A 137,097-nucleotide genomic window follows, 5' to 3' on the forward strand; every position below is an offset into this window, starting at 1 on the left:
ATTCATTGGAAGGACTGATGCTGAAGCTGAAGCTCCAATACTTTGGCCGCCTGATGTGAAGAGCCAACTCAGTGGAAAAGAACCTGATGCTGGGAAAGATTGAAGGCAGGAGCAGAAGGCGACAACAGAGGCTGAGATGGTTGGATGGCATCATCGGCTCAATGGACATGGGTTTGAGCAAACTCTGGGAGATAGTGAAGGATGGGGAAGCCTGGCGTGCTGCAGTCTGTGGGGTCGCAAAGAGTTGGGACACCACTTAGGGGCCGAACAACAACTGAGTGCTAGGTGTTGTTCTAGTCAATGGGGATTCATCGGGGCATAAAACAATGCTGTGGGGGAGATGATAAACAATGTTTGGTTGTGAAAAATAGGATGAAGAAAACCAGAGCAGGGTAAGAAGATAGAAAGGGACAATGTGTTGCAGGAGGTGCAAGGTCAGGGTGGCCTTGCTTTGGAGGTAACATTTGAGATCTGAGACTTGGGAGAGCAGAGAGGCCACATGGATATCTGTGGGAGAGGGGAAACCACTCCAGGTGAAGAAGAGAAAGTGCAAAGGCCCTGGGGCAGGTCAAGCTCAGAACAAAAACTACTTTCAGTCAAAGTGTTAGTCCCTCAGTCGTGCCCGACTCAGCTCCTCTGTCTGTGGGATTTCCCAGCAAGGACACTGGAGTGCATTTCTATTCTCTTCTCCAGGGGATCTTCCCAACCCAGGGATCAAACCGACGTCTCCCGCATTGCAGGCAGATTCTTTACCACCTGAGCCACCAGGGAAACCCATTCAGAGACACCATCAAGCCCTTAACAGTTATGCCCCAGCATTTCAGAGTGGAGTTTCCTCTTCCAGGTGGCCCCTCAGGATCCTCAGTGTTTCCAGATGACGGAGGCACCCATGGGAGTTCCTGGGCAGTCCAGTGGTTAGAACTTCATGTTCCCAATGCTCCCAGTGCAGGAGGCACTGGTTCAATCCCTGGTTGGGGAACTAAGATCCCACATGCTGCATGGTGCAACAAAGTCAGGCTCAGCAGTGCGCAGGCAGAGGGTGAGGAGGAAGTCATCAAGACCCTCTTTGGGATCACCTCAAATGAGGGACCCTAAGTCACTTGCCTTAAGAAACTTCCAAGCTAGGAGGTCCCTGAGTCCTTGTAAATGATTAAAAGCATGAGGTTCAGGACCTTCCTGGTGGCCCAGTGGTTAAGAATCCGCCTGCCAATGCAGGGGACACGGGTTCGATCCCTGATCCAGAACAAAGATTCCACATGCCACAGGGCAGCTAAGCCTGTGAGCCATAACTACTGAAGCCCACGTGCCCTAGAGCCTGTGCTCCACAAGAGAAGCCAAGGCAATGGGAAGCATGAGCACCTCAATGAGAGAGTAGCCCCCACTGGCGGCAACTAGAGAAAAGCTCCTGTGCTCTAAGAAAAACCCAGCATGGCCATAAAGAAAGAAATTAATTTAATTAAAAAAATTTTTAAAGCTTGGGGTTCAAATTCCAGCTTTATTTCCCGGCTATGTGAGTGGCCAAGTCGTTTCTCTCTGGGTCTCAGTTTCCACACCTGAAAATGGGATAAAAAAACGTAGTCAGGCTCTAGAATCAGGGGGCTACTTATAGTAAGTGCTCAGTAAGCACTTAACTCTTCATTATAATAATTACTATATGCATCATATGGGTCATTTTCAGGCAGCAGGCCTAGGGGTGGCTATGTCATTTCGGGAAAGAGCCACACTCTGGGCACCAGGTGCCCCAGGGCCCCAGGAGTGCTTTTGAATCTGAGGACAGGAGTCCCCCAAAATGCCTGCAGCGGGCAGGGGTCAAAGGGCAAGGGGCAGGGATAGGTCAAGGCCATGCCACACACACACACACACACACGCACACGCACACGCACACGCACACCCCTACCCCCTCACGGGCTCTAGGTTGGTTAGGTCTGCGGAAGGACCAGCTGGGCGGATTTAGCCAGCGCATCTGCCGCCGGAACAGCTGCCGTTCTGGGGGGGGCTGGAGGGGGATTTGGGACGAGTGAAAAATCTGTCCGAGGAGAATCGCGTCTGCGCTGCCCAGCTGCCGGCTCAGACTAGGGGGACACCCCGAATCCGCCCGGACCCCGAGCCCCTCCCCTGCGGCGGCCACCCCCACGTGCCTTGAGGGGAGGGGGCGTCGAGGAGGCCCTGACGTCACAGGCAGCCTCAGCCAATCGGAGCTGCCCTTTCCGAGCCCCCGGGGGATTCCCAGGCCCTAGCCGGGGCTGGGGCCGCGACCCAGCACCTACGACCCCCAACCTGGGCTTAAAAGAGGGTCCAGACCTGAGTAGGGGAAACCAAGGCTGGGACGCTCCAGGAAGGGGGCTGGACCCAGTTGACCCCCCTGAGAGCCTCAGTCCAGCCGCTAGGCTCCAGCGAGGCCCAGAGAGGGGCAGGGACAGCCGGAGTCACACAGCTGGGCGGCTAGATGGGGAGCGCTGATTGGGGGTGCGCACGCAGCAGGGCGGGGTTTCCCAGCACCCCCAGGCGCTAGGCACTAAGGCCGGGATAAGCCTCAGCCCATCCCGGGGAACCCAAAGGCCGCTTGACCCACTACAGGTCTCCCCGGGACCCCTCGGACCCGGGGCCGCGGCCGGGACGCCCAGGGAGGAAGGTGTTGGTGGCCGCCGGGCACCCGCAAAACCCGCGCTGGATTTCTCCTGGGTCGGAGCTGGACTGGAGCGCCGCGCTGACCCACCTGGCCTGAGAAACTGAGGCCCGGAGGGGCGGGGCTTTGCTCAGTGTCACACAATTGTGAGGACGCTGCTGGTTCTGCCCCCTCCCTGGGCCTCCTTGGCTCACCCGGAGGGCAAGCTGTGAACTTCCTGCCACCCTCTTCCAGGTCAAGGCTCAGACAGTCAGGAGCCCAGGGCGGGGGAGGGAGCAGCCAAGTCTGACCTTGCCCCCGTCCAGGGCATGAAAGACTCATTCATGAGTGCTGAAGCCTGGGTGGCAGCTGAGCCGGGCCGCGGGGGTGGGGCCTCCCTCAGGGCCTTTTGTCCTGGCTGGTCCCTCTGCGTAGTACGCGCTGACTTCCCACCACCCCCTGCACCTCGTGTGCTCTGTCAAATCTGTCCAGGGTCCTTCTATGGCCCCTAGGTCACCTCCTAGTCCTCCTGGGCCGCTCAACGCCCTCATCTATCTATACCTTGAACTCTCCAGCAGATTCTTTTGTCTCCCCTCCTAGACAGTAGGCATGAGCCAGTTTGCCTTGCTGACTGCTCAGCTCAGTACTTGGCACAAAATTGTTGTTCAGTCACTCAGTTGTACTTGACTGTTTGCGGCTCCATGGAATGCAGCACACCAGGCTTCCCTGTCCTTCACCAACTCCCAGAGCTTGCTCAAACTCATGTCCATCGAGTGGGTGATGCCATACAGCCATCTCATCCTCTGTATCCCCTTTTCCTCTTGGCACACAGTAGATAATAAATGTTCGTTGAAGGAACGGTTTTGTAGAGGATCCCAGTTGGGCCAAGAATGGTTCAGAGGTGGGAGGAAAATGCAGAGCCTGGAAGCCAAGCTGGGGTGCCTGTCCCCCATCCCCTTTGCAAGGCAGGCCTCAGTATCCCCAGCATGCAAGGGGATCAAGTCTGAATGGCTGCAGGTGCAGGCTGATTTGCCTGGGACTCTGGCTCAGCCGGAAAGCTGGTCAGAGTAAAACCACTGGCAGGAAGGCCTGGCTGCTGGCGGAGGTTTGTGGTCGCCAGGACGGCCCCTGGGCAGATGCCTGGGGCCTGGAAGGATGGGGTTGTCTCCATGGATGTCAGGGAGGCTGCAGATGGCCCAGGATCTAGTGTCCCAGTGTGTGCACCACTTGGAAGCCACACAGCTTGCCTGAGCCCCCGGACTTCTGGATGCCCTGGGTAAGACACACATACCGAAGGTGTCTGAACCAGAGGCAAGCAGACCTGTGCCAGCTGGTGGATCTCTCTGTGCCCAGTCTATGGGAGCCTCGTGTGATTGCCTTGAAGACTGAACAATGCCATTTATGCATCTACCATAAGCACTCAGCAGGTGTGCAAGAGATGTCACTAGATAAATACACAACAGACTGTGTAGCCCGCCAAGCTCCTCTGTCCATGGGATTCTCCAGGCAAGAATACTGGAGTGGGTAGCGATTCCTTTCTCCAGGGGATCTTCCCATCCCAAGGATTGAACCCTGGTCTCCTTCATTGCAAGTGAATTCTTTACCATCTGAACCACGCAGAGTGGTCAAACTTTCATTGAGCACCTCTTGGACAGAGAGGGACACTGAGGTGCTCAAAGGCTCCTGCTGTTCTGAGGTCACAGGGAGGCACAGAGGTCCCCGGGCAGTCTCTGAAACAGAAAGACCAGTTTGTCTTGGAGTCCCAAAGGCAGGGAACAGGAGTGCTCTCCACCCGCTATGGGGACGCTGCAGCCCCCCCCCACCCCCAATCTCTTTCTTGGTCAGGTTTCTTTGGGCGCTGGGATGGAAGACAGCCTCCAGGGCTGTGTACCATGGTCTCTGCAGCCAGCTTGCTCTGTTCAACCCCAGTTCAGCCACTTTCTAACTGGATGACCTTGGACAAGACGCCTCCCATGCCTCAGTTTCCTTACGTGCCTATTGAGGGTTGTTAAATATAATTTGTGGACTGAATAAATGACCTCATAAATGAAGAGGGCCACGTAGCCCCTCTGGGTTCCCGACACCGCAGTCTCCCGGTCATCTCCGGCATCTCACAGAGGGTGGATCCTGAGGATGCAGGTCGGCCAGAGTGGACCCGGGCAGTAAATTGGGGAGGGGACCGGCAATTAGACCTTCCACCGGGACCAAAGCAGAGTGATTTCTGTTGGGTCGCTCCTCCACCCGCACCCCCGGCCCTGCCCCCAGCGCCTTCGGCCGCCCACCCGGCTCCGCCCTCCGTTCCGCGCCGCGCAAGCTCCTGGCCAGGTTTTGCGCGGCTCCGGCCCGGCTCGGTAAGGGGGGGTTGCCGAGGGGGGGGCGGAGGTGGCCGAGTCGCGAGTCGCAGCGGCGGCCGCGGCGGGCAGAGGAGATGCGGCCGCGGCGCGCCCCCGGTCCGGCCGCCGCGCAGCGCCCCCCCCGGAGCCGACGCCAGCGCGCCGGGGGCCGGGGCTGAGCCCCCTCCCCCAGCGCAGCGCAGCGGGCCCGGGGGCGGGGAGAGCGCGCGCCCCCAGCCCCCCTCCCCACCCCGGGATGCCTGGCTGAGCCGGCCGGGCCGGGACAGGTGCGCGCACCGACCCCCCCACCACCCGCGCCCTCCCGCCCTCGCGCTCCCTCCCGCGCACTCGCGGCGGCCGCGGCTCCGAGGTAAGCGCCCCGGGGCGTCTGCAAGAAGGGGGGCTGGGGAGGCGCTATCCTGGGGGTGTCTGTCGGCACGCAGCTGGGGGCCTTAATTGTTGGCTGAGGTGGCCGGGTCAGGCGTTATGATGGGGGGGCCTGAGGACCCGGCCACTGGGAGGGGGATGGATTGGGCCGGGGAGGGGGGGTCTGTGGAGCGCTATAACGGGAGGTTCTGTCGGCAACGCAACTGGGGAGGGGGCTGGATTTTCGGGGGGTCGCAGTATGGAGCAATAGAATGGGGGACCAGTCTGAACGCTTTGAAGGGTCTGGATTTGGGCCTGGGTCTCTGAATGAGACTCCGTAATGGGGGTGTCTAATTGCACCGCAGCTGGGGGGGGGCTGGATTGTTGACGGGGGGCCTGTATGTGGAGCTATAATGGGGGTTCTGTCGGTACCACAGAGGGTGGAGGTTTTGTCCATGGGGGGCGCCGTAGAAAGCACAATAACGGGGGCTCGCGGCTGCGCCGCTGGAGAGCTGGATTGGGGCCCAGGTGGGGGTGTTCAGGGCAGGCAGGGGGCCTGCTGGCCGGGGATGGGGGATGCGTTGGGGGGCGGAGCCCTGAGCGTTAAGTCGAGGGGCCGGTGCGGTGGTCCTGGCGAAGCGAGGCCCCTCCGCCCCACTCCACGGTCCATCCGTGGCACCTTGGGCGCCCCTGAGCCCTCTCCAGCCTCACGCCCGGCCCAGAAGCAGCCCAGGGCTGGGGCCGCGGGGGAGGGGCCGTGGTGAGGGGGGGAGAGAGTAAACGGGTCCGATCATCCCCACCCCGCCGCTGCAGTGGGGGCCCATGTTTCGGGGCCCCCCCAAGAGCTGACAAAGGGACAAAGAAAGCGTCTTTCTCTCGCAGTGCGCTGGGAGGGGTGGGGGCGCCGAATGTGGCCCCCTCCTGTGGGCGCTGATTGGGCTCCAGGGAGGTCTCGCAACCCCTGTCCCGCCTCAGGTTGCCCTCTGGGTTTGGGGCACCTCCTAGGTGGGGCGCTGCCATAGGCACCCCCGGTGCTCTGCCCCTGCCCTGTCGTGTAGACGCTGAAGCTAGGAGTATTTGCAAGAGTCCTGGGGTTGGGGGTGACTCCCAGACCCTCAGCCCCTGGCTGAGGTCTTTGACATCCTCCCCCTGAGGCTGTTATCTTTGACTCTGGGACTGGAGGGGAACTGGGGCTGGAGGTTAGGGGATTGGGCCCTCAAGTTTTGGGGGTCTCTTTTGGGATTTAAGGAGGAAGAGGGGACTAATGGCTGGGGTTTCAGAAGGGCCCCCAGTTTGCAAAATTGCAATGCTTTATATGTTTCTGGGCTCATTCAGTTTCTCAAGGGGTACAGTGTTCTCTTCAAAGTCAAAGTTCAGTACCCCTGCAGCGTCCCCTTCCCTACAGACGCTGGCTAGCCCCTTTTCCACATCCCTGTAGATATGGTGTCTTTCAGGATGAAATTTTGGGATGTAATTGAGGGGTGGCTGAAACTCTGTATAGACAGAGTATGGGGTATGGGAAAGCAGCTGGGGGCCTTGGGTGGGGTCAGGATTCTCCTGGGAGGAGGTCCTGAGCTCTTTGGGAAGGTAACTGTGGATTCCTGTGGCTCAGAGGAGACCCCCTTGGATATCCCACAGGTGGCAGCCTGGCAGGAGGCTCATTAATCTGTAGCACGTACTTGCTGAGCTGACCTGTTTCCCCGAACAGACAGGGAAACTGAGGCCCAGGGAGGTGGCAGGATGGGTGAAGACGGAAGCCAGTCCCCTCCGCTGCTGGGGCTGCTAGGTGGGGTCAAGGGGGAGAGGAACCCCCATATCAGCTGAAGCCCAAAATACCAGCCCAAAGGTTTCCTTGGAAACCCCTCCCCCACCCCCACCCCACTGACCTGTGCAGGGCAGACGTTAGACCTGGAGGATCCAACGCCCCACCCCTCTCAAAAAAAAAAAAAAAAGGCATCATAGAGAAGACCAGGGCGTGAGAAGAGGGGTACTGCTGTGTGGCCTCAGACAGGTCACTAGCCCTCTCTGGGCTGCAGTCGCCCCAGAAAGTCCTCTTGGTTCTAGGACCTGAGTGGAAGGAGATGAGGCAGAGAGATGTACCACGGAATACCCTGGGTATGTAACCTCTCCCTCTGGTCCCCACCTGCCTTCTGCGAGGGCTAAGTACCCACGGGCCTCATGTTCCTATCACCTTCTCTACTTGGAGGTGAGAAGGTGTTTCCCAGCGGAGGTATTGAGTCACCAGGGAGGGACTATTCACCTCTGTCCATTGGGGAAAGAAGGTGCTGGATACTTGGGCTGTAGGAGGCTTTGGCATCTGCACTGGCTGCCCAGGGCTTGAGCGGGGAGTTGCTGGGGTGAGCTGGGGCTGGACCAAGAAGATAGAAATCAAACTGTCCTTGCAAAGGTGACCCTGACGTCAGCTGGCAGGACAGGTAAGCTGGGTCCCCGGGGGCTGAAGGACGTGCCGGTCGCTGCCCATCTCCTGGGAAGGAGAGTGTCCCTAGCTGACCCCGGGGTGTGGCTGGCCCTGTCCTGTGTGCCTGGCCCTTTGCCAGGTGATGATGGGGACCCAGAGAGGACTCAGCCAGGATCAGGACAGGTGGAAGCAGGGGAGGCTGCCTGGAGGAGGGGATACTGGCACTGGGCTTGAATGATGTTGCCAGAAGGAGAGGGGGACACTGATTCCAGGTGGAGAGAGCGGCAGGGAAAGTCACAGAGGGATGTGTTGGGGGACCCTTGAATGGCTGCACTATTTAAAGGGTGGGCTACAATGAGCAATGAGTCCTGAGAGGTGGCAGGGCCGTGGATGCCAAGTCGAGGAGCAGGCTTTATCCTAAGGGCAGTAGGGAGCCATGGAAGGTTGTAGAGCAGAGGGAGGAATGGGCAGAGTTTCAGACCCTGAGCAGATATGAGGAAGGGTAGCTACCAGGAGACAGTTTCCTGCAAACCCAGTGGGCTTCTCAGAGGGGTGCAGAGTCACCCGTCCAGGGAGGCAAGCAAGTAGGGTTAGGCAGCCATTTTTCCAGAATGCTGGGGAAATGTTTAGGATATAGTGATTCCAAAATTCTAAGCCATTTCAGGGACTGCAGATTCTCAGACTGATTCATCCAAGACCCAGTGGTGATTGGGATTGACTGTGGGTGGGACCTCATTTAGCAGAAGCAGGGACATTGAGGCTCAAGACAGCCTTGCCACCTGCCCCACATCCTGTGGTCAAATTATTAATATCTAGGTGTCAGCTTCAGATCCCCGCGCTAGACACCCCCGCCATTGTGATCGGTGTAGGTTTGGCTTCCACAGCCAGGGTTTGACGTGTGGCCTGAGAGGTCTGGGCCTGAGCCACATAATTCTCTCTTATTATCACAGTCATTCATCACCTGCCCTTGAGGGATGTCCAAACGAAGTGGCAGTCATTAGAATGTGCTGAGGAGGTGACTTGGGAGGCTGAAGACGCCTCTTCCATCTCTTTAGGCAGTGATACAGGGCACCCGCCCCCACTCAGCCACCCTTGAAGCTCCTTCACTGGCCCCAGGGTCCAAAGGTGGTAGCCCCAGGGCCTGCTGGGAGGGAAGCCCAGTCTAGTGAGGACTACATTTCCCAGGATGCATCCTGTCCCAGGCTGAGCCTGCCTTCCAAGGGCAGACCTAGGAGAGAACTTCCCAACTGCAGGATCCCAGGGGGGATTGTGGGTTCGTGGGTTCTCAGGAGGGCCCTGGGAGAGACCTGGTCTAAAGCAGTTGGGGAGACAAGTGACTAAACAGATGCTCCCAGAGGCTCCTTGTGCCATGCCCTGGGCAGGTGATGCTGAGATCTCAGAGGAAAAAGTTTAACTCTAGTGTCTGATTGGCCCTCAAGGGTCGTCCAGGCTCAAGGAGGGGAAATAGGCAGACACTGGCCCTCTTTGCTACGTGGGATCAGAGTTGGGGCAAAATGGGGCTAGGGAAAATTGTCTCTGCCTAGTGGGGGTCAGAGAAGATGTACTGAGGAGGGACATTGCAGCTAGGACTATGATGGATATGTAGGAGTTCACCAGGCCACATGTCTTCTGATAGTTTCAGAACCTTCTCCCTTTCCTGAAGGCCGAGTCAGTGTCCCCTGGGGCAGCTGAGATAGCCTGTCTGAGTTTTTGCCCTTGAAGATTGCCACAATATCCATCTCTTCACTCACTCACTCATGCCCCTTCTCAGAGCCTCGGTTTCCCCATCTGTGAGACACAGATGCTATTCTCTCTCCCTGAAGGTTGAGCATTTAAACAAGAGGATGCAGACAATGCCAGGCCTGGTCCTGTTCTTTTCTTACTCTAGAAAAAGAAATTACTTTGAAAAGCAGGAACTTGTGGCCTCTGGTCCTGATCTCATTGGAGGTGTGGGGTCTTGGCTTTCATTCCACGAGCTGACAGATGAGCTCCTACTATGTGTGCCTACTATGTGCCAGGTGCTGGGTACCCAGCAATGAGCAAGGCCAAGCAGGCCCTGCCCTGCTGAGCTCATACCCAGTGGGAACATGGCTACTACCTTGGGAAAGAAAGTAAATCAAATATAACAAGTGCCCTGGGGACAGTGACACTGGATGGTGTCGCTGAGAGGGGAGGGGCTGTTTCAGCTGATGGTGTCAGGGAGAGTGTCTCTGAGGAGGTGACGTTTGAGCTGAGACCTGGAAAATGAAAAGGAGCCAGTCTGCAGAGAACTGGAGGAAGAGTATTCCAGGAAGAGGGCACACCCCGTGCAAAGGCCCTGGGGCAGGACTGTGCCTGGTCTTGTTGGAGGAACAGCAAGAAGGCCTGTGCGGCTGGAGCAGAGTGAGCAAGGGGGAGAGAGGGAGGAGGGAAGGGCAGGGAGGGGACAAGATCCCCCTGCACATTGTGCAGGGCCTCGTGGGCTGTAGGGAGTACTTCAACTTTTGGAGGTGTGCGCCCCAAGGGCTGTGGGCAGAGGAGGGGGCAGGACCTGCCTCGGTGCTCACGGATGCTGTTTGGTCACTGCAGAGAGTGCAGACTGTGGGCAGCCAAAGCTGGGGGACCAGGTGAAAGGGACTCCGCTGGTCCAGGGGAGCAAGGATGGGGAACAGCCAGGGTGAGGCAGTAGAGAGGAAAAGTAGGTGGGTCAGAGTAGATGGTGGACTTTCTAGATGTGCAGAGGGGCTGAGAGCCTCTTTCTCTAGGGGCATGTAGCACTGTGGGCTTCCCTGGTAGCTCCTGTGGTAAAGAATCTGCCTGCAATACGGGAGACCTGAGTTCGATCCCTGGATTGGGAAGATCCCTTGGAGGAGGGCATGGCAACCCACTCCAGTATTTTTGCCTGGAGAATCCCCATGGACAAAGGATCCTGGAGGACTGCAGTCCATGGGGTCGCAACAAGTTGGACACGACTGAGCTTAAATTCAGCACAGCACGTAGTGCTGTGGTTAAGAGTGTGATATTGGGACCATATGGGCTAGGTTCAAAACCCACTCTGGCCATTTCGTAGCTGTGCAACCTTGGGCATATTACCTGCCTGCTCTGGGCCACCTAAATGTCCTCACCTATAAAATGGTGAGGAAACCCCTCCTACCTACCCCATCAGTACTTTCTGCAAAGCCCGTTGCACAGAGCTTGGGACACAATAGGTGCTCCAAAAATGTTTGCTATTGCTCCCCTTCGAATGTCTAAGCCCCAGGGTGTGGAAGAAATGAGGCTCAGATTAGGCTGGCAAATTCCCTGAGGCCACCTAGCAAAACGGGGGCCCCTGCCCCTTGCTGTCTTGCTCTATTGATGCACAGTTCTCAAACCCCACCTCCCCAGAACCCACGTCACTCTGCCAGCATCTCCACCATTCCTGAGCCCTGACTCACCAGGACTTGTGGTCCACTGTGACCCCCAGGTCTTCCCCCCAGGACCTGTTTCCCGCCTTTGTCTTCTTCAGGTTCATTCGCCAGGTCTTCCATTCCCAGCAGCACTTGGCACGGTCCCACCTGTCTCTTGCCCACCATCACTCAGCAGTGTCCCCACTCCAGACCTGCCCTTCCTGTCCCATCTCAATAGGGGATCCCTAGGGCCTCCCAGACAGGGCCTCTAGGGAAGGGCAGTGACTGGAGGACTTCGGGGTAGGGAGGATCAGCCTGGGGGAGAAGAGGGCTCCCAGAACCCCAAGTGAGGGGGGCCAGGCTCACTATCTTCTCTTCCAGATTGAGGGCCTCAAGGGCAGTGACCAGATCTGTTCTCCCTACAGTGGAGCCCCTTAGAGCGACTCTTACTCCCCTCTCTCCCCTAAAATTGGACCCCAAGAGCAGGACCTGACTTTTCTGTTTCATCCGAACTGGGATTGACACCAGGGTCTGTTTGCCCCCAGGCTGGCTCTGAGCCTGCATCTGTGGGTTCCTGATCCCAAATCCACAGCCCATCTTGAATTCCCTAGGAACTCCCGCCTCCTCGAGTGGCCCCCTCCCAGGCCCCCTAATTACCCGCTGGGTATAAATGACATTTTAATCTCCTCAGAATGGTCGCCACCTCCCCGAGAAAGCAGCCCTCCCCTTCCCCATTCCTAATTACAAGTTGCTGCTTCCGATTTGCCTCCTGGCGGCCCAATTTCCAAACAGTGATTAAAATTAATTACCCAGGAGTCCCCCCTTCTCTGTCTGGGCCTGGAGCCCTGAGGACCTATCTGTGTCCCCCTCGTGAGGTCCTGCCTCTGCCACCCGGTCTCCCCTGCCCCCGGCTCCCTGAGTGGCCTGGGACAAGGGCAGCCTCTCTCTGGGTCTCTGCTCACTTATCTGCAAAATGTGCAGTTAGACTGTGCAGCCTTGTTGACAGATGGTACATTGTGGGCGCTCAGGAAATGTCAGTAAGAGGCGGTAGAGCCGCGTGGCCTGGGTTCAAATCCCAACTCTATCCTTCTGTGCTGTGTGACCTTGGCCAAGTGTCTTAACCTCTCTGAGCTTTGTTTTTTTCCCCTGTAAAATGGTATAATGATGCTGCTTCATAGAGTTGGCTTGGGTAGGAATTGTGTTCAGACCTTCAAAGAGCCTGGCCCAGCAGCTGGCACACAGTAGGGGCTTCATCAAATCTTACTTTAAGAGACTTCCCTGGCAGCCCATTGGTGAAGGCTCAGAACTGCCAATGCAGGGACCTCGGGTTCGACCCCTGGTCAGGAAACTAAGATGCTCCCTGCCACAAGGCATGGCCAAAAGATATAATAATAATTTTTTAATTAAAAAAAATTTTAACTTAAAATCTTAGCTTAAATCCCTGCTCTGCTGGGCTGCTGAATTGTGCAGCAGGGAGATAGCTCAGGTACTCTAAACACATCTTCTTTAAGGAGATGCTCAGCATTAATTGGGCACCCACTGCATGCCTGATTCTGTGCATGGTCCTGGTCAGGGTTGAATCCCCGGCTATGCTGGCACACAGTAAGTGCTCAGGAAGTCTGGAATCAACAGATCTGTGTAGCTCTTTCATAAATAGGGCCTGTCTGTGGGACATTCATTCAGCCAGTGTTTGCTGAGCACCTACTGTGCGCTAGACCCCCCTGTCCTCGGGGAGTCTTATGTTCTCATCCCTGATTTACAGAGGCAGAAGCAAAGCCAGAGAGGGGAAGATGTAACCCTCAGCTGCACAGCAGTCCAGAGCACCTATTACATGTGGCTTATTCACCCATCACGATAACCTGTTGGGGCTGGTTATCACGCTCTGTTCTCTGATGGAGAAACTGAGACTCCGGGAACCCAGAACACAGGGAGGAGGGCTGAGGACGAAGGGGCTGCACTGCCACCTTCTGGGCTGGGGAGAGGTGAGTTAACGGGTGTGGAGTGAGCACTGGGGGTGGGGGGTCCTCTCTCCTCAACGCCCCCGTGGCCCAGGCCCCAGGGGACTCCCTCTGGCCGCTTTGCCAAGTTCCTAGACAGCCCCAGAGCCCGGCTGGACTGCGCTGGGGGGGCGACAGAGGCAGCTGGAGGAGGCAGCTGTAAGTGGAGCCGGTAACTAGACCTGGATGGCGCAGGGGCCCGGCTGCCTGGCCGGGTTACTCGATCCCCCCGGGGACGCTGGGCCCCGGAGCTGGAATCCTGGGGCTGCCGGGCTGACAGGAGCTCCTTCTATGGAACTGGAGACGACCATCCTGCCCCCATCCTTGCCGCAGCAGATGGAGAAACAGGGGCTCTGAGCCTGGCCCGGGGGTCACTGAGTTACCTGCTGTGGTATAGAGAGGCCCAGAGAGGGTGAGTTGCTGGCTCAAGGTCACCCAGCAAGGTCATTTCACAGAGAGCAAACATGAGTGCCAAGTGCCCTATTTTACAGACGGGAAAATTCAGGCTCCAGGTCTCGTCCAGGGGTCCTCTCTTAAGATATGGTCGCCTCTCCACCTGCCAGCATCTTCTTGCCGTGCCTTTAAGGGTTCCAGCCTCCAGGTTTTTGTCTTTTTGGTTTCCCCTGACCACAGGCTAAGCAGCCCCTTTGCCAAGACTCTCCTATCATTCTCTGCGTCTGGCACACAAGTGGCACTCAATAATTGCTCATCCAATGAGTGAATGAATACCTTGCAGTTTGGGTGCAGAAAGCCAGAGCTGGCCACAGACGCTCCCAAGTTGGTGGGGTTGGGTGAAGACAAGGGTAAGGTTGAAAGTAGAACTTCCTTGCTCAGGCAGAGAGAGCTTAGGGTGCTCCTCCCTATGCGCTGGCTTATTCCAGTGGACCTTGTGGCTAGATGCTCCAGCATGGAATTGGAACACAGAATGTAATTGGATATTTTTAAAAAATTTTCTTAGAAGCTTTATTTTATTTTTGGCCATGCTACGTGGCTTGCAAGATCTTATTTTCCGACCAGGGATCGAACCTATGCCCCCTGCCGTGGTATCTCTGAGTCTTAACCACTGGTCCGCCGGGGAATTCCCTGGATATTTTTGCATAATAGCTATAACACGATGATAATAATAACTGATGCCCACTCTGAGCTTACTAAGTGCCAGTCCCTAGCTCAGCCCTTTATCTCCAGCTGGGCTGTCAAAACGGCTACTGGCCACATATGACTCGGAGCCACGTGTGGCCAGTCCCAGCCCAGGTGTGCCATAAATATACAACACACCCTGGGTTCCAAAGATTAAGTACCAGAAGCAGAATTTAGAATGTCTCATTCATCATCCGCATGTCGATTACAGGTGGAAATAACAAGACTTGGGATCTATTGGGTTAAATGAAACATATTATTAAAATGAATTGCACCCTCTGAATGTGGCCACCAGGAGATTCAAAGCCGCATGTACGTGCACGTGGTTTTCTGTAGGACAGTCTGTTCTAGAATTCTCTGCATCCTTGTAGCAGTGTTTTAGGGTCAGATTTATAGCCCCTGGTGGTTTATAGATGGGGACACCAAGGCTGAGACAGGGGGAGTGACCCCTGGAGGTCTGGAGGCTGGTAAGAGGCAGAGAGCAAATTTGAGTCTGGGCCACAAGATTCTAGAGACTAAGCGGCCACCCCGGGGCTCTTTGTCTGGCAGCGTTGTCTGTCCATCCTTTCTCATCCCCAGCCTCAGTTTCCCCAACCCTCCAGCAGGATTGGACAGAGCAGGTGGGGAGGGTGGGTAGACACAGGCTTGGCCAGCCTGCTATCCACAGTTAATTGGGGTCCTTGGAAACATTTCATAGCCAGAAAGCCAGCAATAGCAGGGTGCAGGCAGCAGGTTCATGAAGGGGTGCCCAGTTTACAGACTCTGACACGCTTATAGACATGTGTACATGTGGGCAGACAGTCCGCCCCCGCTGGGGCACACACATGTGCGGTGGTTGCATCTGTGGATATGTGTGAACACGCAGACATTGGGACCTGTGGATATTCGTAGGGGGGATCCACTCACCTGTGGACACATGTGTGGTGTGGGGGTGATGGGCAAAGGGGAGCCAGGGAGGGGTTCAGATCTGGGTTCAACTTTGAATGCTGACACTTAGTTCATTCCTTATAGCAAGCCATTATTGAGCACCAGCTGTGTACCAGACACTGTGGGTACTTGTCATTGGCCAAGATGCATCCGGGCCTGCCCTCATGGGGCTCCTAGTCCAGGAAAACAGTTGGGCTCTAAACAGGCTGTTCCGTAGGTGATTATTTCAGTTGGTGTGATCCATGCATAAGCTCAGATGCTCAGGATTCTTCTGCCCAAACGTGCACCCTCTGGGACTTCCCTGGTGGTCCAGTGGCTAATACTCTGCACTCCCAATGCAGGAGGCCTGGGTTCTATCCCTGGTCAGGGAACTACATCCCACATGTTACAACTAAGAGTCCTCATGCCGTAACTAAAGATCCCACATGCTGCAACTAATTAATAATATAGAAAAAGGATCTAAAATGCAGGCTCTCCTTGGGCGGGTCTAGGACAGGCACAAAACTCAGCATTTCTAACCACCCCAAGTGAGGCTGCTGCCTCTGCTGGTGCAAGGACCATATCTGGAGTAACGGAGTGTCTAAAGGAGCCTTTGAGAGTCTGATACCGTGAGGGCAGGTGCGGGGGGAGGGGAGAGGCTGCTGGAGTCCAGCAGGTGAGGGTGGAGACATGAGATGAGGAGGGAGCCATTCCTAAAGGAGATCAATCCTGAATAGTCATTGGAAGGACTGATGCTGAAGCTGAAACTCCAATACTTTGGCCACTTGATATAAAGAACTGACTTATTCGAAAAGACCCTTATGCTGGGAAAGATTGAGGGTAGGAGGAGAAGGGGACAACAGAGAATGAGATGGTCGGATGGCGTCACTGACTCGATGGACATGCGTTTGAGCAAGCTCCGGGAGTTGGTGATGAACAGGGTAGCCTGGCATGCTGCAGTCCATGGGGTCGCAAAGAGTCGGACATGACTGAGTGACTGAACTAAACTGAACTGATGTGTGTATCTGAGAGAAGAGGCTTTCTCAAGTGAGGAACAGCCAGTACAAAGGCCCTGGGGCAGGGCCAGACCAGGTGTGTTGCAGGAATAGGGAGGAGGCCTATGTGGTCGTAGCACAGCGGGGAGGGTAGAAAAAAGGAAGAGGGAAGAACAGGGAGAAGATGAGGGAGGTCATGTGAAGTCTTATGGGCCACCAAGAAAAGCTTGGATTTTTACTGGGAGGGATGTGGGAGGCCCCGAGGGGTGTAGACAGAGGAGGGGCGGAGCCTGATTCAAGTGCTAATGGGTGCCCTTTAGGGGTTGCTTCGGTATCCTGAAAGATGATGCTGTGAAAGTGCTGCACTCAATATGCCGGCAAATTTGGAAAACTCAGCAGTGGCCACAGGACTGGAAGAGGTCAGTTTTCATTCCAATCCCAAAGAAAGGCAATGCCAAAGAATGCTCAAACTACCGCACAATTGCACTCATCTCACACGCTAGTAAAGTAATGCTCAAAATTCTCCAAGTCAGGCTTCAGCAATATGTGAACCGTGAACTTCCTGATGTTCAAGCTCCTTTTAGAAAAGGCAGAGGAACCAGAGATCAAATTGCCAACATCCTCTGGATCATGGAAAAAGCAAGAGCGTTCCAGAAAAACATCTATTTCTGCTTTATTGACTATGCCAAAGCCTTTGACTGTGTGGATCACAATCAACTGTGGAAAATTCTGAAAGAGATGGGAATACCAGACCACCTGATCTGCCTCTTGAGAAATCTGTATGCAGGTCAGGAAGCAACAGTTAGAACTGGACATGGAACAACAGACTGGTTCCAAATAGGAAAAGGAGTACATCAAGGCTGTATATTGTCACCCTGTTTATTAAACTTCTATGCAGAGTACCTCATGAGAAACGCTGGACTGGAAGAAACACAAGCTGGAATCAAGATTGCTGGGAGAAATATCAATAACCTCAGATATGCAGATGACACCACCCTTATGGCAGAAAGTGAAGAGGAACTAAAAAGCCTCTTGATGAAAGTGAAAGTGGAGAGTGAAAAAGTTGGCTTAAGGCTCAACATACAGAAAACGAAGATCATGGCATCCAGTCCCATCACTTCATGGCAAATAGATGGGGAAACAGTGGAAACAGTGTCAGACTTTCTTTTTCTGGGCTCCAAAATCACTGCAGATGGTGACTGCAGCCATGAAATTAAAAGACGCTTACTCCTTGGAAGGAAAGTTATGACCAACCTAGATAGCATATTCAAAAGCAGAGACATTACTTTGCCAACAAAGGTCCATCTAGTCAAGGCTATAGTTTTTCCAGTGGTCATGTATGGATGTCAGAGTTGGACTGTGAAGAAGGCTGAGCGCCGAAGAATTGATGCTTTTGAACTGTGGTGTTGAAGAAGACTCTTAAGAGTCCCTTGGACTGCAAGGAGATCCAACCAGTCCATTCTGAAGGAGATCAGCCCTGGGATTTCTTTGGAAGGAATGATGCTAAAGCTGAAACTCCAGTACTTTGGCCACCTCATGTGAAGAGTTGACTCATTGGAAAAGACTCTGATGCTGGGAGGGATTGGGGGCAGGAGGAGAAGGGGACGACAGAGGATGAGATGGCTGGATGGCATCACTGACTCGATGGACGTGAGTCTGAGTGAACTCCGGGAGTTGGTGATGGACAGGGAGGCCTGGCGTGCTGCGATTCATGGGGTCGCAAAGAGTTGGACATGACTGACTAACTGATCTGATCTGATCTGATCGGTGGAGGACAGACTGTAGGGATTAAGTGTGGGAGTTGGGGTCCAGCTGGAGGAAACTGGGGTCCAGGCAGGAGATGTTGGGAGCTGACCAGAGAACAGACTAGCGAGGGGTGAAAATTCAGGATGAATTTGGCAGACCCCACAGTACAGCTGGCATTGGATGTGAGCGTGAAAGAATGGGGTGGGGGGTGATGTTGGAGGGAGTTGGGAGTGACTCCCAGGTGTGACCTGAGCCATTAGTGAAGACAGGGAACTGTCAGTCAATAAATCAGTTAGTTCTATGTTCCAGTGAAAATCCTAACAGGTTTTATGTTGTTTGTTTTGGAACTTGCCAGCTGATCCTGAAATTTATGCTGAACTGCTGGGGGTGGGGCAGGGAGAGAGTAGCCCAGACACCCTGGCCAGGTGGGAAAAATGTTTCAGAAGGAAATTCAAATCTATGATGAAGGTATACAAGCTAAGGCCATATGGTACCTGAAAAGGTGGAGGGTGAAGCAGGTAGCCTGGAGGGGATTTCCATACCTGCCTCAGTTTCTTCATCTGTACAATGGGACTGTGTCAAGACTTGGAGTGATGGAGGTTGGGCAGAGAGGTGGTGTCATAGTACCCGCAAGCCCTCCTGGGGGGATCTCTGTCTCTTTAACCGTCCCTCCCATCCCCACAGGCATAAATGCACATTCTAAGGGCTGCAGGCAGGCAGACACGTAGGTGCATAGGTAGCCTGCACACCATGGGTTGCACATGCCAGCCATGTGACTCCTCCCGCCTGGTCCTGGGGGAGGTCCTGCTCCTGGTGGCCAGGTGCCGGGGCAGGTGGTGGGGCCGCTTCCGGGCAGACAGGCGCCGAGTGGCTGCTGGCAGAGATGCCTCAAGTTTCATGGAGAGAAGCAGATGGTCTTGGGGGTGGTGAGGGAGATGCTGAGGCCTCCGATAACCCCAGGTCAGGTGGGTAAACTGAGGCCAGGTGCAGTGGGTTGACCCTGAAGTGACCCCGACTCCTGCAAAACAGCATGTGGGGTTCAGTTCTGCACCATCATCAAACTAATGCGTCATTTAAGTGGGTTTCAGGGACTTCGCTGGTGGCCCCATGGTTAAGAATCCACTTTCCAATGCAGGAGACACTGGTTCAATCTCTAATCAGGGTGGTAAGATCCCACACACTGTGCAGCCAAAAAAAGAAAAAGAAAACTGAGTGGATTTGGATCTTGGCTCCACCACTTCCATTTGGTCGTGACTTCGCCTCTCTGTGCCTCAGTTTCCCCGTCTGTGTAAGGGGCATATTAACAGCACCCACCTATGGGATGTGTTGTGTGGATCAAATGAGTTCATTGAAGCCCTTAGAACAGTTCCTGGCCCATAGAAAGTGCTTGGTGTTTGCTATTTTTACTGTTTATTGAGCTTGTATTGCCAGGTCTTGTGCTGGGTGGTGGGGACACAGTGGTGGCCAAGACAGACTCAGCCCCACCATCCATGTGGGGCTCAGAGTCCAGTGGGAAAGGTGAACAGTTAGCCAGGCATTTAGAAGATGGGGTGAGCAGGGCACTCACAGGGGATGCACAGGCAGGCAGGAGGCTGGAGGAAGTCAATCGGGCTGATCTGGGAAGTCTTCCTGGAGGAGGTGTTAAGGTGATGAACCTGTTCATCAGGTTACTAGGAGCAGGAGGCAGGTGTTCCAGGCAGAGAGAACAGCACATGCAGATGCCCAGAGGTGGAGAGGGAAGGGAGGAGATGTCATTTCAAGGGCACTGGGGAGCCATAGAAAGCTTTAGAGCAGAAGTTCTCAGCTAGGGGTGGGTTTCCCCCCCAGGGGAGACTGGATGATGTCTGGGGATGTTTTTGGTTGTCACCATTGAGGGATGCTCCTGGCATTGAGTGAGTTAGGGCCAGGGATGCTTCTGGCACAGTGCCCAGGACAGCCCCCACCAGAGAATGATCTGGTCCCAAATGTCAGCGGTGCTGAAGGGGAGAGACCCTGGTTTAGAGCAGGAGAGAAACAAATGAGATTTGGGTTCTAGAAAGATTCCTTTGCTACCTTAAGGAAGATACTGAAGGGTTGGGACTGGAAGCCAGGTAGGGGGTGGGACCTGGGCCTTGGGGCGTTCAGGGTGGAGGAAGGGACTGGGAGGCCAACATCCTGGTCTTTGGCTCAAGGACAATGGAGCCATTCTTAAGTCAGGTATCTGGTAAGAGAAGCAGGTTTGAGGCAAGAAAAGCCTAGTTTGGGTTTCAGGGGTCCCAGGTTGGTTCTGAGTGGCTGGGGCAGCTGTGGACAGAGGGATGACAGGAACATCCTTCTAGCCCCAAGTGGCTGCATGACAAAAACCAGGAGAAAAAATGAGGCGTGAGGTCCCATCCTGACCTCAGCCTGCCTGTCTGTGAACTGGGTGTTAAATAACTGCTGGCCTCTGGGACTCCCCCAGATATCCAGCAGTTAAGACTCTGCACTTCCAATGCAGGGGACAAGGGTTTGATCCCTGGTCAGGGAACTAAGATCCCACATGCTAAGCAATGCAACCAAAAAAAATTAAAAAAAGAAAAAAAGTAACTGCCGGCTTTACCTGGTTGAAGGGTGAGGGAATGGGTGGTTATTAATCTTGTCATGACTGTTCAAACGCTCAACTCCTAGGAGCAAAATCCTGGAGCCAGAGAGAGCCCTGTGATCAGTCCTCACTGGTGGGTCATGGCCAGCAAATCAGCCCCTCAGTTCCACCATCTGCAAAAATGGGTTGAATGTTATACCAACCCTGCCAGAGCCCTTGGGGTTACCATGAAGCAATTCCTGGAAACCACTCAGCTTGGCCTCTGATGCTTTTAATATACCAATGGCAACAACAATCATAATAAGAATTAGCATTTTCTGAGCACCTGCAGCATTTCTCGGCTCTGTGCTGTCACCCACCACAGGCCTGTGAGGTCAGTGCTGTTACCATGCCCATTTCACAGATGAGGAAGCAGGCCGGGAGAGGTGGAGTGCTGTGTCCAAGTCACACAGCATGTACAGAGCAGAGCTGGGATTTGAACCCTTATGACCTTGGAGCTTCGCCACTCATCACAGTGCTGCATGGCCTGTGAGTGGAAGCTGTTGTCTTAAAGTTTCTGAAGTTAAATACAATTCCGATAAAACATGGATAAGAGGCCCAGAGCACTGCCTTACACCTCTTGCGATGGCTACTATCAAAAAGCAGAAAGTAGTGTTGGCAAGAGAAATTGGAACACATGGGTGATGCTGGTGGGAATATAATATGGTGCAGACACGGTGGAGAAGAGCTTGGCGATTCCTCCAGAAGTTAAACGTAGAGTCACCATTCGATCCAGCAATTCCACTCCTACATAGACACCCAAAAGAAATGAAAGCAGGGTTTCAAAGAAATGTTTGCACAGCCATGTTCATAGATGTTCACAACAGCCCAAAGGTGGAAGCAGCCCCATTGTCCATCGACAGGTAAATGCGTAAGTAAAATGTGGTCCATCCACACCATGGAATTTCACTCAGCCTTAAAAAGGAAGGACAGTCTGACGCTTGATACAACAAGGATGCCCCCTGAGGATGTGATGCTCAATGAGGGAAGCCAGACACAGAAGGACAAATACTGTCTGGTTCCACTCACAGGAGGTCCCTAGAGTCAGATCCACAGAGACAGGAAGTAGATGGTGGGGCCAGGGGGTAGGGGAGGGGGTGGTGAGCCTGTGTCATGGGGACAAAGTTTCAGTTTGGGAAGATGAGAAAATTCTGGAGGTGGGTCGTAGGATGGTTGCACGACAACGTGAATGTATTTAATGCCACTTATGGTTAAGATGGCAAATTTTATGTTATATATGTTTTGTTGGTATTTGACTCTTTGTGAACCCACGGACTATAGCCCGCCAGGCTCCTCTGTCCATGGACTTTCCTAGGCAAGAATACTGGAGTGGGTTGCCATCTCCTTCTCCAGGGGATCTTCCCGACCCTGGGATCGAACTGTTCCTCTCCTGCATTGGCAGGCAGGTTCTTTACCACTGAGCCACTAGGGAAGCCCCTCTGTACATTGGACCACACTATTAAAATGTTTAAAAAAAGAAGGCACAGCAGACAGAACACCGCAGAGGCTGAGGTGAGGTGTCCTCACAGGTGTGGGGAGGAGATTTTCGGGGTGGGGTGGAGGGTTGCGGTCTGGCTGTGGAGTTGGGGGCCTTGAACGGCAGTACTGGTGGCCTGACTCTGGGGTCACTGGGAGACTCGGGCAGTTGTGGAGCAGGGGAGGAGCCCGGGCAGGAAACTGAAGGAAGCAGAGCCAGGTCCACACGCACATGGGATCCTGGAGTCGGCTGAGTCACAAATCCTGGAAGCTCAGGGTCGGAGAGGAAACACTGCCGCCCCACGCAAGGCCTTCCTGTTTTTTGGCCCTGAATCCTCGGAGGCAGACGCTCCAGGGCCAAAGTTCCCGGCTCATGTCCACCTCCACGGATTCGGAATCCCCATGCCCCCAGGGCCTGGGCAGGGCTGGGAGATGTATCTGCTGCTCAGGCAGGGAAACTGAGGCTCAGAGCTAGCCCGGGACTTCACAGGAGGACGAGGCTTCGGATGTTTTCCTGGGGCCTCCGGACGGCGCCTCTTCTGAAAGGGGCCTGGAGGGCTGGGTTCCAGAGGGTGAGTTCTGTTTACACCATCAACCAGAGCATCACTCGGGTAGGGGAGGGGTCTCCACACACCTAGAGCAGGAAGCAGCCTCTCCCACAACCCCTCATAAAGGTGGTGAGGCTCCTGTCACAGAAGTATGTCAGCAGAGGACCGAAAGGCTGGACTCGGAAGGAAGTTGGGCTCACCACGGCCTCTGAGGTCCCCAGCCAGCTGGAATATTCTGCAATTCCAAAGTTCTGCAGTTCCCAGATTGTGGTTTATAAAATTCCTAGGGCCTTTGAATTTCTTTTTCTTTTTCTTTTTCTGAGCGTTTTAAGATTTTTGTGTTTTAAGAATACTTTAAACGTATGTTTTGAGATTGAATTTTTAAATACATATATGTTTTGAAATGTGTTATTATTCATTTTTAACTTAAAATCATTTAATTTTTAAATTAGTCTCATGATTAATTTTTTGTTAGGAACCGTTTCCTGAACTTTCGCTTTAAAATGTAGTCAGAAAGTTGTTCTGGTAATTAGTAAGTGCTGATATTATTATTGCTAATGCCATGATTGTTATTTTTAAATTATTACCCCAATGGGAAAGTTTTCCGGGACTTGAAGGTTCCGGACGCCGTGACACTCGCGCTCCCTCTGCTGGCAGCAATCGGGACTGCAGGCCACACGGCTCACCGCCCCGCCCCTCGCTCGCAGGTGTTACCTCCTGTCGCCCTGACCTCGCCATGCGGACCCCGCGAGGGCCCCCTTCCCGTCCGGCCCTACTGCTCCTGCTGCTGCTCCTGGGAGGCGCCCACGGCCTCTTCCCCGAGGAGCCGCCGCCGCTCAGCGTGGCCCCGAGGGACTGTGAGTGGGGAGTCTTGAGATGGGGGAGGGAGTCCCCCTCCCCCGGGGTCTCACCAGGCCAGACTCACCCTGGCCCTGGATCACACCCTTCCTCTGCCCTCCTCCAGACCTGAATCACTATCCCGTGTTCGTGGGCAGTGGGCCAGGACGCCTGACCCCCTCAGAAGACGCTGATGACCTCAACATCCAGCGAGTTCTACGGGTCAATAGAACGCTGTTCATCGGGGGCAGGTAGGAGAAACTGCCGGGCAGAGTATGCGGTGGGTGAGGTGTGGGGAGCAGGTGGTAGCATTTTAGGGAGGTTTGTGGTATAGGGCCTGTAGTTCGACTGGAATGTGAATATGTGCCCCTGGGGTGGGAATTTCAAGTGCTGAACTCTGGGTATGGTTGAAGCCCAGAGCCCGCTTATAGTGTGTTACCAAGTGGGCACAGCTGTCTGGTTAGAATTCACTGGGTGCTAGAGAGGGTGCTGAAGTGGCATCAAGGGCTTCTTTGAGAAGATGACATTTGAGTTGAGACCTGAAGGATGAGGAGCCAGCTGTGAGGAAATCTGAGGGAGAGAGACGTCAGAGCAGAGAATGTAGCCTATGCAAAGGTCCTGGGGCAGGACTGTGTCTCGTATGGTGAAGGGACAGTGAAGAGGCGCAAATGTCTGGAGCAGGGGGAGAGAGAGAGGAGGGGAGGGCAGGGAGAGGACAGGGCAGGTCGTTCAGGGCCTTGTGGGCTGCAGGGAGGACTCAGGCTTTTACCCCAAGGGAGATGGGACCCAAGAGGGCTGTGCAGAGGAGGGGCGGGGCCTGACCCAGGTGCTCACAGGTGCCCTCTAGTGGCTGCTGTGAGAAGAGCCGACTGTGGGGGAGAATGTGGACCCTCGGGTGCTCACACCCGCTCTCCGGTGGCTGCTGCGGGGAAGACAGGCTGTGTCGGTGAGGGCGGGAGCCCCTACACCTGGGCAGTCCAGTAACGGGGGCTGAACGAGAGTGGTGGCCGTAGAGGGTGTGAGAAGTGGATGAACGCTCCATACGTATTGAAGGCAGAGGTGAAGGTATGGGGAGGGAAGGCGAAGCGGGGATGAGTCCCTCCCACACTGTTGTCTCAGCCGAGACAACACCTGACCCGAGAGGGTGGTCGGGGTGGAGGGGGGGGGGGGGACAGGTTTGGGGGATGGTCGGGCTCAGCGAGGACGTGTCGAGTGTGAGAAACCTGTGAGCCCTCCCTTGTGGAGACCTTGAGGGTTAGCCGGGCCCTAAATCTGGAACTCAGGGGAGGCCCTGGCTGGAGACAGGACTGTGTGTGTCATCTGCACAGAGACACAGTTCCGCCCTGAGCGTGGACAAGGCTGCCCAGAGGAGTATGGCTAGGGGAAGGAAGAGGCCAGAGGACCCAGGCGTGGGCCCACCAGGGGAAGAGGAGGGCCCAGAGAGGTGGGAAGGCAGGTGGGTGCCAGGTCCAGGCACCCAATGAGGGTGGTGTTCTCAGAAGGAGAGTGGACTGGTGGGGAGAGACACTGTGGAAAGGGAGAAGAGAGCAGGGAAGTGACCGCTGGACTTAACAATGGCCAGTGACCTTGATCAGGGCAGTCCCTGCTGCATGTGGAGGAGAAGTGAGAGCCTGGGGAGACTGAGGGGTGATGGGTGGGGGGGACATCGGATGTAAAGTCATTGGACAGTGCATCGTGTTAACTGTAGGTCCCTAGGCTATGGGTTGTGTGAGGTGGCATAGTAAGGCATGTGGGCTGTGCTAGAACCCGTCGTTCATTTTAGGGCACAGCGAGGCGTGTAAGGGCATGCTCAGGCGCCTGAAGGCACGCTCAGTGTTGGAGCTGCGCGTGGCAGAGGTGTTGGCACGCCCCTGTGTGGTATGTGTTGGACACCACGTCTGCTGCCGGGAGGATAGAATGTGTAGGGGGAGGCCCCCGATCTCACTAACTACACCCCTTCTCTAGGGACAACCTGTACCGGGTGGAGCTGGAGCCCCCCACCTCAACGGAAATGCGGTACCAGCGGGTGAGGAAGGGGCGCAGGCGAGAGGGGAGGGGGCAGCTGTTGGCGCTACCACTAGGGAGCCCGGACACTGCGCTGGGGAGCACAGTGGATTCAGGTCTGCCTAGCAGGGTTCCTGGGTCCGTCAGGGACCCCGCTCCCCTCACCAGCCCCCTGTGTTCTCAGAAGCTGACCTGGCGCTCCAACCCCAGCGACATCAACGTGTGTCGGATGAAGGGCAAGCAGGAGGTAAGTGAGCCCTGGCCATGCCCGCATCAGCCCTGGTAACGCCCCAATCCGTCCTGGCCATCTCACAGGGCAAATCCTTCTCTGCTTTCATTCCAAGCCAGGCCCCTGTTGCCATGGGTACTCCCAGAGCCTAGCCATGCCCTCAAGGTGGTCCTCAGTAGTGGCCACTCCCCTAGTGGCCTTGCCATAGCTCACGCCTTCAAGTGCCCTATTTTCTTGTCTGTGCCCCTTAGCCATGGCCACGCCCCCAGTCTTCTCCTAGTTCAGCCCCCTGCTTTGGTCATGCCCACAACCTGACCCCTCCCTATCGGGCCCCGCCTCTACCCTGGCCCCGCCCTTCACCACGCCCCATCGCGTCCTACAGTCGTGATCACGCCCACCCCGGCTTTTCTCTTCCCACCCCATTCCAGGGCGAGTGTCGAAATTTTGTAAAGGTGCTTCTACTTCGGGACGAATCCACTCTCTTCGTGTGTGGTTCCAATGCCTTCAACCCCGTGTGTGCCAACTACAGCGTGAGTCACCGCCCTTCGAAGCCCTGCCCGCCCAGGTTTAACATCGGCGCCCCTTTGGTCATGGGCCCTCTGCTGGTCGTGCCGTTTCCCCAGGCCACATCACCTCCTACAGGAAGCCTTACTGGATGAACTGTCCTCCCCTCCATCACCCGGAATTCCATAAGAGGCTTCCAAAGGCGGCCTCTACAGGCTGAGGCTACTTAGGCTACAGGCCAGTTATCGGATTGACTAGGATCGACTCCTAGACCCAATTTCTGATCAGTAAATTGAGCCCTGGATTTCCCTGGTGGCTCAGCGGTTAAAAATCCACTTGCTAATGCAGGAGGCGCAGGTTCCATCCCTGGAAGATCCCCTGGAGAAGGAAATGGCAACCCACTCCAGTATTCTTGCCTGGGAAATCCCATGGACACAGGAGCTTGGTGAGGTCACAAAAGAGTCGGACACGACTAAGCCACTAAACAACAACAAAACTCAGCCCCAGAGAGGTTAAGTGACTGACAAAGTCACACAGCATCCAAGGTGGCATCAGGATTCCCCTCGGAGGGGGTTGCTGGGGGAGCCAGGGGCTGCTAGGTACAGCCAGGAGCTGTCACTCAGACCCTATTCCCCCCCACCCCCGCAGATGGACACACTGCAGCCCCTCCGGGACAACATCAGCGGCATGGCCCGCTGCCCATATGACCCCAAACACGCCAACGTTGCCCTCTTCTCTGGTGAGTGCCCCCAACCCTGACCATTTGAAGGGGCCTCAGCCCTGAGCAAGGCGTGGAATTTTCCATTCTTGGAGTTTGGTCATTTAGAAGGTGGCTGGGAAAATCCCATGGATGGAAGAGCCCAGTAGGCTGCAGTCCATGGGGTCGCTAAGAGTCAGACACGACTGAGTGACTTCACTTTCACTTTTCACTTTCATGCATTGGAGAAGGAAATGGCAACCCACTCCAGTGTTCTTGCCTAGAGAATCCCAGGGACGGGGGAGCCTGGTGGGCTGCCGCCTACGGGTCGCACAGAGTCGGACACGACTGAAGCGACTTAGCAGCAGCAACAGCAGGGAGACCATCTCTCCAGCTATGAAACAGACAGACTCTCAAGGCAGGAAGAACTCAGCTGAGGTTGGGGATCAGCTGGGGAGTTGAGGATCAGCTGAAGTCTGGGTCCCAGCACAGTTGGGGCTCAGCCTGGGACTTAGGCCTCACTTAAGCTCAGGGCTCAGTCTGTTTTTTTCTTAGATATTTTATTTATTTGGCTGCATTGGTCTTAGTTGTGGCCTGCGAACTCTTAGTTGTTGTGTGTGGGATCTAGTTCCCTGAACAAGGATTGAACCTGGGCCCCCTGCTTTGAGAGCATGGAGTCTTAGCCACTGGACCAGCAGGGAAGTCCCAGGGCTCAGTCTTGAAGATCAGGTTTTGACACCCCCCAACCTCTGAAGTCTACAATCTAATCTCTTACCTGTCCCCCCGATTCACACCCACCCAGAAGGGATGCTCTTCACAGCCACCGTTACCGACTTCCTCGCCATCGATGCCGTCATCTACCGCAGTCTCGGGGACCGGCCCACTCTGCGCACGGTGAAACACGACTCCAAGTGGTTCAAAGGTGGGGCGACAGGGACAGACCTGGCAGAGCTCACAAATTCCCCCACCAAAATAAAGTCCCAGAGGAGATAGGCAGGGAACTCCCATCTCCTCTTTGGAACCTACTGGCCTCTTTGACGATCTAGTTAGAGGAGAGGTTTAACTTTGGTATAAAGTAGAACTTGCTGGAAATGAGTGGCTTAGCAACCTGAAATGGAACAGTACGAGGGGTTCAGCAGGAGCTCAGCTCAACACAGGAGGATGACAAAATAGTAGACGTTGCTGTTTGTGGAAAGTAGACACAATGATTTTAGGATTTTGACACCCACTCTCCCCCACACACACAAAAAAAATCCCAAACTTTGAGTTTTCTTTTATTTTGCCTGGGTAATCAGCTGATGTTCTCCCCCCCACTTCACTGTAAAAGCAGCCACCCAGGCTACTGTGTTCCCAGCTCCAGAAACTCTCTTTCTCCCATCACGAACTGGGTTTTGACCTCTCTCTCCTACAGAGCCATACTTTGTCCACGCGGTGGAGTGGGGCAGCCACATCTATTTCTTCTTCCGGGAGATCGCAATGGAGTTTAACTACCTGGAGAAGGTAAGGTCCTATTTCCCCTCCTAGAGAGGCCCATGCAGTGGGGCATGTAGTCGAGAGGCTCCAGTCATCGGAAGTGGAGAGCAGAGGTGGGTCCATGGAACTCCACCCAGGGTGAGAGGGGCCCTCCGGCCCTCAGGGCCCTCCACACTAGCCAGGACCAGGCCCCTGAGACTTGAAGACATTTCTGGAGTAGCCCTGGTGAGGGTCCCAGGTCTGAAGTCTGATACACCCGTGGTTCCAGTCCCAGTCCTGTTATTGTTTGTCTGTCCATCCACCCATATACCAACCATTTATCCACTCTTCAACCACAGCCCATATATCTGGCCACTCAGCCACCCTCTCATTTACCCATCTTCAGCCCACCCACACGTCCATCAAACCATTTATCCATCTATCCATCCACCCACCCCTGCCTCAACCATTCTCCACCATCCATCCATCCACTCATCTACCTTCTGTGTACCTGTAAATCCATCCATCCACCTCCCATTCATTGGCTTCTTCATCCATCCATCCATCTACCTGTCCATTCATTCATATACCAACCATCCGTTGATCTGGCCTCCTACTGATCAACTCATCCATTACCATCCATCTCTCCATTTACCTGCCCACCCCTCTATATATCCAGTTATCTAGCCTCCAACTTCTCCTCATAACCTGCTCATCCATTCCATTCAACCTTCTATCCACCCATGGATATACCATGATAATGATCTATCATATCTCCTTCATCTGCCTATCCATCCATCCACATACTCATTCATCTGTCCACCCATCCATCCATCCATTTATCCATACATACATATCTACATACACCCATCCATCCATCCACACACCCCTTCATCCACCAATTATCTCCTTCTTCATTATCTTCATTGTCCATCACTGTCCCCTTCAAATTCACCCCTCTATCCATCCATTAACCCATCCATCCATTCACCTCCATTGCACCACCTATCCATCTATCCCATCTCTCAATCCATGCAGACAGTTAAGTGCACAGACTGCCACTTACTACTAGTGTGGCCTTGGGCTTCAGTCACTTCCCTTTCTCTGTGCCTCAGTTTCCCCTCTGTACCACGGGGATCATAGACCCTCCTCTATAGAGCTTTGGGATGAACGTGAGACACGATGAGGATAAGTGCCTGGCACCTAGTGGGGGATCCATCAGTGGAGGCACTGATGATTACAGTTGTCTTGGTGGCTGTGATCATCACCATCCCCACATTTCCGCCGGGGAATCTGGTGCCCAGGGGGCTAGGGTGACTGGCCAGGAACTCACAGACAGCCAGAACTAGCCTCCTCCATCCCATCCTGGGTGGTGGGCATTGCAACCTGCAGGTGGGCCTGGCAGAACATGGGGCTCAGGCCCCTGTCTTCCCACTGATGTGCCAGGTGGTGGTGTCGCGTGTGGCCCGAGTCTGCAAGAATGACATGGGCGGCTCTCCTCGCGTGCTGGAGAAGCAGTGGACATCATTCCTGAAGGCGAGGCTCAACTGCTCTGTGCCGGGGGACTCTCACTTCTACTTCAACGTGCTGCAGGCTGTCACAGGCGTGGTCAGCCTGGGGGGCCGGCCTGTGGTCCTTGCTGTTTTCTCCACGCCCAGCAACAGGTCAGTGGGTGCAGGTGGAGAGTTCTCACGATCACTCACCACATATTCCCAGGGGTCCTGTGCTGGGTAAAACAGGGCTCCCAGGAGGCCTCTGTCCCAGGCCAGGGGGGACCAAGCCAAACACTGACCCTCCAAGGCCCTCTGGCCAAAACTTGGCAGATGCAGGCATGTCTTTATTTTCTGCCTTTGGAGGAAGGGTCAGGGAGGGTGTCCTAGAAGAGGCATCAATGGGTATGAGATGGAGAGAAAGGGAAGAGCATTCCAAGTTAAAGGAACAGCACGTGCAAAGGCCCTGAGGCTCCAATGAGCTTGAAATGTTTAAACCATAGGGAGGCGGCCTGTATGGCTAGAGTGATCGAGCGAGATGGAAAGTGGGGGATATGAAGCAGGGAGGTGGCAGGCTGTGGGGAGGAGCCTGAATTTTATCCTGAGGGTACTAGGGGACTATGGGAGGGTAAGGAGCAGAAGAGGAACAAGTCAGACTTGCATTTCTGGAAAACTCTCTCGGGAATGGGTTAAAAGGGAGCAAGAGTGGCATCTGGGAAACTGGACATCCAGGCAAGTGAAAGGGGCACCTGGACATGGGTGGCCATGGAGAAACTGAGCTGTGATCCAGTCTGAGAATCTGCTGCTCAGATGGTGGAATGACTGGATTGGATGGGTGGGCAGCAACTCTGGCCCGGGAAAGTGAAGGTCTGACTGCTCCAGAGGACAAACACTCCTCCACACACTTGCCCAGGGCAGTTCCCCACCCCACCAGGCTCACCACTTCCTTTCATCTGCCTCCACCTACAGCATCCCCGGCTCAGCTGTCTGCGCCTTTGACATGACACAGGTGGCTGCCGTGTTTGAGGGCCGCTTCCGTGAGCAGAAGTCCCCTGAGTCCATCTGGACACCCGTGCCAGAGGATCAGGTGCCGCGGCCCCGGTGAGAGGCCCCTCCATCCTGCAGTGGGTACCCGGGTAGGATCCTGACCCTGAACTGAGGGCTGGGACTCCCAGGCACTTGTTTAGCTGTTGCCGAGGTCAGCTGTGGGCTTCCTTGGTAGCTCACCTGGTAAAGAATCTGCCTGCAATACAGGAGACCCTGGTTCAATTCGTGGGTCAAGGAGATCCCCTGGAGATAGGATAGGCTACCCACTCCAGTATTCTTGGGCTTCCCTGGTGGCTTAGACGGTAAAGAATCCACCTGCAATGCAGGAGACCTGGGTTTGATCCCTGGTTGGGAAGATCCCCTGGAGGAGGGCATGGCAACCCACTCCAGTATTCCTTCCTGGAGAATCCCCATGGACAGAGGAGCTTGGTGGGCTGAAGTCTGTGGGGTCACAAAGAGGTGGACAAGAGTGAGCAACTAAGCACAGCACAGCACAGAGGTCAGCTGTAGCCATTATGCAGGTGGAGAAAACTGAGGCCCTTGGAGCAGGGGCACCCTAGTGAATCAGAGCCCCTCACTGGGGGCCTCCAGGTCTGCCCTGACCAACCCCTCGCCCCCACCCAGGCCCGGGTGCTGCGCAGCTCCTGGCATGCAGTACAATGCCTCGAGCGCCTTCCCAGACGAGATCCTCAACTTTGTCAAGACACACCCCCTGATGGACGAGGCCGTGCCCTCCCTGGGCCACGCACCCTGGATCGTTCGGACTCTGATGCGGTCAGTTCCTACACTTGGCTGGGGTACTGGTGGCCAGGCCTGGGTGGGGACAAGAGCCCAGGCCAGGGTGGTGAGTGAGAAGGGAGCACAGGGGCAACTTCCGACATGACACGAGAGGAAGGCAGAGATGGAGGGAGACACAGAGATGGAGGCAGATGGGGAGATGAAGACAGGAGAGCCCAGGGAGGAGCTGGCTTTGGGGGTCTGTTTCTCTCTGTGATGTGCACCCTTGGAGCCACGCCCATGCCCACCTTGCCCAGCATGGGTGGTGTCTCTGAGTGCACACAGGGGACCACAGGGCTGGGCGGCAGCCTTACTTCTGCTCCACCCTGGCCCCAAGGCACCAGCTGACACGAGTGGCTGTGGACGTGGGCGCCGGCCCCTGGGGCAACCAGACTGTTATCTTCCTCGGGTCTGAGGCAGGCACGGTCCTCAAGTTCCTTGTCTGGCCCAACGCCAGTGCCTCGGGTACCACGGGACCCAGTGTCTTCCTGGAGGAATTTGAGACCTACCGGCCTGACAGGTGAGGCCTGGCAGAGGCCAAGAGGCAGGGCCAGCGGGCAGGGAGACAGGGCGTTCCCCTTGAGTCTAACCAGTCTGCTCATCCCCAGGTGTGGACGGTCTGGAGATGGCGAGACAGGGCAGCGGCTGCTGAGCCTGGAGCTGGATGCGGCCTCAGGCGGCCTGCTGGCAGCCTTCCCCCGCTGTGTGGTCCGAGTGCCCGTGGCGCGCTGCCAGCAATACTCAGGATGCATGAAGTGAGTGCCCCCTGCCCCCGGCCAGGTGTGGGCAAGGGAAGTGAAGGGAGGTGAGCGTGGAAAGAGGGGGAGAGTCAAGTTCAAGTGCAGGCTCCAACAGCATTCTGACTCTCTGAATGATGGACAGAGGGCATAGCATGTGCAAAGGTCCTGGGGCAGGAATGCTGGGTGTGTTGGTGGAACAGTGAGAAGCCCTCTATGGCTGGAGCAGAATGAGTGATGGGAAGGGAGAAGACAGGGAAGGTTGGGCAGGGTCTGTGAGCCTCAGGAGGACTTGGGTTCTTTCCCCCACCCCCAGAGTGAGGTGGGAGCCCCAGAGATCTGTGGGCAGAGTAGGATGGGATCTGACAGACATTTCTAAGAGAAGCAGAAGCTGGGGACCAGGGAACAGATGTTTGCAAAATACTGGCACACTCTTGGACTCAGAGTGAGCCCTCCGCATGCAGCACCCTGGCCCCGTGCCTGCCATCATGGTAGCAGTGATGCCATAGCACAGATCCAAAATCTGGGCTCCAAACCCGGCTCTGTCCCTTGGACAAAAGTAAACGTTCCTGAGCCTCAGTTCTCTCATCTGTAAAATGGGGAAGGAATAGCCCCCACTGTTAAGATGTGTCTTGGGAACTCCCAGAGCTGACGGTAAGAGGTGCCTCTGCAGAAACCCTGGTTGATCTGCCTGCCGGGTCCCTTGTCTGCCCTAGGAACTGCATTGGTAGTCAGGACCCCTACTGCGGGTGGGCCCCGGATGGCTCCTGTGTCTTCCTGAGCCCTGGCACCAGGTACTGGGGAAGTGGGAGGTGTGGGGAGGGTGACTGAGTCACCTGATGATCGGGAGTCCCCCACCCCCACCAACCACAGCTCTGTGCCAGGGGTTTCCGCTGACGGTGCCTCTCTGCTCCCTCCCCCCATCAGAGCCACCTTTGAGCAGGATGTGTCTGGGACCAGCACTTCAGGCTTAGGGGACTGCACAGGTAAGAGGGGAGAGGGGAGGAGGCCTGGGGACTCTAAGTCCTGGTCCTCCAGGGTTCTCACACCTGGATGGATGGGATACACTGACGTCCCTCAGGGCTTGGGAAGGACAGGGGGCCCCAGTTCCAGGTAGGGTAGTGGGAAAAGGACAGACAGACGGGGACGGGAGGGAGGGCAGAGAGAGGCCAAGAGAAAGGCAGGTGGACAGACAGATTTTAGGAAGACAGATGCCAGGGGACAGACGGATGGGCAAATGGGCTTTGAAAGGGTCAGAGAGACGCCCCTGAGCAGAGAGGTGGACAGACCGGCTGGAGGTCGCAGGTGGTGTGCAGGGGACGGTCCCCGGCCAGCCCTTCTCACGCCGCCCTCCCTGCCAGGACTCCTGCGCGCCAGCCTCTCGGAGGAGCGCGCTGGGCTGGTGTCGGTGAACCTGCTGGTGACGTCGTCGGTGGCGGCCTTCGTGGTGGGCGCCGTGGTGTCCGGCTTCAGCGTGGGCTGGTACGTGGGGCTCCGCGAGCGGCGCGAACTGGCCCGCCGCAAGGACAAGGAAGCCATCCTGGCACACGGGGGCGGCGAGGCCGTGCTGAGTGTCAGCCGCCTGGGCGAGCGCCGGGCGGGCGGCCCCGGAGGCCGGGCCGGGGGCGGCGGCGGCGGGCCCGGGGGTCCCCCGGAGGCTCTGCTGGCGCCCCTGATGCAGAACGGCTGGACCAAGGCTACGCTGCTGCAGGGCGGACCCCACGACCTGGACTCTGGGCTGCTGCCCACGCCCGAGCAGACGCCGCTGCCCCAGAAGCGCTTGCCCACCCCGCACCCGCACACCCTGGGCCCCCGCGCCTGGGAACACGGCCCGGCGCTGCTCACGGCCTCCGCCTCGTCCTCGCTCCTGCTGCTGGCCCCCGGCCGCGCCCCTGAGCCGCCCCCCGCGCCGGGCGAGCCGGCGGCCCCCGACGCCCGCCTCTTCACCGCGCGCCCGGGCCGCGCCTCCCACGGCGACTTCCCGCTTACCCCCCACGCCAGCCCGGACCGCCGGCGGGTGGTGTCGGCGCCCACGGGCCCCTCGGACCCCAGCTCGTCCACCGACGGCTTCCCGCGGCCCTGGAGCCCGCCGCCCACAGGCAGTCTCCGGAGACCAGGCGCGCACGCCCCACCGGCCGCCGCGCTGCGCCGCACGCACACGATCAACAGCGGCGAGGCCCGGCCCCGCGGCCGCCACGCCCGGCCGGTCACGGACTTGGCCCACCTGCTCTCCTACGGAGGCCCCGACAGGACTGCGCCCCCCGTGCCCTAGGCCGCGGCCCCGCGCCTCGGCGGTGCCAGCCACGGGAACCAGGAGCGAGAGCCCGGGGCCAGCTCCCAAGTGGGTGCTCAGACCCCCAGCCCGGCCGCGCGGGGGGGGGGCTCCCCTCCGCCGCAGGGAAGCACAAGGAGCTCGGCCTCCCCCCCACCCCGACGCGCCCCCAGAGCCGCAGGACACTGAGGCGGTCTGCGGCGGGCAGACGGGGCGGGCGGAATGTGCTATGGATTTGAGGTTGACCTTCTGCGAGTGGATTTTGGTTTGTTTTCCAATTTGCGTTTCTTTTGCAGTTTTCTAAACCAATTGCACAACTCCGTTCTCGGGGTGGCGGCCGAGGGGCGGGGGGTGGCGCTTGGAGGTGGTGGGAATGGGGCGAGGAGCGCACCTGCAGACCCAAGCTCCCCCCGCAACCCAACCACCCAAAGGCGCCCTCCTCCACCCGGCCCCTGGCGTGTGTGGGTGTGTGTGTGTGTGTGTGTGCATGCCGTGTCCGTGTGCAGGGGGCCAGGCAGGGGAGGGAGGCGTGCGTGTGTGCCTGCAGGCTGCTGCTGCGTGTGTGTGGCGACGGCCACGCGCAGTGTGCGTGTCTGTGTGTGAGCGCGGAGGTCCCAGCGGCCTGGGCGTTGGCTGAGCCGACGCCGGGGCTTCCAGAGGGCCGGGGGCCTCCGATGTGCCGGTTAGGAGTTCGAGGGGAGGTGCGGCAGGGGTTTTAGGCGGGGGCTCGGGAGGCCTGTCCAGATGTCACATTGGCAGCTGTCTAAGGGCTCGGGCGGTCTGGGGGACGGCTAAGGCGGGGGGGCCCCCCTGTAAATACAGCCCCAGGGTGGTCAGAGGGTCCCATGCCACCCGTCCTCTGTGACCTCCCCCTTGACCTCCAGCTGACCATGCATGCCAGCTGAGTGGCCAGCTGAGTCCTGGACCCTCTCTGGAGTTTGCCTCCCCCACCTGCCCCCCATCAATAAAACTGTTTACAACCACCGGCCCCAAGGCTCTGGGTCTGCTTTGTCTCCTGGGGGCGGGGCTTTGACAGGGGCGGGGCCTGGGACCAGATGGGAGCATCCTGAGACTCATGGCTGGGTCACAGCCACAGACAGAATTCTGAGGAGGTGGATATGGGAATCTAGAGAGTTTGCGGGGGTCCCCGTCTCCATCTGTACAGGCTACAGTTTCTGACTAGTCCTAAAGCAAATATTTACTATGCACCTACTGTGTGCTGGACACTGTGGAAACCAAGACCCCTGTCCTCGTGGAGTTCACAACCTAGTGGGGGAGATCGGCCACACACACACACACACACACACACACACACACACACGAATTAGGACTTGATTTAAATTAGTGATAGATGTAATGAAGGAAGGGGCTTCCCAAGTGGCTCAACGGGTAAAGAATCCACCTATAATGCAAGAGTCGTGGGTTCAGTCCCTGGGTGGGGAAGATCCCCTGGAGGAGGGCATGACAACCCACTCTAATATTCTTGCCTGGAGAATCCCATGGACAGAGGAGCCTGGCAGGTGACAGTCCATGGGGTCGCAAAGAGTCAGATATGACTGAGCCACTGACCACAGTTGCAGGTAATAAAGGAAAAATCAGATAATGTGTTGGGGGGGCGGGGCTTCTGGAGGATCTGAGATGCGATGGGCTAGAAGGAGCACCTATGAGAACATGTGCAGAGAGAGTGTTCCTTGCAGAGGGAACAGCCAGTGCAAAGGCCCTGTGGTAGGAACAAGCTTGGAAGAGGGTGGAGGCAATTCGTGTGGGTGCAGCAGCCTGGATAAAAGGGGAGCAGCTGGAGGTGAGAAGGGTGAGGCACAGGGCCTCAGGCAGGCAGGGCCTTGCTAGTGAAGAGTGCAATTAATTTTTAATGTTGCTGCTGCTGCTAAGTCACTTCAGTCGTATCCGACTCTGTGTGACCCCATAGACAGCAGCCCACCAGGCTTCCCTGTCCCTGGGAGTCTCCAGGCAAGAACACTGGAGTGGGTTGCCATTTCCTTCTCTAATGCATGAAAGTGAAAAGTGAAGTTGCTCAGTCGTGTCCGACTCCTCGAGACCCCATGGACTTTTAATGTTAGCTCCCTTTTAAAAAATGTATTATTATTATTTTTATTTTTTGGCTGCACAGGAAGCATGTGGGATCTTAGTTCCCTAACCAGGGATTGAATCCATGCACCTGCATTGGAAGAAGGGGTCTTAACCACCAAGGAAGTCCCTAAATTTTTTTAAACTGTGGTAAATAACATATACAATCAAATTTGCCACTTGAACCATTTTTAAGTGTTCTGTTCAGTGGCATTAAGCACATTCACATTGTTGTTCAGTCAACCATCCATCTCCAGGATTTATCCGTCTTCCCAAATTGAAACTCTGTCCCCATTAAACCCTCCCTCCCCACTCCCCCCTCCCTCCAGCCTTCTGAATTTTAAGTGGGACAGGGAGCCATCAGAGACTTTTAAACAGGGGACATGATCTGCTTTCATTTTAAGAAATTGCTTTAGCATTACATCGCTACAGTTCACAGCTCTTCCTTCCAGCCTGAGTCGATTAAGCACCTATTGTATGCTGGGCTCTGGGGACAGAGTCATAAACAGGACAGACATACCCCTGAACCCCACCATCCTCCCTTTTCATGGGAAGACTGATTTAAACAAAGACACACACAACAGCAAGACAGTATCTTAGCGGCTCCTTATGAACCTGTGTTTTCAGCTTGATTGAAATATATTTGACATATAATATTGTATAGGTTTCCAGTGAGTATCTTGATGATTTGATATATTTTATATGCATTGTTAAGATGATTATCACAATAAGGTTGACACATCCTTTACCTCACATAGTAACTTTGTGTGTGTGTGTGTAGTAAGAACATTTAAGATATATTCTTAGCATCTTTCAAGTATACAGTACAGGGACTTCCCTGGTGGTCCAGTGGTTAAGACTCTGCCTTCCAATGCAGTGGGAGCAAGTTCCATCCCTGGTGGGAAGCTAAGATCCCACATGCCTCTCAGCCAAAAAACCAAAATATAAATAATAAAAGCAATAGTGTAACAAATTCAATAAAGACTATAAAAAAGACTAAATGGGGGGGGGGAACTCAAGTGTAACAGTGCAGTCTTGTTAACTCACTACCATGCAGTACATTACATTCCTGGAACGTATGCATCTCATAGCTGGAATTCTCTACCCTTCGACTAACATCTCTCCCTTTCCTTCACCTCTCCACCAGCCCCTGACAACCACCATTCTACACTTGGGGTTCAATGAATGTGGTTATTTTACATAACTGAGATCATTCAGCATTTGTCTTTTTCTGCCTGAGATGGTAAAGAATCTGCCTGAAATGCGGGAGACCTGAGTTTGATCCCTGAATCAGGAAGATCCCCTGGAGAAGTGAATGGCTACTCACTCCAGCATTCTTGCCTGGAAAATCCCATGGACGAAGGAACTTGGTGGGCTACAGTCCATGGGGTCACAAAGAGTTGGACACAACTGAGCGACTAACACTTTTACTTTACTTGGCATAATGCCCTCAAGTTTCATCCATGTTGTCCCAGTTGGCAGGACTGGCCTGTTTATAGTGACTGAGTCATACTCCATCATATATATGCACCACGTCTTTATCCTCGCATCTGCGGATGGACACTAAGGTTGTCTCCCTGTCTTGGCTATTGTGATGAACTCTGTAATGAATATGGGAGGTCAGATATCTGTTCCAAGATACTGATTTCATTTCCTTTGGACACATACCCAGAAGTGAGATTGCCAGATCATATGGCAGCTCTATTTTTAATTCTTTGGAGGAACCACTATACTATTTTCCCTAGTGGCTACATCAATTTACATTCCCACCAGCGGCATACAAGGGTTCCCCTTTATCTGCATCCTCACCAACACTTGTTATCTCTAGTCTTTTTTATGAAGTCATTCTAACAGGCGTGGGTGACATCTTGTGGGTTTCTTTAAATTATTAGTATTTTATAATTTATATGTTTTGGACTGTGCTGGGCCTTCACTGCTGCACAGGCTTTTCTCTAGTTGTGCCAAGTGGGGGCTACTCTCTACTTGGAGTGCATCGTGGACTTCTCCTCACAGTAGCTTCTCTTTGTTGCAGAGCGCAGGCTCTAGGGCACACAGGCTTCAGTAGTTGAGATATGTGGGCTCAGTATTTTCAGCTTCTGGGCTTTAGAGCACAGGCTCAATAGTTGTGGCACACAGGCTTAGTTTCTCCATGGCATGTGGGATCTTCCTGGATCAGGGATTGAATCTGTGTTTCCTGTATGGGCAGGCAGATTCTTTACCACTGAGCCACCAGGGAAGCCCCTCATTTTAGTTTTGATTTGCATTCTCCTGATGATTAGTGGTGTTGAGTACCTTTTCGTGTGCCTGTTTGGCCATTTGTTTATCTTCTTTGGAAAGACATCTGTTCAGGTCCTTTGCCTGTTTTTGTGTGTCCATCTCTGCATATCTGTTGTTCTCTGCTCTGTGTCTTGTTCTGTCCATGTTTCTGGTTCTATGTATTTTCCCTGTCACTTTGTCACTGTCTGTCTCTGCGTATTTATGTAGGTGGTGATCTGTCCTTCTTTATCTGTGCCTGTCTATGCCACCCTGCCTGTTTCCCTCTCAGCCTCTATGTCCACTTCATCATCCTCACAACCAAACAGGAACTAAAGACTGGGCTGGAGAAGAGAAGCCATGGCCAGGCATACAGATAAAGATAATAGATCACCAGCTCTCCCTGGCATTCCAGTGGTTAAGACTTGACCTCCCAATGCAGAGAGTGTGGGTTCGATGCCTGGTTGGAGAGCTAGGATCCCATATGCCTCGGGGCCAAAAAAAACCCCATAAAACAGAAGCAGTGCTGTAACAAATTCAATAAAGTTCTTTTAAAAAATAGGTACTACATCACACCTGAGTGCTTAGAACCTAGTGGGAATTAAAACACTGAATAGCCAAACCTGTGAGATGCAGCCAAAACAGTTCTTAAAGGGAAATTCATAGCCTCCAGATGCATTTATTAGGAAAGGAGAAAGAGTCAAAGCAAATGTCACATCAGCATCAGCTGAAGAAATAAAGAAGAGAAGGGGCCCTCAGAGACTGAGTTCATCTTCACAGGTGGGGAAACTATGGCCAGAGAAATTTAAGCCACTTGCCCAAGTTCACAACACAAAGTGGTTACAGTGGGGCTGGAATTCAGAGCCAGGTTTAGTCCCTCCCAGACCATTGTGCTTCCCCAGTGGCTCAGTGGTAAAGAATTTGCCTGCTAATGCAGGAGATCTGGGTTCAATCCCTGGGTTGGGAAGATCCCCTGGAGGAGGACATGGCAACCCACTCTGTTATACCGAAACGCTCCGGGAAACAAACTCACTCAGAAGGACAGCGTGGATTGTGGAATGTAGGACACCGGTGGGTCCTAGACAGAGTTTCCTCTTTAGCTAGGGACCCTGACTGACTTTTGTGAAAACCGTATATACTTTAAGTGTACATGCTCAAGCCCACATCCACAGATTCCTTAAACTTAGCCTGGAAAATGTTAAAGGGAGATACAATCAGGTTATAGCCATGATTCATAATCAGAAGGGTCAGCTGGTTATTCATTGTAACCTACACCAATGGGTGCCATAAAGATTACAAAGTTGATTGACTACATACGGGATTATTACATTCTTTCTGGCGAAGGGAAATCTTGGTATGGAATCTGCTGTCTACCAGTCTGGGAGGGCCATAGGTATGTGATCTCCATGGCTACCAGGCACATAGTCCAAAATTCACTATGAATATAAGATGGATTTTACTTCTTTTTCAAGATGGAGTCAGCTCAGCCTATTCCTTTCCTCCTTCATTACCCCCTTTTGATGCTCTCAACTTCCAGTGTGAGTATCACTCATAAGAATGTACTGCATTTTAGATTTCCTGGTATGTATTTGGGTAAATGAAGTCAGCCTCTGTGATACAAAGTTAACAACACATTGGAGAATACACAGTCCACATAACAGAATCAACAGAACAACTATAACAATGGTTAAGAGAGTTTTCCACCAATCCCCTTTACCCATGATAGAACAGAAGTCCAAAAAGGAAGATTATCATCAGTCATAGCTTTTACCTGACCTTTCATGTCATCTAGGGTGGCTGATATATTGCCAGATAAATCAGGAATTTATACACCACATTCAACTTTAATTACAGCACAGGTCCCTCCTTGTGCTGAAACTATGGTTAGTCTCAAGATGGTACCGGCAAGTCCTTGTAGCAGCAGGTGATTGTAGAGCTTCACCTCTTCTTCTTTAAGATGATCTTGGGTTCACGGGGATCAGCGGGGTCCTTTTGCACAGTCCACTCGGCGTCCTCCAGGTCTGTGTGGTATGCTCTCTTCACCCTCGTATGGCGGATCCAGGGAGTGATACCTGTACCTTTAACTACCGTAGGTGTGGTTAGAACACCTACGTGTGGTTGGAAAGGTTAGACCTTTCCAATGTGGGGCCAAGGAGTCATGTTTCCAGTCCTTGACCCACACCTGATCACCAGGCACGAACTCGTGAATCTGTTCCCCAAGTGGGAACGGCACTCTTTCTTGCACAAACTTAGTTACCTGATTTATTACCTTAGCCAGTAGTTCCATCTGTGTGAAATCTCACCTCCCCTTATCTGTGCCAAATCTCACCTCCCCTTATCTGTGCCAAGTTTGTCGTCACCTGTCTCTCTATAGGGGGGGACCTCCCGTAGATAATTTCATAAGGAGAATAACCGTGGGAACGCAGGGTTACTCTTAATTTGAGTAAGGCTGCCAGAAGCAAATCCATCCGTGAACAGTCAGTCTTTGTGATCCTTTTGAAAGTGACTCTTTAAGAGTTCGGTTGGTTCTTTCCACCATTCTGGAACTCTGGGGCCTAGATGCTATATGTAATTTCCACTTGATATTTAGAGCTTTACATACCTGTTGAATTAAGTCGGCTACAAAGGCAGGGCCATTGTCTGATCCTATACTGGTTGGGAACCCAAATCTGGGGATTATTTCCCAAAGCAGATTTATTTCTCAAAGAGCCACTTCATTTACTTTTTCAGTTCGGGTGGTGAAGGCCTCCACCCATCCTGAGAAGGTACATACCATGACCAGTAAATAACAATAGTGTCAGCAGGGTTTCATCTCAGTAAAGTACACTTCTAAATGGTCAAAGGGTAGAGTGCCTTTTAACTGTATTCCTAGAGGTTTTTATGTCCAGGGGCAGCATTGACCTGTCAGCAAGCAGAACAGTTCCAGGATTCCATTCTACATAAGGAGGAAAGTCGTGGAATTAAGAAATATTTCGAATTAATTCTGGATTCGAGCATATAGTTCAGCCTGTTGAGCAGACCAGTGTGACGGCAGAGAGCTAGCCTCAGCGATGGTTTCTTCCGTGACTACTGCATATCCCGACAGTCGTTGCCCTTATTTCGCCAGGCTGGTGCCATTGGTGTACAGGACTCAATCTGGGTCTGGGATTGGCTGGTCTCTCAAGTCAGGTCTGCTGGCATAAACTTCTTCTAGGATTTCCTTGCAATCATGTGAGGGCCCACCTTCTCCCACAGGAAGGAGAGTGGCCGGATTTAGGACCTGACAAGGCTCAATAGTAACATGGGATTTCTCACATAACAGTCCCTGGCATTGAGTAATCCAGAATGTCGACAGCCATTTATGGGAGTCCCCTCGCAGGAGAGTGTTGACCTCATGGGGGGTTTTTACGATCAAATCTTGGCCCAAAGTCAACTTGGTTGCCTCCCGGACCAGTAAGGCAACCGCAGCAACTGCCTGTCAGCATCCCGGCTACCCGGTAGCATAAGAGATAAGCCATGAGTCTGTCCCATGTCCCCATGGTCTGGGTCAACATTCCCATAGCCACCTTGTCCTTTTCAGTCATGTAAACAGCTTAGCAAGGTCTGGCATGCCCAAGGCTGGTGCTGATGTAATTGTACCGGGTTTGAGTTATATTACCACTGGGGCTTGTTGTTTTGCAAGCCCGGGGCGGGGCGGGGTTAGGGTGGGGGGGTGGGGGAGGGGGTTGTCTTCTGCCTAGACCTCAGGGAATTGTGGAGTCAACTCTCTCTCTCTCTCTCTCTCTCTCTCTCTCTCTCTCTCTCTCGACTGTTTAGCCCATCTGGTTTCCCTTCTGGGAGATGGTGCAACCTCCATTCATCTTGAGGGGTTACCGAGAGGGAGAGTAAATAGGTGGTAGAGCCCACTCAAAGAGTGGGTCTTTCGTGGGGGGAAAAGGCCACTTGTGCCCCCAGTTTAGACAGTAAGTCTCTTCCCAACAAAGGTACTAAGCATTCAGGGATGTATAAAAATTCATAAGTCACTTGGTGTCCCCTCATCTGACATTTTCGGGATAGGCTTGAGACACAAAGCCTGCATTTATTACCATCTGAGACCCAGTGGCCTCTGGATCTATTGGTGTATAAAGTCTATAGGCCTCGCACGGTCTTTAGTAGAACTCAGAGGGTGATTTGGTTTCCCTTTGAATCACTTTGGAGGGTTTTGCCACGTTCATAGGTTTTCCGGCCCCCTTCTTGAGGCCTTGTAAAATAGCCGCCCCATATCTCTCCAGGTGGCCCCTCCCTTCCTCTGTGTTACAGTCCAAGTTGGGCCTCTCATCCGGGCGGCTTGTTCTGCCCACCGCTGTGGGTTTACAGTACCCTCAGGTGCCATTTCTCCTAGCCATTTTCTAGCCTCAGTTAGGATCCTGTGTCTTTCTTCAGTGCTGAAACGGGAGACTAGTAGCTGGACTATGTCATCCCATGTAGGGCGGTAGGTTTGAAAAAAATAGTCTCCATTAGTCTAATCATACCGTGTGGCTCCCCTGAGTACGGTGGAGTGTGTCTGTGCCAGGTTAATATATCCATAGAGCAAAATGGTTGGTAATAATAAGCTACAGGAAGCTGGTGGTGGTGTCTGTTTGCGTCCTGGACCGGGGGCTGTTGTACCTCTGTGAGGGGCAGCTGCAGGGGGTGGTTTTAACCCCGTGTTCCTGAGCAGAACGCAGCCTCTGTCTAATTTCTGTGTTTCCTTCCCTCTTCTCGTCTGTACTCACCGGGACGGGCGGGTACAGCCTGGGAGGTCCGGCCGAGGCGGAATCCTGGGGCCGTTGACCAGAGGCTCCTACCACCCGGACCGGAGCCTGCCAAATGGTGGCGCTGCGATCTCCGGGGAAGCTGGCGGAGGAGCAGGGGCTGCAGCAGGAACTTCACCTGGCCCTGGGTAGGGCATTAAGACGTGTCCGGTCCTGGTGGAGCACTCGGCGGCGGGCGGGGCAGGTCATCCCCATCCAAATCCTATAGAATTTCTTTTTTATCACCAGTTAATTTTTGTGTCATTAATATTTTTCCCTTTCCCTTCTGGATACAGACCCTCATCCAAGGAGGAGGGTCTTGAGCTAACCCTAGCCATGAGTTAATATATGGATATTGATTCGGGTGTCCCGACTCTCCTGTGACTATTGCATAGACTGCTTCCACTATTTTTAAGTTCATGGTGTCCTCTGGTGGCCATCCTACTCCCATAGGGGCCATTCAACCTCACAGAGTATGTGGAGGTGGTTAGGTGTCACCTTCACCCCATCAGTTCAGTTCGGTTGCTCAGTCGTGTCCGACTCTTTGCAACCCCATGAATCACAGCACACCAGGCCTCCCTGTCCATCACCAACTCCCGGAGTTCACTCAGACTCACGTCCATCGAGTCAGTGATGCCATCCAGCCATCTCATCCTCTGTCGTCCCCTTCTCCTCCTGCCCCCAATCCCTCCAAGCATCAGAATCTTTTCCAATGAGTCAACTCTTTGCATGAGGTGGCCAAAGTACTGGAGTTTCAGCTTTAGCATCATTCCTTCCAAAGAAATCCCAGGGCTGATCTCCTTCACCCCATAGTCTCCTCCAAATCCCTTCTTTAAATGTTTAATCATGCACTCCAATACAGTTGCCTTAGATTCACTTCCCCCCATCTTGCTTACCCTCTCGGACCTTCTACTTTTCCTGTTCGTTCCGTCTACAAAGTTCTCGGTACCCTAAGTACTTCTGTTATTTCCACTCAATGAAACAATTAAATTGCCATTCCGCCTCCTTCCTGATTGGTGTGAGAAGAGCCTTACCTGCCAAATCCCAGAGGGAGATCTTCACCTGCTGGTCTGTGTGGCCAAACCAGAACACCACGTGGTCCAGGATTGTTTCTCCATTAACTTTTAAAGTCTATTCTGCCTTGGTGGGCTTGATTAGGTGCAGATGAAAACACAGATGGGTTAAATATCCCACATCCCAGGCTGTCTCCTGAAAAGCCAATTAGTACTCACTTATGTATCCCCCTCCTTCTAGCCTGACAATTCTGAGGAAGTCAAGAATTTCACAGCAGATGGGACACCTCCTCAGGGAGGGCAGAATATGAGCACACAAAGACCAAGTTTCTTCCCCCCAAATCCCTCTCGCAATCGCCTATTAATAATTTACCTCAAGACGACGCAGACATCATCTCCTTTGTAACATTCATGGTCAGTGTGCTTCCCGTTCCCTCCCAGGGGGTTTGATCATGCCCCCTCTTCTACCCTGCTGAGTGGGAACCTCCTTACCTGAGTGCTCAACTTCCCTGTTGCCATCCACTACCCGCTAATGTGAAAGATCCAGGCTTCGAGGAACGGAATCTTTCCAGAAGGGCAAGGCACCTTCTCCCCTCTAGAAGATCCGAGCCGTGAGGCCTCGGAGTAGCCCCAAATGGGACTTGTCTCCTCAAAGTGAGGAGTTCCCCAGGTCAACTGCTTGGAGGGCAGCTATGCTTACCACTATACCACCAACACACTAAATGTTATAGCCAAACGCTCTGGGAAACAAACTCACTCAGGACACGTGGATTGTGGAATGCAGTTTACTACACTGGCGGGTCCTAGGCACGGTTTCCTCTTTAGCCAGGGACCCTGACTGACTTTGTGAAAACCTTATGTACCTTAAGTGCACGTGCTCAAGCCCACACCCCCAAATTCCTAAAAGAAGGGAAATCTTGGTATGGAATCTGGTGTCTACCAGTCTGGGAGGCCTATTGGCAATAGGTATGTGATCTCCATGGGTACCAGGCACATAGTCCAAAGTTCACTAGGAATGTAAGGTGGAGTTTCCTTCTTTTTCAAGATGGAGTCAGTTTGGCCTGTTCTTTTCCTCCTTCAACTCCAGTATTATTGCCCAAGAAATCCCATGGACAGAGGAGCCTGGTGGGCTACAGTCCATGGGGTCGCAAAGAGTCAGACACGACTGAAGCAACTTAGCACACAGCACAGGTTCAAAGACTGTGGGGACTTTTGTTTTGTTTTTGAGGGGACTTTTGGCATCACTTGCTTTTGAATTCTATTTTTAAAAATGATTTTATTTAAAATATGTCATGAATTTAAGACAAGTGTTTTGTTGTTGTTGTTATTCTCTCCACTGAGCTTCCAGGTTGCTCAAATTTATTGTAAATAGTACCTCTTGCTCAAAGAGATGTCCCCATCCCCCAGGACAGACTGGCACCTTGCAAACCTGACCCTTGATTCCTAGGTTAGGAGATGTGGGAACTCAGCCCCAGAGACCCTTCGGTACCCACTCTCCAAAAGCAGGACTCGGGGGAAAGAAAAACTAGGTAGAAACAGGATCAAGAAAGGGGTGGGCAGCCCCCTCCCTTCCTGTCCTTCCCTTGCCAGGAAGCAATTTTGCAATCCTGACCCCTCCCCTGCCACCGCCCCCCACCCCGCCCCCCACCTCTGCCTGGCTCAGGTCAGCCCCTATCAGGAATAGGATGTGGGTGGAGACTTCCCTACAGTTGCTGCTCCTGCCCTGAGCTTAGGCCGGTATAAGGCCACCTTGCCAGACCAAGGGAACCTGGATGAAAAAGAGAGAGGCCACCATGTCCTCTCAGAACCCAGAGCGAAAACAGAGGTAGGTCCCCACCCGACCCGTCCTGGGCAGAACGGACACCTATTCCAGGTCCAGACATTGGCCTGCAGGCTGGAGCAGACTGACACTCAGGCTGCTCCAAAGGACAGACTCACTCCCGTATGTCGACATAGAAAATGCATAATGTGAGAGTTGCAAGTTAGTTTTATTTAGGGCAAAATGAGGACGGCAACCTGGGACACAGCACCTCAGATAGCTCTGAGAGACTGCTCCAAAGAGGCAGGGGTGGGAGGTCAGTATAGAGGGAGTACATGCAGTCAAGCCTATATATATATATATTTTTTTTTTTTTAATTTTTTCTGGTAGAAGCTTTCTGCTAGTCACAGGGAGCACTCATCACTAGGAAGGATTTTAGTGCTTTTCTAGATATAAGGAGATACAAGGACTGGGCTCATAAAACTAGCTCTCAAAATAAGTACCTGAAGACCTGTCCTGCCAGTCGCCCCCGCCCACTGCCACCTCACCCTTCACCCCCGAGCACAGAGCGCCTCATTTCTGCTCTCCACCCTGAACTCCTTTCAGGGGGTGTTGAAAATCAGCAGCTGCAGCAGCACGAGATTTAATCCTTGTAGTGGTAGATGGTAGGTGTCAATTTGTAGTTGACACATACACACAGCACAGGAACCCCAAGTGGTCCATGGCTTGTAGCAACCAAGGGTGTTCAGGTGGTCTCTAGTGCTGCTGGGCTTGGGGCATCACTGTTGGAGGGCCCATGAGGAGCAGAAGCCCCAACTGTTTCCCAAGAGGAAACAGTTTTCTGCTTGGGAGAGTCAAGAAAGCTTTGTGGAAAGGAGGGGGCATTGGAGCTGACGGTTTGCAGGATGAATAAAAGTTTGTGGGCTCTGCCTTCAAAACACGGAACCAGGGAGATAAGAAATGACCCAGAAAACAAGTGAGAGCAGAAGAAATTAGCAAGTTAAACTGCAAATAATAGCGCATTGAGGTTGGACTGGCAATAGGAAAGGGTAGTATTTAAGGATCAGACTAAGAAACTCAGGCTTTTGTAGAATTATAATTCTTCCTGGAACAGGAGTTACTTCTGGCAGCTCTGGGGGGCGGGGGGAGCGAGGGTGGAACCTAATAGAGGAAGTGACTCCATTATTCCAGCCCAGCAAAGCAGTGGCAGGGTCCGGGTTGGTGCGAGTAGAGATGGTAAGAAGCAGGCAGATTCTGGGTGTATTTTTATCTTGCTGGGTATCTAATATCTTAGTTTTGACTTATTAAGCTCTTTTTTGTCATTGCCTGCAGCCTGGTGGGCTGGGACTCCCATCTTTCTAGAATCTTCCTATTGCTGCTATTTGTAGTCTCAGCCCAGGGGCTCACCCCAAATCCTGAAGCCTGTCTGGTGTTCTCCTCGGTCAATGGCAGCTCCATCTCCTGCCAGCCACCTGCCCAAATCCCCCACAGCCTCCCAGCTGACACCATCTTTCTGGCTGTGGAGTTCTTCAACCTGACTCAGCTGCCTGCCGACTTCCTCCAGGGCATCCCTAACCTCCAGGAACTCCACCTTTCCAGCAACCGACTGGAGGACTTCTCCCCCAAGTTCCTGCTGCCCGTGCCCCAGCTAAAGGTGCTCGACCTGACCCGCAATTCCCTGACCGGGCTGTTCCCTGGCTTCTTCCGGGTCTCGGCTGCCCTCTGCACCCTGGTGCTGAAGGGAAACCAGCTGAAGTTTCTGGAAGCCTCATGGCTGCACGGCCTGAAAGCCCTACGACATCTAGACCTGTCTGAGAACCAGCTCCACTCTCTGCCCCCTGGGCTCCTGGAGAATTTCACCGACCTGCTCACCCTTGACCTTAGCAATAACCAGCTGCAGACATTGCCCCCTGACCTTCTGAGGGGCCCCTTGAACTTGGAACGGCTACATCTGGAGGGCAATAGACTGCAGGTGCTCGGAGAGGGCCTTCTGGCACCCCAGCCAAAACTGCGCTACCTCTTCCTGAATGACAACAGGCTGGCCTCGGTGGCAGCCGGCGCCTTCCGAGGTCTGCAGAAACTGGACATGCTGGACCTCTCCAACAACTTGCTGACCACGGTGCCCACAGGCCTCTGGACCTCCCTGGGGAAGGCTGCCAGGAACCTCAAGGATGGCTTTGACATCTCTAATAACCCCTGGATCTGTGACCAGAACCTGGCCGACCTCTATCGTTGGCTGGTAGCCAATGAAAACAAGATGTTCTTCCGGAATCACACACGCTGTGCCGGCCCTGAGGCCTTGAAGGGCCAGACGCTCCTGGCTGCGGCTGAGTCCCATTGAAGCCTGGGGCGGGGTCTGGGGCTGGGGTGGGGAGACAAGTCTTCATAGGCCAGTGCACCCCACTTAGCAAATACTCCCCCCTTCTAAGGGTGAGACTGGGCTTCCCATAGTTTCTGGAATCTGTTTCGTCCAGGCTTCCAGAAACACGCCTTGAACCTTCCTTCTTTATTGCCTTTGCTCATGCTGTATCCTCTTCCAGAAATTTCTTTCCCCCTGTCTCTCAGACCTCTTGGTCTCTGGCTCCTCCAGCCTGCCCTGGCCCCACACTGAAGTTGTGTCAATCTGGCTCTGTCTCCCCTCTTTGTGTGTGGTTTTCTGAGTGCAGGACCTCGGACTGGATTTCCTTTTATCCAGCATCACTCAGCTTGGAGTCAGACTGTATTGTTGTTGTTAAGCCCTGTCTGACTCTTTGTGATCCATGGGCCAGGCTTCTCTGTCTTCCACAATCTCCTGGAGTTTGCTCAAATTCATGTCTATTGAGTCAGTGATGCTATCTAATAACCAGATCATCCTCTGCTTCCGCCTTCTTCTCTTGCCCTCAATCTTTCCTAGTATCAGGGTCTTTTCCAAAGAGTTGGCTCTTTGCATCAGGTGGAGCTTCACTAATAAATAATTGTTGAACAGAAGTGGATGGTTTCATTGTGCTCCTTGCATCTCTCAAGTAAAATTTCTAGGTCTCCAGGATACAGAAGGAGGAAAGGAGAGGTATGCCATGAAATCCCAAATGGATAGCCATTGGGATTTGTTCTCCTCCTCCCCTCCCCATCCCTGGATTTAACTGGAAATAAAACCTTGACCATTGCCCAGGGTGTCATTTTACCAGTGGATTCCTGCCAGAGCTTGTGTCCTGGGGAAGGTTTAAATTAAACCTGATTGCTTCAGGGCTCCAAACAATTTTTCACGCTGGCCTGTGATAACCAGGGAAGGGTAGCTGCCCAGGGCAAGCGTGGGAAGGCTGGATGGGGCTGAACAAATGGGCAGGGGCCCAGGAGACTGTGTTTTCACAGCTCTGGAACCTCAGGGCCACCTGTCAACACAATGTTGTGTTTGGTGGGGCTCAAGGTCAGACTGGGGGGGTCCTTGGGATGTTTGGGGCATGCTCTTCTTTTGCATTTCCTTGGAAGGAGGGTCATGCCCACGTGGGTGGTCCTTCCAGGTGTGGGTGGTCATTCCAACTCTGGCAATGAACCCAAGGGTTCTGGAGTCTGGCAGAGCTGGGTTTGAATCAGATCCCCCAATCGCTGGGTGAGCCAAGGCAAGTGGTTTAAACATTTTTATTTTTTATTTTTTTGGCAGCGCTGTGCGGCTTACCAGGGATTGAACTCAGGCACTCTGCAGTGAGAGTGTGGAGTCTTAACCCCCGGACTGCTAGGGAATTTCCTGATTTAAGCATTCTGATCCTCACTTTGCTCATCTGTAAAATGGGGATGGAAAGGAATGAGCCAATCTCTCTCCTGGCTTAGTTAAGTGGCAGATTTTTAAAAGCAAAAAGAAAGACCTTGAGGACTTGCCCAAGGTCACTGGGTGAAGAGTTTAGGGGACTGTGATGGCCCTCCACCGTCTCTGTAGCAACAGCAGTGAGGGCCAAGGAAAGTAGCTCAATTCTTGTGTAGCCAGCGTCCCCAAGTTGCTATGACAACTGCGGGGCGCTCTGGGAGCCCCTGGATAGAGCTGGGGGCCTGGAGGCCCGCCCAGGGCACGCCCCCTCATGGCCTCTCTCCATTGGTCAGTCCCCCGCGGCCCCGCCCCCAAGTCGCTATAAGGCGGGCGGGGCAGCCTGGGGGCGGAGACTGGAGTCCGAGTCTAGGGTCTGTGGCTGAACCTGGGGGCTGAAGCTGAACGCGCCCAGGTGAGTGCCGCGCGGGCGGCATCCAGGACGGCCCAGTAGATCCCCGGGGACCCCAGTGAGTGGGTGGACGGGCTAGCGTCCAGCGGCTTGGTAGGAGGTGGGGTGTGATAGGCCGCAGCAGGTGGCTGAGACCCTTGTCCCAGTTGGCAAAAGCTCAGGACCCTGTTGGGCGAGGACTAGGGCTCTGAGGATGCAGGGGTGGGGACAGGGGGAGAACTGCAGGCGGGGAGTCTTAGGTCGAACTCTCTCTCTGAGTCTACTTAGCTGAGTGACCTTGGGCCCAGCATGGATCTGTTGTGTGCCTCAGTTTCCCTATGTGTCAGACTGGACTGTGAGTTTACTGGTATTCTGTGGCTCCCACTCCACCTGCATCCCGGCGGGGGGCAGCTTGCACGATTCCATCCCTGGGCTGGGGGTAACAGAGATCTCCTTCACTTTGCAGAGGAGAAACCAGCCCACACAGGTGAAGGCATTTGCCCAAAGTCACACAACAGGTAATGGCAGGAAGGACTCGATCTTAGGTGTCTCTCCCCACAGAGTCCATGCTTTGAATCACTAACATGCCCCCATCCTGCCAGAGGTTTTCTGAAGTGAAAGTGTTAGTCGCTCAGTCGTGTCCGACTCTTTGCAACCCCATGGACTACAGCCCGCCAGGCTCCTCTGTCCATGGAATTCTCCAGGCAAGAATGCTGGAGTGGGTAGCCATTCCCTTCTCCAGGGGATCTTCCCAACCCAGCAGGTCTCCCGAATTGTGGGTAGATTCTCTACCATTTGAGTCACCTGGGAAGTACGCACCTACTGTGTGCAGTGCCCCGTGCATGCATTGTCCCTGCCCAGGATGCTCTGAGGTAGGTATCATCATTTTCGCATCTTGTAGATGAGGAAGCTGAGACCCCAAGAGGAGATGAGACTTGCCTGGGTCACCGAGCCCAGCCGGACAGAACCCAGGGCCTGGGCGGGAGCTGGGAGGGCTGGCATGCAAGGGCCTGTCACTCTGTCCTGCCCCCCAGGGTGAACCTGTTTGCAGTAGGCATGTCAGAAGACGAGGCGGCTCAGGCCCCCGGACCCAGCTTGTGGGAGCAGGATCAGCAGGTGAGGGGCTGTGTCTCCCACGGAGCTCAGCTCAGGAGAGGGTAGGGGGACAGCCCCTCAGGGGACAGTTTCAGACTGGGTCACCCTCCTCGCTTTGAGCACCTTGCTCTGAGGGCATTTTGGACCATAGCTGGGGGAGGGCCATTCTACCCATTTCCCAGAGGGGCAAAGTGAGGCCCAGGGAAGAGAGTCTCTCCAGACACTCCCAGCCAGCTTACCTGGCCTCTGCTCAACTCTCTCCCTCTCTCTGCCTGTACCTCTCTGTTTCTGTGTCCACCATCATGGCACTCTCAACAAAACAATAACAACAGTACTAGCATCAATCACAGCATACAGTCTGCATCATTCACTGCTCCAAGCGCTTCATGTACAATGAGTCCTTGAATCCCCTTCACAGCCCTAGAAGCCCCTTTCACAGATAAGGAGACTGAGGCACAGAGCAGTTCACATAGTTGCCCAAGTCCATACAGCTCGAAAGCGTTGGAACCAGAACTGAACTCAGATGGTCCAGTGGCTATGCCCTTTGTGTGTGTGTGTGTGTGTGTGTGTGTGTGTGCATGCGCGTGCGCGCACGCATGCACATATGTGTTCAGGTGTGTCCAACTTTTTGTGACACCATGGACTATAGCCTTCCAGGCTTCTGGAGCAGACCAGTTCCTTCAGAACTAGCCCTGCTGTGTGTCTGCTGTTGGGAACTAGAGCCCTAAACCCCTGCATGAGGGTCTCCATTGTCTGTAGGCAGCTGCACTCGATACACTTCCTCTCCCCCTCATCCTGGCCCAGAGAGGATGAGCGGGCTCTCCAGCTGGTGGCTGAGCCCCCCACCTCCACCTGGGACCCCTCTGATGCCACCCTTTCCTGCAGAGCGTGGTGCAGCGCGTGGCTGCCCTTCCCCTGATCAGGGCCACGTGCAGCGCAGTCTCTGAGGCTTACAGCGCCGCCAAGGACAGACACCCGCTGCTGGGCTCCGCCTGCCGCCTGGCTGAGCACTGCGTGTGTGACCTGACCACCCGAGCCCTGGACCATGCCCAGCCACTGCTCAGCCACCTGCAGCCCCAGCGTGAGTTCCCCCGGCTAGCGTCCTGAGTCCTCTGCTTTTCCCACTGCCCTGCCCTCTCAGGCTCCACTACAAGGAGCCCCCTGAGTTGAATGTGCCTCTGCAGTCCTTTTATCTTTTTGCCCATGCCCCTCATCATGTGAGGTCTTAGTTCCCTGACCAGGGATCAGACTTGCACCCCCTGCAATGGAGGGATAGAGTCTTAACCACTGGACTTGCCCAGGGAAGTCCTGCAGCACAGTATTGCCTAAACTGTGTGCCTTTCGTCTGCCTGCCTGTCTGTCCCCACCCACCTGCGTCACCCTCTCTGGGTCGTTCTGCCTGCGCCATCTTCCCCTGTTTGTTTCCCATCTTCCGCTCTGTTCCCCTCTTATTTGTCCCTCTGTGGTTTGATCACCTGCCCACCTGCCCTTAGCTGTTTCTGTGTCTGCCCCTTTGGTTCCCATGTGTCTGTCTCACTGTCCTCCTCCCTTTGACTAGCCTGATGTGCCTTGGGTCCCTCTGCCTGTCCTGTCTCCCTCCCCTGTCTGCCCCTCTGTCCCGGCCCCCACCCATCCTGAGCCTGTAACCAGCTCAGGGGTCCAACCCAGGGGTGTGGTGGCGGGCAGAGAGACCCCTGGTCTTACATCTGACTGAGGAAAGGGATCACCTGAGGGTCCCAGCCCGGGGCCTCCCTCTCCCTTCTTCTCAGCTGGTTTGTGTGATCTTGAACCTACTTGCTGAGGTGTCTGAGCTGGACATGGGTGAGGAGTCACTTTGGTGCTGGCAGCACTGATGGGAGAGCAGAAGCGGGAAGGGCAGAGAGGCAGGGTCCCGCCTGGTGGCCCACCCACAGCCTCAGGGCCCCCAGCCCCTTGCAGGGGACCAGCCAGGTGACCTCTCCCTATTTCTTTCCCCCTGTGTGTGTGTCTCTCTCTTTTTTCCTGTCTCTCCCTCCAGCATCCCCTCCCTCCATGACTCTCTGTGTGTCCCTAGTTCCCTTGACATCTTCCGGATTCTCACTCCCTGCCTCTCTGTCTCCAGTGGCCACAGTGAATGATCTTGCCTGCAGGGGCCTGGACAAGCTGGAAGAGAAACTGCCCTTTCTCCAGCAACCTTCGGAGACGGTAACCCCCCCCAGCACTGCCAGATCATGTGGGAACCTATGTGGGGGCGGTGGAGGTGGGAGTGAGAAATGCAGCCTCCTCCCAGACCCGACTTCGATACCTGGGCCAGGACCCAGTCAAGCTTCAGTCAATTTGAGACACCACCAGCCAGATGAAAATTAGATGTCAATTAGAGACCCATGTTTACTGAGCACTTAATATGTGCCAGCTGGTGCTAAGCCTCCCTTCAATAACCCCATGAGGGACAGACCTGATTTTCTCCCATTTTATAAAAGGGGTGGGACTTCCCTGGTGGCCCAGTGGTTAAGACTTCTCCTTCCAATGCAGGGGGTGTGGGTTCGATCCTGGATTGGGGACCTGAGATCCTACATGCCTCCTGACCAAAAAAGCAAACCATAAACAGAAGCAGTACTATATAACACATTCAATAAAGACTTTAAAAATGGTCCACATTAAAAAAAAAAGAAAAGAAAAATCTTAAAGGGGGGGGGAAATAGTGGCCCAGAGCCAGGCAAGGGCCAGGGGTCCTTGCCTCACAGCCCGCTGGAGCTGGGGGCAAGGGAAGGGAGACCAAGGCTGACAGCACTTGGAGCTCGGCCCCTCCTGCCAGGTGGTGACCTCGGCCAAGGGTGTGGTGGCCAGCGGCGTGACAGGCATGGTGGGCCTGGCCCGGCAGGGCCGCCGCTGGAGTGTGGAGCTGAAGCGATCTGTGAGCCATGCCATGGATGTCGTGCTGGAAAAGTCAGAGGAGCTGGTGGACCACTTCCTGCCCATGACTGAGGAGGAGCTCGGTAAGGCCAGCAGCCTCCCCATTCGCCCCTGAATCCTCCTGCCCAGGGCCCACCTCTAGAGGCTACAGATCAGAGAGGTCCCAGACTCACCCAAGGCCACACAGCACATCAGCAGGGAACACAGGGTTCCAGTCCACTTCCATGGCTCCTGGCCCACATCCTAGTAGAAATCTGACTGCCCAGACCCTCAAGAGTGTACTGGACTTGCAGACTGGAGGGCCACAGTCTCAAACTGGTGACCCTCCAGACCGTGGCGCTCCATATTGCAGTATTTGCCCTGTGCAGTGCCTTTAAAATGGTTTAATTCATCACATTCATTTAAAAATCAGGTTTCTAGGGACTTCCCCTGGTGGTCCAGTGGTTAAGAATCTGCCTTGCAATGCAGGGGACGCAGGTTTGATCCCTGGTCAGGGACTAAGATCCCACACGCCTCAGGGCAACTGAGCCCACATGATGCAACTAAGACCCAAGGCAGCCAAATAAATAAATGTACATAAAAATTAAAATCATATTTTGGGGATTTCCCCAGTGGTCCAGTGGTTAAGACTCTGCCTTCCAATGCAGGGGGCTCGGATTCGATCCCTGGTCAGGGAGATGAGATCCCACATGCTGTATGCTATGACAAAAAATAAAAATCAGATTTTTGCCCTACAAAACCTGATTTCTGGTATGCCTTGGTGGGGGGGGGGGGGGAAACTTGGGTTGAATAGCGTCCTCCCCTTTACATGGTTTCCTTAAACCCCACCATTCTTCAAGATTCTACATCTTGTCTTCTGGCCCTGGACACAATCTGACTTCTCAGGCCTGCTTCATAGCGCTAGAGGTACATGGAGCTGTACTCCCTCCTTGGCAGAAAGGCTGTGAAGCGTTATTTTTAAAGTTTACTTTATTTTTTGGCCATGGGGTGCAGCATACGGGATCCTAGTTCCCCAATAGGGATTGAACGTCCCTGCAATAGAAGCGCGGGATCTTAACCACTGAACCACCGAGGAAGTCCCTTTGAGGCATTTTTGAAGCACCTATTGTGTGCCACGCACTCGTAATCAATTCTTTAATGTTATTAGCTCCATTTACAGATGAGGAAAACCGAGGTAAAGAGACGTGGTATTCGAGTAGACTAGTTCTGGTTGCCTCTGTTCGAATCCCAGGTCAGCCTCTTATACTCTGTGGGACTTCACCTCTCTGTACCTTGGTTTTCCTCGTCTGTAAATACAACTACTAATCTTGTCTACATCGTAGGGTTTGGGGATGGTCAAATGAGTTGATATTGTAGAAGGGAACTATAAATTTGGGAGTACCCACCCCCACCCCCGTGTCCTGGCCTGCTAATCCACCCAGGAGCAGAGGGCGTGGCCACCGTGACTCCCTTCCCTCTTCTGTCCTCCAGCGGCGCTGGCGGCGGAGGCTGAGGGCCCGGAAGTGGGCTCGGTGGAAGAGCAGCGGAAACATCAGGGTTACTTCGTGCGCCTGGGTTCCCTGTCCACGCGGCTCCGCCACCTGGCCTATGAGCACTCTCTGGGGAAACTTAGGCAGAAGAAACACCATGCCCAGGACATGCTGGCCCAGCTGCAGGAGACCCTGGAGCTGGTGAGAGCTCTCTTCCCCACCCTGTGATGCAGGCCAGCACGCGTGGACTGAGTGCCAGCCGAGTCTTGTGCTAGTCTGAAGGTGGAGGTGGAAGTGTGTATGTACAGGGCTGGGGCAGAGGAGGGACCCGGGGCTGGAGGCAGTCGGTGGGGCTCAAGGCTCAGCCTGGAGAGGCTTGGAGGGGCTTTGTGGAGGAGGGGAAGTAGGACCTGGAATTTACAGGTGGTTAAGGTAGACCATTACTTTGCCAACAAAGGTCCGTCTAGTCAAGGCTATGGTTTTTCCAGTGGTCATGTATGGATCTGAGTTGGACTGTGAAGAAAGCTGAGCGCCGAAGAATTGATGCTTTTGAACTGTGGTGTTGGAGAAGACTCTTGAGAGTCCCTTGGACTGCAAGGAGATCCAACCAGTCCATTCTAAAGGAGATCAGCCCTGGGATTTCTTTGGAAGGAATGATGCTAAAGCTGAAACTCCAGTACTTTGGCCACCTCATATGAAGAGTTGACTCATTGGAAAAGACTCTGATGCTGCGAGGGATTGGGGGCAGGAGGAGAAGGGGACGACAGAGGATGAGATGGCTGGATGGCATCACCGACTTGATGGACGTGAGTCTGAGTGAATTCCGGGAGTTGGTGATGGACAGGGAGGCCTGGTGTGCTGTGATTCATGGGGTCGCAGAGTCGGACACGACTGAGCGACTGAACTGAACTGAACTGAAGGTAAGCGAAGGGCTTCCCAGCTGCTGCTGGTGATAAAGAACCCACCTGCCAATGCAGGATATGTAAGAGATTTTAGTTCGATCCCTGGGTTGGGAAGATTCCCCTAGTGAAGGGAATGGCTACCCACCCTAGTTTTCTTGCCTGGAGAATTCCACGGACAGAGTACAGAGGAGCCTGGCAGGCTACAGTCCTCGGCGATGCGAAGAGTCAGATACAACTTTCATTTTTACTTTTCAGGGTAGATGGGAAAAGTGATGAAGGTACCTCAGGTTCTCTCATCACCAACCCCAGTCTTCCCCAGAATTTAGGTTCAAGTTCATAACCCAGCTTCTCCCCTCATTGTGCATCCTTCCCTCTCCAGAGGAACATGTTCTCTGGGCTTGATAGGTTCAGATGCCCCCAACCTGCTCCTCCTGCATCCTTCTCCTCATCTCAATTGATGGCAACCCTGTCCTAACAAGGGCTCAAGCCAAAACCTGGGAATCACCCTCAACTCCCCTCTTCTCCACCTCCTCTCCCACATCCGACACATCAGCCAGTACTGTTAACTCTGCCTTCAAAGTCTACCCTAAACCCGCGCACATCCTCCCCTTCCTCCACCTGGGTGCAGCCCCGGTGATGACTCACCTGGTCTCGGTTTCCCATCCTGGATCCCACAGTCTGTCCTTCCTGAAGTAGCCACCAGAGGGCACCTGTGAGCACCAGAGTCGGCCAGTTTCGTTGCACATAATGTCCTCAACAATGGACTGGGAAAGACTAGAGATCTCTTCAAGAAAATTAGAGATACCAAGGGGGAATTTCATGCAAAGATGGGCACAATAAAGGAAAGAAATGGTATGGACCTAACAGAATTAGAAGGTATTAAGAAGAGGTGGCAAGAATACACAAAAGAACTATACAAAAAAGATCTTCATGATGCAGATAACCACCATGGTGTGATCACTCACCCAGAGCCAAACATCCTGGAATGTGAAGTCAAGTGGGTCTTAGGAAGCATCACTACAAACAAAGCTAGTGGAGGTGATGGAATTCCAGCTGAGCTATTTCACATCCTAAAAGATGATGCTATGAAAGTGTTGCACTCAATATGCCAGCAAATTTGGAAAACTCAGCAGTGGCCACAGGACTGGAAAAGGTCAGTTTTCATTCCAATCCCAAAGAAAGGCAATGCCAAAGAATGTTCAAACTACTGCACAATTGCACTCATCTCACATGCTAGCAAAGGAATGCTGAAAATTCTTCAAGCTAGGCTTCAACAGTACGTGAACGGAGAACTTCCAGATGGTCAAGCTGGATTTAGAAAAGGCAGAGGAACCAGAGATCAAATTGCCAACATCTGTTGGGTCATAGAAAAAGCAAGAGAATTCCAGAAAAACATCTGCTTTATTGACTACGCTAAAGCCTTTGACTGTGTGGATCACAACAAACTGGAAAATTCTTCAGGAGATGGGACTACCAGACCACCTTACCTGCCTCCCTGAGAAATCTATATGCAGGTCAAGAAACAACAGTTAGAACTGGACATGGAACAACGGACTCATTCAAAATTGGGAAAGGAGTACGTCAAGGCTGTATATTGTTACCCTGCTTACTTATATGCAGAGTGAAGTGAAAATGAAAGTCACTCAGTCGTGTCCAACTCTTTGTGACCCCATGGACTATACAGTCCATGGAATTCTCCAGGCCAGCATACTGGAGTAGGTGGCTGTTCCTTTCTCCAGGGGATCTTCCCAACCCAGGGATTGAACCCAGGTCTCCCATTTTGTAGGCAGATTCTTTACCAGATGAGCCATTGGGGAAGCCCCAGAATACTAGAGTGGGTAGCCTATCTCTTCTCCAGTGGATCTTCCCAACCCAGGAATCAAACTGGGGTCTCCTGCATTGCAGGTGGATTCTCTACCAACTGAGCTATTAGGGAAGCCCCTAGTAGCGAGTACATCATGCAAAATGTGGGCTGGATGAAGCACAAACTGGAATCAAGATTGCTGGGAGAAATATCAATAATCTCAGATATGCAGGTGACACCACCCTTATGGCAGAAAACGAAGAGGAACTACAGAGCCTCTTGATGAAAGTGAAAGAGAGGAGTGAAAAAGCTGGCTTAAAATTCAGCATTCAAAAAACCAAGATCATGGAAGCTCGTCCCATCACTTCATGGCAAATAGATGGGGGAAACAATGGAAATAGTGACAGACTTTATTTTCTTGGGTTCCAAAATCATGGCAGATGGTGACTGCAGCCATGAAATTAAAATATGCTTGCTCCATGGAAGAAAAGCTATGACCAACCTAGACAGCATATTAAAAAGCAAAGACATTACTTTGCCAACAAAGGTCCATATAGTTAAAGCTATGGTTTTTCCAATAGTTATGTATATATATGAGACCTGGGCCATAAAGAATGCTCAGTGACGAAGAATTGATGCTTTTGAACTGTGGTGTTGGAGAAAACTCTTGGAGAGTCCCTGGACAGCAAGGAGATCAAACCAGTTAATCCTAAAGGAAATCAGTCCTGAATATTCATTGGAAAGTCTGATGCTGAACCTGAAGCTCCAATACTTGGGCCACCTGATGTGAAGAACTGACTCATTGGAAAAAACCCTGATGTTGGGAGAGATTGAAGGCGGGAGGAGAAGGGAATGACAAAAGATGAGGTGGTTGGATGGCATCACTCACTTGATGGACTTAAGTTTGACCAAGCTCCAGGAGTTGGTGATGGATAGGGAAGCCTGGTATGGGGCAGTCCATGGGGTTGCAAAGAGTCAGACACGACTGAGTTATTGAACTGACTGAATGTCCTCAAGGTTCAGCCCTGTTTTAGCCTGTCAGCACTTCCTTCCTCTTTAAGGTGACATAATACATTCATCCCTTGGAATCTGTGAGAGATTTGTTCTGGGACCACCCCCCACGGATACCAAAATCCACAAAGGCTGAAATCACTTCTGTAAAATGGCCTAGTGTGGTTTGCCCTCTGTATCCCCTGGGTCTGCATCTGTGGGTTCAAGCAACCCCAAATCGTGGTTCCATCCACAGATGGAGGACCCACAAATATGGAGGTAGACTGTGTTCTGTTGTATGGATGGATCACAGTTTATTGCTATTAATCATCTCATACCTGCCCTGTCCTGTGAACTAAAGGCACAGTGCCCCCCCCCCCAACCAGGACATTCACAGGGGGACAAGGGTCATGACAGGAGAGCATGCTGGATGCTGTGAGACCCAGAGGAGGGGTCCAACAAGGCTTGGGGGGCGGCAGGGCTTCTTGGAGGAGGCAACATTTACAATGAACTGGAGTGAACCTGGCGGGGAGGTGGGTGGCGGGGAGCGTGTACATGAGACACCAGCCTGGGCAGAGGGCCGGCAGTGAGTCTGAGCTTCAAAACTTTCAGGTCACAGGTTTTGGCTAAGGTCAGGGAAGAGAATAGATGGATCAGCCAAGCTGGATCAGCAGGCCATGAAGATTTGCATCCAGTGCTTTTTGAGGCCAGATCCAGACTGGGGCCCTGGTTCCCCCAACTCTCCAGCCCCTCCAGCTCTGACTATCATGGTCCTGGTTCGCACAGATCCACCGCATGCAGTGCGGGGTGACCCCCATCACCCCCGCCCGCCCCGGGAAGGTGCACGAGCTGTGGGAGGACTGGAGCCAGCGCCCCCTAGAGAACGGCCGGAGGCGTCACAGCCAGGTAGGAGGTGTGGGGGATGGGTGGGGGATGGGAGGAGGAGGGGAGGGAAGAGTGGGCTCTGGGTAGGTCCAGGGCTGCCAGGCTCCAACCAAGTGCTGAGGTCAGCTGGCAGCTGGTTGGAGTGTCTGCGGGGAAACTGAGGCAGACGGGGGTCCCGGCAGGGGTCCATCCGGGACACTGAGGCCCCGCCCCTCCGCTCACCACCCATCCCCTCCCGCGCCCCCCGCAGGCGGAGCTGGAGACCCTGGTACTGTCCCGCGGTCTGATGGAGGAGCTGCAGAGTACCGTGGATGCGCTGGAGACCAGCGTGCGGGGCCTGCCCCCCAGTGCCCAGGAGAAGGTGGCCGAAGTGCGGCGCAGCGTGGACGCCCTGCAGGCCGCCTTTGCCGACGCTCGCCGCTTCGGAGACGTGCCAGCGGCCGTGTTGGCAGAGGGCCGGGGCAGCATGGCCCGGGCCCACGCGTGCGTGGACGAGCTGCTGGAGCTAGTGGTGCAGGCTGTGCCCCTGCCCTGGCTGGTGGGGCCCTTCGCACCCATCCTCGTGGAGCGGCCCGAACCCCCGCCTGACCTGGAGGCCCTGGTGGACGAGGTCGTCGGGGGGCCTGACCCCCGCTGGGCGCACCTGGACTGGCCGGCCCAGCAGAGAGCCTGGCAGGCCCAGCACGGGGAGGGAACAGTCCTCTCGGGGAACATTCCCGAGGAGGAACCTGAGCCCCCCAGCCGCCCCAAGCACACTCTGATGCCTGAGCTGGACTTTTGACCCGATGGGACCGCGTAGGCAGCTGGAGGCCCTCCTGCACCCCGAGATCCCTGCTGTCCCCTAGCGGCTATGCGTCAGCACTACTAGCCGAAGCCTTGGTCTTGGCTATTGCGTTGAGTTGGGGACCGAGCTCTGATGTCAGATCGCCCCCAGTCTTTCCCATATGAGGACTTGAATGTAACTAGCCCCAAGCTGGTTTCACTGGCTGTGGTTCCCATTGCTCCACTCTAAGAAGCTGATCAAAACTCCCCAGAGGATCACATGTTTTGCCCATGTGATAGAAGCATCTAGAGGCACATGCTTCTGTCTGGAGCTTTGAAAAGTGAGTGTCCTTTTCCTCCCCCAGCTTTTCTATCTCGGACTGAGGGGTCCTCAGCTGGACTTGCTGCCCCCACTTGCTTAGCCATTTGGCATTTACTCTCCAGAATAAAGACTATTGGTGTTGTCCAGAGGCCAGTGTTGCCTGCTTGCTGTTGTCCAGAGACCAGTGCCCTCTGTTCCAGCTGAGGTGGGTCTCAGTGGTGGGGTGCTGGGGGCTTCGGAGGTGTGCAACCATATGGCACGAGCCGGGGTTCGAGACTTGAATGATGCCACCCTGATGAGCTAGACCTCCTCCTGTCTGGAGTTCCACTGTGTGTGCCCCACCCACCTGGGTGAAGCATTCAGATGTCGTTTCCTGGAATGGAAGTCATTGACACTTTAGTATAAATGAATGTTTGGGAAACTGCAAGGAGCAGGATCAAGAGGAGGAGGGATCAGAGGAAGCAGCCGCTCCTATGCCCATCTCCCTGTGGCTTCTCTGGCTGCACCGGTCAGGATGGGGGAGACAGAGGCAGGGCAAGGGCCACAGGCTAGTCTCGTGGGGGCCCTCCTGTCCTCTGACCGCATTCTTGGCTGGCCCTGAGGTCCCCCCTGAGGCCACTCAGGGTGTTGGGAAACCGCAGTCTGATGTGGTAAGGTCAGGGTGGCCCCTGGCTTCCCTGGGATCTGGCCCAGGGGTGACTGTGGGAGTCCCAGCCGCTTTGCACCAGCTAGATTCACCTCCCTGCCACTCCTCAGGAACATCCCTGTTGCCCTCAGACCAACTATCCTCACTCCTCACCCTGGCATTTGAGGACTTCCAGTTTCATCCTTGGGATGACTCAGACACTGCTGTGGTCCCAAGGAGCTGTGCACATCTCCCCACCTCAGGGCCTTTGTTCAGGCTGTGCCTGGAACACCTTCCCACCCTCCCGTCTTTCTCTTGGCTACATCTCATCCATCCTCAAGCCCAGCCCCAGTGCCACCTCCTCCAGGAAGTCTTCCCTGACTCTACTCCTGTGGGATATCTCCAACCCTCTATAGCCTACCTTCTTGGAGCTCCAAGTCCTTTCTATCTGGATATAAACCACAGGCAGCCTTGGCTTCTCTTTCCCTGAGAGGCTGGGGGCTCCTGGAGGGCCAAGCTCGGTGAGAATGAGCAGAATGACACATGGAAAGGGCGTGTGGCAGAGGCTTGGCTGTGGGGCATCAGTTTGACTAGAACTGAGGGGAGAGAAAGAGCCTGAGGTAAGTCCTGGAATCTGGGGGAAGGGCACAGTAGTGAAGACCCTGGGGCTGAGTCCCTGCCTTGCCTACAAATGGATGGGTCAGCAAGTGAGCCTCTCTGAACCTCAGTTTTCTCCTCTGTGAAATGGGTATGAAAATAGGAGTAAGGCAGCAGTGCTTATGCCTGTGCAAAGGCCCTGGGGCAGGACAGTGCCTGGTGTCCCGAAGGAGCAGTGAGGAGGCCTGTGTGGAGCAGAGTGAGGAGGGGGAGAGAGAGGGAGGAGGGGAGGACAGGGAGGGGATGGGGCAGGAGTTGTGCAGTCTTGTGGGTGGTGGGTAGACTTGGGTTTTTACCCCCCAGGGAGGTGGGGAGGAGGGCTGTGGGCAGAGGAGGGACGGGACCTGACTCAGTGTTTATGATCATTTTTGTTATTTTTGCTGGGTTGCTCCCCGTTTGCTGCATTGCAGCAGTCCTGTGGGGAGGGGGAGGGGCTCACCCTGGTTTCCCACCCCCACTTCCCTGCCACCTTTGGGAAGCATTGGCTGGAGAGAGTTTGGGAGATGCCCTTGTTTTGCTCCCCAGCTGTTTGGCAAACACAGTGATGGCTCCAAGGAAACAACCCAGTGGTCATCAGGCCACCACTGGGTCTGTCTCCCCACCCCCACCAGCACACAGCTGGGATCCCTGTCCCAGGGGCAGACAGGGGCGTTCAAAGGGGGCTTGGCCATCATTTCTCTGCTTGCCTACCCACCCACCTGCTTCACAGACAACCAACCTGAAGGTCTAGGTTCAAATCTTGTCTTTGCCACTTTCCAGCTCTATAGCCTCAGGCACAGGATGCCTTTTCCAGAAGCCACCCTGGGTTGACCCAAGCCCACCAGGCCCAGATCTCACTCTTGGGGTACCCCTCAGTTCAGTTGGTGCCCTGTCTGGGTCTGTATTTAGGCCCTTTCTCAAGGGAAGTCCTTTCTGGAGAGTGACACATCCCCTCCCTGCCCCAGACAGACCCTGCTCCTCTCTTTCTCCCTGGACAATGCTAAGCTGATGTCTGTTGAACACCTGCTATGTACCAGACTCTGGGATCAACAGGTTACATGCATGACCTCATTTCATGCTCACAACCACCCTCTGAGTTGGCCCATTTAGCCAAACATTCCTTAAGTGCCACCTGTGTGCTGGGTGCCATCCTGTTGCAGGGAACAAAAGACACCCCTGATGGATGTGAGGGTGGAAGCCATGGGGGTGTCTGGGGAATATGCTCCAGGCAGAAGGAATAATAATAGCAGGTGCAAAGGTCCTGGAGCAGGACCAGGCCTAGCAATCTGGAGGAACAGAGAGGAGCCCTGGGTCGTTGAAGTGTGATGAGGGAGGGGGAAAGAGGGAGGAAGCAAGACCCTGTGGGCCATGGTGAGGTGTCTGGAGGGGCAGCTGAAGCACACAGACGGTAACTGGCCAAGGCAAGGTGGCCCCGCAAAGCAACTGGAACACACCCATCACCCAGGTGGACACCAGAGGCTCAGAGGGTAAGCAGGCTGTGCCTTGAGGGTATGGGACGACCCGTGAATCACTCAGCCTGGTGGGGGCAGGTGCTGTGGGCAGAGGCTGCCGGGCGCTGAGAGCAGGGGAAAGGTGCTGGGCACTGGGCCCACGCTGGGCCGGTCGGGCAGGCGGGCAGTCACGTGACCACCCAGAGCCCTCCCCCAACCCACTGGCTGCCTGCCTCAGCCAGCCTGGCCCGCACCACCCCAGACCCTATAAGGCCTGGGAGCTGAGAGCCCAGCTGCCGGCTGCACCGCCTGTCACTCCAAGGGACCCCCACACGGTCCAGGTGAGCAATGCCAGGGGTGAGGCCAGCCTCCGGACAGGAGCTGGGGGACTGCTTGGGGTTATGGGTGTTGGGCAGGAGGCCCAGGAGCCCCCATTCATGCCCCTCCCCCATCTCTACCTCCTTCCAGCTGCCTAGAGTGTTACCATGTCTGCTCGAGATGGAGGCCAGGATCCCCCCAAACCCAAGGGCAAGGTGAGGGCAGGCATGGGAGGAAACGACCCCAGCTGGGCCCTGAGAAGCCCCTGGAACCTTAGGGAGGTGACCTCCATAGTCCTGGGGTCTGAAGGGGCTTCCCAGGTTGGTTGGGAGGGCTCTGAGAGCCACCATGCCAGTCTTCCATCTGGTCCCCAGCTGGAGGGTGAGGGGTGGAAGGATGCACTCAAACCTCAGTTCTTCCCCTGCTATGTGACCTTGGGCCAGCCTCAGCCCCTCTCTGAGCCTCAGTTTCCCCATTTGTGAGATGTGGGCCCTGAAAGGAAAAGGTCTTTAGAGACCCAGAGGATTATTTCCTCTGTCCCCGGGAGGTAGACTGAACCTGCGCATTGCTCAGGTGAGGAAACTGAGGCTCAGAGAGGCTGGGACACTTTCCTGAGGTCACCTAGGAGGAAGGGTCTGGGGTGGTCTGGGAACCCAGGGCTGTCTGATGTGCCCCTTGCCCCACCCCACCACACCTGGCTCTACTCACACACCCCCTACCCCATGTAGACCCTGGGCAGCTTCTTTGGGTCCCTGCCTGGCTTCAGTGCTGCCCGGAACCTGGTGGCCAATGCCCACAGCTCAGCAAGAGAGGCCCAGCCAGCTGCCGAGCCTGCAGGCGCTCCAGCCGAGGAGGCCGCCCAGCCCCAGGCTCAGGGTGAGTGGACAGCTCCATGGACGAGGCAGGGGCTCAGGAGGTGCACCCCAGAAGGGACTTCTGCCAAACTTGGGGGCGCTTATGTGCCTGTGTCGCCTCAATAGACCCTGTGAGACTGGCATGCTCATTTAGTGCCAGGTGGGGACTCAGAGCATCAATACGAGTGACCCGATGGGGCACAAGTCAGCCAGAATAGGGGCATGGACACAGCCGTGCTCCCATATTCTCAACGCCCCCTCCGCCTTCCATCACCCCATTTCTGATGTATCGTGGACATTCCACGGGTCTAAGCTCATCTGAGATTTTGATCCCGGTTCCAGATGGGGACAGCGGCTTCCCTGGGGTCACACAGCCTCCAGTTGCTCAGCCAGAGTGCTCAGGGCGGCCCTAGCCCCAAGGCCCAAAGAGGGGCTGGAGCAGGGGAGTGCAGGCTGAGGTGGCAGCTCTGGGCCCAGAGCCCCAAGCAGCTGACTTCTGCTCTGTATATCCAAGCTGGGTGGGCAGCTGCCAGCTGTAGTCAGGCGCAGCAAGGCAGGGCCCCAACTCCTTTCCCTGCGGCCGCCGCCCCCCTCCTCGATGGGCATTCAGCACCCAGAACCCCAGCAGAGAGAACTCTAGGGAACCCGTGTGCCAGGAAGCCAGTCCTGGGGGTTGAGGGAGCCCCCGGTGAGGTCAGTGACTGAGCTAGGCCCATGGTCATGGATATCACCTTCTGTTGTCCCCAGCAGGGTTGCTGGGACATTCCTGACCTTTCAGGCTGTGCCCGCTGATTGTGCAATGGGCTCCAGGGTGGTTGATGCTAGCCCGCGTCCCTCCCTGGGTTGCCTCACTGGCTTTTGTCCCCCCAGCACCCACTGACCCGGAGCAGACGGCCAGGGCGTTAGAGAAGACACTGCTGCCTTCAGACAAGGTGAGAGGGGCTAGCTGAGCCTGGTCTGATGGCCTTGCCTCCCTCTGGGATACCTCTTCCCTGGATGTTTCGGTTCCTGCCATCCGGAGGGTTGTCATAGGCCAAGGAAAAAGCAGACACCCCTGTGTGTACCGCTGTGGGGTAACAGGCCAGTCTTCCCCTTGGAGCCTCTATTTCTGCATCTGTGAAATGGGTGCAGTACTCCCTGGCACCATCCGGTCTACAGACACCCCACTCCCCGCCAACTCCCACCCTGGTGCTGTACCCAGCACAATATGACCAAAACAGTGGCAATGCACTCACCACAGGTCAGGCTCTGGGCTAAGTGCTTTACATGTGCTGTTTAATAGTTAATCCTCCCCACTGCAACAGGGAGGGAGCAATAGCACCCCACATAAAAGCTGAAGCACGGAGAAGCCAAGCCATTTGTCAAAAGTCACACAGGAAGACAAGGTAGCTTGGGATGTGAACCTTGGGCAGTCGGAAGCTGAACAATGGCCAGCACTGCATCCATCCTCGGTCCTGGATGAATGGGAACCACCCACGCAACCTTGTCCCCAAGGTCAGGGCAAGCAGAGTGGCTGATGTCAGACCACTGAGGGCCACAGCAGGGTGGCAGAGCTCCAATCCAACCCTTGCACTCAGCACACACCCCACTCTAGAGTCTTCTTTGACTCCCCTCTGCCCTCAGCTTGGCCATATCTGAGCTCCTCGGAGGGCAAAGTACTGCTTGGTTTGCCCTCTGGCCCAAATTAAAGCAGACTCTAGCAGCTTAGGGCCCCTGTCCCCATTTTTTCACTCCTCCCCCTCCATCCCTCTTCACTTCATTAGTGGAGTGTCTGCTACCTGCAAAGTTGGTCAGGGACCTTGACTCCTTTTTTTACCAGTCTTTGAAGGAGGTGCTGTCTTAATCACCATTTCTGAGATGAGGCTCAGAGAGGGGGTGTGGCTTGCCAGAGGTCACACAGCAAGTACGGGAGAGAGCTGGGATTTGAACCCAGGTCTCTGCGGGCAAGGTACCCACTTGAGATGATGTTGGGCAGAAGGGCAGGTGGTGAGACTATTTCCGGGCTTCTCAACTTCGCTATCATGGCCAATTCAGATTCAGATCATCCTCTGTGGGGGGCTGTCCTGGGCATTGTGGGGTGTTTAGCAGCATTCCTGACACCCACCCACTCTATGCCAGGAGCATGCTCTCTTTGAAGTCATGACTACCACAGATGTCCCGAGACATTGCCCAGTGTTAGGATCATCGGGGCAGGATCACTCAGGTTTAGGAACACCTGAATTGGAAACAGCACACTCCTGGTTGAAGCTGAGTGGTAGCCATCTTGAGGCCATCACAACCCTTCAGCAGTTTGGAAGAACTAGCAGAAACTGCCCTGTGCTACCAGGTTTCCCTGGTGGCTCAGTGGCAAAGAATCTGCCTGCCAATGCAGGAGACCAGGGTTCGATCCCTGATTTGGGAAGATCCCACATGCCTTGGAGCAACTGAGTCCATACTCCACAATTATTGAGCCTGTGCTCCAAAGCCCGCTCCACAATAAAAGAAGCCACCACAATGAGAAGCCCACACCACAACTAGAATGTAGCCTCCACTTGCCACAACTAGAGAAAAACCCACTCAGCGACAAAGACCCAGCACAGCCAAAAATAAATAAATTAAAAAAAAATGACATACCAAGTTATCAACTTGGTTCCTATGGCTCAGACCCAATACTTGGCCCTGTACTTTTCTGGTTATTACTTTAAAAGATAATATTTATTTGGCTGCACCAGGTCTTAGTTGCTGCACAAGGGGTCTTTGATCTTTGTTGTAGCATTGGGGATCTAGTTCCCTGATGAGGGATCGAACCTGGGCCATCTGCATTGGGAGTGCGGAGTCTTAGCCACTGGACCACAAGGGAAATCCCCAGTTATCACTTTTCTAAACCTGGATCCCCTTCTTTTACTTGAATATATTCATGTTAACGAGCATTTGGTCACCTCAAATTTCTCCCTGTGATGGGGACAACAGGCTCAAAATTTTATGTAAACTGAGATTAGGCAAGATGAACAAAACATGTAATTCTAAGACTTGCTGAGCCCAGACTAAGGGATATTGGGCAAAGAGGGTGCTGCGGCATAGCTGTCAACAGTCAGGGTCTACCACATCTGGGCACCACAGGGCTCTGCGATGGAGCTTGATGGACTGTGTCCTGGGAGCCAGAGTAGGGGGTGTGTTGGGGTGAGAGGTGAGCTGGCCGGGTCTCCAGGGAGCAGGTCCCACTCCCCAGGGTATGTCAAGAATTGGGGGGAGGAGGAGATCTAGGGTAGGGAGGAGAGGTGTCTTTCAACTCTGCTTCATCACGAGTCTCTTGCCTCATCAGATGATCTCCGGGGCAAAGGAGCTGGTGTCCTCCCAGATGGCCAGGACCAAGGATGCTCTCTCCACAGGAATGGCTAGTATCGTGGACACTGCTAAAGGTGTGGTCCAGGGAGGCCTGGGGATGAGCCAATCCACACTAACAGTCACCAAGGATGCTGTGGCCAGTGGGGCAACTGGGGCAGTGGGTGTGGCCAAAGGGGCCCTACAGACCGGTATAGACACCGCCAAGACAGTAGTAACAGGCACCAAAGATGTAGTGTCCACTGGGCTCACTGGGGCAGTGAACATGGCCAAGGGCACAGTCCAGACTGGCATGGACACCACCAAGACCGTGTTGACTGGCACCAAAGACACTGTGTCCACTGGGCTCACTGGAGCCATGGGTATGGCTAAGGGGGCCATCCAGACTGGCATGGACACCACCAAAACCGTCCTGACTGGCACCAAAGACACCGTGTCCACTGGGCTCACTGGAGCAGTGAGCATGGCCAAGGGCACAGTCCAGACTGGCATGGACACCACCAAGACCGTGTTGACTGGCACCAAAGACACTGTGTCCACTGGGCTCACTGGAGCCATGGGTATGGCTAAGGGGGCCATCCAGACTGGCATGGACACCACCAAGACAGTCCTGACTGGCACCAAAGACACTGTGTCCACTGGGCTCACTGGGGCCATGGGAGTGGCCAAGGGGGCTGTCCAAACTGGCATGGACACCACCAAGACTGTCTTGACTGGCACCAAAGATGCTGTCTCCTCTGGGCTCACTGGAGCCATGGGTATGGCCAAGGGGGCTGTCCAAACTGGCATGGACACCACCAAGACTGTCTTGACTGGCACCAAAGAGACTGTGTCCACTGGGCTAACTGGGGCCATGGGAGTGGCCAAGGGGGCGGTCCAGACTGGCATGGACACCACCAAGACTGTCCTGACTGGCACCAAAGACACCATGTCCACTGGGCTCACTGCCGCAGTGAGCATGGCCAAGGGGGCTGTCCAGACTGGCATGGACACCACCAAGACCGTCTTGACTGGCACCAAAGACACTATGTCCACTGGACTCACTGGAGCCATGGGAGTGGCCAAGGGGGCTGTCCAGACTGGCATGGACACCACCAAGACCGTCTTGACTGGCGCCAAAGACACCATGTCCACTGGACTCACTGGAGCCATGGGAGTGGCCAAGGGGGCTGTCCAGACTGGCATGGACACCACCAAGACCGTCTTGACTGGCACCAAAGACACCGTGTCCACTGGACTCACTGGAGCCATGGGAGTGGCCAAGGGGGCGGTCCAGACTGGCATGGACACCACCAAGACTGTCCTGACTGGCACCAAAGACACCGTGTCCACTGGGCTCACTGGGGCCATGGGAGTGGCCAAGGGGGCTGTCCAGACTGGCATGGACACCACCAAGACTGTCCTGACTGGCACCAAAGACACCATGTCCACTGGGCTCACTGCCGCAGTGAGCATGGCCAAGGGGGCTGTCCAGACTGGCATGGACACCACCAAGACCGTCTTGACTGGCACCAAAGACACTGTGTCCACTGGACTCACTGGAGCCATGGGAGTGGCCAAGGGGGCTGTCCAGACTGGCATGGACACCACCAAGACCATCTTGACTGGTGCCAAAGACACAGTGTCCACTGGACTCACTGGAGCCATGGGAGTGGCCAAGGGGGCTGTCCAAACTGGCATGGACACCACCAAGACCGTCCTGACTGGCACCAAAGACACCGTGTCCACTGGGCTCACTGGGGCCATGGGTATGGCCAAGGGAGCTGTTCAGACTGGCATGGACACCACCAAGACCATCTTGACTGGTGCCAAAGACACAGTGTCCACTGGACTCACTGGAGCCATGGGAGTGGCCAAGGGGGCTGTCCAAACTGGCATGGACACCACCAAGACCGTCCTGACTGGCACCAAAGACACCGTGTCCACTGGACTCACTGGAGCCATGGGAGTGGCCAAGGGGGCTGTCCAGACTGGCATGGACACCACCAAGACTGTCCTGACTGGCACCAAAGAGACCGTGTCCACTGGACTCACTGGAGCCATAGGTATGGCCAAGGGGGCTGTCCAGACTGGCATGGACACCACCAAGACTGTCCTGACTGGCACCAAAGATGTTGTTGCCTCTGGGCTCACTGGAGCCATGGGAGTGGCCAAGGGGGCTGTCCAGACTGGCATGGACACCACCAAGACTGTCTTGACTGGCACCAAAGACACCGTGTCCACTGGACTCACTGGAGCAATGGGTGTGGCCAAAGGGGCTGTCCAGACTGGCATGGACACCACCAAGACTGTCCTGACTGGCACCAAAGACACCATGTCCACTGGGCTCACTGGAGCCATGGGAGTGGCCAAGGGCACAGTCCAGACTGGCATGGACACCACCAAGACTATGTTGACTGGCGCCAAAGACACCGTGTCCACTGGGCTCACTGGAGCCATGGGTGTGGCCAAGGGCACAGTCCAGACTGGCATGGACACTACCAAAACCATCTTGACTGGCACCAAAGACACCGTGTCCACTGGGCTCACTGGAGCAATGGGTGTGGCCCAAGGGGCTGTCCAGACTGGCATGGACACCACTAAGACTGTCCTGACTAGCACCAAAGATATTGTGTCTACTTCAATCACTGGGGCAATGGGAGTGGCCAAGGGGGCTGTTCAGGTTGGCATGGATACCACCACATCCATCTTGACTGGCACCAAAGATGTTCTGTCTACTGCAATTACTGGGGCAATGGGTGTGGCCAAGGAGGCTGTTCAGGTTGGCATGGACACCACCAAGTCCGTCTTGACTGGCACCAAAGATGTTCTGTCTACTTCAATCAGTGGAGCAATGGATGTCGCCAGGGAGGCAGTCCAGATTGGCGTGGACACCACCACGTCCATCTTGACTGGCACCAAAGATGTTCTGTCTACTTCAATCACTGGAGCAATGGATGTGGGCAATGAGGCCATCCAGACTGGCATGGACTCTACCATGACCATCTTGACTGGCACCAAAGGTGCCATGTCCTCTGGGCTCAGCAGCGTAGGGCATGTGGCCGAAGAAGGTATGCACACTGGGGTGGGCATCATCCCAAACTGGTTACCTGATTCCAAGGCTGCCACCTCAGTTGGACTTGCCAGTTCCAGGGCCCCAGATGAAGGAGAACAAACCATCCCAAGCTCCCCTCAGGCTCAGCTCAGCAACCATGGACCTCTGTCAGCTGAGGCCGTGTTCAGCCAAGAGGCCACCCTGGGCAAGGTGGATGCTGCTCCCGGGGCCACCACCCATGGCCAGGAAGGAGTCCAAGGCTTTGCAGCACTCCGGGACGAGCTGGAGGAGCTGGGAGAGATCTTCCAGCCCATGAGCGCCGAGGAACAAGGTAAGGACAGCCCGGTCCCAGCTCCCAGGGCCACGGTTGTCTGTACACCCCCAGGCCCCTGACGGCCTAGGGGCCTCTCGTGAGGACTGAGCAACCCCGTCCTCCCTTTCAGCTCAGCTGGTTGCTACGCAGCCCAGGCGGAGGGAGGTCACGGCTGACCAGGGCAGCTACTTCGTGCGTCTGGGTGACGTGGCCCCCGGCTTCCGCCAGCGGGCTTTCGAGCACGCCCTCAGCCACCTGCAGCACAGCGAGTTCCAGGCACGGGACGCGCTGGCCCAGCTTGAGGACGTCTTCAGGGAGGTAAGAGCCTTGCCCCTTCCCAGGCATGCTCCTCAGCTTCGGGTTGGGGACTGGACGGACACGCACTGAGCACCCAATACGTGCCCATCACCCACTTGGTCATGGGCCTGCTCTCAAGGAGCTTGCCTCCTGGGATGGGGTGGGGGAGATGGACACGTGACCCAACGCTCGCAGCCAGTGAGGCTGTAGAGAAGGAGACCTGACAGTCATGCAGAAATGCACACCAGGGCTGGTGCGTGTCCATTTGGGTCACATCCTGTGCAAAGTGTTCTAAGTGGCCTGAGAACAAGCTAGGTGTGTTCTGAGGAGCAGAAGGGTGACCGGGGTGGGGAGGGTAAAGTGAAGGGAGGGGCGGATGGGGTAGAAGGAACCCATGCAATCTGGCTGGAGTTTAGTGATGGAAGAAAGGGGGCCCAATCAAGGAGGACTTGTTTTTTTAATTTGGCATTATTGCTGCAAGCAGCCTTTCTCTAGTTGTGGTGTTCGGGCTTCTCACTGTGGTGGCTTCTCTTGTCGCAGAGCACAGGCTCAGTAGTTGCAGCATGTGGGCTCAGTAGTTGTGGCCTGCGGACTCTAGAGCCTGGTCTCATTAGTTGTAGCGCACAGGTTTAGTTGCTCCAAGGCGTGTGGCATCTTCCAGGGTCAGGGGTTGAACCTGTGTCCCCTGCATTGGCAGGCAGATTCTTAACCACTGGACCACCAGTGAAGTTCCTCAAAGGTGACTTGAATGCCCCTGTGGAGACAGGCACCAGCCAGCAGGGTTGTGCTGTCTCGCCGGCTCCGCTCACTCCCCAGCCCCAGGCTTTCTCCCCTGCATCACTGCCAACACTCACGCCAACTCCTCATGGGCGGTGGGGCTGACCTGCTGTAGTAGGAAGTTAAGTGGCATCCAGTCCATGGTTGATGTAGACGGTGATGGAGCCCCAGCTCTGAGGACCTCCAGGTTCTCAAGCTCACGGGTCTTAAATGTTGAGCAGCCCCACCTACTCAGGTGGCAAGGAACCCAGCCAAGCTGTTCAAGTCAGGATCCCTAAGATGCACTCGGGCGCCTGTGTTTTCAATCAGCACCCAGGGGTCTGTGGTGAACCACATCTAAGGACCACTGCTCCAGCCCAGAGGGTCTCAACTGGGCAGTCCTGTCCCCAGGGAACACTGGGCCAAGCCTGGAAACGTCAGTGGTGGTCACTCGGCAGGACTCTTGGCATTGAGAGGCTGGGGGTGAGGGAGGCTGCTCCATACCCCACAGTGCCCAGGACTGTAAAGTGAAGATGGCCTGATCCAACAGAGGCTTTACTGAGGTGGATCGCTCTGGCTCCTGTGGGGAGGACAAGCCACAGGAGTCCAGGAATGGAGATGGGAGATGAGAGAGGAGGTTTGAGGAGCTGAGTTCTAGATATATTTCCAGAGCAAAGCATCCAGGTTAGACACAGGAATTGAGAGAGCCAAGACCCTCTAAGGCCTTGGAGACTTTCAGCAGGAGATACTTCGGATTGCCCTGGGTATGTGGGTGGTGGACATTATGGCCTAAGTCTTCGACAGGGTAACCTGCAGATGAGCAGGAGCCCCCTGATGGAGTCGACTGCTGGGGCAAGGGCTGGGAGGGCGAGGGAAAGTTGAAGTGCATATTTGGTCCACTTGCTGAGGTCTCAGGATGACAAGAAAGATTAGTCAATGGGGATGGGGGGTTCCTATGTACCAGGGACCCAAAATACAAGGAGCAAACGGTCATGACAGAGCTCCAACCCAAGAGGGGAAATCAACACAGAAATTCATGATAACTGGACAGTGATAGCCTCTGAGGAGGGAAACAGAGATCTGATGCAGAGGGCCTGGGGCCTCCCGCACTGGGCCAGAGGAAGCACATTCCAGGCTGAGTGGGTGGCATGTGCAAAGGCCCTTGGGGCAGCAGCACACCGGACATGCTCGGGGACAAGAAGGGGCCAGTGTGGCCGGAACAGAGCACTATGGGAGGTTAGCAGGAGGGGAGGTCACAGGCAGCCATGGTGAGGAGCTTGGTTCCAAGGCCTCTGGGAGATGTTGGGGGTGGGGGTGGGGGGTGCTGAGCTGGGGTGACGGTGCCGCTGCCATCCTGCTCTCTGAATGCCTGATGACCTCACAAGGCACCAGGATTACTGCCTCTTGACGCACCAGCCTCTGGCTCCAAAGCACTCCCCCATGCCATGGGAAGGGTAGACATGAGACACTGGGCCAGGGAAGGCCATCCTGAGTGTGTCAGAGGCGGTCCCCGCTGAGAAGCCATCACGTTTGTGCTGGGCTCTTTTTTTCCTAGATTGAGGAGGCCCAGCAGGCTCCGGCTGGGGATGCGAGCAGCCAAGCAGAGGAAGCCGCTGCTGGGGAGGTGAGTACATACCAGCGAGGGGCTAGTGGGCCCGCCCCTTGCCTCCAGCCCCTTACCTCACTCCTTCTGTGCACAGGTGCTGGCCACCGGGGCTCTGTCCAGGGCCTGCGACCTCGTCCAGCAGCTCCATGTGGCCTACAGCCGCCTGGCCTCTGGCCTCCAGGGCCTCCCCACGGAGCTTCAGTGGCAGCTCCAGCAGGCTCGGCACAGCATTTGTGAGCTCTATGGCCTGGTCTCCTCAGCCGCCACGGTGGCGGAGCTGCCAGTCAAGCGGCTGGCTGAGAGCCGCCAGGGTGTGGGCCAGGCATGGCGGGGCCTGGAGCAGGTGCTGCGGAGCGTGCAGCAAGGCCCTCCGCTTGGCTGGCTGGTGGGGCCCTTCGCCCTGCCCGCCGATGGGCAGCCGCTGTAGGAGCTCCTCCCCTGCCCGCAACCAGCTCCAAGCCCCGGAAGCTCTGGGTCCTGGAGTTCCACCACACCATACACCCGGCGCCAGGCCTGTCTGTACCGCCCACCTGCCTCCCTGGGCACGAGCTCGGCTGGTCCTTCTGGCTGAGGAACCCCAGGCAGCTAAGACTCCTGGTGGTGGGCCTTAGCCTGAAGATCTCGAGCAAGCGCTCAAGAAAGGGTATGGTGCCTGCCTAGAAAGTTCTCCACTCTGCACCCTGACGAGGGCCATTTTATCTTTTATAAACTCTGGGGGTCTTCCACCCCAGCCAGGGTCCTCTAGCCACCAGTTAGCAGGCACTCCTGCTCCTCCGTCCTGGGTTCCAGGCAGCTCCATCCTTGTTCTGAAAGCACACGTCCAGCAGCTAACAGCGCACACCCCCGAACATACCAGAATGCTGTCGTCCTGGGGCAGGTGGGCTCCCGCTGCCTCTGCTGACCTGCCGCCTCTGCTGACCTTTGGGGGAGGCCACAAGGCTTTGTGAAGGCAAAGCTGAAGTAACTGCCACAACTGAGGGCCAGATGGTGCAGGTGGTGGGGGGGAGTGAGTACATGTCCCCTCCTGATGCACCCCCCCAGCCAGCAGCACCCCGGGTCATGGCTGATCACAGGGGTCCAGAGCTGATGTTCTGAGGCCCTGGGCCCAGAAGCTGCCAATGAAGGAATAAAGGGAGGGACCCCAGGGAACTCATGACAGAAGGTGCTCGAGGGACTTCCCTTGAGGTCCTGCAGTTTAGGTCTCTGGGCTTTCACTGCTGACGGTATGGGTTTGATCCCTGGACAGGGAACTAAGACCCCACAGCTACGTGGTGTGGCCAACCCCCTACCCACAAAACAAAAACATGTTTGATATGTTCAGGTCCTGGTCACATGCTCCAGGCTGGAGACCAGGGGCTGGGTTGGCAGCTACTGGACACGCTTCCTTTCCAGCCATGCTTTCCTTGAGTCCTCAAGGCACCCTGGGAGGTGGGCTGCACACGGGAAGGTGGGGCCGTGGAGGTCCAGTCCCCCTGATCCTGCTCCCTGGGGCCCAGGAGATGCTGGGAGAGCTGCTGACCGCCAGTAGCCTAATAAGCCTTGTCAAGTGCCCCCCTCGCAGAACCCATCACACCTGCACCCCTCAGCTGGCCACCTCCCTGACAGAGGGCTCGAGATGCCCCCTCTTCTCAGAAATGATCAAGTGCTCTGAGCCCCCGACGAATGCACAAACTGTCCCCAGAGGATCACGTCTGCCAGGGGAGCTGGCCAAGGCCGGACACCGGGACCAGTCTGGGACCTTCCCCAAGCCTTTCTTGCCTTTTTGCCCATCCCAGATGGTCAGCAGAGGGGGTGACGCTGGAAACGGCGGTTCACAGAATCCGAGTTCAGTGACGGTCTCAAGTCCAATCAAACCACAGTGGGGGGTGCCAGGCCCAGAAAGCAGAACCACACCCGGCCTCTAATCCACCAGGACAGAGAGGCTGGGCCACCAGCAGGACACACAACAGAGGCGACTGTTTAAACAACTGCCTGCAGGTGCTTGGTTGGGCAACACACACACAAACACACCACACACACACACCACCCACCACCCCCCCTTCCCTGGCCTAGAGAAACACACACACACACACACACACACACACACCACCCACTACCCCCTTCCCTGGTCTAGAGAAACACACACACACACACACACCACCCACTAGAGAAACACACACACACACACACACACCACCCATTACCCCCTTCCCTGGTCTAGAGAAGCTCAGAATGGAGGTGCCACTCACCCCACGTCCACAATGAGGCCTGCCCCCCAGGCCTTCGCCCTCCGAATGCCAAGGACAACAGCCCGCAGCACCCCTCCTGGTATTTCGGGAAAGACCTCACTTACCCCATCTCCCTGCCCCTCATCAGCCCTGCAGGGCCATGGGCACCGTCAGAACCAAGTTCATATCCGCAACTAACAGTGACCTTGTGCTTTAAAACCCTCTGTCCCCGGACTGGCCCTTGACCACTACTTAGAAAACAAAGCCAATAAAAGTGACTTTTTTTTCATTATAAAAACCCTTTATAGTCATTTCATGTGGGTTGGAAACCACAGAAATTAGGCAAAAAAAAAAAAACCCAGGGGGACAAATACAAACGAACAGCACAGCGTCTCCCCAACAGTTCTCTGCTCTCTGGGCACCAGGAAGGAGCCAGGCTGACCACTGGGCAGCTGCTCAGGATGGCAGGGCCTGGCCGCAGGCTGCCCGGCTCAGCTCTCCTCCTCATCCAGGGACTCCGAGTCCATCCGCAGCCGTTCTCGGTCTAGCCACTCCTTCCCGGGCCCATCCAGGTTGGGGCCCTCCCTCACGGTGCTGGGGGGGATGGTAGGGGCAGGGTAAGCAGGACGCCTGTCTGTCTGCCCCCTCCTACAGAGCCCAACTCGCTCCCCTTGCAGCCCCGCCACACACAGGCAGGCACCATTGCTCCCCACGGTGGGCATCAGGAGGAAGCCAGCCCACCCCCAACCCCAAGCCCAGGCTCAGGGCAGCTCTGAATTCAGAGCTCCCTCCATGGGGCTGGGGGGTCAGCATGTGGCACAGAAGTCCCTTTGGCCTGGACCCCACTGAGAGTGGCTCAGACTTGGGTGCCATCTCCGGAAATGGACCCTGTGGCTGGGGTGACACTTACTCATTGTGTAACAGGTCTTCGGAGGAGCCACCCCCCAGCCCCTCCTCCGAGTTCTGTACTTGCTCTGGCTCCTTGTCCTCGGTGCTCTCCCCCTTCTGGGACGCAGCCTCGCCGTTCACGGGAGCTGAGAGGTCTGTGGGAGAGAGGCTCATGGGTCACAGCAGGGGGCTACCATCGGGGACCCTGCAACCCTGTCTGAAGAGCATGAGCAACATGCAAACCTCAAGAGCCCTCAACCCGTTTGTATCTCTGCTTTCACCATTCCACCCCTGAGCCACCAGACACACGGGGACAGCAGGCTGCGTGTGGGTCCTTCTCCAGCCAGCCCCAACCATGCAGCCTAAAGATGGGACGGGCCGGTCAACTAACGGCCGACAACACCAGGAAAAACCCTGCCACGGCCAGATCCAAGAGACACAGGAAAAACACGGCCTCTACTGTTCCTGGGCAGCCTCGGCTCTGTTGACTCCCTGCCAATGCCCACCTGCCAGGCTGCTCCAAACATCTCACCAGGACCACATGACCCCTCTGCTCCCAGAAGACACGCCCTCCTGGCCCAACAGCCATTGCCCTTGCTCCTCTCGGCTCACCCGTGGCCCTCCCTCCTCCTAGACCTCCATGACCGCCTGATCCAGTAACACTCGCACACCTGGCAGCACACACATGGCCTCTCAGACTACCTGACTCTGAGGGTAGCGCCTGTGAGCAGCACAGGGGTGTGTGGCCCAAGCACCGGCCACCTTGTGGACACAGCGAGCCTGCACGGCCAGAGCCAATGGATCATGTCCCCAGGCAGTCTGGGGGGAGCACCGGCCCCTGCTCAGGGCCCTGCCGGCCACCTTGGTCCCTCCCTTGAGCTCCTCACCAGTGCTCGCTTCATCCTCCACCCTCTCTGTGGGGGCCTCCTCTCCAGCCAGCACTTCCTCGGCCTTTTCCGCCTCGGCCCTCTCCTTCTCTGAACCGGTCTTGGTCGCCTTCTGGATGGCCTCGATCTTTGGTCCCAGGACCCGAGACTTGAGCCGGGTGTAGACCTCTGCCGCCTTCTCCATCACCTCCTTGTTAGCCTTGTAGCGGCGGATCTGGCTCACCAAGAGGCCTGTCTCAGGAGGTGCAGCCGCCTCACCCCGGTCCTGAGACCCTCCCTCATCACCACCACCCCTGGCGGTGCCTCCCATGAGCACGGCTTCCTCCTCGCTGACCACAGGCAGCCCAGCTCCCAGAGCAGGCCCATGCCCCCAGCCCCTTCGATCCCTTGGCCCTGCCATACCTTTTTCAAAGTGGCCACAACATCCGTGTTCTTCTGAAGGATCTGTGAGGTCACCTGCAGGGTCCCTAGTTCCTCCAAGGCATTCAGACACCTCTTCACATCCTGCAGGCGAACAGAGCAGTCAGCAGCGTCAGCATCTAGTTGAGGGGGCTCTTGGGGCCCAAGAGGGTGGGGAGGGAGACCCTGGGGCTCCCCCTCTGGGGGAGGGCCAAGTTACAGGAAGCCCAGGACAGTGGGAAGGACCAGGACTCACGTGGCACCACCTGGTGGAGGTGCAGAGAACTACGCCCAATAGGCCAGGCTGGCCCTCATCTGGGGGGCACCCACCCCGGGTAGCCCGGTTTTGCCTCAGGGTTCTGAGACCTCTCAGGAAGCTCCAGCAGTCAGAGGATGGGGGACCTAGCCGTGACCTCTGTACCCCAAGGAAGGTCTCACCGGATTGTCAACCTTCAGGGCGAACTTGATCTCGCTATGCAGCTTCTGTAGCTTCTCCTCCACGGAGGGCTCTGCAGGTAGGAGAGCAGGCAGCGCTGGGCCTGAGTAGAGTCTCCGCTGACAGGAGCCACTTGCTCTTCCGGGGCCGCCCCTCGTCCCTCCCGAAGACCCCAGGCTGCAGCCAGCGCTGTGCAGCCCCTCCTCACCTTTCTTCTTCTCAACCTTCCGGTCTGGCGGGAACCCTTCTGACCGCTTCCGGGTCCGCTCCACTTTCACAGGCCTGTGGAGAATCAGCCATGCCTTTAGCGGGCCCCTGATCCATGTCCCCGCCAGGGACCAGGGCACACCCGATCCAGTTGAGGGCAGCACCCGAGGGGACCAGAGAGAGCAATCCTTCCTCCAGGAAGCAGATAACATTTCTTTTTTCAACAGGTGACTAACGGTCAGAGGCTAGTTACATAAACCCCAGCACATGAGTTACTAGAGGCTCTGATGTGACACTAGGAGATGGCAGCAGACACATTACTGCAGCTCCAATTCCATGTCCTGCTCGGCGGTCTGGGCCGGGTCATCCTCTGCTGGGTGATCTTGGCGTTGTGGGATAGGAGCAGCCTCTGTGGCCCCCACCCATCAGATGCCAGGAGCCCCCCAGTGTGACAACCACAGGTGCCCCAGATACAGCTTGGTGCCCCGGGGATAGGGTCACCCAGGGGAAGGCTCCTGCACAACCTGATGGAGTCCTGAGAACCAGATACTTCAACTGCTGCAGTCTCCAAGACTGACTGTGGACCCCAGGGCCCTCCCCTGAGTTGTGGGGACCAGAGGAGCCTTGGGGGGGGGTGGGCAGCATGGCACCAGACCTGGCGCGTGGCTTTTCCTCAGAACGCCCCCTCTTCTCCTTCTGGCTGGATCTCCTCACAGGCTCTGTACTCTGTGGCTGCAGCTTCTTAGCTGATTTCTTCACCTGCAGCAACCAGGGAACGAAAGGGGCTGGAGCAGCGGGCAAAGGGAACTCGCTGGACTCCAAGCTGTACCCTTACAGATACAATTCATCACACCCTGCCACCATCTCCACCTGGATGGGAGCTGCTAGACCAGGTAGAATGGACCTTGTGTCCAGCCCATCCCCATGCAGAAGCTTCTCAGCCCTGAAAAGACTACCCAGCAGTGGGGGGCCCCACTGCATTCCTCTGGCTGAGCAGGACACTTCCTATGCCAGGGCACATGGCCCCCCCCACTTTGTGACAGAGTGGTGGGGAGAGAACAGGGCATTGTTCCCCTCCACTGTCCCTAGAGGGGGTTCCTAGGCTCACACCAAAAGGCAGTGGGCCCGGGAGAGCCATGAGGCAGGGAGCTGACAGTCACAAGAGGCCTCATTGCTCCCTCACCCACCCACAAGCCATCCCCCAACTCGGCAGCCAGAGGGCACCTGTGCGCACCCACCCCGTCTCTGCTCAGTCTTCCAGGGCTCCCACATAAACAACCAAGTCCTCCAGAGGGCTACCAGGCCCTGCGTGAGCTGCCCCATCCCCTGGCTGCCCTCCCTCTCTCTCCCTGGCTCACTCTGCTCCAGACACACGGGTCTCACTGTCCCTCCAGCACACCAGGTGCAGTCCTGCCCCAGGGCCTTTGCATGTGCTGTGCCTCTCTGCCTGAAAGCCCCTCCCCCAAGTGAGAGACCCTTCCCATATCTCTCACTTCACTCACCTCCTTACTTCATGTCAGCTGCCCACCTGCAGCCCACGAGGTCCATCCTATTTGAGATGGAAGCCCTGTCGCCCCAATTGTCACTCTGCCCGCCCCTCAAGGCACTGACCCCTCCGGTGTCAGCTCATCAGCAGGGGGTTCCTGCATTTCCGGGCCGGCCTTTGCTGCCCCGTCTCTGGTCCGGGCGCTCAGCCGGTGCTACACAGACATACCTCTCTGTCCAACTCGGCCTCGGGCTCCGAGTCGGAGGACGACTGCGGGCCCCGACCCCGGCCCTTGCGGCCACGCTTCTTGACCGGCTCGTCGTCGTCCTTGAGCTCGTCGCCGCTGCTGCCCGCGCTGCCCCCAGGCACCGCCTCCCCACGCTCGCGCTCGCGCCGCCGCTCCTTCTCCTCCTTCTCCTGCTCTCTCAGCCGCCGCAGCTCCTCTTCCTGTTCCCGGCGCCGACGCGCCTCCAGCTCGCGCCGCCGCTCCTCATCCCGGCGCTTCCACTCGCTGATGCGGTCCACCTCGTCGCTGTCGCTGAGGGCGCGGGCCAGTGAGCACGCCATCATGGGGCCTCAAGCCACACCCGCCCGCCGCCTGCGCCCCCCCGGGGCCCTGCACCCACCTAGTGCTCTCTATCCCGGGCCCCGCACCCACCCGCCGCCTGCGCCCCTGCCAAGTCCCTGCACCCACCTGTCGCTGCTGGAGCTGGTGGGCGGCCGCTCAGGCTTAGGTTTCCGCCCGCGGGGCTTGGGCGGAGGTTTCTCGGCTGCAGAAGAAAAGAGGGGTAAGCTCGCCCGCATCTGGGGCGGGAGGTTCATCTCTTGGAGGGCCTCTCCCAGCCCCACCCAGCCCCACCAGGCCAGACCCAGGCCCAGGCCCCGCGCGGCACCCCCAGCAAACCCACCTGGCTTCCGGCCCCGCGGAGGCTTCTTGACTGACACTTCCGAGTCCGAGGAGGAAGAGGAGGAGGAGGCGGAGGACGATGACGGCGACCTCACTGGGGGCACTGGCTCAGCCTTGGCCGCATCCGATTCTGCTTTGGAGTCCGAGTCTGATGCAGACGGCGCCTTCTGGAGGAGGCCGGGCAGGGTGAGAGTTGCGGGGAGGGGGGTGCACCCCTCCCCCAACTGGAGACCTTTCCTTCTGGCCCAGAACCAGGAAGCCCAGGCAGCGCGATTCACCCGGTGAGGATGTCGGCACCCCCCTGGACCACCCCCTCCTCTGCAGGAGACACAGTGATTGAGACATGCTGACACACACAGGTACATGGACACACAGGTACATGCACACACAGCCCACGCTCACACACTGACACACACACTTGTACAGACACACAACGTACTTGTACACATGCAGACAGGACACATGCTTTCACACACGTATGCATATTGTACATGTAAAACAACACACTCCAACATACACGCACACACTATATCATGTCCACACACGTACACACACACACTGGTACATGTGCACACCCATACACCATGCTTATATACACATGCTTGTACACACACAGGCCCTTGCACATGTGAGAACACAAACTGCTACATACACACTCATGCACACACCATACCCATGTACACATATTCAGGCACACACACACACACATTCTCCCTCCTCTCTCTCTCTCTCTCTCTCTCTCTCTCTCTCTCTCTCTCGGGGCTCCTAATAGCACCCTGGCTGGTCCCTTCCGACCCTAGCATCTCGTTTCCCAAATGGGCTTCTAAGTCCCTCTCCAGGGAGCAGAGTAGCCTCCTCCGGGGAGGTGCTCTGTGCACACTGTGCTTGGAAACCAGAGCAAAGCTAGGAGTGAAGGCAGATGTCAGTGGGCTCTGGGGTCACCCTGGGGCTATGGCCTCCTCTCCTCCAAAATCAGACCACCCCTAACAGAGGGCCGTGGCTGCTGACCATGGAGAGATGTGCAAGGAACTTTCCCAGGCCACCATGTGGGAAGGCAACCAAACCAAACCTCTGTACCTTTTTCTTCCGTCCTGGAAGGGGGCCCCGCCGTGGGGCCCGGACAACAGCTTTCTTCTCAGGGGTGAAGTCCTGGGTGGAGAGGAGGGAGCTGGACATGGGGCCCACAGGCAGCAGGCCCACACGCGGCCCCGCCCGAGCATCCCTCCCCTGTGCTCTCGCTCTAGCCACCTGCTCACCTGGTCACTGGTCTTCTCTGACTCGGAGGAGCTTTCTGAGTTCTCCTCCTCAGATGGAGACATGCTGGCTTGATCCAGGTCGCTGGAGGCCTTTCGGGTTCGTTTTGAGACCGACATCTAAAAGGGGAGCAGCCCAAATGGATCAGCAACTGAGAAAGGTCTTGTGCTTGATGAAGTACCCACAGCCTAGGAAGCTTTCGGAGGGGGAGGAACCCCTTTGAGAATCTGATAAAAACCAGGTATACTGAACCTAGACATTATGCTCAGTGAGAGAAGCCAGTCACAGAAGACAAATACGACCCGATTCCACTCATGAAAAATTCCTAAAGGACTCAAACACACAGAGACCTGGCAGAAAGACACAGACCATCCCCCTCCCTGCCCCTGCCAACCATGGGGAAAGGAACACCAAAAATGAGCTAGGGTGCTGGGTAACAATGAAAGAGGCTGTCTAAGTGTCTCCCTAGTATGGGGGAAAAGGAACTGTAATAATGACATTCACTTAACGCAAAGATAAAAGCAAAAAATAAAACCTGAATACATGTTAACCTACAAATTCTGGTTTCTCTCTAAGGGGTAGGATGGGAGGAGAACATTTGACGTATTTCTGTTAACTCCTCCAACTGTCAACAGAAACAACTGAGACTTGTAAAAAACAGTGCCACGCGGAGAAGCCAAAGGTCCAATACTCTTAACAATACGTTGGTCAGAATTCATCCATATCAGAGATTACTTCTCAACCACTGAAAACTGAACCTTCAAGTAATAGTTAAGGACAAGGAAATGATTGTCTATTAGGTGGAAAACCAGCAAGACACATACTGTGTGCATGATTGCCAGTCTGTGCTTTACACACACACACACACACACACACTTGATCACACTCGAGAGCGCACAGAAACACAGCAGAATGCTTCCAGTCCTTTGGCACAAAAACCCCCTCAGAGAATTTGGGTGTTTTTCACTCACTGCTTTATGCTTTTCATACCTTTTAATTTATCTACAATGATCATGGTTTATTGTTATAACTGGAACCAAATATTTTTTTAAAAATCATAAAAAAGGGCCTTCCCTGGCAGTCCAGTGGTTAAGACTCTGCACTTCCACCGCAGGAGGCACGGGTTTGATCCCTGGTTGCAGAACTAAGATCCCACATGCTATGTGGCAAGGGCAATAAATAAATAAAAGAATGCCTCCCTCCATCAAAAGAATTTGCTGTTAGATCCTAATCCTTTCACTCTGCACCCGAATACTCAGAAGCAGTCACAAGGCAGAGGAAGGGGTTGGGAGGAAGCAGGAAAGAGAATACATCCAAAAGAATTTCAAACTCACGTCCATGCAAAACTTGTACATGAATGAATGTTCACAGCTGTGTTATCTGTGATGGTTCCCCCATTGGAAACATCCCAAATGGCCAGAAACAGATGATGGATAAACAAATGTGGTCCCTCTACACCTGGGAGCATCTCTCAGCCATGCAAAGGAGAGAAGCCCTGGCATTCGTTACCATGTGGATGGACTCTTAGAACACAATGCTCAGTGAGAGAAGCAGACACAGGACACACAGGGTGTGATTCCACTGATGGAAACGTCCAGAACAGGCAGATCCACAGACACACACAGTGGGGTCGTGGTTACTAGGGGCTGTGGGTAGGGACATGGGGGACTGCCAAAGGGGATGGGCTTTCTTTTGGGGGTGATGGAAAGTTCTGGAACTGACAGAGGTGACGCTGCCACAACTTTGTGAATGTACTAAAAACCACAAGAAGGAAAGGCCGGGGAGGGAGAGTAGGCGGCCAGATGGGGCCTCTGAGGAAGAGGAAGGGCCCAGCCCCCACAGGACAGGCATGCCCCGTCCCTACCTTCAAGGCCACAGCCTTCCGCTTGAGGCCGCTGTTGTCGCTGCTCTTGTCAGAGTCAGAGTCGCTCTCCATCCTGTCACCGGTGGCTGCAGCGGTCACAGCTGTGACGGCCATGACCCCCCGGTCCTCATCATCCTCGCTGCCACCTGCCCTGTCTGCTTCAGCGGCCTCGCTGTCGGAGGAGCTCACCGGCTGGGGAGTGGGGGACAGAGACAGCAGGTCACCACAGAGCTTGTCGCACAGATGCACCCACAGGCCGGGTCTCAAGTATCAGGATCCGGTCTGCTTGCTCTCCAAACGAGGGAACTGAGGCCCAGGGAGCTCCAAGGGCTAAGGCAGAGGGCGAGATGGACCCATGAGTGCTGGGCACTGTGGGATCTGAGGGCAAACCCTGGGCCAGTGACTTAAGCCTCTGGGCCTCAGTTCCCACATCTGAGCCGTGGGGACAAGACTGCTTTGGTCTCACAGGGCTGTGGTCGGGTGAGACAGAGTGGCGTACTTAGGCCAATGCCCAGACTGGTAGGAGGTCCATGGAGGTCTGACTTTTGTAAAAAGTATTATTATTCCAAGTACTGAGGAGGAGGCCGACCTAGGACAGGACCTCTGAGTGTGAACTTCAAGGCACTCCTATTTCTGTTTTACCCAAAACATCAGTTCAGGCAGTAACAGCCAAGGAAACAGCAAACACAGCCAGCACTGCCCCTATGCTCACTGAGTGCTGGGCTCGTCTGTGAGCAGAGGCCAGGTGCCAGGCACTGTGCCAGGTGGATGGTACCACCCAGAGAACAGGGTGTGGGCCCTGCCCCCGGGGAGCTTACAATCCAGTGGGAGACCAGCCATGGCCATTTCAAGAGACCCTTTCAACACTGCTGGTGGGAATGTAAACTGGTGCAGCCCACTATGGGAAACAGTAAGGAGGATCCTCAAAAAAACTAAAAATAGAGTTGCCATATGATCTAGCAATCCCACTCCTGGGCTTATATCAAGAGGAAATTATAATTTGAAAATATACATGTGCCCCAATGTTCACTGCAGCACTATTCACAACAATAACCAAGACGTGGAAAACAACCTGTCCATTGACAGATGAGTGGATAACCATGTGGCATATGTATACAAAGGAATACTACTGAGCCATAAAAAGAAGGAAATAATGCTATTTGCAGCAAGATGGATAAACCTAGAGATGATCACACTAAGTGAAGCAAGTCAGGAAAAAAAGACAAGTACTGTATGATATTGCTTATATGTGAAATCCATAAAATGGTGCAAAGGAACTTATTTCTAAAAGAGAAATATAATCACAGATGTTAAAAATGGACTTACGATAATCATGGGGGAGGGGAAGAGGAGGGATAAATTGGAAGACTGTGACTGACATGTACACACTGCTATATATAAAAGAGGCAACTAATGAAGGCCTACTGCACAGCACAGCGAACTCTACACAACACTCTATAATGACTTACACGGGAAAAGAATCTAAAAGAGGAGATACATGTGTATGTATAACCGATTCACTTTTCTGTACGCCTGAAACACAACACTGTGAGTCAAATATACTCCAATAAAAACTTTTTTAAAATAATGAAATATGACACAAATGAACACACCTATGAAACAGAAACAGACTCACAGGCATAGAGAACAGGCTTGTTTGTCCAGGGGTGGGGGGATGAGAGAGGATTGGGAGGCTGGGATTACAGATGCAAACTACTATATATAGAATGGATTAATAACAAGGTCTTACTGGACTTCCCTGGCAATCCAGTGGTTAGGACTCCATGCTTCCCCTGCAGGGGTCATGGGTTCAATCCCTGGTCAGGGATCTAAGATCCCACATGCCTCAAACAAAACAGCATACCAACAACAAGGTCCTACTGTATAGCACAGGCATGAATGAAGTGCTCCTTAGGAACCAAAGAGGTGGGTGTGGCTGGGGTGCAGGGAAGAGAAGAAAGTGGCAGGAGAGGGGGCTTCCCTGGTGCTCCAGTGCCTACGACTCCGAGCTCCCAATGCAGGGGGCCCAGGCTCGATCCCTGGTCAGGGAACTAGCCCCATATGCAACAACTAAAGATCCCACATGCCAAAATGCAGATTGAAGATCCCATGTGTGGCAACTAAGACCCAATGCAGCCAAATAAGTATTACAAAAAAAAAAAAAGAACATTGGGGGAAAAAACTAAAAAAGGCCACATTTCCTCAGTGTCATTACAGTCAGGGGCCACGCTAGTTGAGAAAAAAGCAAGGAGTGAAAGAGTATGAGGGTGTGTGTGTGTGGTGGAGGCTCCAGGGTGATGGGAAACACCATAGAAGCTAGGAGTTGGAGCCAGAAGCAGTGAGGGTGTGCAGCTGGGTGGCCAGAGGAAGGTGGAGGGCCCAGGTCAGGGCTGGACAGAGGCTGGTCAGTCTCCGGGCCTGCCTGCCTTGCCAGGACCCCACCCACCTTGCACTGGCCAGAAAAGCATTTCAGCCTAGGAGACGTGAGGCCTGGGTTTGAGTCCCAGCACAGCACGAACCGGCTAGTGGGACAGGTCCCTTCACCTCCTCTTCTGCCAGGTCACAAAGAGGTATCAACTGGGATCCTAGGTCAGTGGTTCTCAGCCAGGGGTGATTCTATCCCCTGGGGGGCATCTAGCAATGTCTAGAGACATTCAGATTATCAAGATGGGGGGGGGTCCCTAGCATCAAGTGGATGGGACCAGAGATGCTGCTCCATAGCCCACAGTACCCAGGATGCCCCACAGGGTGACCGGCTGCAAAAGTGTAAAAGCCCCTGGTCCCAGTCTCACATTCTAGCTAGGTCCCTCTGGGCAGTCAAGTGAATGCTCCAGGCTTCAGTGTGCTCAGCTGTAAAGTGCAGAAAAGGCTGCCAACCTCCCACCCCCACAGCCCACCTCAGCTGGGACACAGCTAGAACCACTCTGAGACACTGTTTTCTACTTCCTGGCTTGGCGGGGGGACGTGGGAACAGGTCCAGCCGCACGCTCCTGCTGGGAGCACACCAAGTGAAGGCTATCAAAAAGAATGAAGCTGTTCTCTGCATGACAAGGGGGACCAGTCGTGGGGAATAAAGCCAAGTGGAGCATTCAGTTCAGTTCAGTTGCTCAGTCATGTCCGACTCTTTGGGACCCCATGAATCGCAGCACGTCAGGCCTCCCTGTCCATCACCAACTCCTGGAGTTCACTCAGACTCACGTCCATCGAGTCAGTGATGCCATCCAGCCATCTCATCCTCTGTCGTCCCCTTCTCCTCTTGCCCCCAATCCCTCCCAGCATCAAAGTCTTTTCCAATGAGTCAACTCTTCGCATGAGGTGGCCAAAGTACTGGAGTTTCAGCTTTAGCATAATTCCGTCCAAAGAAATCCCAGGGCTGATCTCCTTCAGAATGGACTGGTTGGATCTCCTTGCAGTCCAAGGGACTCTCAAGAGTCTTCTCCAACACCACAGTTCAAAAGCATCAATTCTTCGGCACTCAGCCTTCTTCACAGTCCAACTCTCACATCCATACATGACCACAGGAAAAACCATAGCCTTGACTAGATGAACCTTTGTTGGCAAAGTAATATCTCTGCTTTTGAATATGCTATCTAGGTTGGTCATAACTTTCCTTCCAAGGAGTGAGCGTCTTTTAATCTCATGGCTGCAGTCACCATCTGTAGTGATTTTGGAGCCCAGAAAAAGAAAGTCTGACACTGTTTCCACTGTTTCCCCATCTATTTCCCATGAAGTGGTGGGACCGGATGCCATGATCTTCGTTTTCTGAATGTTGAGCTTTAAGCTAACTTTTTCACTCTCCTCTTTCATCAAGAGGCTTTTGAGCTCCTCTTCACTTTCTGCCATAAGGGTGGTGTCATCTGCATATCTGAAGTTATTGATATTTCTCCCGGCAATCTTGATTCCAGCTTGTGCTTCTTCCAGTCCAGTGTTTCTCATGATGTACTCTGCATGGAAGTTAAATAAGCAGGGTGACAATATACAGCCTTGACGTACTCCTTTTCCTATTTGCAACCAGTCTGTTGTTCCACCTCCAGTTCTAACTGTTGCTTCCTGACCTGCATACAGATTTCTCAAGAGGCAGGTCAGGTGGTCTGGTATTCCATCTCTTTCAGAATTTTCCACAGTTGATTGTGATCCACAGAGTCAAAGGCTTTGGCATAGTCAATAAAGCAGAAATAGATGTTTTTCTGGAACTCTCTTGCTTTTTCCATGAGGGTTTCCAAAAAGGCAGCTATGCAGGGTGTTAAGTGAACAGAGAATTTTCGAAGGAAACACAAGACACTGGAGGCTTGGGCTACCTTAAGAAGAAAGGGAGACAGAGCGGCCGCCCTTTTGCACTTTTCAGTCTTGTACAGGAGTCTGTACTCCCACCTGAAATGTAAAAATAAACTAAAAACATATAGGATGAAAAGACAGACTGCTGGGGCACCCTCAAAAAGCAGCACTTTCAGAAGACTGCTGTGGATGGGCCCCGGGAGAAGTGACAATGAGGGAGGCGAAATGCCTCGAGGTGCCCAGGCCTCAGCCCTAAATCACCACACCTAAACCTCTCGGGGTGGGGCCCTAGGATCCATGTTTTGAAACCAATGTTTGCTTTGGAAGCACTGACAGGTCCGAGAACCAGACAGCAGTAATATGTTACAGCAACTTCTCAACTTGGGGAGTCTGTGCGGAGATGACTGAGTATCAGAGCCACACTGTTTTCGAGTTTCATTTCCTCGAGGGCAGGCATCAATCTATTCTGTACTTTACAGGCTGTGGGTGTATAATAAATACTAAACGGTGCGATGATTCACCAGGAGGCGAGAAGCTTAAGACAAGACGAACTAGAACTTGGGTTGGGGCCAGAAAAGGATCTTGTCAACTACCTTAAAGGATGTCCAATCCCTTTACCCAAGTTGGGAACGTGCAAAGCCCGGAGAAAGGCTGGCACCAACACAAGGGGAACATCCATCTCCCAGACTCTTCGCAGGAGGCGCAAGTAAGACAGCACACACATGCAGGAAGGGTGGGCCTGCCAAACCTTCAGCAGAGGAGAGATCCGCTGAATGGACTCCTGAGCTCTGGACAGTGAGCTCCCAGAAGACAGGAGGTGTGTTGGTTTCACCTGGGATTCCTGATCCCCAGCCTAGTGCGTGGCCCTCACGCCCCAGGGGTCTGTCTATACAAGAGGGCGGGCCAGGTTGGTGGGTGGACAGAGCCACAGGAGAGGTGCATGAAGACCATCTCGAGACCTTGTGTTCTCAAGCAGGACCAGATGCTGCAGAGCTACACAGACCTTCATTCACAGAAACCAGAAAGATCCTCTGACTCCCGTTTCCCTGCCCACAGACCACGCCGAATGTCCATTTCTTCCCTAACAGCTGAGCTCTGAGCCCTGCAGTCAATTTGCTTAGTCTCTCGGCCAACCTGCAGCCCACAACTCCTGAGGCCAGGCCACCCTGACACCCCCTCTGCATCACAACCCCAAACACCCAGAGCGAGGCACCCATCCCCCACTTCATCCTCAGCTTCCCATGGCTTTTTTTTGTTTTTTTTTGAACAAATTTAACTTCAGCTTCTCTAAATTCCCTTTTTCCCCTGAATGTTCAGATGGTAATCTGGCACTCAGATGTTGTCTCTGTGACTCTTAGGGTTTCTTTCCCACCTCAGCAAGTGTTCTCATTACACCCTTTTCCCATGTCTGAAAACCTGGCAGTAAGGGGGGAAGGAAACGGTGTTATTGAAAGAAAAATATTTTTTTCCTTAGAAAACAAAAGGTTTCTTAGGAGCTCTCACAACACTGCTATACATTCAGGTTAATTCTAGAGCTGTGGGTCTGGGGGGAAGCAGGGTGGGACCCTGCACCCCTCCACCTGACTCAGGGGACAGTTGGCAAGGCATGCAGATATGTTTGGTTGGCACAACTGGGTAAAGGAGAAGCTACTGGCATCAAGAGGGTGACGGGCTGTGGAGGCATCCCCCTCCCCAACAGTACCCAGGGCAGCCCCCTCCTACAGAAAGCGACTGGGCCCCCAAATGTCAGCGGTGCCCAGTGGGAGGAGCCCTGGTCCAGAGGCCGCTCCTTTTTGATGGGACAAGCTAAGACGACCTCTGGTCCCCCATGCGTGAGTGCCCGCTGCCCTCTCCTGCACGGACTCACCAGAGGCGCGCTAAGACCACCTCTGGTTCCAGGTGCGCGCGCCTGCAGCCTCCCCTGCCCCGACTCACCAGAGGTGCGCTAAGACAACCTCTCTTCCCCGGTGCACCTGTGCCCGCCCCCTCCCCCGCCCCGACTCACTAAAGGCGCGCTAAGACCACCTCTGTTTCCGGGTGCGCCCGCGTGCCCACCACCTCCCCAGGCAAGGACTCACTAGAGGTGCGCTGTAGCTGGCGTGGGGGTTGTTCTGGATCTCCCACAGGCCCTCATTGAAGCCTTTCCTCTTGTTGGGCTTCCCGTACTTGTCTTTACACTTGTCGTAGGGGAACAGGTCCTTGGGTCCCAGGAAGGCTCTGGAGAAAGGAAACGCAGGGCCGGGCCCTGTGAGCCAGGCCACCTTGGAGGCACCAGGTGGCAAGAAGCCGCCCCCAGCGGGGGACACTTACGTTTCGTGTGTACCAAAGAAGAAGATGGGGTACTTGTTGGGTGGGGGCTTCACGGCACCGTCGGCGATGTCATCGATCTGTAGGAAGAGGCCAGTGAGGGGCCTGCTAGGGGGTTGGGAGCTGTTTCATCCAGTGACCCAGGAAACCCGTAAGAAATCGGCTGTTACTTGGAGAGAAGCATGATGGGTGGAGGGGCCCTTTCAGGGAGGAAGACGCATCACCTTCTAATTAGGCCTCTGCCTTCTTCTGAGCAGCGCTTCCCGCCCCCCAACCACTGCATACCTGTGTCGTCGTCGTCCCCCCGCCCCCGCCCGCCCCCCGCTTTCCCCAAGGTAGGTGTTTCACCTGGGCAAAACCAAAAGCTCTAAGCAGCCAGGAGGTGGGGCCAAGCCCTGCTTCTGTGAACTCCCAGGACCCTCCCACGGGACCCCCTCCCGCAAAGAGGCGATCGGTGATCCGGCTCCCAGAGGCTGCAGCTGGCAGCTCCAAGGAGGCAGAGGGTGGGGGGTGGGCTGCAGGAGACAGGCCCCGAGCATCCAGGAAGTCCCACCCTCTCCCTGCAGGCCCATGGGCTCCAGCAGTTGTCAGTCATCTCCCCACAGGAGGCTAGCAGCCCCTTCCCTTCCAATCAGGTGCTTGGAAGCTCTCTGGGCTTCGAGAGCTAGCAGAGGCGGGAGGGGGCAGAGGAGAGGGAGAAGCTGGTACTCTGGGAGGAAGGGAAGTGTCGGTAAAGTTTCATCACTCTGGTGCCCCCAAGAAAGTAAGCCCCAGCAAATCAGGTTAGAATGGGTTCTCTGGTCCTCAATAATTCCTTCCTGTCCTCTTCACAGTCTGGGGGCAGTTGGAACCTTCCCTGTCCTCTACCCCAAACGTCCTTCCTCAGTTCTCTGGGCTACTCTTCAAAGTCCTTGGGGACCAGATGTCCATCGCAAGCATCACCAAACTGCATCACCCTGAAGACCAGCTGGCCAGGGCTTCCAGGCCTGCTTCTGCTCTGACCTCACCCAGGACCTGCCTCTGAGCCTGAAGCCCAGACATCCTGGCAGCAGCACCACCAGCTGTGGACCACTCTCAGCGCTGCCTGGTTAGTGGTCCTTGAGCCCACTCTTGGCATCTTATGGTGGCCTCTCTGCAATCAAACCCCCAGCCCTGGGCAATGCCCTTCTGCTTACTTCCACCCAGAGGCAGGCAGAGTTTGGCAGGGAGCAAGGCTGGAGTCTCCAGGCATCCCAGAGTATCTCCCAGGCCACTCCTGAGCTCCTCCTGTTCCTGACGAAACTTCAGCTTCATCCTTCACCTGCTTCCCCCTCCAAACTCCTTCAGTCCTACAGTGCATATTCCACCAACTCCGGTCCTGGGGTGACTTTGACTCGGGGATGACAACCACCTCTGGACCTCTCCTCCACACCGGGCTGCCCCACACACAGTGCCTGAAACTTCACTCTGGAAATCTGGGACTCCTGCCCAAGACTCCGTCAGACCTCGGCCCTTCGAATCACCTCTGGATATCAGCTTCCTCCAAAGGGGATCCCCAGAATCCTCTCGGCCCAACCCCCTCCTCTAGCACTCTCTTTCCAGCCTGAGTACCAGAGGCTGGTCTCTGATTCAGGCCTCTCTCTATCCCAAGCCCTCCTCCCCACCCCGTACCCCCTACTCCATGCCCCAAACAGACTCCTCCACCAGGGTCTGGCAGGGGTTTCCTCCCAGGGCACAAGTGCCGAGGTCCCCCAAACAAGTCTTACTCCAATCTCTGGTCTCTGATGCCTCATATTTTCAAATCAAGTCCCCCACAGCTCCAGCGACTTTGTAAACACAAGCCCCCAGCCCTATCTCCAAGCACCAGGCCTCCTGAGCACGTCTCAACCTTGACCTTCAGCTCTTCTCCCTTACTGGAACCCTTATCCCTAGACCCCTTCACACATTTCTCCAGGAGCCCCCTCAGAACTTGGCTTCTTGTTGTCCCCTCAAAGATATCCTTCTCTCTGGGATACCTCCTTCCCTTAGTTTGGGCTCTCTCCTCAAATCCCAAATTCCTCAGCTCCCTTCACCGCCTTCAAACTTGAACTCTGGTCCGTCAGCCCCAGGTCCCTCAACAACCATGTCCCTAGGCTCTGGGACCCCAAGAGCGAGTACCCCAGGTTCAGGACACTCCACATCCCCGGAGCTAGGGTTCCTCAGGCCCAAGTTCCCCCCACAGCCCAAGCGGGCGAATTCTTCCAAGTCCAGGACGCTCACACCTCCGAGCTCAGGTTCGCCCACAACCACTGCGCAAGGGTCCTACAGGCTGGGGACCCCCACACCTCGAGGCAAGCGGATCCCCCAGGCTCAGGTCCCCCCAAACTCCGGGCGCGCGGGTTCCTCAGGCCCAGAGCCCCCCAGACCTCCAGTGTGCAAGTCTTTCAGGCCGTGGCCCCTACTGCCCCACCCCCCACCCCCACTCTCCGTCGACTGGCCCATATCCCTCGCGGCCTCACCCGGGCCGGCCAGTGCGGGTAGCCCTTCATCTTGGCGAACACCAGGTCCCCGGGCTTGAAGGCGTGCGGCATACTGGCGGCGGGAGGCCCAGGCCGCGGAAAGCGGCAGCAGCGGCAGCGGCTGCGGCTGAGGCGGCGGCAGCGGGAGGCAAAGCCGGGGGCGGGAGCAGGGCGTCGAGGGGGCGGGGGCGGTGGCCGGGGTAGCGGGTCGGAGCGTGTTTATTGGCCAGCGCCCCGCAGGAAGTCCCGCCTTCCAGTCGTCACGGGCGGGCGACGACGTCGCTCAGAACCACGTGCGGGGATAGAGGCACAACGGGACCAATGAGAAGAGGGGTTGGAGCAGAGCAAGTTAACGGGATTGGATAACGGGTAGATCCAAGGGGGCGTGACCAAGATGCCTAATGGGTGGGGAAGGAGGTTATGGGAGGTGAAAGAGGAAAGGTGGGTGGAGGGAAACAGAGGCTCTCAAAGAGTGAAGAGGCGGGCAGCCAGGGCAGAGGGGCGGGCCATAGACCGCCATGGGAGGCGGGACCTTAAGTAGGAAACATGCCATTGGATAGTACAGGAAAGAAGACCCAATCACTGTAGGGGGCGCGTCGTTGATAGCCTCCCGCGCCTCTGACGGGGGACAGAATATGGAGTTAAAGGCCATTGGGCACCAAAAGAAAAGCGGCTCAAGGTAGAGAGCGCGCATTGGCTATCACAGGAGGAAGGGCTTAAGCGGTTGTCTGCCATTGGATATAGTAAGAGACAAGGTTCAACTCAAAATAGGGACGCGCCGTTGCCTGCTGTGGGGCGGGGCTTAGGTGTAGGGGTGGGCCATGTGGAGATTTGAGGATAACCACCCCAAAACTGCACAAAACGTTATTTCTTCATTCGCGACAAGTTTGTTGAGCATCATGTTGCAGAGCCACAAAATACCCCAAATACGTGTTAATTCAGTCGAGAAAATTGTATTGAGCCTGGACGAGTTACCTAATCTCAGTTGTCTCCGTCTCCCCACCTGTAAAACGGGATTCATAATGGTACCCATCTTATGGAGGAGTAAAGTTTAAACGGACATCACCACCCCTATACTCTTCCAGACAATAGCAAATACTGGAAGCGCTGAGGTGCTATCTCCCTCGCTCTTGAAGTATTCGAGTTTTAGCATGTAAAAGAAATATCAATTTCTTTATAATTAGGACCCAAGGAAGGGACTAGGGGTAAGATAGGGCGCTTAAGAAAGAGCTAAATAGGACTTCCCAAGAACAGTGGGTAAGAATCCGCCTAACAATGCAAGAGACACTGGTTAGACCCCTGGTCCTCAAGGAAGAATAGCGCCTCCCCGCCCCGCAACCCCGCCCCAGAGAAAACCCTAGCGCAGCAACCAAGACGCAGTGCAACCATAAATAAATTAATTTTTAAAAAGAAGAAAGAGATGAATAATCAAGGTCCTAATGTATAGCACAGGGAACTATATTCAATAACCTGTGATAAACCATAATGGAAAAGACATGTAACTGAATCATTTTGCTGTACAGCAGGAATTAACACAACATTGTAAACCAACTATATTCCAATTTTAAAAAAAGAGCTGAGTAATGGCGGAGAATTCGTCTCTCCTGGGGGAACAGAAGGATTTGCTGTAGGAGATAGTAGTTTAACCAGAGAGATAAAAGATGACTAGACACAGGTCCATATAGTAAGGTGGGCGCTGGAAGGGACATTTGAGGTAGAAGGGACAGCAAAAGGGTCCATTGAGGACCTGTCTTGTTCCTTGTGAATATCAGTGACACGCTTGGGTTTTAACTTCTTGGGGGGAAAAATGGAGGGATTTGGGCACAGGGTACGGAGATAATATGTTAATCTCAAGAAACATCCTTGTGCACATGAAATATATCTCAAAAGGACAGGTTTTTTTTTTTTTTTTACAAAATTTAATATGAAAAGTTAAAATGAGCGAAGTTTAATATGAACCAGCAATTTCAACTTTATGTATCTACCCAAAAGAAATGAAAACAAACATCCATGCCAAAATTTACACAGCTATAGTCATAACAGCATTATTCACAAAAACAAAAAAGGGGAAATAATGCACATGTCTGTCAACAGGTAAACAGATAAACCAAATAAGCCCTGTTCTGATGAATTTTATCGCTGACCCTCCAGCAAGAAAACGAAACCTGGGACTGATATACACGACAACAAGGATTAACCTCAAAAATATACTCAGTGGGAAAAAAAACAGACATCAGGTCACATACTCTATGGTTCCTATGTCACATGAGAACGTCCAAAAAAGGCAAAATTTTCAAGACAGGAAGTAGATCAGTATTTGCCTCAAGCTGAGGCTGGGAATACATAGTGATGGTAAAGGAGTATGAGGTTTCTTTCTAGGGTGATGGAAATGTTTCAAGACTAGATTCTGGTAGTGGTCCTTGTCATTTAGTTACTGTCGTGTCTGACTCTTTTTCGAACCCATGGACTGTAGGCTGCCAGTCTCATTTGTCCATGGGATTTTCCAGGCAAGAATACTGTAATAGGTTGCCATTTTCTTCTCCAATGGTCCAAGAGCTCTGTAAATATAAAATATACAATAAAATTCATTGAACTATACACTTTAAAAAGGATGAATTCTAGGGAATTCCCTGGTGGTCCAGTGGTTAGTACTCAGCACTTCCACTGCAAGGGGATGAGTTCAATATCTGGTTGGGGAACTGAGATCCTGCATGCAGCACAGTACAGCCAGAAAAATGAAGAAAGAAAAAGATGAATTTATTAATAAAGACATTTTAAAAGAAAAAGTTCTTTAGGCTGCTATATGAAGAAAGGCTGTAGGTAAAATTGACAGATAAAATTCAGGAAGCCTGGGGCTTCCTTCCCTAGTGGTCCAGTGGATAAGAATCCACCTGCCAATGCAGAGGACATGGGTTCCATCACTAGTCTAAGAAGATCCCAAATGCCAAGGAGCAACAAAGCTCATGCATCGCAACTATTGCGCCACCACTGTAAGAGCCTGTGCTTGGCAACAAGAGAAGCCATCACAGTGAGAAACCCACACACCTCAATGAAGACTGAGCACAGCCAAAAACAAGTAAATAAATATTTTTTCAAAAAAATTCAGGATTTTTTAAAATATGAATTATAGTTATACTTTTTTAGTATAAGTATGTTCCATGCAATATTCGTGACATTGCTGCTGCTAAGTCGCTTCAGTCGTGTCCGACTCTGTGCGACCCCATAGACGGCAGCCCACCAGGCTCCCTCATCCCTGGGATTCTCCAGGCAAGAACACTGGAGTGGGTTGCCATTTCCTTCTCCAGTGCCTGAAAGTGAAAAGAGAAAGTGAAGTCGCTCAGTCGTGTCTGACTCCTAGCGACCCCATGGACTGCAGCCCACCAGGCCCCTCCGTCCATGGGATTTTCCAGGCAAGATTACTGGAGTGGGTTGCCATTGCCTTTTCCGAAAAAGGTATTTACTGGACTGGCCAAAAAGTTCATTTGAATTTTCTGTAAAATGTTATAAAAAACCCCAACAAACGTTTTGGCCAACCCACTGCTGGGAAAGATTGAGGGCAGAAAGAGAAAGGGGCAGCAGAGGACTCGATGGTTGGATGGCATTACTGACTCAGTGGATATGAGTTGGAGCAAACTCCTGGAGATAGTGAAGGACAGGGAAGCCTGGCGTGCTGCAGTCCATAGGGTCTCAAAGAGAGGGACACAACTGACCAACTGAACAACAACAATGTTGTACATTCTACACCATGGATAAACCCTGAGAACTCTGTGCTCCGTGAATAAATCTAGTCAAAAAGGACAAACACTGTCTGATTCCAAAGGAGGTCCCTAGAGGAGTCAGATCCACAGAGACAGGAAGTAGATGGTGGGGCCAGGGACTGGGGAAGGAGGAAGGGGAGTCAGTGTTTCATGAGGACAAGTTTCAGTTTGGGAAAATGAGAAAGTTCTGGAGATGATGGTGGGGGTAGTTACACAGCAATGTGAATGTGCTTAATGTCACTGAGCTGTGTACTTAAAAATGGTTAAGATGGTGACTGTGTCATAAATATTTTATACCAATAAGATAATAAAGAATGAATACACATATCATCAAATAACAATATCTAACACATAGTTTATATCATCCAATAGAAATATCTGACACATACTTCTTTCTGAAATGGTTAAGACCATACCTTTTGTTTGTTTGTTTGGCCATGCCGGTGGGCAGGTGGGATCTTAGTTACCGGATCAGGGATCAAATGTGGGCCCCAGCAGTGAAAGTGACGAGTCCTAACCATTGCAATACCAGGTGTTCCCAGGAATTCCCTATAAATTTAAAGTATGTATGCATGTGTGTGCTAAGTCATGTCCAACTCTTTAACCCCATGGACCACAGCCCACCAGGCTCTCCTGTTCATAGGATTTCCCAGGCAAGAATACTGGAGTTGGTTGCCATTTTCTCCTCCAGGAAATTATGCATATAAAACAGTAAAGTATTTGTATCTGAAATTCAGATCCTATAGGGCGTTCCATATTTTTATTTGCTAAATCTGGGCATCCTCATATAGGAAAGAAGTTGCACAATAAATGAGGGACTTGGTACAGAGGGGTCTGGCCTAGGCCAGAGTACAGATGGGGATACTGAGGCCCAGAGACGGGCTAAATCCGGTCTGTCCAAGGACAAGCATGCCACTTCTCTGGGTTCCCGCCACCAAGGCCCTCCTGTTTCAGTGCAAACATCTCTCCCAGACCTTGAGCCACTGCAGAAAAACCAAAGCTTCCTGCACAGACCTGACAGAGCTACGTTGCTGTTTAGTCACTCAGTCATGTCCAACTCTTTTCCAAGTCCGTGGACCATAGCCCACCAGGCTCCTCTGTTCATGGGATTCTCCAGGCAAGAATACTGGAGTGGGTTACCATTCCCCTCTCCAGGAGATCTTCCCAACATGGACTGAACCTGGGTCTCCTGAATTAGCAGGTGGATTCTTTACTGATGAGCCACCTGAGAACAACTAAAAACAAGTACCAGGCTCTGCTGGGGGCAGAGTCCCCAAGAGGCTGGGAGAGCCCCAAAGTGGCCAGCTGAGAAGGGAGAAGATCAGAGGATCCACACCTTCCCGCTGAATCGGTGGTCACTGAAGCCAGCAGCTGAACCGCTAGTCATCACTAGTGGGGAGGTGACGTTTCTTCCTGGTGCTTGAGAGAACAGTTTCTGGTACTTGGCCCCAGGAGGCAAGGTGGGGAAGGGGCTGCCCTGCCAGATAGAACTGCATGAAACGTCTCCTTCTAATTAGCAGGTGACCTGAGCATGCAGTGTGTGCTGCAGGCTTGATCTCCAGTTTACAGACAGGGGCATCAGATTTCAATCCTATCATTAACAAATATTTACTGCACACACAATTGCACTCATCTCACACACTAGTAAAGTAATGCTCAAAATTCTCCAAGCCAGGCTTCAGCAATATGTGAACTGTGAACTTCCTGATGTTCAAGCTGGTTTTAGAAAAGGCAGAGGAACCAGAGATCAAATTGCCAACATCCCCTGGATCATGGAAAAAGCAAGAGAGTTCCAGAAAAACATCTATTTCTGCTTTATTGACTATGCCAAAACCACAAAGTCCTTTGACTGTGTGGATCACAATCAACTGTGGAAAATTCTGAAAGAGATGGGAATACCAGACCACCTGATCTGCCTCTTGAGAAATCTGTATGCAGGTCAGGAAGCAACAGTTAGAACTGGACATGGAACAACAGACTGGTTGCAAATAGGAAAAGGAGTACGTCAAGGCTGTATATTGTCACCCTGCTTATTTAACTTCTATGCAGAGTACATCATGAGAAACACTGGACTGGAAGAAACACAAGCTGGAATCAAGAATGCCGGGAGAAATATCAATAACTTCAGATATGCAGATGACACCACCCTTATGGCAGAAAGTGAAGAGGAACTAAAAAGCCTCTTGATGAAAGTGAAGGTGGAGAGTGAAAAAGTTGGCTTAAAGCTCAACATTCAGAAAATGAAGACCATGGCATCCAGTCCCACCACTTCATGGGAAATAGATGGGAAAACAGTGGAAACAGTGTCAGACTTTATTGTTCTGTGCTCCAAAATCACTACAGATGGTGACTGCAGCCATGAGATTAAAAGACGCTTACTCCTTGGAAGGAAAGTTATGACCAACCTAGATAGCATATTCAAAAGCAGAGACATTACTTTGCCAACAAAGGTCCGTCTAGTCAAGGCTATGGGTTTTCCTGTGGTCATGTATGGATGTGAGAGTTGGACTGTGAAGAGTCCCTTGGACTGCAAGGAGATCCAACCAGTCCATTCTGAAGGAGATCAGCCCTGGGATTTCTTTGGAAGGAATGATGCTGAAGCTGAAACTCCAGTACTTTGGCCACCTCATGTGAAGAGTTGACTCATTGGAAAAGACTCTGATGCTGGGAGGGATTGGGGGCAGGAGGAGAAGGGGACGACAGAGGATGAGATGGCTGGATGGCATCACTGACTCGATGGATGTGAGTCTGAGTGAACTCCAGGAGTTGGTGATGGACAGGGGGGCCTGGCGTGCTGCGGTTCATGGGGTCACAAGGAGTCAGACACGACTGAGCGACTGATCTGATCTGATGCAATATTGCTCTTTACAGCATTGGACCTTGCTTCTATCACCAGTCACATCCACAGCTGGGTATTGTTTTTGCTTTGGCTCCATCCCTTCATTCTTTCTGGAGTTATTTCTCCACTGATCTCCAGTAGCATATTGGGCACCTACTGACCTGGGGAGTTTCTCTTTCAGTATCCTATCATTTTGCCTTTTCATACTGTTCATGGGGTTCTCAAGGCAAGAATACTGAAGTGGTTTGCCATTCCCTTCTCCAGTGGACCACATTCTGTCAGATCTCTCCACCATGACCCGCCCATCTTGCGTTGCCCCACAGGCATGGCTTAGTTTCATTGAGTTAGACAAGGCTGTGGTCCTAGTGTGATTAGATTGACTAGTTTTCTGTGAGTATGGTTTCAGTGTGTTTGCCCTCTGATGCCCTTTTACAACACCTACCATCTTACTTGGGTTTCTCTTACCTAGGACCCTGTAATTACCTGTTGTTGTCCAACTCTTTGCGACCCCATGGACTGCAGCACTCCAGGCTTCCCTGTCCTTCACTGTCTCCCAGAGTTTGCTCAAACTCATGTCCATTGAATCAGTGATGCCATCCAACCATCTCATCCTCTGTCGACCCCTTCTCCTCCTGCCCTCAGTCTTTTCCAGCATCAGGGTCTTTTCCATTGAGTCAGCTCTTCACATCAGGTGGTAGAGCTCCCAAGTATTGGAACTTCAGCTTCAGCATCAGTGCTTCCAGTGAGAATTCAGGGTTGATTAGGCAGTGCTCATCCAAATAATCCGGGATCATCTCCCCATCTCAAGGTCCTTACTTTAATCATATCTGCAACATCTCTTTTGCACAATGTTACCATGTTCACAGGTTATCAGGATCAGGACATGGTCATCTTTAGGGTGAACTATTCAACTGATCACAGGGGTTAAAATCTCGGTCCGATAGAACTGAAGTCCTATTTCTCTATAGGGCAACTAAACTGCCACATGAATACATAAAAACAACCTCGACTCTTACTTTAGATCATACACACACATGAAGAAATCTTAAAATTAAAAAAAATGACATAAAAAAGAAATCTTAAAATTAATTGTATCCCTAAATGTAAAAACTAAACTATGAAGCTTTTTAAAGACAACATAGAAAAAAAAAAAAAAATAAAGACAACATAGGAGTTTTTGGGTTTTCGGTTTTTTTTTTTTTTTTTTTTTTTTACAACTCTGAGATACCTTTTAACACAATAATCAGAAGCTATTAAAAACCAGGTGACCTAGAGCAAGCAATTTGATTTTTCCAGACCTTAGGTTACTCATCTGTAAAATGGGAATCCCAACAGTGTTTGATTTATAAACAGAGCTGCTGTGAAGATTGCGAAGATGATACACAGAATATGGCATGTGAAGAGCACTCAGTAAGGGACTTACCTGGTAGTCCGGTGGTTAAGCGTCTGCACCGTCCATGCAGGAGGTGCAGGTTCAATCTCTGGTTGGGGAACTAGGATCCCACACACTGCATGGCATGGCCAAAAGATTTTTTAAAAAACAACATGGACACATAAAAGCACTCAGCAAATATTACCAATGATTTTTATAAGAGGGAAGTGCTTGGGGGACTCAGATTAGACTACAACCAGTATGGAAAAGATAGTCAGGGAGGGCTTCCTGGAGGAAGAAGATTTCTTTAGAGAGATTGGGTAGAGGCCTCTTCCAGTAGAAATGAATACCTGGACAAAGGTCTGGAGGTAATAAGGCAAGAATAGTTCCAAGTAGCTAAGGGAGAGTGGGCAAAATGGGTGGAGAGAAGAGATGAGGCTTCTAAGAATCCCAGGAGCCTCCTGATCTTCAATGTACAGACAAAGTAGTCTGATAGCACTTTACTCTCAGGGAAGTGGGAATGGGTCTCTAGCATTTTCTGACTGTGTAATTTGGGGACAGTCCCTTTATCTTGAGACTATAAGCAATATGACTCTTATTTCACAGTGCTAAACTGGAATTTTCAGTATCAAATATTTAGAAAAGATGATAATGGTAACATAGTGTGTTATTCTATTAGTTAGCTACTGCTGCCTAACAAATTACCCCAGAATTTAGTTGCTTAAAACAGCAAACAAGGCTCCCCTTGTGGTCCACCTGCTAATGCAGGGGACACAGGTTCAATCCCTGGTATAGGAAGATTCAACATGCCACAGAGCAACTAAGCCCATGTACCACAACTACTGAGCCTATGGTCTAGAGTCTTGCAGCCACAACTACTGAAGCCTGAGCACCAAGATCCTGGGCTCCCCAACAAGAGAAGCCACCCAATGAGAAGTCCGAGCACCACAACTAGAGAGCTGCCCCTGCTCACTGCAACTAGAGAAAGCCTGCATGCAGCAACAAAGACCTGACACAGCCAAAAATATATTAATTAATTTAAAAAATTAAAAAACTACAACAACAACAAACACTAGGATTTCCCTGGTGGTCCAGTGACTAAGACTCCACATTCCCAATGCAGGGGCCGTGGGTTTGATCCCTGGTCAGGGACCTAGATCCCACCTAACACAACCAAAAAAATAAATAAAAGATTCCACATTTTGCAACTAAGATCCAGTGCAGCCAAATAAATACATATTAAAACAAAACAACAGAAAACATTTATTGTTGTTGTTCAGTTGCTAAGTTGTGTCCTGCTCTTTGAGACCTCATGCACTGCAGCACTCTGGGCTTCCCTATTCTTCCACCTCCTGGAGCTTGCACAAACTCATGTCCATTGAGTCAATGATGCCATCCAACCATCTCATCCTCTGTTGTCGCCTTATCCTGCCTTCAATCTTTCCCAGCATTAGGGTCTTTTCCAATTAGTCAGCTCTTCACATCAGTTGGCCAACTGGAGCTTCAGCTTCAGCATCAGTCCTTGCAATGAATATTCAGGGTTGATTTCTTTTAGGATTGACTCGTTTGATCTCCTTGCAGTCCAAGGGACTCTCAAGAGTTTTCTTCAGCACCGCAATTTGAAAGCATCTATTCTTTGGCACTCAGCCTTCTTTACGGTCCAACTCTCACATCCGTACATGACTACTGGAAAAACCATAGCTTTGACTATATGGACCTTTGTCAGCAAACATTTATTATCTTATGCAGATTCATAGAGTCAGGGGTCTGGGATGTTCTGGCTCAGGATCTCTTATGAGACCGATGCAGCCAGGACCACGTCATCTGAAGGCTTAGATAAGACTGGAGGAGCCTCTTCCATGGCCGCTTCCTTCCATGGCAGCTCTCTCCCACGGCTGTTGACTGGAGGCCTCAGCTCCTCCTCACAGGGCCCTCTCCGTATCACCACTTGGGCACCCTCACAACATGGCGGCTGGCTTCCCCCAGACGGAGTCATTCAAAAGCAAGAGTGTAGGGCCTTCCCTGATGGTCCAGTGGTTAAGAATCTGCTTTCCAATGCAAGGGACATAGGTTCAAGCCCTAGTCAAAGAACTAAGATCCCATATGCTGCAGAGCAACTAAGACGTTCAGCTGCAATCAGCCACAGCTAAGACCTGACACAGACAAAAATAAATATGTAAAACAAAATCGAGAGCATGAAGGAAAATGCAATGTCTTTTATGATCTAGTCTCAAAGTTGCACACTACCACTTCTGCCCTACTCCATTTGTTAAAAGTGAGTCACTAAGTCCAGCCCACATTCAATGGTAGGGGAACTAGGTTCTACCTTTGGAAAGCAGGAGTGTCAAACACTTTATGCATATATTTATTTTGTTTGTATCTGGCCGTGCTGCGCCACAAGTGAGATTTTAGTTCTACAGCCAGGGATGGAACCTGTGTCCCCTGTGGTAAAAGTGCAGAGTCCTAACCACTGGACCACCAGGGAAGTCCTGGACATATTTTTAAACCACCACAACCCTACACCTATAGTCAACAATTTTTTAATACTTATTTTTGTTTATTTGGCCATGGTTGCTCCTAGTTGCGGCACGCAGAATCTTAAATCTTACTTGCAGCATGTGGGATCTAGTTTCCTGAAAGTGAGAGTCACTCAGTCCTGTCTGACTTTTTGCGGCCCATGGACTATGCAGTCCATGGAATTCTCCAGGCCAGAATACTGGAATGGGTAACCTTTCCCTTCTCCAGGGGATCTTCCCAACCCAGGGATTGAACGCAGGTCTCCCACGTTGCAGGTGGATTCTTGACCAGCTGAGACACCAGGGAAACCCAAGACTACTGGAGTGGGTAGCCTATCCCTTCTCCAGATCTTCCAGACCCAGGAATCGAACTGGTGTCTCCTGCATTGCAGGCGGATTCTTTACCAACTGAGCTATCAAGGAAGCCCAGGGAAATTTCCTGACCAGGGCTCTAACCAAGGAGCCCGGCGTGGGGAGCCCAGAGTCTTAGTCACGGGACTACCAGGAAAGTCGCTAACAATGGTTAATATTTTTGCATATGTGCTTTATATTCCTGTGTGAATATATATGCATTTGCTTTTAAACATTTGAAAGTAAGTTTCATACATCCATCATCACACGTCACCCTAAATACTAAATACTTCGTCACACTAAATACTTCGGCATTTCCCAAGAATCAGTCAGTTCAGTCAGTCAGTCAATTCAGTCGCTCAGTCGTGTCCGACTCTTTGCGACCCCATGAATCACAGCACGCCAGGCCTCCCTGTCCATCACCAACTCCCGGAGTTCACTCAGACTCACGTCCATCGAGTCAGTGATGCCATCCAGCCACCTCATCCTCTGTCGTCCCCTTCTCATCCTGCCCCCAATCCCTCCCAGCATCAGTCTTTTCCAATGAGTCATCTCTTCGCATCAGGCTGCCAAAGTACTGGAGTTTCAGCTTCAGCATCATTCCCTCCAAAGAAATCCCAGGGCTGATCTCCTTCAGAATGGACTGGTTGGATCTCCTTGCAGTCCAAGGGACTCTCAAGAGTCTTCTCCAACACCACAGTTCAAAAGCATCAATTCTTCGGTGCTGAGCCTTCTTCACAGTCCAACTCTCACATCCATACATGACCACTGGAAAAACCATAGCCTTGACTAGATGGACTTTTGTTGGCAAACTAATGTCTCTACTTTTGAATATGCTATCTAGGTTGGTCATAACTTTCCTTCCAAGGAGTAAGCGTCTTTTAATCTCATGGCTGCAGTCACCATCTGCAGTGATTTTGGAGCCCCAAAAAAGAAAGTCTGACACTGTTTCCACTGTTTCCCCATCTATTTCCCATGAAGTGATGGGACCGGAAGCCATGATCTTCGTTTTCTGAACGTTGAGCTTTAAGCCAACTTTTTCACTCTCCACCTTCACTTTCATCAAGAGGCTTTTGAGTTCCTCTTCACTTTCTGCCATAAGGGTGGTGTCATCTGCATATCTGAGGTTATTGATATTTCTCCCGGCATTCTTGATTCCAGCTTGTGCTTCTTCCAATCTAGCGTTTCTCATGATGTACTCTGCATAGAAGTTAAATAAGCAGAGTGACAATATATACAGCCTTGACGTACTCCTTTTCCTATTTGCAACCAGTCTGTTGTTCCATGTCCAGTTCTAACTGTTGCTTCCTGACCTGCATACAGATTTCTCGAGAGGCAGGTCAGGTGGTCTGGTATTCCCATCTCTTTCAGAATTTTCCACAGTTGATTGTGATCCACACAGTCAAAGGACTTTGTGGCTTTGGCATAGTCAATAAAGCAGAAATAGATGCTTTTCTGGAACTCTCTTGCTTTTTCCATGATCCAGTGGATGTTGGCAATTTGATCTCTGGTTCCTCTGCCTTTTCTAAAACCAGCTTGAACATCAGGAAGTTCACGGTTCACATATTGCTGAAGCCTGGCTTGGAGAATTTTGAGCATTACTTTACTAGCATGTGAGATGAGTGCAATTGTGCAGTAGTTTGAGCCTTCTTTGGCATTGCCTTTCTTTGGGATTGGAATGAAAACTGACCTCTTCCAGTCCTGTGGCCACTGCTGAGTTTTCCAAATTTGCTGGCATATTGAGTGCAGCACTTTCACAGCATCATCTTTCAGGATTTGGAATAGCTCCACTGGAATTCCATCACCTCCACTAGCTTTGTTCATAGTGATGCTTTCTAAGGCCCAGTTGAATAGGGACATTGAATTATATGCTACCTTTACCACACAAAGAAAATTCATATTTACGCCATGATGTTGTTTAATATTCAGTCCATTTCCAATTTTCTTCATTGTTCTATGAAGTTTTTGCAGCTTTTTCTTTTGAACCAGGATCAAACCAAGGTTCATGCACTGCAAGTAAAGATTACATTATTCTAGTCCATTTTGATAAAGATCTTGTTTATTTTTTGCAACTTTGACTTTCTCGAGCCACCAGGTAAGCTGGTTTGAAGAAAGTCTCACATTCTGGATTTGTCTATTTCCTTGTCAGGCTGTTTTTTTTTTTTTTTTCTAAAGTTTGAGTCTGCCACAAAGCATGTGGGATCTTAGTTCCCTGACAAGGGATTGAAATTGCAGCCCCTGCAGTGGAAGTGAGAAGTCTTAACCACTGGACCACCATGAAATTCCCATGAGGCTGTTTTATTGTTTCTCTATCCTTTGTAATTCTCATGAATTTAGACCTAGAGGCTTAATGCAATTGTCTTTTACTTTAAAATGTTATTTTCTATCGTAAAAGTCAAAGAACCCCATTAAAAAGAGTTGAGAAAGAGGAGAAAAATCCCCTATAATCCCCCAACCCTAAATAACCAGTGTTAGAATTCTTTCCTTCTTCCTTACCTTGTTTTTTCCACAGCATGTTTTCTACCTATCGTAAACCAGTGGGCAGATAGCATCATCTATTGCATTTAAAAATTTTATTTACTGATTTATGGATTTATGACTGTGTTGGGTCTTTGCGGCTGTGCTTGGGCTTTCTCTAGTTATGGTGTGCAGGCTTCTCATCACAGTGGCTTCTCTTGTTGGGGAGCATAGGTCTTAGGGTGGGGGAGCTTCAACAGTTGCAGCGGGCAGGCTTAGCAGTGGTTGCACACAGGATTAGTTGCCCTGTAGCATGCGGAATCTTCTCAGACCAGGGCTCAAACCTGTGTCCTCTGCATTGGCAGGTGGATTCTTAACCACTGGACCACTAGGGAAGTCCCAACCATTGCATTTTTACTCAACACTGCAGTGTGGTGGGAAGCCTTCAAATTGGAGCCCAGTGATTTCCACCTCCTGACAGTCACATTGTTGTGAAGTCCGCACCCACACTGAGGGAAAGTCTCTGTCTGTGACACCAGTAGCAAATGTTAGAAATGATGGTATGTTAAGTCTGATACTGGGTTATAAAAAGACTGTGGCTTCTTTCTTGGGCACTCCTCTCCCCCGCCTTTTAATTTTTTTTAATTGTGTTGGTTGTGCGGGGTTTTAGTTTCGGCATGGTGTATCTTTCGTGCTCTTCACTATGGTGCATCAGCTTCGCTCTCGTTGTGGCTCTTGGGTTTATTCGCCCTGTGGCATGTGGGATCTTAGTTCCCCAACCAGGGATTGAACCCTTGTCCCCTGCATTGGAAGACAGATTCTTAACCACTGGAACACTAGGGAAATCCCACTCCACTCTTGCTTGCTCCCTCCGTCTCACTCTCTTATTACCCACACAGGTCACACACACTGGAGGAACCCGGCCGCCATGTTATGATGACCCTCAAGTGGTGTATAGAAAGGTCTATATAGGGAGGGCCTAAGGCCTCTGATCAATAGCAATCAAGGCCCTATGGCCTGCCAACAACCATTTGAGTGAGCTTGGAAGCAGCCCCTCCCTCAGTTGAGCCTTCAGATGTGGCCATAGCTCCAGACAACACTGACTTCAGCATCTCCTGAAAGCCTTGAGCCAGAGCCACCCAGCTAAGCCACTCCTGATTTCTGATGCACAGACATTTTGAGATAATGGTTGGTCTTTTAAGTTGGTAAATTTGGGGACTGCTTGTTATGCAGCAACTACTAACTTATACATCTCCTGAAGGATTTTCCCCTGGCTACAAATTATTTCACCAGACCACAGTTCCTTGCGGGTATAGACTGTTCAATAGAGGGGAGGATCAGACCACACATTACCCACTCTCAGCAGAGGGTCCACTCTCCCCTTTGCCCACCCTGCTCTGGGCACAGTGCTCTGTGAAATAAGCTACTACCTCAGGGCCTTCACCTTTGCTGTTCCTTCTGCCTGGAATGCTCTTCTCCCAGATACCCCCATGGTTTTGCCCCTTGTCTCCTTCAGACATTTCTATTCAAATGTCAGACCTTACTAGCCTATCTGAAAGAGAACTCCAATTGCTCTGGTTTTTTTTTTAATATGTATTTACTTATTTGGCTGCATGGGGTCTTAGTTGTGGCAAGCCATCTTCATTGCATCATGCAGGATCTTTCATTGCAGCACATGGACTCTGCAGCTGCTGGGCTTGGGCTTAGTAGTGCAGCTCATGGGCTTAGTTGCCCTGTTACATGTGAGATCTTAGATCCCTGACCAAGGATGGAACCCAAGTACCCTACATTGCAAGGTGGGTTCTTAACCACTGGACTACTAGAGAAGTCCCTCCCATCACTCTTGATTCCCTTCTCCTACTTTATTTTCTTTCACAGGAGTTATCACTACCCGTCGCTATATACTTATTTAATAGTTGTATCCCTAATTGACTGTGAGCCCCTTGAGGGCAGGATCCCATCAGTCTTATTCTCTGTTGTGACTGTACTGGCCTGATACCCAGCAGATGCTCAGTAAATGTTCTGGGCATAACTGCTCTTGCACTCAATCACACAGTGAAAATGCAGCCATGAGAATTCCAACCTAAATGTGTGCACACATGCATGTGTTTTTTTTTTTTTTCCTAGAGTATTTGGGGTCGGGGGCTTCCCTGGTGGCTTATACGGTAAAGAATCTGCCTACAGTGCAGGAGCCCTGGGTTCAGTTCCTGGGTTGGGAAGATCCCCTGGAGAACGGAATGGAAACCCACTCCAATATTCTTGCCTGGAAAATCCCATGGACAGAGAAGCCTGGTGAGCTATAGTCCATGGGGTCACAAAGAGTCAGATACGACTGAGCAACCAACATAAGAGTATTTTTTTTTTAATTATTTATTTATTTTGGCTGTGCTGGTTCTTCGTTCCTGCACAGGCTTTTCTCTAGTTGTGACTAGCAGCGGCTACTCTAGGTGTAGTGCGGGGGCTTCTCATTATGGTGGCTCCTCTTGTTGTGGAGCACAGGCTCTAGGGCGTGTGGGCTCAGTAGTTGCGGTTCCCAGCTCTAGAGTTCAGGTTTAGTAGTTGTGGTGCGTGGGCTTAGTTGCTCTGAAGCATGTGGAATCTTCCCAGACCAGGGATCAAACCAGTTTCCTGCATTGGCAGGCAGATTCTTTACCATTGAACCAAAAGGGAAACCCCGCCAGAGTATTGTATTATTTACTTTTTAAAAGATTTTTTTCCATGTGGACTATTTTCAAGTCTTTACTGAATTTGTTTCTATATTGTTTCTGCTTTTATGCTTTGGATTTCTGGCCCCAAAGCATGTGGGATCTGGGGCTTCCCAGGTGGTGCTAGTGGTAAAGAACCTGCCTGCCAATGAGGGGGATGCGAGAGATGCAGATTCTATCCCTAGGTCAGGAAGATCTCCTGGAGTAGGAAATGACAACCTGCTCCAGTATTCTTGCCTGGAAAATTCCATGGGCAGAGCAGCCTGGTGGGCTACAATCCATTGGGCCGCAAAAAATATGACACAACTGAATGATTCAGCACAGCACATGTCTTATCTTAGCACCCCGACCAGAGATTGAACCTGCAGCCCCTGAATTGGAAGGCAAAGTCTTAACCATTGAACTGCCAGGGAAGTCCGTTTTCTGGAGTATTTAAAAAAATATCTGATAAAAATGGTTCATATAAAAAATTTTAATAAAAACAAAAACCTATCTGAGATGTTATTTCACCCACAAATACCTCAGAAAACATCTTTAGCTGAAAAAAATTTATTTTTAAACATGATTACAATGTCATTACCATTCTTAACAAAATCAACAATAGCTCCTTTATATCATCTAACACCTGGATCCAATCAAATTTCCCTGGTGGTCTCAAGCAAGCCCTTTTCCTGTGTGTGATTCTTATGTAATGTTACAAACTGCGTCCACCCTCCCATTCCCTCAATCGTTTCCCGCTTAATTTTTCTCCACATTACTAACACCATCCAGTCCACCATAGATTTTATATTTTCTGGCTCTCTCCTCCAATCAAAAAGATCACGAGTTCTTTGAGGTCAGGGAATTTTGTTTTCTACACTGCTGGTACAGAACGGACTCTCAAAAACTGTTCTTAAAGGAGTAAACCTGCAGTCCATGGAGTAGCAAAGAGTCGGACACGACTTGGCGACTGAACAACAACAAAATCATGATAACGTCCGCGATTTATTCAGAGATTTCGAATTGCAGCATCATCCTCACAGACCTCCTTTGAAGCCGGTGCTATTCGTATCCTCATTTCATAGCTAGGAAAACAAAGTTCAGCAAGGTTAAAGTTTGGGCTGCACTAGATTCTTCGTTGAACTCCGTCAGCGCTCTGAGGATAATCTCCGATCTCTTTAAGTTAAACCCCTCGGTGATCTGCTATCGAGGGTCCCCAAGCCCTAGCTCTGTGCAACCCATCCTCTTCATTTTCTCCCACCTTGTGTTTGTTGAGGACTACTGGCACTGACCACGTGGCTGGGTCGTGGGGACTTTACCCCCACACAGAGTTGGGACTTTTTCACGTGACCGCTGGGTAGCCAGGGAAGGTTCTTGAGTAAGTAAAAGGACAGGGCCAGCGCTTTCTCCGCGGGGTCCTCGGCCTGTCCCTCTCCCTCTTGTCACTCCTTGGGGAACGCGGTGGAAGGCGCTCAAGCACAACCTCCCTCCCTCCCTCTGGAAGCACCGTCGTTGCCCCTGGCAACAGAATCCAGACGAACCACAGAGACGCGCCCCGAGAGTGCAGAGTGGTCACTTTGGGCCAGCAAGACGCAGAGATCTAGAGAGGCACGCTGCGCCGATTGTCACGTGGACTGCCCTAGCGAAGGCGGGATTTCCGGCGGCGCCGTATTTTTTTTCCGGTTGCTGGCTCCTGCCGGCCCCTCCCGTACTGGGCCCCGCGCCCCCCCCCCCCCCCACCCCCCCGCGGCCCCCTGCCGCCGGGCCCGCCGCCACTATGAAGAAATTCTTCCAAGAGATCAAGGCCGACATCAAGTTCAAGAGCGCGGGACCGGGTCAGAAGCTCACGGAGTCGGTGGGGTGCGTGACAGGCGTTGAAGCTTGAGACCCGGGGACGGGGATGGGCGTGGGGGGGCGGGGGGCGGCGCGCGGGAAGTCTAGGAAAGGCGAGGGGCGTGGAGGGGCGGCTGAGAGAACTTGGGGGACACCTCCGGGGGCGGGGCACGAGGGAGGGGTGGGAGTTGGGGGAGGGGAGGCCTCTGGGGGCGGGGCAGAGGGAGCGAGGCTCGAGGGGGCGGGGCTGCAGGAACTGAGGGGTCAGTTAAGAGACCCTAGCCGGTTAGGGCGGGCGGTAAGGGAGAGGCCAGGGATGCGGGGAACGGCCCCTGAAAAGTCATCGCCTAAGATCTGAGGGCATCTCGGTGATCAGAAGTTGGGGACTGATCCTGGAGAAACAAGAAGAACTGGGGTCGCAAAAAGTCGTGAAGCTTAAGCTCCGTGGCGATAGAGAACTGGGCCTTGGTTGTGGAGCAGGAGGGTGGACGGGAGGTGAGGATCCGGAGAGCTTAGGCGTTGTTGGAGATGTGGTCAGGCTTGGGAGGTGCGGGTGAACTGCGGGGGGCGGGGGGGAGGTGAGTGGCTCTGTGAGGGGCTGTGGAAGGTCTGGGAGGAGAAGGGAGGCAGGTGGGTGGAGTTGAGGACCTGGGGGACTCCGACTAGAAGGAGATGGGGGTCCTCCTCGTGGGTGATCGCTGAGTGGCCTGAAGGCCCCGGAGGGAAACCTGGGAGGGGAGGGAAGGTGGCCTCCACTTCAGGCCTCTGTAACTTGACTGGGGAGAACTTGAAGAGAGGGGCCTGGGGCCACACTGGAGACTCCATGGGGAAGTGTGAGGGGCCAGTGCTGAGCAGAAGATAGTGATGAGCTGGAGTGGATGGGCTGAGAAGGCTCCACTCTGGGGAGGAATGAGCAGAAGGAGTCTAGAAGGGGCTGGGATTCCTACAGGGAGCTACAGAGAGGGCTTGGAGGCCCGAGGGGGTTTAGGATGGGGAGTGACTAAAGAAAGTTGTCAGCCTGGGGAGGGGTCTGTGAGGCATAATGGAAGGGATTGTGAAGAGGTGGGGGCTGGCAGGAGAGACTGGGTGGCCGGCAGTAAGGGTTGGTGAGGGAATCCTGAGGCAGTGGGGGTGGGTAAGGGAGAGTGGGTGCATGGTAAGAACATCAGGGCATCTGTCATGAGGCTTGGGGGTTCCCTAGGGTTCTTGGGAAGGGATCACTGAGTGGGGTGAAGGAGGCCCATGAGGGCCAGATCTGTGAGTCAGGGAGGAAAGTGCAGGTCCCGGGAGCCTGAGGGTAGCAAGGAAAGGAGGACCCCTTTAAAGGGGCCCAGGGAGAGTCATGGGCCAAACAAGGGAGTCCATTCATTTGTCCATCAAGTAGTGAGTGGAGGTGGGAGCTGGAGCAGCTGGGACTGTGTGTGACTGGAAGGAGGTGAGGGCTGATGGTTTTGTCAGACTGGAAGCCTGGAAGGAGAGGGGAGGGAAGTCATGTGGAAATTTGGGCTTCCATGATGCGCCTGGAGCCAGACTAGAGATGCAGGATGTGTGTCCAGCTAACTGCCACGGCATGAGAATCCCTGCCCTCTCAGGGCTCCCCTTCCTGTGAGGGGAGGTGGACAAGTAAGCCAATACATAAATGACGGAAGGTTTGCCGTGAAGGAAAAAAAACAGGGTTGAGATTGCCAGCGATGCTGGGGACTGTTAGGTGGTCTGAGAATGTCTCTCTAAGAAGGGGAAGTTTGAGCTCAGATTTAGCCGTGTGGAAATCAACCCATACCATACACATGCATGCACTGTTGAAGTGGCCCCTGTCCATCCCGGGAAGAATACTCCCTCAGACAGCAGAGTGCAAAGGTCTTGTGGTGGAAGACCGTCAGACCAAAGATGGGAGCAAATGAGGGAAAGGGCAGCTCGTGAGGGGCCTGTGTTTGCTACAGGGTTTTGTCATTCTTGGGGTGAGGGGGCTGTATATGCAGAGGAGTGACTGGGTTTTAGAAGAACCCCTTTGGCTGCCAGGATGAGCCATGAAGGGAGGAGGGGGGAGTGAAAGGTTTGGAAAATGGTGCTTTTATTGAATGGTGGGGCTCGGGCGGGGCTACCCATAGGTGACTTGTCTGTTCTTCAGCCTGAAACTTTCAGCTGTGGACAGGGTGGGCAAGAGGAGCAGGGATCAGAAAAGAGGGCTGCCCTGGGTGTCTGACCAGAGAGGGGGACCGGGGAAGGGCGGAGGCGCAGAAAGGCCGTGAATGCAGAGTCTTGGCTCCCTCTTGAGATATAGCACAGGTGATTCCAGCTCCCAAAGAGAGAGTCCTGAGGGAAGAAGAGCAAGGCAGAGTCAGACCTGGGTGGGAGGCAGGACTCTACTGGAATGAGGAGGAGGCCAGGTCATTTCCCGGCTGGGTCAGGGCTAGAGGGTGCCCATCCTGCAGGGCAATCACCCTGCTTCCCAGGGTGGAGGCAATACCAAACCAGATCTCTCTAGCCTGCCTCACACAGGGCCTGTGTGCAGCCTGGCACACTGCCCCAGCTTCCATGAACCTCTGGGGCTTGTGAGAGAGTGGCTGGAGCCCTCGCAGGGAGGAACGTTGCCCTGAGGAATAAACATGCTGAGCCTTAGCTCCTGGCATGCCATCTACCTGGCACACAGTTGGTGCTCAGTAGACGAAGTCTGGATGGGTCTTACGCTTGTAGACAATACGGGTAGAGACTCTCCCATGGGGAAGGGGGCAGACGGTGGGTGTGCTCTCCCCCCGCCTGACAGGTGACGACTCCGAGGCCCAGACCAGGACAGGATTTGCCCAGAAGGGCCAAGCAGGGAATAGAACCACCATCTGCCTCCAGGGACTCCTCTGTCAGCGTTAGAACCACTGTCTGGTGGCCCCCAGGGAAGAGGCACGGCTGTGTCTGCTGGGACAGGAGGGGGAGGGGACAGAAACTCTCCTGCCAACCCCATGTCACCTCACCATCCCCTTGCATCTCCTTAGGGAGAAGGCCCCCAAAGAGAAGCCCAGCCAGCCGCCAGTGCGACAGCCCCGCCAGGGACCCACCAATGAGGCGCAGATGGCGGCAGCAGCGGCCCTGGCCCGGCTGGAGCAGAAGCAGCCCCGGGCACGGGGTCCCACATCGCAGGACTCCATCCGGAACCAGGGTGAGCCTCGACTGTCCTCCAGCCATGGTGGGGGGACATGGGGCAGGTGGAGCAGGCCTCTCCCCACTGTCCTCTAAGCGGATCCTCTGCTTCTCATGGGTCCCGGAGCCTTCGGGCTCCCACACTTTGAGGTAGGAGGAGGTTTAAATCACAGTTGTGAGGAAGATCCCCTGGAGAAGGAAATGGCACCCCACTCCAGTATTCTTGCCTGGAGAATTCCACGGACAGAGGAGTCTGGCAGGCTACTGTCCATGGGGTAGCACAGAGTCATACGTGACTGAGCAACTAACACTTTTACCACAAAGGGGAAGTGCTGGTGAAAAGGCTCAGGAGGGGTCTGTCTGTGATCTGGGGCAGGGATGTCTGGGATGGTGGAGGGAGACAGAACCAGGACTTGGAGCAGGAGGAGGGCATGGTCTGGTGCAGCCTGAGCCTGGGGGCATGGAGAGGTGCGGGGGCCAGGAGGACCTCGAGCTGGAAGGACTAGAGTGTGACCCGTATGAGGATTCAGGCCTGGACGTGGCGTGCAGGCTCACTCCACACACTGACGTGTTCTCCGTCTCCCTGCCTCTCCCCACAGTGAGAAAGGAACTCCGGGCTGAAGCAGCGGTCAGTGGGGACCCAGAGGCCCCAGGGAGCAACACGGTAAAGACATTGCGGCAGCAGCAGTGGGACCCCCAAAGTGGGGCCTGGGGAGGGGGGCCTGGAGGGCCTGCTTGGGCTCTTTCCTCCTCTGGTCTTATTGGTGCCCAGTCCTGGGCTGTAAGCATCTGCTGCTGGGGAGGGGAGGGAGATGCAGCTGTCAGGGTGGATCGAGGTCACCTCTGGCCTCAGGGTACTGAGGCAGGTTAGGGAACCCCGTGGTGGAGGGTGGTGTCATCTGGGACCTGCATGCCTGGCGCATAATGAAACCAAACCCAAGTGCCGGGGGAGGGGCTGCATGTCCATTCAGTCATTCCCCTGTAACCACACACGGAGAGGAGCTGTTACAGTTCCCATTTTTCAGAAGAGAAAACTGAGGTTCAGAGAGCCCAGTGTCCTCAGTTTGCACCTCGAAACCAGCAGGGGCAGGACTGGAATTCCCAGGCTGTCTGACTCCAAAGCCCTCTCTTAGCGCTGCCCTCTGCTGCTTTCCTTGGTAGTGGGGCACACAGAGACTGGTGTAATCTAACAGAGAGCTTGGCGGAAAGGGTGTTCTGAGCAGCACCACCTGTGAGGCCTGAGAGTTTTAGAAAGGAGGGAACCTTGAAGATGACCTAGGAATTGAGTTGCAGACCAAGGCTGGGGCTCACCCAGGGCACCTTTGACCCCCTGACTCCCTTTCCAAAGCCCCTTCCTCACTCCTCAGTCAGGGGGAGCAGGAGCCCTCAGTTGAGCATTTGCTCTGTGTCCAGAGCACGCTCTGTGTTCCTTATCTTGTTGAATTCTGAGTTGGTCCCTCAAGGACATCTTACAACCCCGAAGATGAGCTCCGAGGGGCTTGGCTACTGGGCCACAGTGTTCCACAGTAGGCAGAGGTGACAACGTTAGGCCTAGGGCTGTCTGGCTCCCAGGGCTATGCTCTCAGGAGTGTGGCACTCAGGGTGGCCTTTGTCCACAGTCCAGGCTGACACCTTCTCCCATCTTCCCAGGCGCCTGAGCCCAAAGAGGAAGGCTCTGCCCACCTGGCGGTGCCCGGGGTATACTTCACCTGCCCCCTCACGGGGGCCATCCTAAGGAAGGACCAGAGGGACGCCCGCATCAGAGAGGCCATTCTCATGGTGAGTGCCTGCCCCGATGCCTGAGCTGCCCCTTGAAGTCTGGAAGGCCCAGCAGCCCCTGCAGCGTCACCACCTGGGTGTGCTCCAGTTCTGTGCTAACCTTCCTCACCTGTGGGACAGAATTCACAGTCCGGGAGGGTAGGTGGAGAAAGCCGCCTCCACCCTCCCCGGGGCACCAGCTTTGAGCGTGTTATATCCGTTCTCAGAGATGCTCCAGATACAAACTACCGAGGCATCTGTATCTCCTACATGGGCTGCGTTTTTGTTTTACATAAAAATCAATCTGCCGTTCACATCTGACATGGAACTGCAGCGTTTATCAGTACAGGAAGAATTTCCATGTTTTTTTTTTTTTTGCTTAAAATTCTTTATTAGGAAATAATTCCAAACCTAAAGAAAAATTACAAGAACAGAAAGAACATCTGAATCTCCTTCACCTAGGGTAGGAGTGACCTATTACTGTTCCAACAGATTATTACAAATATTACAAATGTGGTGCCTCCAGAGGCACGTCTCTGCCCTCACAGTTCTGGAAGTTAGGAGTGGGCTACAGTCAAGATGGTCACAGGGCTGTGAGCCTTCTGGGAGCCCTGGGGATTCAGGCTGTTTGCTGCTGTTCCTTCGCTGCCTTCACGGCCAGCTGAGCCAGGCCAGGCCTTTCCTAGCTGCCCGCTCTCTGCTTCTTTCTCTGTCTTCCCCCTCTTCAGGGCCCTTACGACTCCATTGGGCTCATCTGGTAATCCCAGCTAATCTTATCTTAAGGTCAAATCAACAGCCTTAACTCCATCTGCTCAACCCCTGCCCCTTAACCTACATTCTCCCAGGTTCCAGGGATCAAGTTACAAATACCTGTGTCATTCTCCCCACCTTACCCAAACCTGCCAGTTGTTAACGTTTTTACCTCATTTGCTCTATCACCCCTCTCTGTTTTTTTTTTTTTTTTTTGCCACGCCGCATGTGGGATCTTAGTTCCCCCACTAGGGATGGAACCCACACACTTTGCATTGGAAGCACAGAATCTTAATCACCGGACCATCATGGAAGTCCCTCTATTTTTTTCTGAGCGGTTTGAAAGTCTGCTTTCTCCATAGTGACTGCACGGTGACTCCTGTAAATTGTTCCTTGACTAACCAGCCCTGTGTTGATGAGCGTGTAGGAAGTTTCCAATCTTTCACTAGAGAGGACAATATTTATGATGAAAACCTGGTCTGTACAGCACTTCGAGCTGTAGGTTCCATTCCAGAAGCTAAGTTGCTGGAACAAAGAACATCTGCGTCAGGCTTTGGATAGTTGTCACCAGGTGATCCTCCATAGACTTTGTCCCGACTCGCTCTCTCACCAGCATTGTGGGAGAAAGTTCCCATTTGCCCTGTCCCCTGTCACTGTGGGTGACCAAACGTTCATTGCCTCTACCCAAATTGATAGGTAAAAACATTTCAGCAGTTTTTAGTTTGCATCTCCCTTTTTAGGGTTAGGTTGTCTATGTTTTCATATGAGAATGCATCTTTTGACCATTTTTGTATTGGGTTTTTTTTTTATTATTGATTTGTAGGCACCCTTTACATATTAGGGAAATGAGGTTTTTGTCTATGATCTGGGGATATTTTACTCCAGTTTATATATTTTTTTCTCCAGCTTATTTTTATATTCTGCTTATGGTCACATAGCCATGCAGAAATTTTTTCTATGTAATTCAATGCATTGATTTTAATTTATGGCTTCCAGGTTTTTGGCATACTTAGAAAAGCCTTCCCTACTAAAGAATTAAAACAGTTCTTCCATGGTTTTTCTAGTGCTATTCTGTCTTGCTTTTTAATGTTTAAAGGTTTGCTCCAACTAGAATTTATCCCTGTGTAGAATATGATGCATGCAGCTAGGGTTATTTTCATTTTCAAAAAATTTTCATTGGAGTATAGTTAATTTACAGTGTTGTGCGTGTTTATTTTTTCCCCAGATAGTTACCCAGTTTTCCCCAGTCCTTATTTGTTGAAATACCTGCCTCTGGCCACTGTGAAGTCCACCCCCATCACAACATGAATACCTACATGGACGTTGTGTTCCTTTGTTCCTTGTCTGTTCACATCCCCTGGTCCTAATTTAAATGAGGCTGCAGGCTGCCTGGATACTTCTGAGAACAGCATTGGGAGCTGCAGCTCTTTGCTGGGGGGTGGGTGTGCTTGTCCCAGGAGGCTGAAGTGGGGGCCGTCAGCCTGGCTCAGCCATATCCTGAGGACGCCCCCCCCCCCCCCCGCCTCCATCTCACAGCTGCTGCTTTGCAGACCCACTTACTTGGCCCGTCTGAACCTTTTTGTCTTATGCTGGTAACTGGCAGACTGGACAAGGTCCAGATTTGAAGTCCCCAGGAGAGTTGACCCAGTTCACATCAGATGTCAAGTGACACATGGCTGCTGAAGGCTGACCCCCACTGTAGTTCAGAGAGGCGGGCCGGGGCAGGCAGAGGCTTCACACCTACCTTCCAGGAGCTCTGGCTGGGCTTCTGCGGGGGTGCACAGGTAGATCTGAGTGGCCAGGTGGTCTCTGCTCTGATCCATCACCTCTAATGACCCCACTGTTTACCCGCACCCCTGTTCAGGCAGAGCAGATGTGTTTGAGGCTGCCGCAGGTACCAGCCCCACTGGCCATGTAACTGCTGACTTTCTGGGGCTGGGGAAAAACAAGACCCCACAGTGAGGCCATGTGCTTGGCTGTCCAGTGCGAGCACACTTGAGCCTGACCCTGCTCCTCACCTCGGTGACCCATTCTCAGTCTCTCCCTACTGCGATGCTGTTTGCTGGGTCCCTGGGGGCACCCAGAGGCTGGGCCAGCTGAGGGATCAAACACGGCCCCTCCAATCCCCAGGGAAGCAGGTGGCACCCCCAAGGCAGGGGGACGGGTCAGCGGCATCTCCACTGTTTTGCCTCCCTGGCTGTGCATTGGGCAGCCGCAGGTCACAGACCTTTTTTGCATCCTGTTTCTGCCACCTCAGTCTGTTTCTAGAACGTCCCTTGCAGGGCTGGGGGATTAGGAGAGGCAGTGCGTCTACAGTGGCTGGCAGGTTCTGGACATGCTGCCAGTGTGTGCTGAGAGCCGGGCCACTTAGCCAGTGTGGCCCCGAGGAGGGTGCTTCCTGACCCTCTGCTTTCTTGACTCCCCCAGCACTTCTCCACTGACCCAGTGGCTGCCTCCATCATGAAGATCCACACGTTCAACAAGGACCGGGACCGGGTGAAGCTGGGCGTGGACACCATTGCCAAGTGAGTGGGCAGCCCTCTCCCACCAGGCGCCAACTCCTGCTGAGGAGGCCTGCAGGAAGCATGGTCCTCTCCCTGGGCCCTTGGGGAAGGGGTCTGGTCTCTCTGGGGCCATTTATCAATCTTTAAAATGAAGAGGTTTATTGCATCTGTTCAGTTCAGTTGCTCAGTCGTGTCCAACTCTGCAACCCCATGGACTGCAGCACACCAGGCTTCCCTGTCCATCAGCAACTCCCAGAGCTTACTCAAACTCACGTCCATCGAGTCAGTGATGCCATCCAACCATCTCATCCTCTGTCATCCCCTTCTCCTCCCGCCTTCGATCTTTCCCAGCATCAGGGTCTTTTCTAGTGAGTCAGTTGTTTGCATCAGGTGGCCAAAGTATTGGAGTTTAGCTTCAGCATTAGTCCTTCCAATGAATATTCAGGACTGATTTCCTTTAGGATGGACTGGTTGGATCTCCTTGCAATCCAAGGGACTCTCAAAAGTCTTCTCCAACACCACAGTTCAAAAGCATCAATTTTTTGGCACTTAGCTGTCTTTATAATACAACTCTCACATCCATACACGACTACTGGATAAACCATAGCTTTGACTAGACGGACCTTGTATCAGGGGTTCCCAACCCTGGCTTCCTATTGGGATCATCAGAAGAGAGTGAAGAGGCAGGGTCGCCCTGTTCCTCTTATTGAGCAGGTCTGGGTGGCGGTGCCTAGCAGTTTGTGCTACTCAGGAGCCCCCCAAGCTGGAGGACCTCCAGGGACCCATCAGCTCCAGAGACCGTTCTGGCCCTGCCCTGCTCTACCCACCGTGGCAGGTCATTGGTGCCCTCAGAAGGCAGGACCGAAGGGGAGGCCTGGTGTCTTGGGCGCCAGGGGTCGGGGTTTGTGGGGTGTCCAGGTATGGCAGCACCTTGCTTGGGGTCACCCTTAATGAGGTGGCGTGGCTCTGAGCTGTCGGCCCCTATCCATCCCAGGTACCTAGACAACATCCACCTGCACCCAGAGGAGGAGAAGTACCGAAAGATCAAGGTGCAGAACAAGGTGTTCCAGGTGAGGGCTGCTGGCAGAGGGACTGGGCCTGGTGTGACTGGGCCCATGAGGCCCCCCAGGACCCAAGCCATCACAGGGAGCAGCTGGCTTGCAGACAGCCTGGGATGGGGGCTACAGCTGGCTGCAGAAGGGCCCCTACTTGGGGGGTGGGTTAGGGGGGTGGGCAGTGGGGAGCAGTCCAGGTGGGCTGAGGTGGTGGGTGGGAGGGTGGGCTCTCTGAGCACCATACACCCTCTGCCCTGCCCACCACCCACAGTGTTGAGTTAGTTGAAAGAACATCAGCACTGGGGAGGTTTTCCACACAAAGGCAGGCTTCTGGCATCTGTGGAGAAATTGGCCCATCACCCTGGCCCGTGGTATCTGCTCCTGCGGCCGGAAGGGCCCCACTTTCTTCTGGTGGCTTCCACCTGAGTCCAGCATCACACAGCTGGCCTGCCCCACCTTTGGCGCTCCCTCCTCACGTTGTCCTTTGGATCTTCAGCCTGCCCTGGTGTTGACTTTTCTCGGTCCCCGGCCCTCTGTGAGCTCAGCCCCTCAGACGGCTTCAGGAGTTCAGCCTGTCCAGGGATAGCAGCTGCACTGAGACCAGGGACTCCGGGCCGGGAGGGCCAGGGTGGGCGGAGAGTCTTGAGGGGCACAGGGAGGCCCCCAAGGGTCCCGTGTGACCTCTGCCTCCGCTCTCAGGAACGCATTCACTGCCTGGAAGGGACCCACGAGTTTTTTGAGGCCATCGGTTTCCAGAAGGTGCTGCTTCCAATCCCTGACCAGGGTAAGAGCCAAGTTGGGGCAGGAGGGTCCGGCGAGGGGTCTCCCTGACTAGGCAGTGACGTTTCTGCGTGTTCCAGAGGGCCCCGAGGAGTTTTACGTGTTGAGCGAGGCCGCTCTGGCCCAGCCTCAGAGTCTGGAGCGGCACAAGGAGAAGCTGCTGAGCGCCGAGCCTGTGCGTGCCACTCTGGCCCGCCAGCGCCGCGTCTTCCGGCCCTCGACCCTGGCCTCGCAGTTTGACCTGCCCGCGGACTTCTTCAACCTCACGGCCGAGGAGATCAAGCGGGAGCAGCGGCTGCGGTCGGAGGCCGTGGAGCGGCTGAGCGTGCTACGGACCAAGGCCATGCGTGAGCGGGAGGAGCAGCGGGAGATGCGCAAGTACACGTACACGCTGCTGCGCGTGCGCCTCCCCGACGGCTGCCTGTTGCAGGGTCCGTTCTGGGCACCTGTGCGGTACCTCCAGGCTGCGTTTGTCCCCGGGGAGGTGTGCGTGCGCGTCCCCGACGGCTGCCTGGTGCAGGGTGCGCGCTGGGCGCCCGTGTGGCCTGTCTGGGCTGCGCTCGTCCCCGGGGAGGAGGCTGAGGGCTCACGGCCGGCTGGCGCAGAGGGGCTCCCACGAGCTCCAGCGCCACTTGACTGTCTCACCCCAGGGACCTTCTACGCCCGGGAGCGGGTGGCGGCGCTGTATGGGTTTGTCCGGGAGGCCTTGCAGAACGACTGGCTGCCCTTTGAGCTGCTGGCCTCGGGTGGGCAGAAGCTGTCGGAAGATGAGAACCTGGCCTTCAACGAGTGTGGGCTGGTGAGTGATGGCTCCCCGCACCTTAACCCGACTCTCTGGGCTCTTGTTAAATCATCACAAGCCCCCAAGAGGGGATGGGATGGTACTGGGGAGGTGTCCCTGGGTGTTAAGACCCACCTTCCCACTTGTGGTGTGGCCTTGAGTAACTTCTGTTTGCAAAATGGAAATGTGCCAAGTGTGTTAAGAGTCCTCTGCAAAGCAGAGACCAGAAGGCATTCAAAATGCAGGAATTCTTTGAGAGGATGAAGGAGGGGGCTGGATTGCGGTCAGACCCTGATTCAGGGAGACTGGGAAGGAGGCCTGGAGAGGAAGTGCCAACTGCTGCCCCGGGCTGGGTGGGCTTCAGCCAGGCCAGGGGGGCGTCCTCATCTGATGTGCCCTTGACAGCACAGCGGTGCTATCACCCGTGGGCCGGAGCAACCCTGGGCGAGCGTGGCCTGGGCTCCAGCAGGGAGATTTGAACGTGGAGCTGGACCTCTGCGCCTCTCACCCTGCTGCAGGTACCCTCTGCCCTCCTGACCTTCTCGTGGGATGCGGCTGTGCTTGAGGACATCAGGGCTGCAGGCACCCAGCCAGACACGTCTATCCTGAAACCCGAGCTCCTGTCGGCCATTGAGAAGCTCTAGTGAAATAAAGCAGGGTTGGCTCAGTCCCACCGTGGGTCTGTCTCGTGCTCTCCTCCACGTTCTCCCGTCCCAGTCCCTGTCCCACCTCCAGAACCACTCGCCCTGCCCATGGGGCAGTGTGAGCATGAGGAGGGGCGCTGGCTGGCCGGGCACACAGCCATGACCACCGTCAGGAGAGGGCATCACTAGTAATCTGTTTAACAGAAGCCCTGGGTGCCTCCCAGGCAGAGCAGCCTGCAGCCCTGGCCAGGACCCTGTGTGCAGTGGCCCTAGGGTAACTGGCCAAGGGAGGCCTGGGCCTATCAGAACAAGTTCTGTAAAGTTATAAACCTGAATAAACAGATGTTGACTAGTTTCCTGGTGGTGAGTTCAAGCTGTGGGAGGCAGGGTCAGCAGCTGCGAAACCACCAGTGAGCAAGGCTGGCTGTGGCTCCTGGTGAAGCAGGGTCAGGTGGACACCTGCTCGGGTGGTACCTGGGGTCCCAGGAGCCCCTCATGTCTGAGGCAAGCTCTTCACTTCCCATGCTTTCCTATGTTGTCCCCACTGCCTACGAGCCAGCCCTGCTGAGGGCTCCTGGGGCCAGAACCCGTGAACATGACATTATGTGCCAGAGGGGCTTGGGGTGTGGGTAAGGACGAACTAGGCGACTGTCCTGGGTTATGCAGTGAGCCCAGGCGTCCCCAAGGGAGCTCTAACGTGTGGAAGGAAATAAAGATGGGAGATGTGACGCTGCAGGTCCTGAAGATGGAGGAGGGGCTTCTAACAGCTACAAAAAGCGGAAATGGGTTCCCTAAGAAATGGGGTTCCCCCTTCCAAAAGAATTGGGTTCTTCTGGAAGAATAAAATGGGGTTCTCTTGTTCCAGAAGAAACCATCTCTCCCCTCAATTTAACCTAGCGAGGGCCTCATGAGGCTTCTGCCCCTAGAACTGTTAAGAACAATGTGAGGCGCTTTGTCACAGCAGCCATGGGGATCTAACAGAGACAGGGAAACAAAGGTCTAGAGGGTGGAGGAACTGCCCTGTCTGGACTCCGCCTTCATGGAGGCCAGTGGTGATTGGCTCTCTGGCCACTATGAGGTGAGAGCTTCCAGGCCCCTGATGTGATTAGACACAAAAATTTCCTGTAACCCACAGCCACTGAGTAGCCCCCACACAAGCTGTGCCTCACACTTGGGCAGCCCAGAGCTGTCCTCACATGGGGGCAGGACCTGGGCCCACCCTCCTCGGCTGCCTGATCCCCACCCAGAACCTGCTAGTGGGTAGACGGTAAATTGTCAGGTGGCAGCTAGCAAGGTTAAAGGCACTTAACCATGATTGAGGCTGGTGGCCACACCCACAGGTGGGAGCTGCACCCACGCCTCACCCCTGTGCCAGCAACCTGCAGCACTTATTCCCAGGTGGGGCCAGGGTCCGCACCCCACCCCCACGGAGCTGGATGGAGGAAGACCCTCTCCAGGAGGATCAGGGTACTGCCAGGAGAGGCGGGCCAGGAGTGTCTTAGCTAGCAGATGGCGTGGCCCCCAAGGGCAGGGTCATGTTGCCCCACCTCAGGAGTGAGGCATCCACAGTCTGAACAGGTACTCACGCTGAGATGCCAGCTGACTCTTCTTCCAACAAAACAATGTGCTGTGAAGGGCCAGCAGGACTGGAGCCTGGTTGCAATAGTTAGAATTCTGCCAGAACCTCACTGCCCCTGGCCCTCGGTACATGCTCAGATGCCTCTGCTGGGCCCATCACAGCCCTGTCCTAGGGCCACTCCAGGGTCCAGTAGGTGCAGCGCCTGGCTCCACAATTCCTAGCTTCAGCACTCCCGAGGCTGGGAACACCCTCTGCCCACCCGCCAAGGGGCAGGAAGGGTTAACCAGCACAAGCACTTGCCGAGGAGCCCCAGCACACAACAAAGAGATGGGACAGAACTTGTATGAAGCGTTGAACTTTAAACAAAGGCCACAGGTCCACGCGTGGGGAACTGGGGGGTGGACATTGGACAGCAGAGCACTGGCCTCTGGACACACCAGGTACAGACACCACGTGTTGGAAGAGACGACAGACACGCCAGGTCGGGGTAGACAATAGTTTATACAGGTCCACGTCAGGTCCGGGTGCCACACCGCATCCGAGGGGCTTCAATTCATTCACAAGCATCTCGTCACTGCGCCTGCCCAGGGTCCAAAGGGCACGACTAGGCCCTCCCCATGCAGGTCACATCACAATAATGCTTTATTAAAGGGCAGATTAATATGCAGCTTTGGGGGGAAATTTTTTACAAATATCAAAAAGAACTAACCAACTATCCTATATAAAACTTTCCAGACCTCCAGGGAGGTCTGCCAAGCAGGACAAAGTGCTCTTTACACAGGAGTCAGGACTTTCAAGTATCTGAGAGGCATCGAGAATACCCTAACCATTCTACATACATACACGGGCCACTTGGGCGCTCAGGACAGGCGAAGCGAGCTGGGGGACACGAAGCTCTCACTGGTGTCCATCCCCACTGAGCCCCCAGCCCCAGAAGTGGTTCCGCATGGGGCCTGGATGTCTGCAAGGCAAGAGAGGGAGGGGCTTCAGCCTTGGGTCCACTCTGGGGGAGGGCAGGCAAGCCATCGCCTTCTCACTGGGGCTTCGGCTGTGTTCACCCTGAGCCTGTGTGTTTCTGCAGCCCTGTCCAGCAGGCTTTGCACTTGACCCTCCAGGACAGGGGAAGCCCGTGGTAAAGATGAGGAAAGTAGGCAGCAAGGCTCAGTGGCTGGCCTCAGGCTGGCTGGCCTCTGGCTCCCTGCCCTGGGGAAGTATGGTTCAGAGGCCCTACACCCTCCCTCCCTGACAGCTCCTCACCAACCCTTGGGTCTCTGGTTTCCTGAATGTAGCTTTCAGACCAGGACAGGAGGCCTGACACCCACACCATCACACCAGCCTGCCTGGCGCCTTTCAGGACCTCTTCCTCAGTCCCCATCACTCACAGGATGCGAGCTGGGGGGTGACTAACTGCCCCTTCCCTTCCTGGCTGGCTTGAAGGAAAAGAGGAGGGTGTGGTACCCTGCTCACCCCCAACATCAGAGATGTCCATGATCACACAGTCGCCTTCGTCGTCGTCCTCCTCCTCTGTGTCCGCCTGGAAGTCGTCCAGGTCTCCAGTGCCAACCTGAACAGACAAGGCACACTGTGTCAGCAGCAGCAGACAGGGTCGGTGTGACCCCCCTGCCACCCACTGCTGCACACCCGACCCCTCTCTGCTCATCCAGGAGACACTATCTGAGGAGTCTGATGAAAGTCAAAGTGTTAGTTGCTCAGTCGTGTCCGACTCTTTGAGACCCTATGGACTGGAGCCCACAAGGCTCCTTTGTCTATGAGATTCTCTAGGGAAGAATACTGGAGTGGGCAGTCATGACCTCCTCCAGGGTCTTTCCCACAAAGGGATTGAACCCAGGTGTCCTGCATTGCAGGCAGATTCTTTTAAGGTCTGAGTCAGGGAAGTCTTAGTGTCTCAAGAGTTATGATCAAAGGAAACCTTGGGAGTACTCTGAAATGAACTAATTATTTACCTTGTTAGAAAAATAATGCATTATTGTTTGCAAATTAGAATTGGGAGGGGGGGATCCTCTACTTTGGTTTGAAAAGGAGATGGACAAAGCACATGGTTTCTCTGAATTATTATCTTCTGGAATAAGTAGGTGGCTAAGAAGTTAGTTGGTCAGTGTTTTCTTCTCTGTCCAATAGCTTGGTCCCTCTGCCCAACACTTGTGAACTCTTTCCTCTGATGCTCACTCTGCCCAGTTCTGCCCATGTGGATGCCACCAGCACCCCAAGAATGGGCGTCAGGAGCTGTTATCATTGGCTTCCACCAGAGGGGACAGAGACACAGAACGAGGCAGTAACAGGACCAATCCTAAACACTGCCCATGCACAAGAGTTGGCAGAGGCAGTGGAGCTGGGCTCCCTTCCAAGGGGCTCAACACCCTCCTAGAGCCCTTCTACTCTGTAAGTCTGCCTGGAAAAGGGACGACAGTACAGCGAGGCCGTCCACTGTGCCTGCGGTTCCCAGCCTGGCTGGCAGACAGCTTATGCTCACAGACCCCTCAGTTCTAGTGTAGAAGCTCCAGGAGAGCTCCATGGGCGCTGCTGGGAGGTGCAGGGCAGCTTCCAGGCACCTGTTTCAGAAGCACAGACAGTGCATTCTCCACCCCCCAGCCATGCAGGCTTGGGTCTGGTGAGCAAGGGGACGGGCGGGTCTCCTTCTAGCCTTCCCGGTCCCAGGCCTCCACACTGGGAGCCAAGTGCAAACGGATGACTGCTCTGGGCCCACAAGCCCTCTGTGGGAGGAACAGTAGCCCACAGCCCCACAGGCACATGACGGGTCTCAAGCCTTTCTAAGGTGAGGCTCCAGGAGGGGTCCCACGTGCTGGGCTGAGGGCTGTCAGCATATGCAGCCGGGGGACAGCCCGACATGCTGCTGTCGCTATCGCAGGCAGAGGGCACACAGCTGGCCATGCAGCCTTGGGAGTTAGGAAGACATGTCACCACCACCAAGCACTGAGGCTGGAAAGGACAGATGGAGCCCCTGCCTGTGCGAAAACAGAACAAGGCTGAAGAGCTGAGTTGCCGGGGGGACGGACACACACACTCACTCACTCATTCTCTGGGGCAGAAGTGGCCCCTAACAGCCGGCTCATCTCACTTGATCATGGTACTGTGTAAACCCATAAGTATAACACTAGTTGGAACTCTAAATGAAAAGCTTCTAAAATTCCCATAAATTAAAAATCCCAACCCAATCTAAAATATTCATACACACCATCCACATTTTCCCAGGCCACCAACCCGGCCTTCAGGAAGGCTCCCCAGCTCCTGTGTTCTGCCTTGCAGGCCCTGCTCAGTGCACGCCCAGAGCTCTCTTCCCGCCTGCCTGTCCCAAATCATAAGGAGTCTGCTGGAGGTGGTCAAGGTCTCATGGCCCCAGCCTCTCTTTCAGCTGGGTGGCTGGGTCAGAGCATTCCAGTCAGAAAGACACAGGTGGAGTCTGCTCCTCCTTCCAGGTAAACGGGACTCCTCCCCAGGTAGGCTTGGCCATCCTCATCTCGCTGGCTGGCAGTGCAGCAGCTGTTCTGTGACCACAAAGACAAGGCCACAAACAGGCAGGAGCAGCAGGAGACAGGAGCAGCCTGGCCCCGGACCACAGTGCTCACCAGCTCAGGACTTCCTGTTGCTGCAGACAAACTTCCATGTGTTTACGGTCCCGAGGCCTGCATGGTCCCAGGGGACCAAGCGCTGTTACAAGCGAGGATGTGGGATCTAGTTCCTGACTAGGGACTGAACCCTCACCTCCTGCATTGGAAGCTTGGAGTATTAGCTACTGGACTGCCAGGGAAGCTCCAAAAAGGGGCGTTCAAAGTGCAGACATTAGCAGCTACTCTCAGACCCACTTAATCAGGACCACTGGGGCCAGCACGCCCAGAACCACTGGACATGTGGCCCTCTGTGAGATCCTGCCACATCTCGGAGCCCCTTTGAGGCCAGTGAACGGGGAGAAGCTGAATAGCACTGACTGCTATTCATGGGTGTCATCAAATGAAACGCCCCATGTCACTGCCTCTCATAGACCAACCCCTCTTACCTGGGGAGAGGGGCCCCCAGTTTATTGGGGAGCACTTTTTCTCAGTAAACAACAAAGCACCAAGGGCAGAGAATCACGTCAAGTGCAAGAGGAAACAGGTGATAAGGGCTAACCCGTCTTTCTGTACGTAGAGACAAAGACTGCGAGCACGTGTGTGGACGCCGTCAGAGGGGAAGAAGAGCACAGGGGACTCAGCAAGGTGGCTGTGGGGGCCTGATGAGGGCAGCAGCCCGCAAACCCTGCCTGGATTAGGACACCAAAGGGTCCTTCCAGCCCTGGCCACATTCACACTGGCTCCCCAGCAGGTTTCAACCTGAGCATCACATGTGCAGCCTTCTGAGACCGTCTGGCTAACGATGATGCTGACCATAAGGAGTTCCGCAGCTCATCACAGCTTGAACACATGAGGGCCTGTTCTGGGTCCAGGCCCAAGGAGGGAACTGTCTGTGGGGCTGGGTCCCTGACTCCTAACCAGATGGGAGCTACTGTATCGAGCCATGTCCACAGCTGACAGGGACGGGGTGGGGGATGGCAGGAACAGCCGCCATGACTGCACAGAATTGTCCCAGGCTCCCTCTTGCTGTGATGATTCAGGAAGAAGGCTTCCATTGCACCCAAGACGTCATCTGTGTGCGGGCATCACTCCAGGAGCCAACCCCCTGCCCATCCTCCCCCCCCCACACATGTGGCAGGAGCAGGGGTAGGGGATGGGGCACACACACGGGCTCCCTTTTTTCTCCCTCACCCCCAGCCTCTAGCAGTACCTCCTGGAGCGACAGCACCCTAGGAGAGCCCCAGATGCGAGCGAGACACCAGCTCTCACCACATCCTCTCATCCACGTAAACTCGAGTCTCCAAGATCTTCAGCCACGTGAGATACTGGCCTCAGTGAGGACTGGTGCCCACAACTAAGACCAGGCTTCTGGTGATAGTAGCCAGGAGACTAAACCCATCATCTTCCCATGCCAGTAACAGAAACAAACATCAAACACGGACCAAGGCTGAGGTGGGGGCCCAGCCTCCGTGTGTCCAGGCAGCGTGGGAGCCTTCGCTCTGGGGACCAGCGACTCTCAGGAAGCCCACCTGCCTCCATGTGAGGCGAGGCCCTCCCTATACATGGCCTATCTATGTGGGACCACACGCTTCCTCCTCCATGTGCTGTCAGGATAGTTACATGGGTGCTCCCACCATGGACTCCAGTCTGTCTCCGCTTTGATGGCGTTTTGCTCACCACTGTCTACAAGGCCTAGCAGGGTACCTGGTATGGAGTAAGTGCTTAGTAACTGTGTTAAATGAACACAAAAACTAACTAAACAGAAGCTGCTGCACGGAACATTATTCAGCACTGAAAAGAAATGAGCTGTCAAACCATGAAAAGACAGGAAGAAAGCATAAAGGCACACAACTAAGTGAAAAATCCAGTGAGAGCAGTAGGCCCAGTGGCGGCCCAGGGTAGAGGGAGGGAAGGACCAACAGGCAGAATGTGGGCGTGAAGGCAGTGGCACAGCTGTGTGACACTGTGAAGCCACACACATCACCATACATCTGTTCAAACCCACGGGATGCACAGAAGCCAGAGTGCACCCAGTAAACCTTGGAGTCTGGGTGACGGGTACGTCCACGTAGGTTCATCAGCTGTGAGAGCCACGCAGGCTTTGCTGCGGGTGCTTGGTGGGTGGAAAAACCTCTACACCGACGCCTCTATTTTGGTCAGTTCTGTCACCTCAGTTTTGTTATAAATCTAAACATGCCCTAAAAGAAAGGTTTACTACAAACTACAAGCCGCAGCGGGGTCTCACCTGCCCGTCGTGCCGGCGCTTTTTCATGAACTGGGTGATGCACATGCTACCCGCCGACTTCCTCTTGAGTGAGACGGGCATACCCTGGCCGGGCCCCGGGGCGGGGACACTGCCACTGTCCTCCCTGGTGGCCGAGGGCACTGCGGTGACATAACTCCACTGGCAGGGCACAGGCAGGTGCTCCTGGGCGAAGCTCTTCAGCACCTGTGGGTGGACGTACCAGCACATCCTGAAGTCGGGCCTCTTCTCATACACCGAGTTCTCAGAAATAATCCGCTTGAGCCTGGCCTTGGAGGGCACAGCCACGTCCTCGCTGGCGGTAGGGGTCTGCGGGCGGGCAGGGCCAGGGCTCGGGGGGCTGGTGGCACTGTCCTCCGGGCTGCCGGCGTCCCTGCTGAGCAGTCCTCGGCGGCAGCACTCCTGGAACTCCCGAATGATCACCTTGCTCCCATTCACGTTCCCGTGCAGCAGCGGGAGCAGCTGGGCCAGGACTGGTGGGGAGAGGGAGCAGGGGGAGACGGAATGAACACAGCCCCCGGGAGGCTGAGACACAGTCTGCTCTGGGTGGCCTTGTTTTCCTCCTGGCTTACTGAGATGTAACTGACACAGAGCGGTGATTTGACTGACATCGCAAAATTACCACCACCATCACAGGTTTAGCGCAGGTGGCTGCTTAGGGGTGGATTTAAACACAGGAACTGCTCCAGGAGAGACTCTGGGAGGTCCACACTTCACGAGGCGGGACTGGTTGGAATAAACTGTCAGGCCTCACCTCCTGTGTCTGTTTTCTTAGTAAGCCCTCACACACCCATTCTGAGTGGCCCTCCCAGCTCTGAAGAGCTAAGAATGTGTGTGACCATCAGTGAAACAGGCTGACTGAAGCAGCGACCTTGTACAGCTCTCATGAGAGTCACAGAAAGGACACCTCCTCAGCAAGCACTGGCTCTGGCTGTTTCTTTGAAGAACTTGTGAGTTACCTGGCCACCCTCAGAGGGAGTCTCCCGCCCTGCCCCTGCCCAGAGCTGGTGCTCACTCTGCTGGTCCCTCTTCTCTCTCTTTGAGGCCTTGGGCGTCTGCTCCTCCTCAGGGGGCACAGTCTCCAGCAGGCAGGCCGTGAACTGTTGCAGCACCTTCAGGTCAGCACCGCCGTCCTTGTCGGCCGCCCAGATGCAGCCGATCTTCACAGGCTGGAGAATGCGGAACCTCTTTCCCTTGGCCAGAAACTCGTCCCACTCCTTGGCCTTCAGTTTCTGGCGCACCTTGTGATTTTCCGGGTCGGCACATTCCTGGCAGGTTAGAGCGCAGACACTTGCTCAGGATCCCTGCTCCCCAGTACCCTGGTGCGCCCCTCTGGGACAGAGAGAGAGCATATGGGAGGCAGGCAGAGCTCTTCACAGACTCAGGGCCAGTGTGGATGGCACCTGACTGGCGATAATACAGGCAGAGAATGTCTTCAGACTGAATCACTGGCACCTTCACCCTCAAGTATCTTAGGTGCACCTGCCTTTCTAGCCCTCACAGGAGAGTCACAGGTATTTATTTTTATTACCTCTTCAGTAAACTTCTTAGCACCACTCTGGGTTCTCTGCTTACCATGTGATCCTGGAGCTGAAATCACCGTGCTGGACCTCTCCCACCTCAGAATGATGCCAGTGTCTAAGCCAGATATGCTCAGGGCCTGACGAGACCCATCTGCCTCTCTGGTTGGAAACGTATGAAGGACAAAGGTCCCCAAGTGTGCCTCTGAGACGGGTCACACCTGCCAGTCTCCCCACAACCCGGCAGGCCTTCAGAGCTCTGGAAACGACTCCCTCAAAAGTCCCACCATCCAGTAGAACTGAGAAAGCTGGGGGGTGAGGCTGAGCCTCTGAGGAGCAAGGTCCACAAGGAATCGGCTGCAGGGTGGGCCAGGACCTACGCAACCACCCCCTGGTCAGCAGCCACCAAGCTCTGGGCTGATCACCTCCTGTCCAGCCCTCACCTCGGTCACGCCTTCATCCTCAGACAAGTACCCGTGGGGCACGAAGAAACCATCATCCTCGTCCTCATCCTCTCCCACATCATCGTCATCGTCCTCGAGAGAAAAAAGCACAATGATAACGTGTGGAAACATGTGCTTTACTTATAATTCACCCGTGAACACGTTAAAAGCAAACAGCTTTCCAGTGCTCTAAGCGTCATTTCTACGGACACCCTGAGGATCAGCCAGGATCCTCTAACCAGCCCACTATACTCTGGTGGGGGTGGAGGGCCAGGCAGAACACAGATAAGGGGCCCGGAGTAAGGCAGCGGGTGTGGCAGGAGACGGGCGGGCCCACCCAGGGGTATCTGGGAGCTTCCCCGTCCACACCAGGCAGGTGTCACTAAACAAGGTTTTCCAAGAATAGCTATAAATCTGGTGCTGAGATGCTGTCCGAGGGAGCCCTCTCACCGGAACTTGCCGGCCCCTGCCATGCTCACCCCTTCGCTGTGGGAAAGGGACTCTCCCGGCTCCTCCTCTTCCCACTCCTCATCGCTGTCCACCTCGTAGTCAAGGAGGTCCTGAGGGCACACACACAGCAGTCACTGTCATCTCCAGGGTCGGGAGGGAATGGCAGAGCTAAAAAGCTAGAACTCTGGGGAGCCCCAGGGCCGCAGGAGAAGGCCACGCTGAGAAGGATACGCAGGGGTCAGAGCAGTGCCCACACACTCACCCTGTCCTGGGCCCAGGGGTCCCTTGGGCGGATGACTGTCGTCTTCTTGTTCCACGTGCCCCAGTATGCTGGCCGGTGGTTCTCAGAGAACTGCAGGAGCTTCATCCTGCCAAACTTTCTCCGCTCAGGAACACCGTCCACTTTACTGCTCTCCACGATCACCACATCGCTGGAGACAAAACCTGGCTTAGAAGGCTCCTCCATGGTGCACTCGCCCACCACAACATCCTTCCTCCTGGGGTGGCAGGTCGTGGGCACTAGAGACGGGCAGCCCTAAAGCAGGCCAATGTTTACTCCAGGGACATGGCGCGAGAAGGAGAGAGGAACCAGACGGAAGCTGCTGCCCCACTGCATATACAGAAGTGGGCATGTGAAAACAAGTACATTGGCAAGAGCTGGGGAGCAACCCTCCAGGCAAGTGGTCTAGACGTCAGCTCCATCCGGGGGGCGGGGCGCGTAGTCTGGGGACCCAGGAGAGGCAGCCTGCACTCCAGAGCTGAGACTTTCTGCAAGGCCACCGCACCTGGGAGCCTTTGGAGGTGAAGCCAGGAGAGAGCTGATGGAGCAGTAGAATCCGGGGTCTGAGGCCAGGGAGGGAGCTGACCGGTCAAGGCCAAGGGACTCAGCAGTGACAAGGGCTCTGCTTGGCCACTCAGGATTCTCCAACTTCACCAAGGGCAATCGGCAGCTTCCCTCAGAACTAACCTGTTAGAGAGGTCTGTGTTCCGGTTAGACACCACAGTGGGCCCAGACCTAAGCGGCCGCCGGCTTTTCAGATCTTGCAGGAAGGAGAACTCGCTGCTCTGCTGCTGGAGGAGCTGGTCAAGCTGGTCACAGAGGTCTTGATCAAAGGCAGTCCGGCATCGAGGGGCGAGGACCATGTGCTCTTTGATTTCGAAAGGGGCAAACTTCCCACAGGAACCGGCCAGGGTCTGAAACGGAGAAGGGATGTGATGGCACCACTGTTGCCTACTGTGTGACGGACCTGCACAGCAAGTGTTGAGGAGGAGCCACTGGACATGGGACCCAGTGTCAAAGGAGACACATCACCAAGAACAAAAACCAAGATAATATAAAGAACCAGAGATCAGAAGAAAGCCAATTCTGCAATAACCTGACAAAAAAGAGGAATTGGCAAAAAAAGAAATAAAATTAATAAAAAGAAATAAAATGATAAACAAACACAAAGAGATGTTCAACTGTACCGAGAATCATGGAGAAACATAAAGAGAAATAAATATGTTTTTCTTCACCCATCAGTCAGATCCAGAGAAGTGTGAGACACCCAACGCACTGTTGGGAGGTGGGGGTAGAAATCAATGGCAAGGGGGTACAAAGTATGATGCATCCACATCATGACATGGTACTGCAGCAATGAAAAAGAATGAACAAGGGCAAATGTGGCAAGAATCCAAGATGCAACTCAGCAAAGCAGTAAACAATAAATTCATAATTTGTTAGGTACATGAATACACAAACACAGGAGGGAGGGAAATGCTCAGTAAAAGACCTGGAAGGACACCCTTGCACCTCTGGAGCATGGAGGAGGGAGGGGACAGAGGTCTGGGGTTTTCACCAGCAGAGCCTGGTCTAGAAGGTGACAGGAAGCAGAATCCTGTGCTGAATGAACCCCACAGGTTGTTTTACGCTCAATCCTGCCTCTTATCTTGAGCAGACATCCCCTAAGGGTGAAGACTGGTCTTTCTCCCTCACGGATCCCAGCACAACCTCTATAAACACTTGGTAGTTTGAGCAAACGTGCCACTTTTTGCCTTTCTGAGAGCACAGTGGATGGTAAGAATTGAACCTCCAGATTCTGCTGGAGATCAAAGCTCCCAAGGCCAGCAGACGTCCCTCTCGATGAAAGCACAGCCAGCGGGTCAGAAGATGCCTCTTTATTTTTCAAACAGTACAGCCTGACAGAGACCAATATTAAAGCCAGAGGAAGCAGGCTGCTCACCTTGGGGGCCTGTGGGGTCTTTGGTTTCTGGAAGAACCTCGTGATTTCGGCCTTCTCGGCTTTAATGCGCTGCAATGCAAGAGAAGATGAGGGTGAGAAAGAAATAGAGAACTTGAAGCATGCAAAAGCCCCTGTAATTGAATTCCAAGCATTTTTACGTTGAAAGCATTAATTTAATGCAAGTTCGCCAAACCCACAAATGGGTACCAGGCAACTCCAAAGGTTAGAGCTGCTCCTGTGGGCAGAGGGACCAGAGGAGGAGACAGCCAGCCGGGAAGGGCTGGGCCGGCACCCAAACCAGCCTACTTACAGGAGTGTCAGTCCTGTCTACCCGCCTCCACCACCACCTCAGGGAGGACACGCAATATCCAGCAGCAATCAGGCAGAAGCCCTGCTTCTCAAACACACAGGAAGGTGCGCGATCTAGAAACACATTCTACCTTTTCTTCTTCTCTCAACCGTTTCTCCTCTTCCTTTTTCCGCTTCTCCTCCAGCTTTGCCCTACGAGACATCACACTCAGTGACACCTGCTGGCCCAGGCCCATGCTGATGCCCGTGGAGGGGGTGGGGTTACGTGACAGCGGGACAGGGCAGAGGGTGTGGGACCCCAGATGGAGGGGGCGGGGCACGCACTCCAAAGCCTCCTGGCGCTCCTTGCGTCTCTCCTCCTTGAGCCGCTGCTTCTCCGCCTTCTCCTTCTCGTCCTTCTCTCGCTTCTCCCGCCGCTCCTTCTCCTTCAGCTCCTTCTCCTCCTCCCTCTTCTTCCTGGCCTCCTCCTTGGCCCTCTTGGCCTCCTCCCTCAGCTTCTCCTTCTCCTCCTTCTCGGCCCGGAGCTTCAGCTGCCTCCGCAGACGCTCCTTATCCTGCACAGAGACGGCACACAGCTCAGCCCCGTGGGCAGACGCCGGGGAAGGCAGGCTGTGTGCAGGCAGAGGGGGAGGTGCGAGGCCCGCTGGCCCACACATGCACAGAGAAGGCAATATCTGGTCCATTACATCTCCTTCCGCCCTGAGAAAGGCCACGAGGATTGGCCGGCTGCCACAGGGACTTGTGGGCGAGTAACAATAAGATGTGTTTAAGACCATTTTTAAGTATGGAATGAGGGTCAACTTTTACTTAATTAAAAAAAATGAAGTAAGCCCTTCTCAGCTGCCTACATGGGATACCTGCTGTTGGGCTGGAGTAACATTTATTGGCTCAAAAAAGTGTGGTAAAATAAAGACACATTTAAAACACCTGTAGGTTTTGCCTCCCTGCCCTCAAAACAAGAACATTTTCCTGGGGCTTCCCTGGCGGTTCAGTGGTTAGTACTCTGCGCTTTCACTGTA

General features: G+C 54.0%; 7 protein-coding genes and 2 long non-coding RNA genes across 17 annotated transcripts in view; 5 read left to right on the top strand and 4 right to left on the bottom strand.

Moving 5' to 3' along the window:
- Positions 1 to 1,431: 1,431 nt before the first annotated feature.
- On the bottom strand, positions 1,432 to 2,642 carry LOC139183899 (uncharacterized). The gene is made up of 2 exons (XR_011567406.1): positions 2,302 to 2,642; positions 1,432 to 1,553 (listed from the first exon to the last, which is right to left on the bottom strand). It is a non-coding gene; the product is annotated as an uncharacterized lncRNA (long non-coding RNA).
- A 2,476-nt stretch (positions 2,643 to 5,118) lies between these two features.
- Positions 5,119 to 35,526, top strand: SEMA6B (semaphorin 6B). Of its 3 annotated transcripts, none has more exons than XM_070793073.1 (17): positions 5,119 to 5,308; positions 23,200 to 23,349; positions 23,457 to 23,580; positions 25,295 to 25,355; positions 25,518 to 25,580; positions 25,991 to 26,092; positions 26,715 to 26,805; positions 27,566 to 27,685; positions 28,175 to 28,263; positions 29,662 to 29,879; positions 30,675 to 30,806; positions 31,377 to 31,526; positions 31,867 to 32,049; positions 32,138 to 32,284; positions 32,983 to 33,060; positions 33,194 to 33,252; positions 33,628 to 35,526. In XM_070793073.1, the coding sequence occupies exons 2-17, from the start codon at positions 23,229 to 23,231 to the stop codon at positions 34,536 to 34,538; spliced, it is 2,649 nt and encodes an 882-aa protein (XP_070649174.1). In that variant the 5' UTR covers positions 5,119 to 5,308; positions 23,200 to 23,228; the 3' UTR covers positions 34,539 to 35,526. The 3 variants fall into 3 exon arrangements, with proteins under 3 accessions (XP_070649174.1, XP_070649173.1, XP_070649175.1); XM_070793072.1 differs by lacking the exon at positions 5,119 to 5,308 and adding an exon at positions 22,186 to 22,516; XM_070793074.1 differs by lacking the exons at positions 5,119 to 5,308; positions 23,200 to 23,349; positions 23,457 to 23,580 and adding an exon at positions 25,107 to 25,207.
- Positions 35,527 to 46,323: 10,797 nt separating this feature from the next.
- Positions 46,324 to 49,366, top strand: LRG1 (leucine rich alpha-2-glycoprotein 1). Its single transcript, XM_019964423.2, has 2 exons — positions 46,324 to 46,465; positions 47,732 to 49,366. The coding sequence occupies exons 1-2, from the start codon at positions 46,413 to 46,415 to the stop codon at positions 48,738 to 48,740; spliced, it is 1,062 nt and encodes a 353-aa protein (XP_019819982.2). The 5' UTR covers positions 46,324 to 46,412; the 3' UTR covers positions 48,741 to 49,366.
- Positions 49,367 to 50,495: 1,129 nt separating this feature from the next.
- On the top strand, positions 50,496 to 61,835 carry PLIN5 (perilipin 5). 2 transcript variants are annotated; one of them, XM_019964422.2, is made up of 9 exons: positions 50,505 to 50,589; positions 51,032 to 51,083; positions 51,600 to 51,681; positions 52,546 to 52,741; positions 53,762 to 53,844; positions 54,455 to 54,635; positions 56,023 to 56,222; positions 60,504 to 60,623; positions 60,853 to 61,835. In XM_019964422.2, the coding sequence occupies exons 3-9, from the start codon at positions 51,622 to 51,624 to the stop codon at positions 61,381 to 61,383; spliced, it is 1,371 nt and encodes a 456-aa protein (XP_019819981.2). In that variant the 5' UTR covers positions 50,505 to 50,589; positions 51,032 to 51,083; positions 51,600 to 51,621; the 3' UTR covers positions 61,384 to 61,835. The 2 variants fall into 2 exon arrangements, with proteins under 2 accessions (XP_019819980.2, XP_019819981.2); XM_019964421.2 differs by lacking the exon at positions 51,032 to 51,083 and having other exon boundaries at positions 50,496 to 50,589.
- Positions 61,836 to 64,595: 2,760 nt separating this feature from the next.
- PLIN4 (perilipin 4) lies at positions 64,596 to 77,402 on the top strand. Of its 2 annotated transcripts, XM_070793076.1 has the most exons (8): positions 64,596 to 64,739; positions 64,867 to 64,931; positions 65,445 to 65,592; positions 66,441 to 66,502; positions 68,872 to 72,256; positions 72,369 to 72,556; positions 74,847 to 74,915; positions 74,992 to 77,402. In XM_070793076.1, the coding sequence occupies exons 2-8, from the start codon at positions 64,884 to 64,886 to the stop codon at positions 75,322 to 75,324; spliced, it is 4,233 nt and encodes a 1,410-aa protein (XP_070649177.1). In that variant the 5' UTR covers positions 64,596 to 64,739; positions 64,867 to 64,883; the 3' UTR covers positions 75,325 to 77,402. The 2 variants fall into 2 exon arrangements, with proteins under 2 accessions (XP_070649177.1, XP_070649178.1); XM_070793077.1 differs by lacking the exons at positions 64,867 to 64,931; positions 65,445 to 65,592 and having other exon boundaries at positions 64,639 to 64,739.
- On the bottom strand, positions 77,230 to 94,660 carry HDGFL2 (HDGF like 2). Of its 2 annotated transcripts, none has more exons than XM_070793078.1 (16): positions 94,492 to 94,660; positions 92,018 to 92,094; positions 91,786 to 91,924; positions 85,433 to 85,624; positions 83,571 to 83,687; positions 83,392 to 83,463; positions 82,316 to 82,478; positions 82,102 to 82,177; positions 81,636 to 81,945; positions 80,577 to 80,680; positions 79,923 to 79,996; positions 79,717 to 79,787; positions 79,282 to 79,383; positions 78,880 to 79,093; positions 78,015 to 78,147; positions 77,230 to 77,698 (listed from the first exon to the last, which is right to left on the bottom strand). In XM_070793078.1, the coding sequence occupies exons 1-16, from the start codon at positions 94,561 to 94,563 to the stop codon at positions 77,596 to 77,598; spliced, it is 2,019 nt and encodes a 672-aa protein (XP_070649179.1). In that variant the 5' UTR covers positions 94,564 to 94,660; the 3' UTR covers positions 77,230 to 77,595. The 2 variants fall into 2 exon arrangements, with proteins under 2 accessions (XP_070649179.1, XP_019819986.2); XM_019964427.2 differs by having other exon boundaries at positions 82,316 to 82,481.
- Positions 94,661 to 111,022: 16,362 nt separating this feature from the next.
- Positions 111,023 to 112,160, bottom strand: LOC109561739 (uncharacterized). The gene is made up of 2 exons (XR_002181086.2): positions 111,730 to 112,160; positions 111,023 to 111,553 (listed from the first exon to the last, which is right to left on the bottom strand). It is a non-coding gene; the product is annotated as an uncharacterized lncRNA (long non-coding RNA).
- Positions 112,161 to 112,171: 11 nt separating this feature from the next.
- UBXN6 (UBX domain protein 6) lies at positions 112,172 to 124,060 on the top strand. 2 transcript variants are annotated; one of them, XM_019964430.2, is made up of 10 exons: positions 112,172 to 112,328; positions 115,289 to 115,452; positions 116,033 to 116,097; positions 117,084 to 117,212; positions 120,369 to 120,466; positions 121,440 to 121,515; positions 122,200 to 122,284; positions 122,361 to 122,711; positions 122,931 to 123,079; positions 123,580 to 124,060. In XM_019964430.2, the coding sequence occupies exons 1-10, from the start codon at positions 112,246 to 112,248 to the stop codon at positions 123,703 to 123,705; spliced, it is 1,326 nt and encodes a 441-aa protein (XP_019819989.2). In that variant the 5' UTR covers positions 112,172 to 112,245; the 3' UTR covers positions 123,706 to 124,060. The 2 variants fall into 2 exon arrangements, with proteins under 2 accessions (XP_019819989.2, XP_070649183.1); XM_070793082.1 differs by lacking the exon at positions 112,172 to 112,328 and adding an exon at positions 112,574 to 112,796.
- A 1,706-nt stretch (positions 124,061 to 125,766) lies between these two features.
- CHAF1A (chromatin assembly factor 1 subunit A) overlaps positions 125,767 to 137,097 on the bottom strand; it is a 25,224-nt gene continuing 13,893 nt past the window's right edge. For all 3 annotated transcript variants that reach the window (XM_019964432.2, XM_070793079.1, XM_070793080.1), the window contains exons 5-15: positions 136,403 to 136,632; positions 136,210 to 136,270; positions 135,770 to 135,838; positions 134,515 to 134,741; positions 133,810 to 133,978; positions 133,577 to 133,657; positions 133,098 to 133,190; positions 132,150 to 132,402; positions 131,117 to 131,607; positions 126,752 to 126,848; positions 125,767 to 126,245 (exon numbers count right to left, since the gene is read on the bottom strand). In XM_019964432.2, the coding sequence (XP_019819991.2) occupies positions 126,145 to 126,245; positions 126,752 to 126,848; positions 131,117 to 131,607; positions 132,150 to 132,402; positions 133,098 to 133,190; positions 133,577 to 133,657; positions 133,810 to 133,978; positions 134,515 to 134,741; positions 135,770 to 135,838; positions 136,210 to 136,270; positions 136,403 to 136,632 (1,872 nt within the window). In that variant the 3' untranslated portion in view covers positions 125,767 to 126,144. The remainder of the gene's footprint in view (positions 126,246 to 126,751; positions 126,849 to 131,116; positions 131,608 to 132,149; positions 132,403 to 133,097; positions 133,191 to 133,576; positions 133,658 to 133,809; positions 133,979 to 134,514; positions 134,742 to 135,769; positions 135,839 to 136,209; positions 136,271 to 136,402; positions 136,633 to 137,097) is intronic.

The sequence above is a fragment of the Bos indicus genome, chromosome 7, assembly GCF_029378745.1.
Source record: "Bos indicus isolate NIAB-ARS_2022 breed Sahiwal x Tharparkar chromosome 7, NIAB-ARS_B.indTharparkar_mat_pri_1.0, whole genome shotgun sequence".
NCBI classification, from domain to species: Eukaryota; Metazoa; Chordata; class Mammalia; order Artiodactyla; family Bovidae; genus Bos; species Bos indicus.

Coding starts and splice junctions, on each gene's coding strand:
- SEMA6B (XM_070793073.1), top strand. CDS start 23,229: ATGCGGACCCCGCGAGGGCCCCCTTCCCGTCCGGCCCTACTGCTCCTG. Junction 27,686..28,174: donor CGACTCCAAGTGGTTCAAAG/GTGGGGCGACAG, acceptor TCTCTCCTACAG/AGCCATACTTTGTCCACGCG. Junction 28,264..29,661: donor AGTTTAACTACCTGGAGAAG/GTAAGGTCCTAT, acceptor CTGATGTGCCAG/GTGGTGGTGTCGCGTGTGGC.
- LRG1 (XM_019964423.2), top strand. CDS start 46,413: ATGAAAAAGAGAGAGGCCACCATGTCCTCTCAGAACCCAGAGCGAAAA. Junction 46,466..47,731: donor AACCCAGAGCGAAAACAGAG/GTAGGTCCCCAC, acceptor CATTGCCTGCAG/CCTGGTGGGCTGGGACTCCC.
- PLIN5 (XM_019964421.2), top strand. CDS start 51,622: ATGTCAGAAGACGAGGCGGCTCAGGCCCCCGGACCCAGCTTGTGGGAG. Junction 53,845..54,454: donor TCCAGCAACCTTCGGAGACG/GTAACCCCCCCC, acceptor CCCTCCTGCCAG/GTGGTGACCTCGGCCAAGGG. Junction 54,636..56,022: donor CATGACTGAGGAGGAGCTCG/GTAAGGCCAGCA, acceptor TCTGTCCTCCAG/CGGCGCTGGCGGCGGAGGCT.
- PLIN4 (XM_070793076.1), top strand. CDS start 64,884: ATGTCTGCTCGAGATGGAGGCCAGGATCCCCCCAAACCCAAGGGCAAG. Junction 65,593..66,440: donor CGCCCAGCCCCAGGCTCAGG/GTGAGTGGACAG, acceptor TTGTCCCCCCAG/CACCCACTGACCCGGAGCAG. Junction 74,916..74,991: donor AGGAAGCCGCTGCTGGGGAG/GTGAGTACATAC, acceptor TTCTGTGCACAG/GTGCTGGCCACCGGGGCTCT.
- HDGFL2 (XM_019964427.2), bottom strand. CDS start 94,563: ATGCCGCACGCCTTCAAGCCCGGGGACCTGGTGTTCGCCAAGATGAAG. Junction 79,997..80,576: donor GAGGAAAAGCCACGCGCCAG/GTCTGGTGCCAT, acceptor GATTCTCCACAG/GCCTGTGAAAGTGGAGCGGA. Junction 79,788..79,922: donor GAAGGTTGAGAAGAAGAAAG/GTGAGGAGGGGC, acceptor TCCTACCTGCAG/AGCCCTCCGTGGAGGAGAAG.
- UBXN6 (XM_019964430.2), top strand. CDS start 112,246: ATGAAGAAATTCTTCCAAGAGATCAAGGCCGACATCAAGTTCAAGAGC. Junction 121,516..122,199: donor TGCAGAACAAGGTGTTCCAG/GTGAGGGCTGCT, acceptor CTCCGCTCTCAG/GAACGCATTCACTGCCTGGA. Junction 122,712..122,930: donor CGACGGCTGCCTGTTGCAGG/GTCCGTTCTGGG, acceptor GTCTCACCCCAG/GGACCTTCTACGCCCGGGAG.